The sequence below is a fragment of the Megalobrama amblycephala genome, linkage group LG4 (genome assembly GCF_018812025.1).
Source record: "Megalobrama amblycephala isolate DHTTF-2021 linkage group LG4, ASM1881202v1, whole genome shotgun sequence".
NCBI classification, from domain to species: domain Eukaryota; kingdom Metazoa; phylum Chordata; class Actinopteri; order Cypriniformes; family Xenocyprididae; genus Megalobrama; species Megalobrama amblycephala.
Window position 1 is genome coordinate 55,678,513 of NC_063047.1, and position 144,179 is coordinate 55,822,691.

Sequence of the window (144,179 nt, forward strand, 5' to 3'; positions counted from 1 at the left end):
CAAAACACTAAATCGGAGGAACGTGAATATTCCAGCCATTCCCTTCTTTTAAACCAACTACTGCAGAATGAACGTTTTCTGCCATTGAACATACGACCTGGGTACGATTGCAGGCAGACCTGGACTGGGCTCTCTGTTCTGAGGTCATCGGGGAGCAGTGGAGGGGGTTGGGGTTGAGACGGGGCTTGGGCCTGGCTGTTCAGGCTAATGCTCGTGCTTGGTGTTGGCTCTGATTGTCAGCGCTCATCCAAAAATGCAGCTGCATTTTGATGGCTGGCATCTTCGTCAGGCTTAAGGTAGTCGCACACCGGATGCGAAGCTCTGTGCCGCGACACGTCTTTAAAATTCGAATTCATTGTTTTCTATGAGTGTACACACACCGGCGGCGACATTCGGAGCCTGTCCGTGGCGCCCAGCTACTACTCAGAAAACAATAGAAAAACAATGCGTTCAAATTTTAAAGATGTGTCGCAGCGCTGCGTGGCGCTGAGCTTCGCATCCGGTGTGCGACCCCCTTTACTCTCAATCACACTTTTAGTGTCCTCCTTCACGTCTCAAATACGCTGCATATACTTTCTTATGTCCATTGTCGAATATTGATGATTAGGGCTATTCACATTTTAGCTGAAACTAAATCGCTGATATCATAACTGATATTTGCATGGTGGAAACCGTATCACGTGGGGTCGGATAAAACCACGCCCCTTTAAATTTTTTCACACGTGCTTTGTTCCCACCATCCCCGATAAATAAGAACGCAGACAGTTGACAAAAGATAAGTGTTATTTATTATACATATATAGTAAACATTTTGTTTGTAACCATGAAAACAAAAATGAAACTGAGGGTGCACAAATCAGATCTGAGGGGGCAATGCCCCCTTTTGCCCCCTCGTGGCGCCGGGCCTGGTTAAAAAAATAAGAACTTTAACTCAAAATGTATTGGTTATACTACAATCACAAAATACATGGGCAGCTGTTTCTTCAACAAGACCACAAAATGAGCAAGTTTAATCAATATCAAGACATTTACAGATAGATGAATTAAACCTGTCACTCATATCTTTTAAGTTGTTGCGCTTGTGATTACGTCGTAGGTCATATGATAATGTCAGATCACATTCATACCCTGCCTTCCATTCAAAAGAGCTCATCCCTATGCCCTAATCCCTTCAAAGGGTTTACACTCTGGAGTGAGAGCTTCAAAGGGATGAAGGTTGTAGGGGTCAAAAAAACTTTTTTTGGAACTCACTTCTGCGTCATCTTAACGAGGCAATCAAGGAGGCACCCCAGTCTTTTTTCTCCTGGTTTACTCTTTGTATTAATACACATTCAAGCTACTGCCGGCCTTTTACGTTAAAAAGAATGTATATTGTGTCTATGATTTGAAACATTTGAATGGACTGATAAAGGTAGCTGTAAAGTATTTTTGTTGAAGTACAATGTCATTTTGACCATAATAATGTGCCAAATCTAACTTGTATAAATATTACAGTAGTATAGAAAAATACTGTACATACATTTATAGGTAAAATCGAACTCTGAGCCTCCTGTACCTATTCTGTGACGTCAAACAACTTCCCTGTGCAAAGGATCACGGGGGCCCGAAGTGTCCATCAGTTGTACCCTTCAAAATCCTTCATTCTGATGGCCCTTTGAAGTGGCCAGTTGAAAGAACTTCGGTTTGGAACGACCAATATAGCAGCCATGATCGTTTTCACTTTGAAGTGCCCTTCGGAGGGTGAAATATCCTGTTTGGAACACACCGATACTCAACGAGATTTGGCTATTAAGCACCTTCTCTTTTAGCGCTCAATAATTAAGTACTTATTGAAATTAAGTACCCACTCATTGAGTATGCGGTTTCGAACGCAGCCACAAGTGCACTGGAGAGAGAGAGAGATTTGCCGTTTGTTCAAAATAATTAAAAAGAGCTAAAGCAACACAACTGTTATACATTTTGTCCTAAGTTAATTTCATTGTTCAATCCACTTAAATGTTTAAAAAGCCATTTTTAAAGCCAGTGTGGAATTAAATTATGCATGTGCATAGATCTACTTGAAGAGACTTGAGTTTGCAAGAATAGAAATGGAAGGCAATTTCCATAAAGCCCTGAACACACAAAGCCGACGGTCGGCCGTCGGGCAGTTTTCGTTCAAAGTTTTCTCAGCGTGTTCCGCACCGTCAGCTGAAGTTGGTCCTCGTAGACTTTTCTTGGCCGTTTCGACATGTTGAATCGGCGTCGGAGCTTGTCGGTCAGTCGGGCTATCTGACCATTCTGATTGGCTGTTCAGCTACTGCCACCTGCTGGTACGGAAAGGCATTTCTTCTTACGCAGGCGCAGAACGGACATGCTACTTGGCCGTCGGGTGTCGAGTATAGGTTTGGTGTGTCAGGGCAACTTTGGACCCAGATGCTGCCGACGTGAGCCAACCCCGCAGTCTGCTTTCGTCACCACTAGTTCGTTGGCATCAGCCTGGTGTGTTCTGGGCTTAACCCTTTCAACATTTAGCTAAATAAAAACAAAAAATTGCCATGGTTATTGTGTTTTGGGTAGTTTGTGGTCTCAAATTATTTAAAGGTGCTCTAAGCGATGTCACACGTTTTTAGGCCGAAACATTTTTTGTCACATACAGCAAACATCTCACTATCCGCTAGCTGCCTGTCCCCTGAACACACTAAAAAAAAAAACAAAAAAAAAAAACGCAGTCTCTGTAGTCACCAAAATGGCAATAAAACAAACTAGTGCATCCTGGACCACGAAACATAATAAACATGCTCCAGCCAATAACCGACAAGAATGATTTTAAATGCGCGTTCATGACTGTTTCAGGAAGCACGGAGGGGAGGGGGAGGGGGAGGAGGAGGAGGAGGAGGGAGGGCCTAGCTAGCCTCCGTTTTGTTTGACCACACTTCGAACGTCAACAGGAAGTTACTCCACCCAGGATCGCTTAGAGCACCTTTAATATTTTAAATAAATTATGCTGCCATCTTAGGTGGACTATATGTAAACATCTTAAGTAAAATATCTTATTTAGGGCAGTACTAAAAAAAAAAAAACATTTTGTATGATCCCTCTTATTTTGTTAAAATAATGAACATTTTGCAGATTCTCCAAGGTGTATGTAAACTTGACCACAACTATGTATAATGCATTGCTTTATCTACCACAGGCATTTTCTCCAAAACAACTCCCTTCGAGTGAAATAACCTGAACAATGTGCAATTAACAGGCATTTTCAGAACCTAATTTAAACACCAGCTTTAACTAGTGAGCTGCACTAACCTTGTGTATCAGCATTTAAACAAGGTCTTCATAGCTTTAATTTTAATCTATGGTATTTTTTTAATACAATCAATTGAAATCATGAGTGTTTTCATTAACACAGCATTCCATAAAAATAAAAAAAACAAAGTCTTTAACAGCATAATAGGTTTGTTTTGTATATGCAGTAATATAAACTGAAGCAAAGACAATGAAAAATATGTTTATTTATGAAACGAAATCAGTCCAAAGTGTGAAACCTCTCTTATGCCTCGTTTCCTGCTTGTGTGCTTCACGAACTAGGTTTTCCTTCACCTCAGTCAGGTTGCTTCATCTTTGACAGCATACATAACCTTTGGTTTAGAAGTTCAGGAGTCCTTAGGAGGGTGATATGTGTCAGCTGGCTCCTCGTCTTGTAGGGAAGGGCTTGTACCCAATGTACGCAGTCCAGAGTCTTCCTCATTCTTAGAGGCATGAGTCATGAAGCGTTCTTTAAAATCTGCAAGATAAAATCAACTATTCCATGAGCAAACATAAGTACCCCATCAAACAATGCTTCAATAAAGAGAAATACCATGATGGTTTTGTGCCTTTATGTACCTTCTTCTGGCAAGATTCTAGTCTTCTACATGCCTTGATCAGACTCTTTTGCCTCTCCTTTTTTCTCTTCATAGTCATGGTCTTCATCTCCACCATCATAGTCTTCTTTATCTTCACTAAAGAAGGAAACTATTCATCATAGTTTTGTGATTTACTATTTAAGACAAATAACACCAAGACAATCACTAGACCTGGGAGTGCTTACCCACTGAACTAATTCCCTCATCCTCCTCCTGCGGGATAATTAATTTCCTCCAAGAGGGAATAGGCTTGCTTGCTGGTAGCAAGGACCTGAAATAACTTCCAGAACCCTCTTGAATTCTGGGCTGGAAATTGTTGGGCTTTTGGTAATATGAGGTCTGATCTTGTCTGGGAGCAGGAGGTGACCCAGATTGCTGCAGAGAGGAATGGAAGGATGGTGCATAATCTTTTGTTCCTTGGCAGCTGTAACAAGCCCAGTCACCTCCATCTGCAGTCTTCCAGCTTGTAGATTAAAGAGGAGAATGGGAGAAACTTGAGGTTGATTCCCCAAAGAAACTATATACCAGAAAATACAGTTTACATGGCAAAAGTCTATGATTAAATGTAAAACTTTACTAGACAATAGAAAAAGGAGAGAGAGAGAGAGAGAGAGAGAGAGAGAGAGAAAGAGCAAAGCTTCACACCTTCCATCAATAAAGGAGCATGCTTTATGAAAGGGATTAACTGCATCCATTACAGGGTAAGCTTGAAGATTACAAGTGATGTACATCTGCACGACAAAATGAGAGGTATGTTAATTTGAACTCAAGTGGAACTACTAAGTGACATCAGAATGTAATGTGTACAACACCACCACTTTTCTTTTTCATCCAATATTATTAACCTAGGAATTCAATATTATAAACCTAGGAAACTATTCATCATCCTCTTCCTCCTCCTCCAGCTTCTTAGATTCTGGTTCACTTTCCATGATATTGGGTTGTTCAGTGGGTTCCAATGAGGGTGGAGGAGTTACACCACCCACTTGGTCTGGTGGAGACTTTAATATTTTAGGCTGCAGTTTTCAGCAGTTATAAGCATTTTAACTGCCATAACCATTATAACCCAAATTACCATGTTAATACTGAAAAGGTTAAAAAATAAAAAAATATAAATAAATAAATAAAACAAGTCCTCATTTATGAAACTTTATGAAAGAGTGTTTTTGGGAAGGTCCATTTTAGACAAATTGCTACAAAGGTTTCGTAGACTTTAGATTTATAATGTAATATGTACATTATAATGTATAATAACATTCTGATGTTTTAACCATTTACACGTGGTTGGGAGCAGTAAATATATATAAATATAAATATAAAGCAGTAAATATTTTCATACCAACTAACATTTTGAAAATAAAGATTCATGAACCCAAAAATGTACAGCAAATGTTTTACAAACAATTTATACAAATTCATTCCGCTTGTGTTTCATGAAGGAGGACCAAATCCTAAAATAACAGTTTGCAATCAGTTCACATTTTCGTGTAGGCATGCGTCATTTCAAAGGTGGTGCAAGAAAAAAAAAGTGAAATCCAACTTCACTTTCAGGCAGTGCTCAAAAAAAAAAAAAAAGTTAAAGTTTTCATTTTGACTTCTGTTTGGAGGGGGAGGGGGAGGGGGATGTCCTAGTTAGTCCTAGTTTTTGACCCAATTATGCCTTTTAGAAAGAGAGATTGCAACATGTGTTGAATACAAACCCATCTCAGCAGTGACACCATTCTTCCATAGGCTACTATGAGGCATCGGTTTCTTATCTTTACTGAGAGAAGGGAGAGGAGGAACACCCTCCTTCACTCTAGGAGGAGCCAGAAATCCCATTTTGCTTTTCTTTGGAAAGATGGCCAATGGACCCACCGTTTTCTCCTGTTCCCATCCTATTGACACAGAATCACAGTTTTCAAAATGGTTAGTGCAAACATGCTTACCTGCAGTTTTAAATGTCAAGATCTCAGCTTTAAAATACACAGTTTAAATAGTTTAAATGATTTACTATTTAAGACAAATAACACCAAGACAATCACTAGACCTGGGAGTGCTTACCCACTGAACTAATTCCCTCATCCTCCTCCTGCGGGATAATTAATTTCCTCCAAGAGGGAATAGGCTCGCTTGCTGGTAGCAAGGACCTGAAATAACTTCCAGAACCCTCTTGAATTCTGGGCTGGAAATTGTTGGGCTTTTGGTAATATGAGGTCTGATCTTGTCTGGGAGCACTTTTTTTTTTTTTTTTTTTTCAGGGTTGGAGCTAAAATCTGCAGAACAGTGGCTCTCCAGGATCAACATTCCCTACCCCTGACCTAAGCAAATATAACAAACCCTCCATCACCATTTTAATGTTTTGGGCCTGAGAACATGTTTTCATGGGAATACACTATATACACCTCTGGCCTCGTCTCTTGGTGGAATTTGAAGGCATCCAGCTGGAGTTGGAGTTTGTCATTTTGGATTCTGGGCAGGAAACGAGACTTTGAGCCTGTTATTGGTCCATCCATCAGACAACTAATTGGGGTTGGGGGGGGAATAAATTAACATCAGTGATTAACCAAAGAATATTTCCAAAGCATTTCCTTACATTCACACTACTAGAAACCATCGACTGATATTGACTTTTTATAACCAATAACGATTATTTGCATGTTTATGTGCCCGATAACCGATATGCAGAACTGATATACATCTGTTTTTGACAGTTATAATAGTACTGAACAAAATTGTTTCAACTTTTTTCTATACTTTAAATTCTGTAATTTCACTTGCATACATAAACACTTCTACATCAATAAATAAAGGGGTCTGAAAGAGTGCAAAAAAAGTGCAGTCACAAACGTCTCTTTAAAAAAAAAAAAAAAAAGCTTTGATCTGGTAAACAGATACATAAAGCATGTAAAAATTAAAGCATTAAAAAAACAAAACAAAACAAAAAAACACATATTGCTACTTTGGTGTAGCTTAGTACTCCCAGTTGCATCTATCTATAACAACAGCAGTAGTATTAACAGGCAAAATAAACTTATGAAGTCTTATGTTTTCAAATGGAGAACCTAAATGACAGGTGAGTCTATCAACTTTGCAGTTTTAAAAGGTTTGTGTTGTTTAATAAACTAAAGAGTGAAGAGAATGGAATACACATACATTTGTTGGAATATAAAACACATTTGGCATGCAATCAGAATTCTTAAAAGGTGTAGTGTGTAAGTTTTAATGGCATCTAGTGGTGAGGTTGCGAACTGCAAGCAACAGTGTACACCACTCACCCCTCCCTTTTGAAGCACATTGAGAAGCTACGGTGGCCGACACAGGACAAAGATGTCGTCGCCTGAGACAGCAGAGTAACCAGTCAAGCTACAAAGTTTCTTCTTACTTCTAACAAAGAATGGTCTCTGCATCTAACCAGACTACTACTACTACTACTACTACTACTACTACTACTACTACTACTACTACTACTACTACTACTACTACTACTACTACTACTACTACTACTACTACTACTACTACTACTACTACTACTACTACTACTACTACTACTACTACTACTAAAGCTGCCTCTAAAAACATCAATGAAGAAGAACAACATAGCGACGAAACGTGCTCTGTGGAGCAGTTTGACCGTTTAGGGGTATTATAGAAACACGGTGGCGCAAAATGGCGAAGGGGACCTGCGGCATATGTAGATAGAAATGGCTCATTCTAAGGTAATAAAAACATAGCAATTTATTATGCAAGGTCTTTATACACCAATAAAAACATAGTTATGTATATTATATTGCATGTCAAATTCTCCTAAATATTACACACTGGACCTTTAATATTTTTGTCCGTAATGCTGCTTTCACTCCATGTTGTAATTACCGTAGTCTTGAAATGACATCATGTTATTTTTATGGTACCACTAGGGCTGTGTTTGAAATTGCCCCCATAACCTTAAATAGGGTACTATTTGAGTGGACAGCCATTTGTAGTGGTGTGCGAAACCAAGTGGACGTTATAGAGTGCACTCATTCAATCCCACAATGCACCGCACTAATGTATACAACAGATGTACGTTCAACGGCAAGAGAATACCCATAATGCACTGTGACAGTCGCACACCAAATTCCCGCATCTGACCAGTAGATGACGTGAAAGATCTGGACTGCAGGCTGGCCATTTCAGTACCCGGATTCTACACAGCCATGATTTTGTTATTGATGCAGTATGTGGTCTGGCATTGTCATGTTGGAAAATGCAAGGTCTTCCCTGAAAGAGACGATGTCTGGATGGGAGCATATGTTGTTCTAGAACTTGGATATACCTTTCAGCATTGATGGTGCCTATCCAGATGTGTAAGCTGCCCATGCCACACGCACTCATGCAACCCCATACCATCAGAGATGCAGGCTTCTGAACTGAGCGCTAAAACAAATGGGTTGTCCTTGTCCTCTTTAGTCCGGATGACATGGCATCCCAGTTTTCCAAAAAGAACTTCAAATTTTGATTCATCTGACCACAGAACAGTTTTCCACTTTGCCACAGTCCATTTTAAATGAGCCTTGGCCCAGAGAAAATGCCTGCGCTTCTGGATCATGTATAGATATGGCTTCTTTTTTGACCTAGAGTTTTAGCCGGCAACGGCGAATGGCATGGTGGATTGTGTTCACCAACAATGTTTTCTGGAAGTATTCCTGAGCCCATGTTGTGATTTCCATTACAGTAGCATTCCTGTATGTGATGCAGTGCCGTCTAAGGGCCCGAAGATCACAGGCATCCAGTATGGTTTTCTGGCCTTGACCCTTACGCACAGAGATTGTTCCAGATTCTCTGAATCTTTGGATGATATAATGCACTGTAGGCGATGATAACTTCAAACTCTTTGCAATTTTTCTCTGAGAAACTCCTGATATTGCTCCACTATTTTTTGCCGCAGCATTGGGGGAATTGGTGATCCTCTGCCCATCTTGACTTCTGAGAGACACTGCCACTCTGAGAGGCTCTTTTTATACCCAATCATGGTGCCAATTGACCTAATAAGTTGCAAACTGGTCCTCCAGCTGTTCCTTATATGTACATTTAACTTTTCCGGCCTCTTATTGCTACCTGTCCCAACTTTTTTGGAATGTGTAGCTCTCATGAAATGAGCCAATATTTGGCATGACATTTCAAAATGTCTCACTTTCAACATTTGATATGTTATCTATATTCTATTGTGAATAAAATATAAGTTTGAGATTTGTAAATTATTGCATTCCTTTTTTATTCAGAATTTATACAGTGTCCCAACTTTTTTGGAATTGGGTTTGTAGTTTCCATGAAGTTCAAGATAAATCTTTTCATCTTACTACTGGAGCTGCCAGTTTGTGAAGGCTGGACACACATTTGGAGATTTTAAGGACGATTTTGAGCCCGATTCGCACCCTCTAACGATCTGGGGGTGTGTGGCCTGATTTGAGACTTGTCACAACTGACTTTTTTTCCCCCCCCCCCCCCCAAAAAAAAAGAAAAAAGAAAAAAAGAAATCCTCAGTTGTGTGGTGTCCTTTACGATTATTTTACTGCTCCCGATCGCATCAGAGACTCCACGATCCCAAATGTGTTTGATATTTACGAAACTTGATCAGGCTGCCTCTGACGTGATAACCGCGATAGCCAATGAGAGCCTGCCGGCTGTTGTGTGCTTCTATAACTGAGACTTGGCAGCCACAAACATGAAAGTAGAGTATTTGAGAAAGAAGATCATCCATATTCTTTTTTTTAATACTTTGTTTTACAGTGAAAAACAGAACGTGCTCCACGAGAGCCAGCTAACAAGGTCGACTGTCCTCCATTTCTTTTTCTTCTTAAGTCACGTTTGATCTCATGAGTCTCCGCGAGATCTCATCTCACTGTGAAATCGTTCCTACAATCAACAAGTGTGTGGTCTCACGGTCCGGCTCAATCTCCTAATGTTGTGTGCATTCAGAGGATTATAATGCTAAAAATTGGTTGAAACTGTCATTATGTCTGTGGTCTCCCCCAGTTTTAAAATCGGTTAAGATTTTAAAATCGTCTAGTGTGTCCCAGGCTAAGCTTCAAATGCTTTTTAATCAGCAAGCAGAAACTACGCGAAAGTGGCAGCTCTTCCGATGCACTCGTTGAAATTCGCTCACTCGTTTTCATTCACTCCCTCAAGTGAACTATATTACTGGAGTAAATTTAGGGAATAGTGAATGAGGGTATAGGGGTCTATTTCAGACACAGGCTAGTTGTGTTCAACTTGAAGCAGCTCTGCGCAGACCAATCAGTGTATGACACTGTACTGCGTAGAGCAATTCGAAAGCATACGGAGCCTTCTGCTCTCTAATCGCTCTTACGGTACTTTAAAGGGTTAGATAACCCAAAAATGAAATTTCTGTCATTAAGTACTCACCCTCATGTCGTTCCAAACTCGTAAGACCTTCGTTCATCTTCGGAACACAAATTAAGGTTTTTCCCCCCCATAGAAAGGTCCAGAAAAGTAGTAAAGACCGCTAAAATAGTCAACATGACTACAGTGTTTCAACCTTAATGTTATAAAGTGACGAGAATACTCTGTGTGTAAAAACAAAACAAAAATCCAACAATTTCTTCTCTACCCTGTCATTCTCCTATGTGGTTTACGTTGAATAGACAGTGTAGCACTACCTAAAATGACAAATGGGACACCCTACACTCTCATGGACTTAACAGACAAGCGGAAGCCATTCTAAGTCCACAGGACTGTAAGTGCATATGAAGTGTGCCATAAGAATACCAAAGAACACCAGTCACAGCAGCAATCGTTCTCCTGTCTGTGGCCGGCCCATCTCAGGAACTTGAGTATCAAAATGATCCCCGAACTTCCCAGTGAAAAACCATAAATATGTATACATAGACATGTCTGGAGTGGTCGAATATGGCATCTGTGCACCAGCCATCTTGGAATGGTCAGCATATTGTCACTCACAGTAAGAATCAATAATACCACAATATTGGGCAGCTTCTGTTTGTGAAACCACCCAGATTTAAATTCCAGAAGAAATGGGATAACTTTTCACATGTGAGAATGTGTTGGTTTGTTTTTTTATATGAATTAACTCAATATTACAGGTTTGTACTAGGGTTTTTTTTAATGTTTTTACTTTTACAATGGTAGCTTTTTAATGTGTTAGCTGATGCCTTCATCTTGTTGTATTGTGTTAGTTTAGCAAAATTATCCGCTTAATTCTATTTCTGATATAGATATTAATACACATGTCTAACTATGGTTACAGACACTCAGTCAACCTGCTGTTGAAAGTCAGCACCGGCTTTGACTGTTCCAATATGGCGGATGGCTTACATATAGAAGGTATGCATTGACGTCACTTTCCCACTGGAACACACCGCCTCACCCGGACTGAGCGGAAAAAGTGCCTGCTGCATGACTGTATTTAACTCCCTGAGGTCTGAAAACGCGCCGGCGCGTTTTGCAGGTTTTTTTTCACATTGCAGCAAAACAGACTTAAAATACTCCGTCATTTCTTGTCATAGAGACATAAGTAATATATCAGTTGAAACTATAGAATATCTTCTTTTATTTGTGTACACTCAGAGTAAAAACACAATGTTGTGCTTTTTGTAAAATAAAGAAAACTAACATGATGCGTGATCTCTCCTCTCCCTCTGAACGAAGTCCAATCTGATAGTTCTCAGAAAATGAACTGTAACTTATGAATACTAATGACAAAAAAAATGACACTTACGTCTAAAGAAATGTTGAAATGTCAGGTTTTAAATTGTGCAAGTCAAATCAAAAACAAACATTCTGTGTTTATGTAATCTGTATGAAAAGAGAGCCATGTCAGAAGTCTGTGATTCAGCTCATTATCCGCTAATGCGGCCATGCCCACTGAACCAGCGCTATTCAGACGCAAATTCAGAGGCAATACATGCATTAATCGTCTCAATCGTGTATTTATTGTCTTGAAAAGTGTTTATTTGGATGTTAAAGCAATGGTTAGCGATCTCTAGAAGACATGCCATTAGTTCCTAGTTCCTTTTCTTCTTTATATTATGAATTTGTGGACTAAAGGTGTAAAGAGCGCCCTCCGGCTGCAAGTATGAATTAAAAACACAGTATCCAGCACTCATAGTGATGACAATAAATATTATTTCTCAGTATAGAAAATTGACAAATATATAAGAATCCATCAATATTTCTCCAAATGTGCATGCTTTTAAGCTAAAAGCCTATATGAAATGCCAAAGAGGTAACATAATTGTTCAGACACTTTGCACCACAGAAATACATTATATTTTAAAGAATATAATAGAATACCATTATTTTAAATTGTAATAATATTTCACAGTATTGCTGTTTATGATGAGCTGAGACATTATTACAGAGGGTTTTTTTTCCACAGCCTACCTGACTGAAAGGCCTCATTAATATGAAAGTCATTTCAGATCATTACTATGTGATTCCTTTGTCTTCTCAGGTGTAAATGGCCCATTATTCATGCAGATTCAGGCCCCTACGCATACTGTGTTTCTTGACAAAAAGTGTCTTACAAAAACTAAATCAATATATTGTTTTATATGAAGGAGTAGGCAGCATAATTTTTACATAATTCTGAAGCAAAAACTCTAGTCTACAACCTCCAATACCCAAAAGTCTTGTGAACATAGATTTAATATACTTTTTTTGGCCTTATTTCAGTGACTTAAGTTTTTGTTTTTTCAATAACCACGCATAAACATTATTCCTTCAAAAATACAAACATGTACATGTTCCTCACATATTATTGTAGCCTAGTTTGTGCTGAATACAGTGTAATGACACTTTTGTCATTTATATGTTTATGAACAACTGAAAAAAAGCACCAATGTCAGGGCATGTCAAAACTTCTCCAAGCCCCAAATCAGCCTCAGACTCCAGAGGGTTAATAGGGGAAACTGCAAAAACGCAAGTAAAATGAGTAAAACAAACGATTAAACTAAAAGGTTAGGTTGGACTCAATAGTGTTCCATCCTGTTACAACTTAAAGGTCTAGTAATCTACGGATATTGACATGCAGCCTGGAATCATGTTTCCAGACTTGTACATAAAGCAAATTTGTGAATTTAAATAAATACTTTTAAATAAATACAATACAGGTAGGTCTGAATCCGGGTGATCACTTATATCAATGTTATACATTGAAATAACTGTCAGTTATTCTGTAGAACGTGGGGGCTGACAGAAGCTAAACTATGAAACTTTTACTAAGCTAACTGCTAGCAGAAAACACGAGCACTCATGTCCCATGCACCGCATGATCATTAGTGTCTCAGAGTAGGAGCACAGGCAAAACAGACCAGCAGAAGACAATAACATCATCTTTCTGCTTTTTTTCTGAACACTGAAAAAAACACTACACAGGTCAGGCCATATCGCCAAGTCCCTCCCCTACACATCTCTCTCCATGATAGTGAGAGCCACACTTTTTACATAAGGCAGTAAATAAACCAAACCCACCCAAACTAACTTGAACATAAACACTTTGTTAACGCAAAAACCCAACCATCTTGCTTAACGCATAAATCAACTCCAAACAAAATACCCATAATGCACCCAGCTGGGTCCGTGTACTTTTGCCTCCATTCGTTTTTCCTTTTTTAAAGTACACATGAAATCAAAATTGACCTTATTTATTTTGTTAGCTCAAATTGCTAGTTTTGTGGTGAACAATTCATCCGTGCAAGTCAATCCACAAAAAAAAAAAATTGTTTGGCTTCGTAATATTTAATCAAAATCTGAAAATGCTCCTCCCCTCTGCAACGGTGCCCCTTCTTTGATGACATCAGTTTGACGGCTTGGGTTGAAATCACTTAATCCACTCCCCTCCAACCTTTAGTGTGCTATGAGCGAGAGATGGAGAGGAGGAGCGCTGAAGTAAAACTCTGCCCTCTATTCAATATTCCGTTTCACTTGGAAATATGTCACAACACTGGAGAAAAGTCGTTTGCAACTTCTGGTTCACGTGGACTTTAAACCAGAACCGTTTTTTTTTGTTTTTATTTTAACACTGATGAATAGAATTAGGAGATACAAGCCAATTTTCTTTATGCAAGATTAATATTTTATTAAAAATAACAAATGATATACAACTTGTTATTTAATATGTAAAAATGCTAAAATTTAATTTCCAGTGTTTTGCATCATACACACAGACGCTAAAGCGCCCTCTAGTGCCTTTTCCTCTGGCATCAATAGAATGACTCGCTTCAAGAGCCAGCCTAAATGACATTGATTAAAGGTGCTCTAAGTGATCCTGGGTGGATGTAACTTCCTGTTGACGTTCGAAGTGTTGTCAAACAAAACAGAGGCTAGCTAGACCCTCCCTCCTCCTCCCCCTCCCCTCCCCTCCGTGCTTCCTGAAACAGTCATGAACGTGCATTTAAAATCATTCTTGTCGGTTATTGGCTGGAGCATGTTTATTATGATTCGTGGTCCAGGCTGCACCAGTTTGTTTTTATTGCCATTTTCGGAGCTTGTGGCGACTACAGAGACCGCGTTTTTTTTACAGTGTGTTCAGGGGACAGGCAGCTAGCGGATAGTGAGGAGATGCTGTATGTGACAAAAAATGTTTTGGCCTAAAAACGCGTGACATCACTTAGGGCACCTTTAATTTTCATTTGTTAAATTACTATTATTATTATTTGTACATTTATATTTTAAGATAAACATTACATTTCTAAACCTTATAGCGCTCCAACATGATCGAGTTCCCGCTTATGGTCTCAATCCCGTCATTTTGCTTTTTACTCTGTTTTATGTGAATAAAGGCCAAAACGACATCTAAATTACTGACTTTTTCGTCTGGCTCTGTTAGGTGTTTTATATTGTTTTATATTGAGAAATTGTTTGGAATCAGAAGTCACTTTATGCTGTTCAAATTGAAAATATACCAATATGATGACAAAATTATACTCCAATATGTGATTTTCGTGAAGACAAAAAATTCCCATGCCCTTTGCCTCAGTGGAGGTTTGACATGAAATATTTCTCAATTCTCATTGAAAGCAATGCGTTACAGCCGGGATATTAAAGGTACAATTTGTAAGATATTCGCAGTAAAATATCCAAAAACCACTAGGCTAGTGTTATATATTTTGTCCAGCTGATTACTAACAATATCTCTAATGTTTTCAACTACTTGTAAATCATGAGAAAATTCCCATTCTAAACAGTGACACGGGGCAGTGCAGTCGCCTGTCAATGACGTCAGTTACCCTTTGTTACCGCCTTTACTGACGTAGAAACCACATGAAAACAGTGTCGTGGACAAATGCGGAAGTAGTGTCTAGCGTCCAGCAAACCACTAGCTTGCTTCAAGCAGTTCCTTATTTACTTCTTGCACGTTGCTAAGGTACTTGGAGTGGCCCCCGTTTCTTGACTCCACCCCCACGTCAAACCAGTGCCATAAAGAGAACTGCACAGAAAAGTGCAGCGCAAAGGAAAACCGGTATCGTGAGCGCAAGCTTGACTGAAATGCAAAATAAAATGAGCGTTGCAAATGATTTAGTAGGTTTGAGCATGAAAAATATGTGGCAAAGATAAAATAGGATTACAGCTGTCATTGATTTTTGTAATTGATTATATTTTTAATTTTTGCACTACGTTATTTTATTTTGCAATTTATTACTTTTGTTTGCAAAACTTTTTTCTGCTCAATACTTTATTTTTCCTTTGCAATTCTTTATTTTTGTTTGCAAAACATTTTTTTATTGCTCAATTCTTTTTTGTTTTGTTTTGCAAAACTTTATTTTTGTGCAAAACTTTAAGGCATTAATTTGACTCCATACATTTGTTTTAACCAATACAAAATTGCAAAATTCAGACACGACTTTCTTCACACGTTAATAGTTCATTTAATGCGGGTTTTATGGCGTTATTATAATGAAAAATGTCGAGAGCGCATTATTGTATCATGAGAGCTCATCAAATACGCGAGCAGGAATCTCTCCGCTCACAGGCGGATTCCCTTGCACAAAACTGAATGCGCGCGCGCTCTCGCTCAGATATTACATCTGCGCGCTCAAACTTTGTCCTTGTGCATGCAGCCGCAAATCTATCTTCTCTCCAGGATTTAATGTTGCCATAAGCGCAACATTAGTGTGGGCACCCACTGGCAGAAACATTAATCGGCGCATATGCCAAGTTTGCCAACAAATGTAAATCAATATTTACATAGCGTAATAGTTGTAATTTTATCTGTCTCATGTGTCCCGCAAAATCACATCTACTGTCCTGCAACAGATCAATAGCCAGGTGGCATAGCTGTCAACCCTCCCGTTTTTTCCGGGTTTCTCACGTATTTTAGCTCTTTTCCTGCTGTCTCCCGTTTTAGTATTTTCCTGTAAAATATCCCATATTTTTATGCTCTGATTGTGTTAACTCAGTCAGAACACGCAACTATCTGTGTCTGTGAAGTTGCTTGCACTTGGGTTGCTAGACCTCCAGTCAAGCAGGTGGCAGTATACAGACAGTAGCTTAGGCTACTATCGAAAAAGAAGACAGTTGCAGCGGTGGGCATAGATATATAGTGCCCCAGGGATGACGCGTTTTTGTAGGCCAACCCGGAAATTAGCGGCTATAAACGGACTACAGCACACCATGGTCACGGATCAACGTCGTCACCACCAAGCGTCCTCAAACTGTATTTAAAAAACAACTTTATTTAAAAACATGCTCGCTGATTATGATCTGTGCGGTTATGAATACTTTTCCACTTTTTCACTTTTTCATGAGAAATGCTGTCCAAATGTCCTGTTTTTAATGATGACGTCTAAAGTCCCCGCCAAAGGAAGTAGTCCCTTTTAGCAACCGCCGATTTTAAGACACAGTAAAAGTTAAAAAAAAAAAAAAATAAATCACAAGTGGGTTATAACTGGTGTGTTTTATGTCATAGATCAAAACGTGAAAGTATTTAGAGGCTTTGTTAACCACAGACCTTATTTCAGGCGATTTAGCAAAAACCCATTCAAAAAACCCATAGACTTTACGGCGTTGGAACCGGAAGTCCTAAAATGCTTACTCGCTTCCGGGTTTTGCCTACAAAAATGCGTCATCCCTGAGGTACTCTATGGAGGTCGACGTCCGCACCTGGCGGCCATCTTGTCACAGTCAGCTCGCTCACTCGTAACATTGTGTTTTAATGGTGCATGTACTTTTTAAATAACCATAACTTGCTCAATTTTCTATCGATTTTCAAACTGTTTGGTTTGTTATAAACGTCAGAGATGTACTTATGACACTGCATACTTATGAATAATTATAACCATGTACTTCCATATGAAAATAACATTGAACAGAACAGATAAGTGCAATGAACATACACACACAAGGTATTTATCATAGACTGTAAAAAAAATATGGATGTAGTGTCCGTGACGTCACCCATAGAGTTCTGAACAGCAGTTTTGAAGCGAAAATGAGGCCGCTGCCATCTTAGCTGCGCGTCACCGCACGTCACTCCCGGATAACTGAAAATGGGCAAAGAGGCGGGAGGTTGTTTGAGCTGATGTGACTGGTTGCTTGAACCACGCCCACCTAGCTCGATGTGACCATGTTAGCAAGCAAAGGAGCTATCTATCTTACATACGATCTAAAATATTAATGAAGATAAGTTTTATCATTAGAAAGTTATAAAGGTTTACTGTCAATCTGCGGTGTTTTTTTTGTTTTGTTTTTTTAGATATAGATGCTCCAACACTAGTAGTGTTGGGTGTGCAAATAACAACATGGAAAATCAAAATGGGACTTCATACCTTTATAATGAAATAGAGAACGCGAGATGAATCCAATCTGTGGCACTTGGGTAAAATATGAAAGTCCATTGCAAAACAAAAAAACAGTACTTTTTGTCCATGAAATATTGGTATATTATGCAATTTGCATCACATTTCTTCTGAATGATCTGCTCTCTGTCATCGTTCTTCAAGAAAGGATGCAATCTGAGCGTTTATGTTGTAAAACTGTATACGATCCACACGGTCAGTCATGTCTGACGATTATCATGTGTATTAAATGCAACATGTACAGCTTAGCTCTTTCTGTCAGCAGTGAGACTTACACATGTGATAAATGCAGGGATATTGTCAGGCTGACAGAGAGAATCTCAGAATTAGAGACACGCATCCAAACTTTAATTGAGGATAGTGAGAATGAAAGGGCCTTAGATACTGCTTTGGATGCGACTAGCCTAGTAAACACTGCACATTCGGTTCCGGTTGTAGAAGCCACGCAGCAGGCTAACTGGGTGACTGTGAGGCGGCATAGTGGCAAGAACAAACACCACTCTTCCGTTCCGATTAGAACATCAAACAGGTTCTCCCCACTCAGTGACGCACCCACTGAGAATCCTGTTGAAAGTGCCCTAGTTATTGGCGATTCTATTACACGGAACGTGAAAATAGAGACACCAGCCACCATAGTCACATGTTTGCCGGGGGCCAGAGCACCTGACATCAAAGCAAATTTAAAAGTGCTGGCTAATGCTAAACGTAAATATTCTAAAATCATTATCCACGTCGGCACAAATGATGTTCGACTTCGCCAGTCGGAGATCACTAAAATTAACATTAAAGAGGTGTGTGAACTCGCAAATTCAATGTCAGCAGAAGTAATTTGTTCTGGCCCTCTTCCTGTTCGTCGGAGTGATGAGATAGTTAGCAGGTTATCATCACTCAATGGCTGGCTGTCTAAGTGGTGTCCACAGAATAATATAGGTTTCATAGACAATTGGAAAAGCTTTTGGGGCAGACCTGATCTGTTGAAAAGAGATGGTATTCATCCCTCCCGGGATGGTGCTGCTCTTCTATCTAGAAATTTGGCAAATAGTCTTAGAGCTAAACCATGACAAACCAGGGCCCAGATCAGGACGCAGACAAACTGGCTAAACCGACCGTCTGCTAGCCGCCTCACGTCACAGAACTCAAATAATTCACAGCACATAGAAACTCTTTCACCTAGATATTATCACATAGAGACTGTGTCTGTACCTCGAACTAGTAAATATAAAAAACTTCCGAAACCTTTTAAGGGTAAAAATTTAATTGATGTTCAAAAAATGAAAATCACAGATAAATAAGATAAACAAATGATAAGGCTTGGGTTACTGAATATTAGATCTATTTCTTCAAAAGCACTTATCGTAAATGAAATTATCACAGACAATAAACTAGACTTGCTGTGTTTGACAGAAACCTGGCTAAAACCAGACGATTACATTACTTTAAATGAGTCTAGTCCTCAAGGTTATGATTATCGACACAATCCTCGACAGAAAGGCAAAGGGGGAGGTGTTGCTGTAATCTATAGTAATATATTCAGAATCATTCAAAAGAATTTCAAATATAATTCCTTTGAAGTGATGGTGCTTTATGTAACATTATGTAAGTTGACATTTGTGCTGGCTACTGTATACAGGCCACCAGGGCACCATACTGACTTTATCAAAGAATTTGCTGATTTTCTATCAGAGTTAGTACTGGCTGCGGATAAAGTCCTTGTTGGTGATTTTAATATCCATGTAGATAATAATAAAGACGCATTTGGATTGGCATTTGCAGACATTTTAAACTCTATTGGAGTTAGACAACACGTGTCAGGACCCACTCATTGTCGTAATCATACCCTAGATCTAATACTGTCGCATGGAATTGATATTGATGCTGTTGAAATTCTACAGCAGAGCGATGATATATCAGATCATTATTTAGTCTCATGTATAATACAGTTAGCCAAGGCTACAAAACCACCACCCAGCCATAAATATGGTAGAACCATCACTTCTACCACTAAAGATTGCTTTATAAATGATCTCCCCGAGCAGTTTCATCGCCTTAGTATACCTGACAACTTAGAAGAACTCGATGCTGCAACAGAAACTATTGGCTCTCTCTTTTCCAGCACATTAGATGCAGTCGCTCCTTTACGTCTAAAGAAGATTAAGGAAACTAATCCAACGCCGTGGTATGATGAGCACACTCAGGCTCTAAAACGAGCTGTGAGAAAAGCAGAACGTAGCAGGAAGAAAAAATGATTGAGTACAGAACGGCTATAAGAAAGGCTAGATCTACTTATTTTTCAAATCTCTTAATAGAAAAACATAATCCTAGGTATTTATTTGACACAGTGGCTAAATTAACTAGAAACAGAGATTCAACTGCTGACGTTTCCAAAGAGCACAGCAGTAATGACTTTATGAACTTCTTTGCTTGCAAGATTGACAATATTATGCCTCGTTTCCACTGAGCGGTACGGTTCGGTGCGGTACAGTTCGGTACGGTTCGGAACGGTACACCCTGATCAGGCTTGCGTTTCCACTGCCAACAGTACCCTTACTTGATAGGCGTGGTGTAGCCGGAAAATAGTAAGCAACGTCATTCTTGCGCGAAGAAGAAAACGATATAGTAAACAACAATGGAGGACATACAGCAGATCTTGTTCTTGCTTCTCGGCTTGAAGCTGTCTGTCACAAGAAGACGAGCTTTGCTTTCTGCACACCAACATTCAGCATTTCAGAATACCAAGTACGCAAAGTTCAGACGTCTATGCAGCAGCACCTACCAGTAAGCGGAGAGCGGAGGAGAAAACCCGCGTAATTTAAAAACTATTTTATTGTATCATGAAATGTAGTTTTAAAAGTTTTTCAGGCGAGAATGTAGTTGTTTAAATCGCAATTCTGTGGTTTATTTATAAAGATAGCGCCTATTTGAAAATTTGATCTGACGTTGTCGGAGTTGTGAGATCCAGGCAATCACCGGGCGCTCAGTGTTAATGTACCCGGCCGAGAGCAGCTGTACCTCGGCTAGTCCTTCTGACATTCGCCGCTGGCTCAGATCTCTCTGTAGTGGTTAAAAACGAGATATCATTCATCTTCTGTATAACGGGCAATCTTTGGTCTCATGAATTTATAATTTGGTCCCGGGCAAATCGTTTTGGCTGAGGGCAAAGTGAAGTTTCATAACTATATATTTATTTAATTTTACCGTTGTACTTCGTGCGCTACGTTTAACTGAATTATTTGCTTGTCTTTATTTCTTATTGTAGCCTATAGCTTCTCATATTTTATACTTATACTTTTATAATGGTTATTATTGATAATTAAAACTGACTTTTAACAAAAAGAGAAGGTTGTTTTGTCTTATTTTATTATAGGCTACATACAGTGAAGATAATCAGAATACATGCACATATTGCCTGAACCTCACATTAATAGGTTTAATATTTTTTAAATAAAAACGAAAAGAGGCAGGGTTGTGTTTTATATTTTGTTTTGTTATATAACCTACATGAAGTGAAGATTATAAATGCACGCGTTGCACGCGTTGCCTGGACCACATTTGTGTGTAGCGCCTCGTGTTGTTATTCTCCTTGTAGCACACGCAAGTGATGATTCTCTGTCAACCAATCAACGTTCTGCAGAGTGTAGCTCCACCCGTTTGGTACGGTACTGTTGTGCTTGGTACCCCAACGAAAGGGTCCCAAAAAAGTGGTACGGTACGGTTCGGAATTAGGGTACCATTCACAACTTTTGACAATGGAAACGGCAAAAAATGCGTACCGTACCGTACCGAACCAAACCGTACCGCTCAGTGAAAACGAGGCATAAGAGAGAAAATTAAAAACATGCAACCGTCTACAGTTTCGCTTCAGACAGTGCACTGTAGTGTCCCTGAGGTAAAACTAGAATCATTCGCCGCTATAGGAGAGGAAGAATTATCTAAACTTATCAAATCCTCAAAATCAACAACATGTATGTTAGACCCAATGCCGACTAAACTACTGAAAGAAATGCTTCCAGAGGTCGTAGGTCCACTTCTTGATATAATTAATTCATCTTTAACACTAGGATACGTGCCAAAAACTTTTAAGCAGGCTATTATTAAACCTCTTATTAAAAAACCTCAATTAGATCCGAGAGATTTAGTAAATTACAGGCCAATCTCGAATCTACCTTTTCTGTCAAAGATACTAGAAAAGGCAGTTTCAACACAACTGTGCTCCTTTTTAGAAAGAAATGGAATCTGTGAGGATTTCCAGTCAGGATTTAGACCATACCATAGTACTGAGACTGCTCTCGTTAGAGTTACAAACGATCTACTCTTATCATCCGATCGTGGCTGTATTTCTCTATTAGTGTTATTGGATCTCAGTGCTGCTTTTGACACTATCGATCACAACATTCTTTTAAAAAGACTTGAAAACTATATTGGCATTAGTGGAATTGCTTTGGCATGGTTCAAATCGTACTTATCTGACCGTTATCAGTCTGTAGTAGTTAATGAAGAGATGTCGTATCGACCACAAGTTCAGTATGGAGTACCACAAGGCTCAGTACTAGGACCGTTGCTTTTCACTCTGTACATGCTGCCCTTAGGAGAGATAATTAGGAAGCATGGTGTTAGTTTTCACTGCTACGCTGACGATACTCAGCTCTATATTTCCTCGCGCCCTGACGAAACCTACAAATTCACAAAACTAACAGAATGCATAGCTGACATTAAAAACTGGATGACAAGAAATTTCTTATTATTAAATTCAGAAAAAACTGATATCCTAATCTTTGGACCAAAAACTTCCTCACGAAAAAACCTTGAATACTCTCTAACACTTGACGGGTGCTCCATTAAATCTTCATCCTCAGTTAGGAACCTGGGTGTGCTCTTTGATACCAATCTTTCATTTGAAAGTCATGTTTCTAGTATCTGTAAAACCGCCTTCTTCCATCTAAAAAATATATCTAAATTACGACATATGCTCTCAATGACAAATGCGGAACAGTTGATTCATGCATTCATGACCTCAAGGCTAGATTACTGTAACGCTCTACTGGGTGGTTGTTCTGCTCAGCTTTTAAACAGACTACAGTTGGTCCAAAATGCGGCAGCTAGAGTTCTTACTAGAATCAGAAAGTATGACCATATTAGCCCAGTTCTGTCAACATTACATTGGTTCCCTATTAAACATCGTATAGATTTTAAAATCTTGCTACTTACTTATAAAGCTCTAAATGGTTTAGCTCCCCAATATCTAAGCGAGCTCTTGGCACATTATAGTCCCTCACGTCTATTGCGATCTCAGAATTCAGGCCAGTTGATAATACCCAGAATATCAAAATCAACTGAAGGCGGCAGATCCTTTTCCTATTTAGCACCTAAACTCTGGAACAATCTTCCTAGCATTGTTCGGGAAGCAGACACACTCTGTCAGTTTAAATCTAGACTAAAAACACATCTCTTTGCTCTTGCATACACATAACACATTATCAATACATTAACATTTTTCAAATCCGTTAAAGGATTGTTACGCTGCAATAATTAGGTCGGCCGGAACCGAGAACATTTCCTATAACACTAGATATACCTGTACATCAGAATAAGAATGGCATCTACGCTAATATCTGTCTCTTTGCTTATCCTGACGTTTGCCGGGTGCTGGATCCAGGCCGTATCCAGATCAGATGGAGAACCTGTGGAGACCTGACTACAACGTAGCCCAGGAGACAATGGGCCTACAGATCCAGTCCTGGCTGCATCTATAATTCAGATTTTTAATCCCCGTATCCGCTTACATATATTTATATATAATCTATTTTTAATCTCTATAATACAAATGTATAATTCAGATTTTGATCTCCATATCCATTTACATATATTATATATATCTTCCAAGGGGTTTTTTCCCTCCTAGGACTTTTTTCCCCAGTGTTAACACGCTGGGTTTTTCTCCTAGGGGTTTTTTTCCACCCCTGGGAGTCAGCCGACATTGGCTTAATGTAGCACCAGCTTGTATATGTTACATATTACCACGCTTGCTTGTACAGCTTATTTTTAACCACTTCTCTTTTTTTTTCTGTGCTTCTAATATGTAAAGCTGCTTTGAAACAATTACCAATTGTAAAAAGTGCTATATAAATAAATTTGACTTGACTTGACTTGACGATCGTATCTAACAAACAAATGAGCCGTGTCCAAAGTATATTTTTTCAAAATAGTGCAGCAGTTTTAGTTATAATATCCAAGCAGTGCTGTCAGAGTTGTATATCCTCCTGGTATTGCCATTGTAGTAAATCTCACAAACAAAATTTTCAGCCAATGCCACGATCCAACAACGTGTGTTCTGTTTCTTCCGCATGCATGCACATCTACACAGATGCACATCAGTCTCGAATATTATGCAGCAAGCCATATTTTATAATTCTATAAAATAATCGTGCACAAATACGGCTGAGATGCCAAATTCAGCGGCTGGAATTAGCTGAGGTAAAGTGACAGCTCACAGACAGCAGCGGCATCTACCTGTCACTCAAGTGACCACGCCCTTAATTATGCAGAACTTTAAGGCTTAATATAATTTAAACGAATGAGTTAGAAAAAAAAAAAAAAAATCACCCCCCTCACAGTTGTCATGAAGGGCAAAATGATCAGTATAGACCAAAACCACAATTTGAACATTTTTTTCTGCTGTAAACTTGGCCAATTTAACATGGGACTCAATGAGATTCTGCTCTCTTTTGGAGCCTGTCCCTAGCGGCCAGTCGATGAATCACAGTTTAAGTCACTTCCGTATTGGCTTCACGAGAGACTGGGGGAGGTTGCCGCTTGGTATTTATGTTAAGTCAATATATAGGCTACTAAAACTCAGTGTACAGAATGGCAACATGAAATACATTATATATATTTGTGGCGAGGGGGGCGTGGTTCAGCGAGGTCTGCAACTGGAGAGAGCGTCGGGAGAAGCGTGGTAAGTGAGTGGGTTAAATGTAAATTACAAACACCTGTTTCTCATTCCAGTAATTGGCGCGGAGACAGGATAAAACGCCAGGAGAAGCAGGAGTGTGGGAGAGAGAGAGAGACTGCTGACTGAGACACTGAGCACGACAACAGCACTGGAGAAAAGCCCTATTGTGGATTGTTTATACCGATACTGGAGTGAAGCCCTGTTGTGTATTGTTTATTTTCGTTGTTGTGCGTTGCACAGACTTTTGTTGGACATTTTTACACACTAAATAAAGCTCAGTCAGCAGTCAAAAGCCGACCCTTGTCCTCTTCCTTCCCCACGAACTTTGAACATTACTACACTGGTGCCGAAACCCGGGAAGGAAGAAGGGAGCTGCCGCCATGCAAACGCCCTCCGCCGTGCCGTTTGCGGACATCATTTCATCCCTCGCGGTCTTACACCAAGACCAACATCAAGCCCTGCTGGACCTCCATTCAGATCAGGAGCGCCGTTTCCAGGCCATTTTTCAGGTCCAGCAGGAAGACCGCGAGAGGTTCCGGAGCCGTATCGACCGGGAGGTTCGTACGGAGACCACCGGACAGCTGGCTGTGCCCACCCATCTCCCCCCTCAACAAGATGGGCCCATTGGATGACCCGGAGGCCTTCCTGGACCTCTTCGAGAAGTCCGCGGAGGTTTCAGGTTGGCCCCGGGATCAGTGGCCCATGCGACTCATCCCACTACTCTCGGGTGAGTCGCAGGTGGCAGCGCAGCAGCTGCCTGTACAGAACCTCCTGGTCTTCGATGACCTGAAGAGGGCCATCCTTCAGTGGGTCGCCAACGGTTCCGCTCACTGGAGTTGGGCGAGTCCGGCCGGCCCTTCATGATGGCCCAACAGCTCCGGGACTCCTGCCGCAAATGGCTCCTGGCCGAGGGAGGCGACGTGGAGCAAGTCATCGATCTGGTGGTGCTGGAGCAGTTCATAACTCGGCTGTCCAGAAGAACAGCCGAGTGGGTCCAGTGCCACCGTCCCACGTCGCTGGACTCGGCCATCCACCTCGCGGAGGACCACATGGTGGCGTGCCCAGGGGTCGGCGAACCCCTTCCATCTGCCTCTCTCTCCTTCTCTTCCCTCATCCTCCTCTCTCTCTAAACCTGTCCCTCTCCCCAGGTCTCGTCCGCCCGGCCCTCCTCGTGGGCCGGACTGAACAGGGATACTTTTCCGGACCTCGGGTCCCGCCCAGGGGGGCGGGACCATCTGCTGCCGGGCCGGACCCCACTCCTGCTTCTCCCCTCTCTCCGCGCCAACCATTTAACCCCCTCCCTGCCACGAGAGCGGCGGGCAGGTCTGGGCCGGCCTGTTTGCGTTGCGGGGACCCGGAGTATTTCGTGGACAGGTGTCCGATTATGGAGGTCGGGACGTTGATCCGGGTCCCGGAAGATCCGCAGGCCGCCCCTGGTCAAGCTGGCGGGTACCAAATTCCTGTGAGTATCAAGGGGGGTACCTATCAGGCTTTGGTGGACTCAGGATGTAACCAAACCTCGGTGCATCAAAGCCTGATTTCATCCGGGGCATTGGATACAAGCCGCATGGTTAGGGTTCGGTGTGTGCACGGGGATGTGGTGAAATATCCTATAGTGCCAGTCGTTATCCAATTTAGGGGACAAAAGCATAATGTTGAGGTGGCAGTTAACCCGCACCTCCGGCATCCGATAATTTTGGGGACGAATTGGCCTGCATTTAATAATTTATTGGGTTGTTTGTGCTCTGATGCCTCTTGGAATAAAAATTCGCTGGATAAGGATGTGCGCGTGCAGGTGGGGGAGACTGACCAGGGACCAATGAGTACTGCCTCAGGGGAACAGAGCGGAATCAGGAGACTGATTCTATCGGACCGCGATGACTTTCCCCTGGAGCAGTCTCAGGACGAGACATTAAAACACGCTTTTGAAAAGGTCAGCACTATCGACGGTCAGCCTCTCCAGCCTGGACGCCCACTGAATTATCCATATTTTGCGATCATAAAGGATAGGTTGTATCGAGTGACCCAAGACACTCAGACAAAGGAGGATACAACCCAGTTATTAGTTCCAAAGAGCCGCAGGGAAATGCTTTTCCACGCGGCTCATTCTAATCCAATGGCTGGACACTTAGGACAAACGGCAACACTAAATCGCCTCATGACCCGATTCTTTTGGCCGGGCATTCACGAGAACGTGCGCAGGTGGTGTGCGTCTTGTCGTGAATGTCAGTTGGTGAATCCACTGGCCGCTCCAAAAGCGCCCTTGCGCCCCCTCCCATTAATGCAGGTCCCCTTCGAAAGAATTGGTATGGACCTCATCGGGCCATTAGAGCGATCAGCAAGGGGGCATCGCTTTGCATTAGTCATTGTGGATTACGCAACGCAATACCCCGAAGCAGTGGCTCTCCGCAACATTTCCGCTAAGTTGCGGACGCCAGCCCCATGGGGTGCTGGATGTCCTAAGAGAGACTTGGGAGGATGGACCATCTCAGGCCAAAAACGAAATTCAGTATGTGATGGACTTGAGAGCAAAACTCCACACTTTGGGGCGGCTATCCATGGAGAATTTGTTACAAGCCCAGCACAAACAGAGCCAACTGTATGACAGGGGGACTAACTTATGCAAATTTTCACCGGGAGATAAAGTGCTTGTATTGCTCCCCACTTCAAGCTCAAAATTACTGGCAAAGTGGCAAGGACCGTTTGAGGTTACACTGCAAGTTGGGGATCTCGATTATGAGGTAATACGGTCGGATAGGAGAGGAGCACATCAAATTCACCACCTCAACCTCCTTAAAAAAATGGAATGAGGCAGAATCAGTGATGCTGGCGACGGTGATTAGCGGGGAGGATGATCTCGGGCCAGAGGCGAATGTCAAAAAACAATCCCTCGCTCTGGCTCCAGGGGGAGATCACCTCTCGCCCTCCCAGCTCACTGATTTAACTAAGTTACAAGCAGAGTTTGCTGACGTGTTTTCTCCCCTACCGGGTCGTACTGACCTCATTCAGCACCACATCGAGACAGAGCCGGGCGTGGTGATTCACAGCCGGCCGTATATTGCCTGAACACAAGAAAAAGGTAGTTCAGGCGGAATTAGGGGAAATGCTTGAAATGGGAGTAATAGAAGAGTCCAGCAGTAACTGGGCGAGCCCGATAGTTTTGGTCCCCAAAACGGACGGCTCAGTTCGGTTCTGTGTGGACTATCGCAAGGTGAACGCAGTGTCGAAATTCGACGCGTATCCAATGCCACAGGTGGACGAATTGCTTGACCGGCTCGGTACGGCTCGATTTTATTCGACACTGGACTTAACAAAGGGATATTGGCAGATCCCCTTGTCGCCATTATCCAAAGAAAAGACAGCTTTCACGATGCCGTTCGGATTACACCAATTTGTTACACTTTCGTTCGGGCTGTTCGGGGCACCGGCTACCTTTCAGCGGCTCATGGATAAAATTTTGCGGCCCCATGGTGCATATGCTGCTGCCTATCTGGATGATATTATTATCTTCAGTAATGACTGGCAGCGGCATATGCAGCATTTGAGGGCCGTCCTGAGATCGCTGAGGGGAGCCGGGCTCACGGCCAACCCGAAGAAGTGTGCGATTGGGCGCGTGGAAGTAAGGTATCTGGGCTTCCACTTGGGGCATGGACAGGTGCGTCCCCAAATTGATAAGACAGCAGCAATTGCGACCTGTCCGCGCCCCAAGACCAAAAAGGAGGTTAGACAGTTCCTCGGGCTGGCGGGATATTATAGAAGGTTTGTACCTAATTATTCTGACCTCACCAGCTCGTTGACTGATCTAACTAAAAAGGATGCACCAGATACGGTCCAGTGGACGGAGCTGTGCCAGCAGGCCTTTACCCAAGTGAAGGCTGCTCTATGTGGCGGGCCACTGCTTCATTCTCCTGATTTTTCTCTCCCTTTTTTGTTGCAGACTGACGCGTCGGACAGAGGGCTGGATGCTGTCCTGTCCCAGGAGATAGAGGGGGAGGAACGGCCGGTGCTGTACATTAGCCGTAAGCTCTCCAAGAGAGAAGCCAAGTACAGCATCGTAGAAAAAGTGTGTCTTGCCATTAGGTGGGCCGTCCTCACCCTCCGTTATTATCTCCTGGGACGGGAATTCACCCTCTGTTCGGACCACGCTCCTCTGCAGTGGCTCCACCGCATGAAGGATACCAACGCGCGGATCACCCGTTGGTATCTGGCTTTACAGCCCTTTAAGTTCAAGGTGGTCCACAGGCCGGGTGTTCAGATGGCTGTGGCCGATTTCCTCTCCGGAAATGGGGGGTGGGGGCTGCAGGCCGGATGGCTCCCCGGCCTGAGTCGGGCGGTGGGGGTATGTGGCGAGGGGGGCGTGGTTCAGCGAGGTCTGCAACTGGAGAGAGCGTCGGGAGACGCGTGGTAAGTGAGTGGGTTAAATGTAAATTACGAACACCTGTTTCTCATTCCAGTGATTGGTGCGGAGACAGGATAAAACGCCAGGAGAAGCAGGAGTGTGGGAGAGAGAAAGGGACTTCTTTTTTCGAAAAGAAAAGCTGCAATTTCAACATGTTCAAGCATCCAAAATTATAGCCACGTTAATAATGTTTGTAAGAAACCAAACCATTTGTAAATCCGTCAAGATGTCAGCGAGATAAGAGTATTTGTGTTCGTGCAGATCACGAACCTTACATCAGGTATCCGACAGAGTCCGACAGAAAGCTAGCCTGTGACAAGATGGCCACCGGTGATGACGTTAGAGACTCCGCCATAAGACATCTAGCCTTTATTATGTATATCTATGGCGGTGGGCGGGAGGAAGAGGGAAAAAGTAGCGGGAAGTGAACTTCAAGGAGAGTAGAGTAGATGAGTGATGTGCGATGATGGATCAGGACGCCGATGGCCAAAATCACAGAATTACCCATCAACCAAAACAGAGGACATTATGCCGATATTTGACTAAATGGGAGACCACCTTCCACTACCTGACAAGCAGCCATGTAGGTCCAAATTATGCCTATGAAGGGTGACAAGGTTGTCTTTACTGTCTATCCATTTGTTCAACTGCCTCTTTCACACATTTTTTCTGTCTGTCTCTTTCTCACTTCTACCCCCAACATTAAGCTAAAACATGTTGTAGCAAATGAAAATGTGTAAGTAATGTTTACATTGTTCATAAAGCACTTTAAACGTATCCATTGGTCTGTCATTCTTTAATATATATTGTGTCGTTTTTAGACTGTTAATGATTAGTGCTTTTTTTAAAAGTTTGTGGGTAATAATCGTGTATAAAAAAAAATAAAAATAAAAAATAAAAAAAATCCCTTATTTTGGAGATGGATTCCGGGAAATCTCCCTTATTTTCAGTGTTCAATGTTGACAGCTATGCCAGGTGGTCACCTGTCATGTATTATGTTTCAGAGACATGGCTCTCGAAAGTGTGGGGGAAACAACAATTTTACAAAAGAAAACTTGTAAATTGACATTTCTTCGACTTTAAACTGTCCTTTTTAAAATTTTAAAAATACAACAATCGTTCGTTTTTTGTTTTTCTTGACGTGGTTAAAAAAATGAAAAAGGAATGGACACAAAAGTACATGGACCCGGCTGCTTGCGCTGACTGCAGGGTCACTACAATATATCACCCAGTACTAAAACTTGTATAGAGCTTGGCAAACTACGTCACTGCGAGTTGCATTCTGGGTAGTCGCCGCCATGTTTTAGGTCACGCTCAGGAGCGTACGATGACAACAAATACAAATCACCAGATGAAAAAACGACTGTATTTACGTTAATTTTTTAAAGCGCTGCTTGTACTGCTTGTAATAAATTGACTAATATTTGAATCTCGTGTTCATTCGATCGCTCAGTCGTGTGGCCAGGACACGATATATACACGCACAGAAATCATACTGCCACCTTCTATTGGACCACACTCAGGACCAAAGTGATTTCTCTATTGCAGTTTTTAATAACTAAGTGGCACCGATATATCTACCAGATAATTCAATTCAGTGGAATCAATTCAATGGAAAGGATTCTGGAAGAGAAGACAATGCTGAATAAAGTCGTAGTTTTTGTTATTTTTGGACCAAAATGTTTTTTCGATGCTTCAACAAATTCTAACTAACCCACTGATGTCACATGGACTACTTTGATGATGTTTTTATTACCTTTCTGGACATGGACAGTCTACCGTACAAACAAACATTTTCAATGGAGGGACAGAAAGCTCTCGGACTAAATCTAAAATATCTTAAACTGTGTTCCAAAGATGAACAGAGGTCTTACGGGTTTGGAATGACATGAGGGCGAGTCATTTATGACATAATTTTCATTTTTGGGTGAATTAACCCTTTAACGTGTAATAAGACGGGTTCTGTTCATATTCTGGGCTCATCTGTTTTGCTGTACATAGTTTCTATGGGAGGAAACCGTTTAACGTGAAATTAAATGCGTTGCGTTCAAATTCTGGGCTATTAGTATGATGTTTACTTACATTAAGCCACATTAAACGTTTTAGAATGTCCCGAAAATGGGACAAAATGGTGCTCCATTTCACATCCATTTTCCACGCTGGTCAGTATATGCAGATAGTTAATAACACAGCCAGCGTTCACCATTCTAATATGTTTTTAACTGTAAAATATACATTTTAACATCTTCCTCCACTACTTCCCAGTCTCTACTGTACTGTCAGTGACCTAAAGTCCCAGAATGCAATGCGTTGCTGACGTCACATTCCCAGACTCTCTAGTTTTTGTCAGTGTTCATTTAAAAACATAGACTGGGTAAACCCACCCTGATCTGCCGGCAATTTGATTTCGCCCAGCAACTCAGTCTGGAAACCCGTACATTCATTTCTGCTGCATCTATTACACTTTTGTGGGAACCAATCACAGACTGGCTTATCCACCTTGCTTGCTATTGGTGGGTACAGAGCTCTTTCTATGTCTCTGGGCGGGTATAACACGATGACGTCTCTCGCACGACCGTCAATCCAATTCCTTTTAACCTCTCAACAATGCTAAATGACTTTAGTTTAGCAAACAAATCGCTCAACTGGAAGTAAATACTACTCACTTTCATGTTTTTTTGCACAGCCTGCAAAAAAAATCGCTCGATGCCATTGCTGCTTCTGCAAACTGCTGATCAATGCTACAAACCAGTGTTGCCAGATTGGAAATGTACAATTATCGTACCAGAAGCTCAAAATTATCATATTTGGAAGAAAATTATCGTACACGACTTTTTAGTATAGGTAAATGAATTAAATTAATAACTAATGATTTTTACAATGGAAAGAATCAATACTGAACTAACTTAAGCTGGACAATCACACTATTTTTGCTGCTGCACAGCCAAAATTATGTTCCCTCTATCTCTGTAAAGCTATACTTTGACACAATCTGCATTGTAAAAAGAGCTGTATAAATAAAGGTGACATGAGAGTCAAACGTACAGAATACAGCTATTTATCTATAGACCAACAACTTTTTGACATGAACTGTAAATTACCACAATACATAAATAATTATTAGGCGTGCCTTAGTGGGAAACAACTGACCTAAGCGCCGCGGCAGAAACGTTAACTTGGCCTGCGTCTCAATGTGCATACCATCCATCCTAAATAGTATGTGACATAATAGTCATTTTCAATACTATTTCGGGCGGATAGGGTGGACAGTATGCACATTGGGATGCAGGGTTGAGCTTGTGAGAGAGATTCATTCTCCACAATGATTGGCCGAGACGTAACATGAGATGAGATGACGTGCCTAACAAAGTTCAGGTTAGGAACCACACAGCTAGATCAATGAGCCGATTATAACGACCATCATTTTAAGTGTCACAAAATACTGAAATTATCGTACATTATGGGATTTTTTTCATTATTGATCGTACATCGTACAGAGGTCAAAATTATCGTACAAATACGATAATTATCGTACATCTGGCAACACTGCTACAAACCAATACAAACTAAGCCTGTCTGGAGTTTTCACATCGCTCTGCAAAAGTACGTCACCCGGATCGTTGATCCGATTGGTTGAAGGACTATCCAATTGTGTGAATAATGCTCGTTGATCACGCCTCTTGTGCAGTAGGAAATATATAGTAAACTCCCCAGACCAATGTTCAATTTTAAATTGAGCTTGGTCTGGTGATAGCCAGACAATTAAAAACACCCAATTATATAGAATATCAATTTTTTACCATCTTATGAGTTGTCAATACAATATATAACAATACAATATACAGGGTACGATTTTACCCCCAAAATTCAACATATTGGAAAAATGATAACAGTATCCAGTCATTTCTGTGAATTGCAGTGATCCAATGTTTGCTTCTCTTTTCTTTAGCTTTTGACAATCTCTAAAAATATACCTTAGATTTCTTGTCAGATCTATTTGTACAGTCACTCGCAAAGCTCTTTGCCGTTTGAATGCGTTTTGTATGTTCTTCACAGCATTCACGCTGAAAACCAATGCCTCACTTTTTGCCACTCAATGGGCATAATTGCAGTCACGCTGGCCCATAGAAACAACCGCTAATGAGGCATCTATGTATACACCGCGTTCCAAATTATTATGCAAGTGACACATCAGTAAGATTTCAGTAGAATAAACATTCAGATTTTAGTTTTTCCTAAGAAAATGTATGTTTGTTTATTTATCCATCTCTTTTTAGATAACTGGTATCAATCTCAGACAAAATAATTTGCCAGGTCTACTTAGGTCTATGGAAACCCTACTTAGAGGTTGTTCCACATTATTAAGCAAGTAACAGTTCTCATGCCATATGGAGAGGAAGAAAGATCTTTCTGAAGATGAAAAGCATGAAATGGTCCAATGTTGTGCAAAAAAATGTTTCTCTTTGTGAGGTTTGGTTAGTGATGGCTGAAATGCATCTTTACACACAACTGCCAGCCAGCATGGAGAGCTTCTTGAGACTCCAGAGATATCAGCAGCTTCAAATACCTGTTTGCTGCTCAATACTGGCTTTTTTTTATAGCTGCCCTTTTAATACAATTAATTTTTTTGACAGGAACTGTCATTAATAAGCCTTTATCTAAACGAGTTCTGCTGTGCTCTGGATCACTCAGAAATCTTTTGATAATTTGATAATCTCCATTCAGTTTCACAAAATATTAGTTGTTTTCATGCCTTTTGTACAACATTGCACCATTTCATGCTTTTCATCTTCAGAAAGATCTTTCTTCCTCCCCATATATGTGACTTGCTTAATAATGTGGAACAACCTCTAAGTAGGGTTTCCATAGACCTGGCAAATTATTTTGTCTGAGATTGATACCAGTTATCTAAAAAGACATGGATAAAACATTTTTTTTTAGAAAAACTAAAATCTAAATGTTTATTCTACTGAAATCTTACTGATATGTCACTTGCATAATAATTTGGAACGCAGTGTATATATCTGTGGTAAAAACTACCTGAGAGATTGTTCATGGTCATTTTTAACTAGGAAACTCGATAATTCCGATAGTACGTGAAGGAAACATAGCCTAATGAGCATAGACAACAGAAAGAGAATTAATTTCAGCGATTTTTTTCTCAACATGCACTCATTCATGGCTGTTTTATTTAAAATGCAAAATTACATATTTTTTGGTACATGACTTGACAAGTTTGTCTCTATTTTTAGCACCAAGTTTGAACATATCAAGCTATAACATCTAATTTATGTATTTATGGTTAAAGTTTACTAATTTACAGAGTTAAATTATTTTATCTTTGAACACCGTTGTTGTCTCATCTCCCCTCAGACAGAGTGCTTTAACTGCGGTCTTGCGCCCACAAGATGGCGCCATTTATCAGTACAAGAAACCCCAACTACTCCAAAAGTCCCTCACTGCAGAACTCGAGATCCAGGATTCAGATCCAGGGGGTGGAGATGGGTAGGTTTAGAGATCAGGGGGTGGAGACGGGTTGGTTTAGGGTATGTAAAGTGGGAGGAGCTGGATCTCGTGTTCTGCAGTGAGGACCATCTCAGCTACAATACAATTGAGTGAGTGGTGTTTGCCTGCAGAAAACTATGCTATGGTGGTTGCTTGGGCATTTCTATGCAGTTGCTAAGATGTTCTGAGTGAAATAAATTGAAGAAAAAAAAACAAACCCTGATGAATGTACCCAGCCATGATTTTCAATAAACGTGTATCTGGGGACAGAGTTCATATCTGGAGTCACCGTGGCAACACAGCTCTCAAAATATATGCGGAGGCTAACGTGATGACCCAGATGAACTGAGGCTTCCATGTTTATGATGTCACCCAAGAAGTACACAGCAGAGGCCCGTTCAGAGTGCCAATCACCTGCACCAGAAGTAATGCAAACCAAGTGTGACCATTCTACTTAAAGCTGCTGTCCGTAACTTTGTGTGTTCAAAATGTCCAAAAATTATATAATGAGCGAGTACATCATGAATTCATTTTCCAAACCGTGTTGTGTGTCTTATCCTGATTCATTACAGTACACCTATAATAAGCATTTATATTCTGACTATCTTAGACTGGTTTGGGTTGTACCGCTGCAGAGTAGCACAATATCTGCATGACTTGTCATAGACATAAACAGAGAGAAGTAGCTCCAGCTACAGTGTTCTTCTGCAAGACGCATGCAGTTCCATTTATTAACCGCTAGAGTGCAAAAAGTTATGGACTGCAGCTTTAAAGGATATTAAAGGAAATTACAAATAGGTTAACTGCATATTGTGGCTTTTAGTCCATGTCTGTAAGCCATGAAGCCATCTACATACTAGCATACTCATAAGAGTCTTTAGCAAATGTTGGTATTTCTCTCTTACAGAAAAAAAGACAATACTGATGACTAATCCAGAACTACAGGTTTCCAATAAAAATGTCCCTCCATCTAAAACCACCTGCAGCCAAACACATAGCAAATCATGTTTCATGGCTATGATGTAACTACAACCTATTGGCTATTTTTTATTAAAATGGACAATTTTATGGTCAACAACAAAATTAAGAAAACTAACCCTAACCCTTGTCAATTGAATTCATGATTTTTTTAAGGAGACACCACTGCACATACTTGTCATTAGCTTTAGTGAAAACTGCAAGTCCTCCACTGCAGATTGTGTTGAACTGTAAGGAATCCACGTTGGTTTGATGGGGTTACTGGTAACGTCAAATTTCCTGAGAGACAGAGGACACAACATAAATGCCCCATCTCTAGCAGAACCTCCCAAAAGAATTGGGACAAAGCAACAATCAGTGTTTCTCATAACCAGTGCAATTTCCATATCATTACTACTGATAATCATTAGGGGCTAACACATGGGCGTCGGAAGCAAAAAAAAAAAAAATGTAATTTTTTTTATGCAATATATATATATATATATATATATATATATATATATATATATATATATATATATATATATATATATATATATATATATATATATATATATATATATATATATATATATATATAAGAGAGAGAGAGAGAGAGAGAGAGAGAGAAAATGCCAAGATCAATCGGTAGTTATTGATTTTTTTTGAATAGAACAACGAGACAAACCTTTACATTCAATCACGTTTTTGCTCCCATTTATTTTCACACATTGATCACACAAGTGCATACAAAGTTTAGTTCTAAAGTGCGCACAACTGGAGAAATACACGATTACCTTTGATTTCGTTAGATAAAAAAGAAGCAGGGCCGTACGCAGGGTTTTATATTTACCGAGGTCACAAAATGTATTCTGTTAGGGGGGTACGGGGGCATGCTCCCCCGAGAAAATTTCGATTTCCTTGGTGTACATATGTGCATTTTAAGACGTTTAAGGCCAACAAATTGGATAACAAGCTTTAAAACCATGTCAACAAATACATACATGCACAGTTTTGAGGCAGCTTTAATCGCATGTTTGTTAACTTCATTACTTAGTTTACAACAGAATAACGACGGTGCATGCCCGTAGTTTCTTTAGCGCTTTAATAAAGTAATATGCAGCGCGCGCCGGCGCATTTGCTCGAGCAATTCTTGAGTTCACGCTTCGAGCACAGTAGGCTATAGCCTAAGGGCTGATTGGAGTTTTACTGACATCGCCTGATAACATCTCATCTGACCGCAGTTCACTGTTGTTCAACTGAAGCTACCGTTTCCGCGCTCGTTTGACTAGCGCCTGGCGCTGAGGCGAAGTCGGAATGCGCGTCTGAAAAGTGTCCCGTTTATTGTGGTCGTAAAGAGACAGTTCAAACGCAGCGTTTTACTTGGCGATGTTTTAAAAAAATATTTTTTGGTATTTTCTATGCTCTGTTGGTGGTTTGTGGAGTAGCATCACCTGAGGGGGATTAGACAAATGATGAATTAGAGATGGTAAAAGCAGAGATTGTATAGACCTTATGTAGCCCCGCCCCTTTTCAGCATTGCGCTCGTTGTCTTTTGACTTCCGGTTTGTATTTCCACAGCGATATTACATTTATGAATGAACTGCTCGTTTTAAACTCTTCCCGATCTACTGACATTTGTTAAGACATCTGCTTTAAACATAACAATGCTCATGATAACTTTCATTAACTCTACAACAAGTAAATCCACTTAACCAACTAATTATTCTTTGACAGCGATGCCATAGAAACGTACAGAGCTACCGCAAAACGGAAGTTCAAAGACAATTTTATAAAGATGGCGGCGCGCTTGTTTCTCTGGTAAATAAGGTCTATCCATGGGTTTCATGTGACGTCACTGTATGTTATTGCCGCCATATTTGTGTCCGGTCACAGCTGCGCGCTCTGTTTAAGTCTATGGTGACAGCAGCTACAACTACCAGAGGAAGGCCAACAAAACACTCTCAGAAGGTTCACAACAAATTTACAATATGTCTGGGATATGTGGTGCTGTTAGCCGTTTCAACAGTCGTCAGAACTACAAATTTATTTGATCCCAAAGGAGTTAGATCGGCGGAATTATTGGCTTCATTCAGAAAGGACCACACCACTGGCAGCCAAACAGCAACGCACAACATTAATAACTGCTTGGACTGTAATTTACATAACATTATAATTGTATACAATATTGTATTAAAATATTGTGAATTCTAGTATAAATTCTTGTATAAATATATATGAATTACCCTATATAGGATGTGTTCCTTTGAGTTAATTAACCTTCTAGCAAAGTGCTTAATTTTACGAGTGTTCATTCAGCGCGTGCAGCTCAAATAATACTGTTATCAAAATAAGATGATTTGAGAAAAAAATCTGTTATTGTTCGTGATCCTTATTAATCAAACCATGTGTTGCTGAATATAATACGAGAACAATATAAGAGCTAGTTATTAAAAATAATGCATTCATTAAAAAAAAAAAATTAAAGTTTTAATATTACTGTAAACATTTAATGACTTAATCATTGCTGTTTGAGCTGTGCACGCTGAAGTTGAAGAGAATAAAAACTCATAAACTGAAAGTTAATTAACATCCTATATAAAAAAATTCTGATATTTATACAAAATGAAAATAATACTACAACTAGTATTTGCACAAAATCACGCATATATGAACTTGAAGTAACGTCATGGAACTCCGAAACACAGCAAATAAGCCCAAATAATTCACAACGTTATGTTACAAGTATATACGACTATAATATAATTTATAAGAGGACAGTCCCAATCATATTAATGTTTTGCCTTACTTTTTGAGCGCTCGCGCTGAAGCTATATGATCATCAGCTCTGTGGGTTATTTCCTCAACGAAACACATCCTTTATGAGAATAATCAGATATTTATACTTCATAAAATTAATATTACAAGTTTTATCTGCACAAAATTTATCTGCACAAGTGAAGTTTGAACAAGTTATGTAATCAATGTTTAACTCCAGTAGACGCCCTCTTCCCACAACAACATAGAGAATTCACAACATTTTATTACAATAGTGTTCTCGTTATAAATGTAAATTACAGTCCCAGCAGTTATTAATGTTGTGCGTTGCTGTTTGGCTGCCAGTGGTGTGGTCCTTTCTGAATGAAGCCAATAATTCCGCCGATCTAACTCCTTTGGGATCAAATACATTTGTAGTTCTGACGACTGTTGAAACGGCTAACAGCACCACATATCCCAGACATATTGTAAATTTGTTGTGAACCTTCTGAGAGTGTTTTGCTGGCCTTCCTCTGGTAGTTGTAGCTGCTGTCACCATAGACTTAAACAGAGCGCGCAGCTGTGGGGAGATAACAGTGCCCAAGGAAGTTGACCGGAAGTTGAAGTCGGCCGCGTGCCGCCATCTTGTAGCAGAACTTCACTTGCGTTAGCATCCCATTGACTCCCATTCATTTTGGCGTCACTTTGACAGCGAATAACTTTACATCTGAGGCGTTTAAAGACTCCATTTGTCCATTATTTATTTCTAAAGATACACGACAATGTATAAAGGGCTCCATTACCTTCTATGTTACATTATGGCCGCGTAGAAACAGTTTTTGTAAAAATAGGCTAACGATTGCGTCATAACCACTCGACTCTCTGTCGCACAGTAGAGAAATTACCGTACAGACAGGAGGAGAAGCTCGCAGGCAATAGTATGCATTAACTTAATATGGCGTACTGGCGTTACATTTTAAAATACTATACAAAATAATTAATCAGAATACTTACTCCTGCTCACTCACGCCAAAGAACTCCCCGCTCAAGCTCGCCGTCTCTGCAAGATTAACGATGGCAGTTTGCACGCACAGCTACTAGAAGATTTACATCTGTCAGACAGGTTGCTGACGTCATCAAGCTTAGTTTGAGTCTGCGCGTCAGAAACGGAAGTGCTAAAAATAGCTAAAAATGGGCTTCACTTGTCTCAATTGAGTTCCAATGGGGTCGCTGTGTCCATTTCTTTTACTGTCTATGGGAGATAAGGGTCTGTATCTCGGAGAAGCGTAACGGCTAACTTGATCACGTGTGGCACCTCTCAGCCTATCGTGTAATGGCAGTGACGTCAGTCGCAACATTCCCTAGTCTGCCTTCTCTTAAAAAAATAAATTATCAAGCTAAAATCTACATATAGTTCTCAACGAAAGTACCATTTAGTGTAAAACATTCTGAAGATTGGCAAACAGGCTGTCAATTAATTAAATGAATAGCTATTTCTCCACAAAAGCTGTTTAATCAGCATAGTGAAGCCTCTCATCCATTGACTTCCATTCAAAAACAGCCTCTGGTCTCGTTCCCTGCGTACCGCGGGGGGCGGAGCGTTAGCTTTAGCCGTTACGCTTTTTTGGCTAATGCCGAGTTCAGACTGCACGATTTTCAAAGTAGTCGGGTCACTGTTCTTTTCACACTGCATGACTATCTTGGCCAGCATTCAGTCGCTGCTGTGTTCAAACTGCACGATGGATCGGCGACAGAAGGTTTCACACTGCATGACTTTACAATTAGGAAGAATCGCCGACAACACTGGGTGTGTCTCAATCAGTTCCCTAGCTCCCGAGCTCGTGAATCAGTATATCGTGTATACGAATTCGGGCACTGATAAGGACAGTAAAAGACGCTGGTTCACTACACATTGGGACACTTATGACTCTATTTCCGGCGACGTGACAACGTCCTCATTGTACAACATCACTACTGGTATTTATGATCAACAACAGAGCTGATATTTTTTGACATTACTTGTACACTGTAAAAAATTACTCTTGAGGGTGTTAAATACAACCCATGAAAATCAGTTATAGTTTACTTAAGTATATGAGTTAGCAAATAAAATAAAAAATAATGGGTACATTCTACCTCCACTATCTATTTCTTATTAGTATTAACTGCAAGACTAAAAAATTAAGTAAAATTTACCCCTAAATATTAGCTTTGGCACCGCAAAGTGCGCATGCGTCAACATCCAGGCGGGAATCTTCCATGTCATTGGCGGTGGCGGAACATTGATTGGTGAACCTACAGGTAAGTTTTTATTTAACTTGTTGATATCATCATGAATGCAAATGTTAAGTTGTTTAACGTTAAAATCTACCAGAAGAATAGTCATTTCTCTGTCTCTGTTGTCGCACCACAGTCTGGTGACAGATTGACATGTTATAATTTGTTGTCAGTCAAGTTAACATTGGAAGCGGAATACATTGTCCAGTAACGTTACTTGCCCCTGCGAATGCGAGTAAACATCTACGTTAATGATTTAAATATAGCTTCCATTATTGTAATGTACATGGCTGAAATTCGTGCACAGCGAAGCTGTTACACGTGAGTTGAACTTGAGCAAGTGACGAAAGAGAAATGGACGGTTGATGTAGTTAGCCTACTATACAGACGACAAGGCGTTCGGAGCAGAAAAATAACAGTAAAGCTGTCGATGTGGTATGATAGATAACTACTATTAAAGTTTTCTTGCATTTATCTGTTGATATTGAGTTAGAAGAGATCAGTTTATAAAAGCCATATTACTATTATCATTTACGGTTAGCATTAATATGCAGCGATTAGCATGTGCTCTGCTAACAACAAAAAGCAAAGGATTGAAAATATGTATTTTTTTTATGCTCCTTATGTGATCTGTAACATAACAGTTGTAATGTTTTTATAATTGATTTATATAAATCAATTGTTTGAGTTAACTTGGATTTTCAAATACATTGCACAAATAACTTCTAGTTGGTGGAATTATTTAGCAAAATATGGAAAATATAAATGGATATGAATATAAATGATGTACAATTCATTTTACAGGAGTGTGATAATCTAATAATTTCAATATCCTGTTTCTGACATATTTTTTTTTTTCTGCCGCAATGAATCTAGAAGAAGAATTAAAGACTTCATAGCAGTTATCAAGACAAGTTAACTTCAGGTGGCCTGGATTGTTCAGTAAGGCTCAGGTAAGGATGTTTGTTAGTTTAATTTTTTTTTTTTTTTTTTTTTGTCAAGAACTGTTGTTCGTCTCATTTGTTTAATTAAAATTGGTTTCAAACCTTATAATCTATGACTCAAATTGAGAAAATTATTGTATTTTTGTGTTTCCTTGTACTGATTTACTAGATCAAAGAGGAATTCCGACGTATAACAACAGGCTCCTTGGAGACATTTATGATGAATCTTGATGGGTGCACACCACGTCTTTCTGCAGTTGTTGCATGCCAAAGGAGGAGCATTTGGTACCAAGATGCATCCTCTCCTGAGCACTGTAAATGAGGTATCTTTCTGTTTTTATCTCATTTCACAAAAAATAAAAATTAAAACTCTCAACACACTGAACTTAAAAAATATGTAAATAGACAAAAGCAAAACAAGCAAATTAAATAAATACTTTTGAAAATGCTCATTTTTTTTATTTTCGAATCCATTCAGCTGAACTTCGGGTCAGGCGGTACCACTTTTATCTTAACATAGTTCATAGAATCTGATTAGATCGTTAGCATCTCATTCAAAAAAAGACCAAAGAGTTTCGATATTTTTCCTATTTAAAACTTGACTCTTCTGTAGTTACATCATGTATTAAGTCTGAAAAAAAATTAAAAGTTGTGATTTTCAGGTCAAAGATCATGTAAACTTGCTTAACATAGAACTAAAAGTCACATGATTAGCTCAGATCATTAAAAAACAATCACAGTGAAAATACTTGACATTGATTTTTACTCACAGATTTAGATGCACAAATTTAATGTAGACTTTTAATCTCATATACACATTGATCAACAAACCTAGAGAAGTTCAAACTTAATTGCTTGACACAAGAACAAACCTCATTGGTTTTTTACAGAGGCTCAAACATTCTGTGAGACAAGAAAATTAACTTCATTAGGTGTAACGTGTCAAGCAAGCATGCTTCAAGGGATAGTTCACCCAAAAATGAAAATTTGATGTTTATCTGCTTACCCCCAGCACATCCAAGATGTAGGTGACTTTGTTTCTTCAGTAGAACACAAATGATGATTTTTAACTCCAACCGCTGCCGTCTGTCAGTCATATAATGCGAGTGAATGGGAACAACAACAATGAGAGTCAAATAAACGCGCACAGACAAATCCAAATTAAACTCTGCGGCTCGTGATGACACATTGATGTCCTAAGACACGAAATGATCAGTTTGTGCGAGAAACCGAACAGTATTTATATAATTTTTTACCTCGAATACACCACTATGTCCAACTGCGTTCAGCACTTGGTTAGTGAGGTCTGAATGCGCTCTGACAACGGCAGTGATGTCTTGCGCATATACTTCAAAGAGTGCTAGACATTACTGCCGTTGTCAGAGCGCGATCAGACATCACTAACCGAATGCTGAACACAGTTGGACATAGTGGTATTTTAGGGGTAAAAATTATATAAATATAAATTAATTTGGATTTGTCTGTGCATGTTTTTTTGACTTTTATTGTTGGTGTTCCCATTCACTCCCATTATTTGACTGACAGACTGCAACGGTTGGAGTTAAAAATCCATCAATTGTGTTCTACTGAAGAAACAAAGTCACCTACATCTTGGATGCCCCGGGGGTAAACAGATAAACATAATTTTTGGGTGAACTATCCCTTTCAGCTTCCGTTTGTCTAAATTGGATGCTGCAAACATTGTTTATTTAATTAATTAAACATTGTTAAATTAATAATTGTTTCATTATGGGATACTCAGGTGAAGAATTTGGGTTTTGATTTTTATTTGTTACCCATTTATATTGAAGTGCTGATTAATACAGAAATCCTGCTTGTGATCAAACAATTGGCATCAACCAAGAAAACAACTGTAATCAAACAGCATGCTAATTTGCTTGAACTAACATAAAAACATATTTTTTGTTTGTTTGTTTTTTTCAACAGGAGGATGAACTTGAAGGCCACACAAATGAAATAATGAAGTTGGTGGTTATTCACAATCCCGCAGTTGAGGACCCACCAGATGTGGAATGAGCTGTCTGTACTTTTTTGCACTTAAAGGGTTAGTTCACCCAAAAATGAAAATAATGTCATTTATTACTTACCCTCATGCAGTTCCACACCCGTAAGACCTTCGTTAATCTTCAGAACACTAATTAAGGTATTTTAGTTGAAATCCGAATGGCACCGTGAGGCCTACATAGGGAGCAATGACATTTCCTCTCTCAAGATCCATTAATATACTAAAAACACATCTAAATCAGTTCATGTGAGTACAGTGGTTCAATATTAATATTATAAAGCCACAAGAATATTTTTGGTGTGCCGAAAAAACAAAATAACGACTTATATAGTGATGGCCGATTTCAAAACACCTGATTCACAATGCTCCAATGCTTTCTGAATCAGTGTGTCGAATCTGCAGTTCAGAGCGCCAAAGTCACGTGATTTCAGCCGTTTGCCGGGTTTGACTCGCGATCCTATTCATGATTCGATACACTGATTCATAATGATCCGATGCTTCCTGAAGCAGTGTTTTGAAATCGGCCATCACTCTATAAGTCGTTATTTTGTTTTTTTGCCGCACCAAAGATATTCTCGTCATTTTATAATATTAATATTGAACCACTGTACTCACATGAACTGATTTAAATATGTTTTTAGTACATTAATGGATCTTGAGAGAGGAAATGTCATTGCTGGCTATGAAGGCCTCACGGAGCCATCGGATTTCAACTAAAATATCTTAATTTGTGTTCCAAAGATCAACGAAGGTCTTACGAGTGTAAAATGGCATGAGGGTAAGTAATAAATAACAGAATTTTCATTTTTGGGTGAACTAACCCTTTAATTAGTTTTAAATGAAGTTTAAATGTTTGTATCAATATAGAATGCTAGACTTTTGAGGTAAATGAGATCAGTTTCTCCTCTAATTTTAGTCTCCTTTTATTTTCCAGAGTTGCAAATATTGTAGCCACACATTAAATCTAAACACATATTGTTTGAAATGATAACATGAAGAAACAGTATTTGAGTCTTGCTTCTAATGTATGTTTTGACATCTATTTTTTGAATGGAATATGTTCAAAATGATTTATGCTACATTATGATGTTGTATATCACTTGAAATTTATTGTAAGGGATATTTTGTACTTTAATTAGTTTTAAATGTTTAAAATACAAAATGTTATTTGATCAATAAAAAAAGCAATTGATGCAATCTCCTGCGTCTGACCATTTTTATATAAATTCAACCTTCCCTGAATAAGTAATGTTTAATTTTTCCTTTTGGCTAATCATTATTAATAATAATTTAGTAGATGAACTGTTGCTTGCTTACAATAGGGTTAATATTACTCAATTTTTATAAGTAATTAGTTATGTGATGTAATGAGAAATATTAGGTAGACCTTACCTATTTTTTTTTAGTTTACCATGGCTGTTAAATTTAGGTATACTTTACTCAAATATATAAGATAGAATCTACCCAAACAAAGTGAGTGCAAATTGTTACCTCAATTTTATTGAGTAGATTCTATAGGTTGTTTTTTACAGTGTAATGTTATTTAAAGTACATTGTGATTAATTATTTGCTTGTTACATATACGTGCAACATTTCAGCCGTGAATAAATTATAAACGTAAGCTAGATTATGTTCATTACCTGTCTAGCGATGTAAGTTTATGCTGAAATATAATAAAATAACGGTTTGTATTTTAAAAAACATCTATCGCGCATCGTTATGTGTAGTGAGTTGGCTCACGTGATTCAAGTTTCGCGCTTCAGAACTTCCGTTAAGGGAGCATAGTGAGCATCGATGCTCCCTGGTTTTCACGGTGCATTGTGGGACTTTTCAGGGAGCGAACGTTTCAGTGCCCTGAAAGGATTCTGCGATTGAGACAGCCCTTAAAATGGCCGACTCCCTGGTCAGTGCCCTGACTACTGAACTAGGGAGCTGATTGAGACACAGGGACTGTCTGGCACGCAAACTACGTTTCACAACCAAACACACGCGAGACATGACAAGGAAACGCGATATCACGCGTTCAAGACCGGAGTTCTCACGTGAGACTGGCCCTAGCGTCTCAATCGGTCTCAATCAGCTCCCTATAGGTCGTGAATCAGTATATAATGAAAGTGAATGTGGCTGATACCCTGATCAGTGCCCTGACTACTTAACTAGGGAGCTGATTGAGACACACGGTGGGATTATTATTAAAAATAGTAGCCCGCAAGAAGCTTGAAATACGAATTGCCTGTGCGCTGATTTGCAAACAACAATTAATTAGCCTATTATTATTATTTTTATTATTATTATTATTATTATTAGTAGTAGTAGTAGTAGTAGTAGTAGTAGTATAGGGTAGGCCTATTTAATATTAAATTGATATTACAATTCATTTGGCCCGCAATATTTTATAGCGCATCACCGCATAACTGACGCACTGCGAGGATAATATAAGATTTGATTAGCTTATAATTACTCCTCACTGAAAATTATTTAAAGACATTTATACAATGAATTAAAGGCATATAATTAAAATTATTAACAGTGTGTTCGAAGACTGCAATAATCAGTCAATGAAAAGCAGCTTCACTTCAAAAACAACCTGTTTAATACGAAATACTTCTCTTCTCATTTTTTCACCCACTACATAGGCTACGGTTTATGGGCCACAAGAGAAATATTAAGAAAATAAATTAAGATATATAGCCTACCGTTATCAGGGTGAAGTAGGATTTATCTCTCATTGTCTCTGAGAGAATATGCACCAAAAGCTCGTCGGTTTTACTTTTTTTTTTTTTTTTTTTTTTTTTTTTTTAAAGGCTGGTGAATAATTGACAGGGGATTGAGACGTCTTCATCGGCATAACTCTCGCGCAAAGTTTGCACATTGCTTGTGTGATATAAAGTAGACATTGACTCGCCATCCTGGTTTAAAATGGAAAAAATTCCTATATTGCGACGTGACATTTTTCTTTATCACCAATTGCCAAATGATGGACAACAGTTCACATTTCCGCATTTAATAAAATTAAGTAAATATTAAATAGCCTACATGAGTAAATAGAAAGTGAAAAGCGAAACATGTAAATTAATACAAGAGGCACCTTTTATGTACACCCAGGTGGCTTGAAAGACGTGGGTTTATCCATCCTGCAACACGAACTGGAGGTAAGCAACAGTTTGCTAAATTGCACCTAGTTTGATAGCTATAGAACTTAAAGATCTCCCTCTTTTCGTTTTCTTTCTTGCTGCATTGAAGATTGGTTTAATTTCTTTTTCGCGCAGGCGCAGTGAGGGGAAAAACACAAGCTGTGTCCCAATTCAGGGGCCGCGCACTTCGAAGTGCATGAAAGCCATCCCAAAAGTAGTGTAATCACAGCACAAGTGTAAAAGTATCCCAATCCCAGACATGGCAACAATGAGCTGAGCGTCGTTACATGACTAGCGGCTGTGTGACAGACAGACCCTGTGTCTCAATCAGCTCCCTAGGTCGTGAATCAGTATATAATGAAAGTGAATGTGGCTGATACCCTGATCAGTGCCCTGACTACTGAACTAGGGAGCTGAATGAGACTCACGGAGAGACAGTTGATGTTATGTGTCATTTTAAAGTTTTATGACTTTCTATTGGGTTTTGACATGCTTCACTGCTGGCGACGACAGGACACCAGACCAAAAGTGGTTAAACTAGTTTTATATCGTTAGCAACTAGTTAACCTTGTTTGTTTTTTCATGTTAAATTATGTTAAATTTATGTTAACTGTGAAAATATACACATTCATATTTATACATTTACTCTGTATTTAAGTCTGAATTTAAAGTACAGTACTTTAGGATTTTATTCAACTGCACTCAGTTGTTGTTTATGATGTTCAACCTAAATTCTGTTGTAAACCGTTGTAAAGGTACTTTATGTAATGTATAGAACGATGTATTTTAATGTAAAACTAATTTACATGATGAAAAAATTATTGTATATGTATAATGTTTCATGTAAAATTATAAGTTGCATAAAAGAAAAACAATGAACAGAACAATTATTTTATTTACAGGTCTACGTGAACATGCATAAAAATAAATAAATTATCGAACAGAAATTATAGTAACAGAAATTACTCTGGCTCATTTACAAATAAATTACTTTACAAATATAATGTATACAACTTATGCATTTAATTTTTAACTTGCATCACAAAAATAAGCTGTACAGAAATTAGGCTGTTTCATTGACAAAGTGACATTTAATTAATATTGATAGACATTTTAATGTGCCCATTTTATGCACTATTCTGTTCTTGAGAAAAGTGGGGGGAAAGCAGCCTTTGAAGTGCGATTCACCGCGGCGCGAGGAGGGATGACGTAATTCTAAAGCGACTTCAAGTGCACCTTCTCCGTTTCCCAGTGGAATGAAGCTCCCATCTCAATACACTTCGCGGTCTACACTATCCCACAATTCATTGCGCGCCAGTGACGACTGGAGTTCTGTGTGAATTCACATAAATGTAAGCAATGCCCCGTGTTCACCAATATCTAAATCAAACTGTAATATCTGTTTTTCATAAATACAGTATTTGTCTCCGAGATGGAGTGCAGTTGAATAAAATCCTAAAGTACTGTACTTTAAATTCAGACTTAAATACAAAGTAAATGTATAAATATGAATGTATATATTTTCACAGTTAACATAAATTTAACATAATTTAACATAAAAAAAACAAACAAGGTTAACTGTTGCTAACGATATAAAACTAACATTACATAGTTTAACCATACATATTTTGGTCCAGTGTCCCGTCGTCGCCGGCAGAGAAGTATGTCAAAACCCAATAGAAAGTCATAAACTTTAAAATGCACACATAACGTCAACTGCCTCAGTCTGTCACACAGCCGCTAGTCATGTAACGATGCTCAGCTCATTGTTGCCATGTCTGGGATTGAGGTACTTTTACACTTGTGCTGTGATTACACTACTTTTGGGATGGTTTTGTTGCGCATACCTGGCAACCCTCCACTCCAAAACCCCACCCCTTTCATGCACTTCGAAGTGCGCGGCCCCTGAATTGGGACACAGCTACAGAGTTTAGGCAAGTCGGTTCGTAGCTCTGCTTCAACTGTGCGATATCCTCATGAGGGGCAACCAAATTTCTGACATGCCAGAAATTCATCCGACCATGCGATTGCCAGTCGGGAGAGGTTTATCGTCACGCGTTTCCCCGTGTACACTGCACGACAAAGCTGAAAATCGGCCCGACTCGAGAAAAAAAAAAAAAAAAAAAAACGAGTCAGAATTCGGCTCAAAATCGGACGAAAATCACACAGTGTATGTCTGCCTTTAAAGGTCGCAGGCTTGCCTTCCAGTGGCTTTGGTAAAAGTGAGTGGGTCCAATAGAGTGCCCCAGGGATGACGCGTTTTTGTAGGCCAACCCTGGAAGTTAGTGGCGGGTTCCCTCGGTTGAAAGCCTATGCATTTTTCCCATAGACTTTTGGAAAATCGCAGAAAATAAGCTCTGTGTTTAGCAAAGGGTTATGACACTTACACGTTTTGTCTATCAAGATAATCTTTACAAGTTAACACAACATTTATAGATTTTGAAGCCTAAATAAAGTCATCAGATATAAAAGGCTAACGTAGGCTATAAACGGACTACAACACACCATGGTCGCGGATCAATGTCGTCACCACCAAGCGTCCTCAAACTGTATTTAAAAAACAACTTTATTTAAAAACATGCTCGCTATTATGATCTGTGCTGTTATGAATATTTATCCACTTTTTCATGAGAAATGCTGTCCAAATGTCCCGTTTTTAATGATGACGTCTAAAGTCCCCGCCAAAGGAAGTAGTCCCTTTTAGCAATTTGTTAGCAACCGCCGATTTTAAGACACAGTAAAAGTAAAAAAAAAAAAAAAAAAAAAAAAAAAAAAAATCACAAGTGGGTTATAACTGGTGTGTTTTATGTCATAGATTAAAACGTGAAAGTATTTAGAGGCTTTGTTAACCACAGACCTTATTTCAGGCGATTTAGCAAAAACCCATTCAAAAAACCCGTAGACTTGACGGCGTTGGAACCGGAAGTCCTAAAATGCTAACTCGCTTCCGGGTTTTGCATACAAAAATGCGTCATCCCTGAGGCACTCTATATCATTGGTCTTAAAAAGTGGGTGGGTCTTGTCCCACCCACATACAATGGTTCCGACGCCCATGGGATAACATGATTAGTTATACTTACCTGCTGTAATAACATTCAATAGGAACCACTGCCTGCTCAAGGCGAACCACTCCGTCTGGAGAGGGTTGCGGAGTGAAGATAAGGAGGTTGGTGTATATAAGAGAGTCATCTGTAATCTGAACAAAATAAAAGCTTGCATTTAATTGGTTGTCAAGAACTAACTTTGACTTTTTAAAAAAAAAAAAAAAAAAGCTTTGGTCTGATATGAAATGAAATGCTGCGTACAAGCTGCTTTGCTATCATCATAATGCAACAGTCATTGTTAGACGTAGAAAACTATATGGCAAAACAAGGCAAGAAAAGACATCTATTACAATTAAATATGCAATAAACATATGAAAGAAGGCCAATAACAATTAAGTATGCAAATACCACGATATCATTGGCCTTGTCCCAAATGGCACACTTGGGTCAGAAACATCAGCTTAGGGAAAGTGTGTAATGAGGTCACACTGTAGCAACAAAAGTGCACATCTTAAACCTACATGACACTCATTCACAATAAGAGTTTACATGTTTAACTACATTTATTTATTTTTTGAAGTAGGAGGTATGTGCAATTTATGTAGAACATAGAAATGTGAAAAACATTAAATTTACTTGGATTTAAAACCACCAGTCTAAAGACCCATAGGAAATCCCCATGTCTTGAAAATCTGGGACTTCAGTATGTATATAGAGTGCCGATGCATTTTATGCCATAGAATAAAACTTGAAAATATTTTGAGCTTGTGTTAACCACAGACCTTATTTCAGGCATTTAATAGCTCAAGATACTTTCACATTTTATTCTACAATATAAAATACATTAGTATTACTCCACTCAGGAGTTTTTAAGCCGTTACGTGTCTCGAAAAATGCGGTCACTAATAAGTGGCTAAATGGAACTGAGGTTATCGGGACATTAAACGTCATCACGCCGAACAGGAAAACTCAGTCCGCTTTTACAGCCTCGTTATGCGTATAATTGTGCTCTTATAAACTATTCTAACTCAAACTTTCTGGCAAAATGTTTTGAGATAAAAACTGAAAGAGTTGTCGGAAGCTTAGTGGTGGAGACACCAACATTCCACAATTCGTTTTTTCCGTTAATTTAGTGCATCATCTGGGTACTACTTTTTGGAATTTTCTGTGTGAACGCACTACTCACACTATTTGTACTTAAAAACATCATAGAATGAGTAGGCCTACGAATTGGGACGCAACTAAACTGAAAATACGGGACAATGATGACGACACAAAACAGAGCGTATGCGCCAAAGCTGTTGTGGTTCTGCTTGCTTACCCGAAACACTCCAGCAGATTTGAAGAAAATGACCATCATTTGGCAGATAAATAAATGACGGACAGTAGGGTACATATGCATTACCAAAATATTATCATGTAATCTTTATGGTAGTCCTCAAACAAAGGAATTTATAATAATACTTTAGGCTATAGTGTTAATTAACTATAGAGTCCATGAATGGCTTGGGTATGCCGAGTTTTCTCAGCTTATATTGACCGCACGCCGGTTGTAATTTACTACTTGCTAATTTTCGAGAAAAACATGATTTGCCTTTAAGCGAGTAAGATGTGCTTTCTGACGCATTCAGTTGGTTTATTGAAAATGGTGTTCAGGTGAACATACTAGGCCTATGATTAATCTGTTTTTTTAGTTCTCGAGAACAATTTGATAGAAAGAAGTGTTATCTCGAGAAAGTTAGATTTTAAGTAGCCTAGACACCTAGAAAATGTTTAAGATATTTATTATTTAGAATTAATAAAAAAAAATTAAATATGTTCTGATGTATGTACACAACGGATGCTTTCCAGATGAGCCACTCTGTAAGATTATGACCCAAAATGAATATCTACAAAAATGCTTGAATTGCTCATACCCAGTGTTGAGTGCCACAGTCAGTGAGCTCAGCTGCTATGATGTACTCGTTATTGGAGAACGCGGTCACTTTACACGAAGGAATGAACTGACTGTCGGCACCAAGCCGCAGCTCTGAAGCATCCACAGGTAAACCAACGTCAAAGAGGTCAACCTTAATCGCGATCTCAATGTAATTCTCATGGCAAATCACAGCTACAGTTTTGACACGTGTGATTTGTCTGCCCGGCGAATCTTTCACTTGATTCGAGAGTTTCTTGATTGGGAAAGGTTCCTTCATTTGCGAACGACCGGATGGATAGGGTATCGGAGGGTCAGAGCTCAGTTGAAAGGCCCTCACATCACTAAACTCTGTAGTCAAAATCAGGATTAAGAGATGAAAGACTAAACTTTCTGTCATCGTTCTCAATTAAAGAACCAAATCTGCAAAGCTGTACCCCGCATCACCTTGCAAGCATCCGGCCTACTTCCGCTTCTTTAAATTAACAATTAACCAATTTTTGTATGAGTTTCATAAAAATCACGGGTTAATTGGGCATTGCACTGCTGAAAGTCGGGCAATTATTAAAGTGACGAGAGCTCAACCCCTCCCACAACAGTCTAGAAGTCACTAATGTCAGCTGAGCTGAATATTCTTTAAATTTTCATTATGTTTTACATCCTTCTTTTCACTTCGTCTCTCTCTTTCAATTATGTTGTTGGTGTGTATCTTTTGTTGATTTGTTACCTCTCTTGTTCTGTTTATACTTGTGATTTTGATAAGTAATCATTTAGAAACACAACTATAATGATCTTGTTTTAGAAATATCTTTTCACATTCTTCACTTTATTTTTGCAGGAAAAAATATTTCAACGAGTGAATAATATTACCAACAATTTATTATAAAATCGAATATTTTTACACTTAAAGGCTGGTTCACACTGTGCGATTTTGGCCACGATTTGGTCGTCTGAGACAAATTTTGCAAATCCTAAAAGATTCCTATAATCCTAGCCTAAAATCTGTTGTCTTTGATCGCTAGTTTGACATGTTCACAGACAGTCGATTAATGACCGCTGCGATCAAAGTTTACCTCCGACGAAATTCTGGCAGTGTCAGAAGATTTGGCGCACAATCCTCCAGTGTGACTTCTACGACGAACGTCAAATTGTCTTCATTTTTCAAGACAAGCCGTGATCAAAATTAATGATAGAGATGTCCTTGTTAGCCACCATTTCAGTCCCGTGTGTAACGCAGTTCACTGTCATCGAATGTGTATGTTTTGATGATGTAAAACTCCGGACAAGTTTTCATGCGTTCATCCCACAGTGTGACATGAGGATCATGTTCGTACAGTCTGACGAGTAACCATCGTAAAGGACTATTATAAATCGCACAGTGTGAACCAGCCTTAAGGAAGATGGCTTTTGATTATTGTAGGCATGAGTAGTTGCAAAACCCGTTTGTTGATAGCAGTAATCTTCGGCAGACTGGCTAGCGGATGAACGAAGCAATCGATATCATGAAAGATGCATAAGAATTAAACCTATACATGTTGGTTTTTTGCATGAAATATTAACTGTAGTTGTTAGTAAATCGTTTGAAAGCTTCTTTATAAATGCTATTAAATGACATGACGCTAATGTGTGCTTTTTTTGTAAATGTGTTTATATGGGATTACGTTTCGATCTTTCGTTCGCACTCTCAGGACCTTCCAGCAAATTCAAAATGGCGGATTTTCGGAAAAATGGTTCGGAGCTAAACAGGATATACCAAGTATAAATATAAAAACAAATTCAGTGGATAAATAAACAAGTAGCTGCACAGCCACAAAGTGAGCAGTTATTAATAAAGGATTTGCTTTTTTATAAATAGTTTTAATCGTTTTAACATTGCGGCATCATCTTTTTAAAGGTAAGAACGACATGCAGTTCAGTTCTGCTTTTTGTGCAATTTTATTGCAGGAAAACGTCTATAGTTATCCCCAGTTTTATATAAATAATGGGCTTAATGAGTCTTAAGACACTTGAATATGTGCTTAAACTACTTTTTTGCAGCGTAGTATATCAGTATTTGAGTACTTGATCCCCCATTAAGTTTTTTTATAAATGTGCTTGAAAACTCAATGTGCTTGAAAACTCAACTCAGATGAATAGACTTTTCTGATCGTTAGGGAATATTTTCTGGAGCCAAATTAAATTTGACAGACCTTTTATAAGATTTTAAACATTGGAAGAAGTGTTGATGCTGCTTGATGCATTACGGAGAAGGAGTGTTCTGGATTCCTGTAAAACCAGTAACTAAATTAACAAACCAATAACTAGATGTTTTAGACGCGTGGTTCTCGGTAGGTCTCTTTTGATTCCCAATAGGATACAATGCTCCGGAGAAACTCCTCAACATTCTAGAAATAAACTTTTTTTTAAAATGTTTTTATTTATTTATTTATTTATTTTTATTATGTATGCATAATTTCCTATCATTAAATTGGATCATTTGTAATATATTTGCTTTATATCTGCCAGTTACACGCCACTGTGGAAATCTGTTTAGGCATCATACATTAAAATTCCATATCAATAGACTACAACTAAGGATAACTTACTTGCAACTTGAGTCCAGTGTCTATATATAACATTTGTGAACAAATGTACAAATCATCTTGCCATTAACCTGTGGCCAAGTCATACACAATGAAAACATAGCACTCATTATATCAACTGTTGTAAATATGTGAATTCACATTTTAATGGAAATATATATATAAAATATATAGATTTTTTTCTTTAGAAATGAACTTTTTTATTTAAAAAATATTTGGACTAGGGGTTTTAAGCTGTGATAATAGATAATGTAATAATAAAAAAAGACGCAACTATATATAACTCCATGTCAACTATACATTCATAAACATGAATTTGCTGGAAACGATGGCATTAATGCTAAGGCTATGAGAAGTTATTTTTGAAATTTAAACAAAACTTCAGCAGACCATTCTTAAAGTTATCTAATTCTCTTGCCAGTGGAAATGGATTGAAAGAGTGTAATTTACTGATGTCAGTTACTTGAAATTTGAATATATCTGATTAATAAATGTAGTTGTTTTCCTGCTATAAAGTGAGACATGGCAGAGGAACGCAGACAGAAGCTGTGTTCAGTGATCCTCCCTACTGAATCCATGAAGGCGATGGCGGAGTCAGTGGGTGTGGGCTCACTGCAGGAAGACAGTTGTCTGGCCCTCAGCGAAGAGGTTAGCTACAGGATTAAAGAGATTGCACAGGTATTTACAATTGTAATCAACATTTTTTTTAATGTTACAGTGTAAGCTTAATATACAAAGAAAGTTTCATTTTCATTAAGGTTTTAAGAACAAATTTTGTGCACATTACATGGACATGAATATTTAAAATGTATATTACATGTTTGTATCCCCCCCCCCCCCTTTTGGTCCAATTAAATTATCAGTGTAATAAAATATTACATTTTTATGATGTAAAAAATGAAAAAAAAGATCAATCATATCAGTACTATGTCACGCATAATGTAAAAATTACATTCTATGCAATGCCACTGAAAAGCAAAATGAGACATTTCAGAGAATAAATAAATAAATAAATAAAAACTTGGAATTAGGGATGCATCGATACCATTTTTTTAAATAACTGATCCAATTCCGATACCCCAAAAAGCTACTTCATTAGAGAAAAAATGGTTTAAAATAATTAATCATAACCTATGAAAAATATTATAAACTAGGTGAATGGATAATTCAGAAGCAAAAGTAATTCTAGAGGAAATATTGACAAAATCTAAACATTTAGGCCTGGTTTCACAGACAGGGCTTGGACTAAACCAGGATTAGGCTTTAGTTCTATTAGGGTATTTAACTAGCTTTTATAAATGTAACCTAGTAAAAAAACATTACTGGTGTACATCTTGAGACAAAACAATGGTTCTGACATATTTTAAGATATTAAAATAAGTTACTTTCAGTTTTAAAAAAGCATCCTAGATGCAAATTGAGACATACGTTTTAAAATCTTTATTTCAATATGGCAACATTTTTACGAAAAAAAAACGTTCTTTGAATATGGCAACATTTGTATTTTAAAACCTTTATTTGAATATGGAAACATGATATTTCGTTCTACAATATCCCTATGATTAAATCGCTGACAGAGACTTCTCCCCCATCAGCCAATCATTGTGGGCATAGTTAGTAAGTGTGTTGACATCATCCATAGCAACGAGGTCAACCCCGCCCTTACTCTTAGCTTAAGACTTTTCTCTATTCCTTAGTAAAAGTTTGTCTCAGCAGCTTTGTGAATAGGTTTTAAGAGAAAACTCTTAGCTAAGAACTTTTACTGCTATTTAGGAGAACTCTTAGTGGTAAGATAAAATGTTTTGTGAATACGGCCCCAGTTATATATTCATAGTGAAGTGTCATTCAAACACATTGCAACATCTAGACTAGTCCTTGTTCATCTAAGCAACACATTCAAAAATCAATTAATAGTAGCATAAGCTTTACTGCCTTTTGCTGTTCAAACAAATAATGCTGGGCAACAAACTCATGCTCCTCCTTTCTTGTATCAAAATCCTCAGACATTTCTCTTTAAAAAGTTCTTGTTTTCGACTTCTAAATCATGACCGATGTTTTGTTTTGCTCTATCATCTGCGCTTCTGCTTTCGTCATTACGTCATCTGTCAGGTCAGAGTTCACTATTTCGCCATAAATCGAAGTGCACGGCCGTCTGTCGGAAGCTAGTTATTTTAGTTTTTAAAGTTTTAAATTTGGATATTTTTCTTACACAAATGCATCGCTTCGCTTTAGAAGGCCTTTATTAAACCCCAGAGCCATGTGGATATCTTTTATTATGGATGGTTGCACTTTTTTGGGCTTCAAAATCTCATCCTCTATTTACTGAGCTTGGAAAGCTTGGAAAATCCAGGGCATTATTTAATAGAACTAATTGTATTCGTCTAAAAAGAAGAAAGTCATATACACCTAGGATAGCTTGATGGTGAGTAAATCATGGGGTTATTTTTATTTCTGGGTGACCTAACCATATGAAAATAAGTTATTAATCATTTTATAAAGATTAACCATCAGTTAATATTTAAAGTCTGTTTATGAAGTATTTACATAGACGTTCAATGTGGATGAGCTTAAAGGAGCACACTGAGCTTAATTGGAGCAGCAACAATTTTGAATTAATAAATATTTCATGAAATTTAAAGGACAAGATTTTGCAAAATAAATAATCTAGGTCATGTATTAAGTTTATACATATTTTAATATGAACAACTATTATGGACAATATCTATGAAATTATACTTTTTCTTATCGATGTCACACTGAAGCTGTGTGATTTTCATAGTAGTGCACCCTTTAAGCTCACCTTACAATAATATTATTTCTTTAAAAAATGCAGCATTGTAAAACCACAAACCATCAATAAACTGTTAATTTATAATATTATGGATTTAACAGTACAAGCCAGTAATGTCTGTAAAGTAATATATTAGTGTAGCAAACAATCTTATACAGCTAGTAAGCCCACAATGTTCGTAGCATCTGCGCTATGTTGCTAAAACTATCTTTTGGATCTCACTGTAATTATTTCCCATATCCAGGTTCCAGGTAATAATATGCAAAAGTCTAAACATTAATCTCTTAATTTTGCAGTAAGTAGTTATACTTACCCAAAATAAAGGCTTAACCACCTTAAAAATGCACATTTAAGGAGCTCCTCTTTTGGTGAAAGATTTCAGACAGCTTTCAAAATGGCCGCCAGACAGTGTGAACACTTGAATACCCATATCTCAGTGTGCAATGGTCTGATTTTCAGGTGTGTAGTAACAAACACATCAATTGGTTAAGACATCAAGTTGGATAATACATTATTTTTTTCTTTTTATAATTGGAGCTCAAAGATGGTATTGTGCTTAATGGGTACTTGAGCTTAATAGGTATGTTTACCCTATATGACTATCTTCTTTAAGACGAACACAATCGGAGATATATTTAAAAATATCCTTTGTCATCCAAGGTTTATAATGGTTGGGAATGGCAATTTTGAAGACAAAAAAATGCACCCATCCATAAAATAATCCATACGACTCCAGGGGGTTAATAAAGGCCTTCTGAAGCGAATCAATGCATTTGTGTATGATAAATATCATACACAATGATATTATTTAAAATTTTATAAAGTAAAATAATGAGCTTCCGGCGTGACAGCCATACGCATTCAGCGTATGTACAGAAAGCGTTAACTTCTGCGACGTAGTACAAATGACATGACATACTACGCGTTATAGCATTGTACATCATGGAGCAGTGTAGAATGTCATGGCATTGTGTAGTACTGGCACTGTGGCTGTTGTGCCGGAAGCTCGTTGTTTTACTTTATAAAGTTTTATATTTGTCTTGCACAAATGCATCGATTCGCTTCAGAAGGCCTTTATTAAGCCCCTGGAGTCGTATGAATAAATTTTTTTATGGGTGCATTTTTTTTTTTTGTCTTCAAAAATTGAGCTGCCATTCACAACCATTGTAAACCTTGGAGGACTAAGGATATTTTTATTTTTAAATATATCTCCGATTGTGTTTGTCTGAAAGAAGATGTTCATATTTACCTAGGAAGGCTTGAGGGTGAGTAAATTATGGAATAATTTTCATTTTTGAGTGATCTATTCCTTTAATGTTATTTGTGTATTTTACTTTTTATTTTATTAGTCTAACAAGTAGGCTCACAGCGCCTCCTCTAAAAAATAAAACTTCTTACCGGACACTAGGATTTGATTTACGAACGCGCTGTGCTCATTTCATTCATAAAGTTGTCACTCATTTGTGTATCATATCATCTATTATATTGCCTCTCAAGGTTTAAAACATTTAAATATGCATATCAAATAGTAGAAAATGTTTGTGATGCAGTATTTTATTGATAATAGCCTACTCTTGACAAAGAGTCGTCGTCTTGACACAAACAGCATGCAGCACAGCTACTTGATTTGCGCTGTGCTCAGTTCACACTTGTTCATTTAACACACATTATTGCATAGTAATTTTAGAGATTTATGTAGCCTCTAATTTTGTGCTGTCCCCCGGCTCACCTGTTATCCATCAAACACGAGGAGTATGACTAATGAATATTTTTCCTATTCGGTAGAATTCGTTGCAGTGCAGCTTTCCCTGCATCATTTGGCACTGTAACAAGTTATCCCTGCCTTATCGCACTCATAGTTAAGGTTTGAGTGCTGTCTGCTGTGTTGTGACCAAAAGAGCGCGCGAGATAGGGATCACATGCGCAAAGCAGTTCTATTAATATATAAATTATATATAAATGTGCTCCCGCTCTCGTGCGCACTTTCGGCCACAACACAGCAGATGGCACTCAAACCTTCACTACATAGGCTATATACCAATCAGCAGGGACGTGCACAGATATTTTGGGGGGCAAAAGTGGAAAAAAGGGCACTTCTCATAATTATTTATTTAAAAAATAATGAACCCTTAAATATATTAAGACAACTCTGACTTTCCTTACCAATTTATTTTAATTCCTTCACACTCACGGAGTTGTTTTATACTCCACAGATTTCTACAAAATAATCAGTTCACACAGAGACCATGGTCTTCTATTCACTAGGTTTATCACAAGAGCAGGCAACAGCAACTATTTTCAAGTAGCTATATATTTTGAATAAATGACTGCACCAAGGAGAAGGACATAGTTTCACCAATAATTTATTTTGCACAAATCAGTAAATCGTTTTATTTTTTTTTGGTGTTATTGGAATACTTCTTTCATGAAGTGGACAATTTTTAGATTTTGGTCCATTTTTGCTTCCATGTCTTTTACTCTAATGGAAAGAAAACTTAACCCTAACCCTACACATTAAGATGGAGTTTGTTTTAAGCGTACTACCATCCGTCTTTTTGCATCTGTAGATTTCTTCTAAATTAAACAAAACAAGCTAATCTGCATATTTAAACACATCATGATTGTTTTCCCTTGAACTGTTAATGCTTAATGCATTATATATTATAAAAAAAATGCCTGCAGAGGGCACCAAAAGCCTGCTGATTTTTGTTGTTAGACAGCACAGCACGATCAAATCCACGATCAAAGTCAACCACCATGATTAAAAATATATTTTTAGTAAGATAATAATATTCGGCCACTTCTTCCTGATAGAAATGCTATAGCGACTGTAATTTCGTCAACAAGAATATGTGGACATCAAACATGCAAAGACAGAGCGAGGGTTTAAACTTTATTTGATGTATTATCCTGTGTAAGCATAGATTTAAGAATAGCATTATGTAGCTAATGCTGTATTATCATGATTTTTAAATAGTTTTAACAAACCATGCATCCTTAGAAAACTGTCTAATAATGCGGTTCATGGATGTGCTTCCATGGAATGCTCCTCTTCTGGTATTGAAAGCCCAACTAATATCTTTACCATGGCTCAAAACGCAATGCATAGCACAATAAAATAACTGAAATTATAATATGACATAAATTTCATTAGTATCAAATCAGGCAGATGTGTCGATGGTGGTCAAACTATTAATGCAGCGTTAAATGTATAAATAAGCCTTAAATAGCCAGAACTTCCAGGTTTGTGAACATAGGCTAGCCTACCTGAAAGAAATGTACGGGATGCATCCATCTAGGGCTTCTTTTTCTTTTTCGCTTCTCATCGCCAGACAGCAGTTGCATTTTCGCGGGAATAGTTGTCACAAGTTTTCAGCCAGCAGCAAACTCGAGGTTAGGTGGGGCGGGGCGTGCACGCGGGCATGAATGGTGTGTTGCGGAGTGAGGGCATCTGAACTCGACAAAGCCGACCTGATATAGTATTTTTTTATTTGTTTTATTCAGTAAATATATTTGTTTGACAGGGAAGCTGTGCGCAAACAGGAATATATATTCATTTATTAAAAAAAAAAAAAAAAAAAAGCACCCCAGAATAAAGGGCACTTTCTCTCGAGGAAGAAAAAGGGCAGGTGCTCAAGCCCCTTTTTGTCTATGTATGCACGTGCCTGCCAATCAGGCATAACATGACCACTGACAGGTGAAGTGAATAACACTGATTCTCTTCATCACGGCACCTGTTAGTGGGTGGGATATATTAGGCAGCAAGTGAACATTTGTCCACATCAAGTTGATGTGTTAGAAGCAGGAAAAATGGGCAAGGGTAAGGATTTGAGCGAGATTGACAAGGGCCAAATTGTGATGGGTAGACGACTGCATCAGAGCATCTCCAAAACTGCAGCTCCAGTGGGGTGTTCCAAGACAAAAGTGGTCCAAGGAAGGACCATGAAGGAAGAACTAGAACTGGACCACAGAGCAGTGGAAGAAGGTGGCCTGGTCTGATGAATCACGTTTTCTTTTACATCACATGGATGGCCGGGTGCATGTGCGTCGCTTACCTGGGGAACACATGGCACCAGGATGCACTATGGGAAGAAGGCAAGCCGGCAGAGGCAGTGTGATGCTTTGGGCAATGTTCTGCTGGGAAACCTTGGTTCCTGCCATCCATGTGGATGTTACTTTGACACCACCTACCTAAGCATTGTTGCAGACCATGTACACCTTTTCATGGAAATGGTATTCCCTGGTGGCTGTAGCCTCTTCCAGCAGGATAATGTGCCCTGCCACAAAGCAAAAATGGTTCAGGAATGGTTTGAGGAGCACAACAACGAGTTTTTGAGGTGTCTCAATTCAATCGAGCATCTGTGGGATGTGCTGAACAAACAAGTCCGATCCATGGAGGCCTCAACTCACAATTTACAGGATTTAAAGGATCTGCTGCTAACATCTTGGTGCCAGATACCACCGCACACCTTCAGGGGTATAGTGGAGTCCATACCTCAACGGGTCAGAGCTGTTTTGGCAGCAACAGGAGGACCAACACAATATTAGGAAGGAAGTTATGCCTGATCAGTCAGGTAGCAGACCTTTAATGTCACATCCTCATAGCAATTGATAATATAAGTAGTCCACTAATTGCATTCAGTCCGAATGCATTGATACAATGTCCCACCTGCTGTTCGTCATTTGTATTTTCATATACAATCACACATCACGCATCATCAGCAAGTTCCGTAGGCTAAGGCTATGCAGAGTTGTAAACAGACAGTCACTGACCACTACAAACAAAAAGCAGCTGCCTTTTACAGTTCCTCCTGAACCAAAACAAGAAGTTTATGCTGCATTCATGCAATGTCTTAACGTTAATGACGAGATGACAACCCATGATGTTCTACCCCGAGCTGTTTACGTCCTCAGATTAAGATTTATGCACTTATGTGTGAACATTATCAACACTATCAACGCTGCAGCAGTCAGGTGGTAAGTTGTTTACATATATTAGGGCCTGAGCACCAATGGTGTGAGGACCCTATTGTAGTCAATTATTCTTCTCCTAAATGAATCACATTTTTGAGGGCCTAAACATGCTCAAAAAACTAATGAAACTTTGCACACACGTCAGAAGTTGTGAAAAATTACGTCTGATATGCATTTCAGAATAGTCAGTCAAGTCAAGTCACCTTTATTTATATAGCGCTTTTTACAATGCAGATTGTATCAAAGCAGTTTTACATTGATAACTGGTACATAATTTTTGCTGCACAGCAGCTCTTAAAGAATAGTGTCAATGCAGGCAGATCAAAGCACTGTTGAATAAATGTCAAGAATACTGTTGAATATCAAATGTCAAGTCAAATGTCAAGTGTCCCCAACTAAGCAAGCCAAAGGCGACAGCGGCAAGGAACCCAAACTCCAACAGGTGACATCAGGTGGCAAACAAGTGGCAAATAGGTGTTAAAATGGAGAAAAAAACATTGGGAGAAACCAGGCTTAGTCGGGGGGCCAGTTCTCCTCTGGCGAACAGTGCTTTGTTACGAATCAGGTTGCTATCATAAATCTGATAGGATCGCAACATTCAAAGTATTTATTTCAGTTCCATCCAGTTGAGGATCGTATTCATCACGCCAGTATGGACGGTTTGTTGAGGAACTGTGCTACTGGCTGTCGTGTCGATGAGGCCTTCACAGTGGATGATCTAGTCGACTCGATCTCTGCTGATACTTCAGGGCTGCGTTGTGGTCGTGTCCAATTGAGGATCGTATTCATCATGCCAGTATGGTCGGTTTGTTCAGGAACTGTGGCACTGGCTGTCGTGTTGATGATGTCTTCACAATGGATGATCTAGTCGACTCGATCTCTGCTGATACTTCAGGGCTGCGTTGTGGTCGTGTCAAGGCGCAGGTCCTTGGTCTCAGCTGGATACGGCCCGGATCCGGTTGACTACGGTAAACCTCGGGATAAACAGAAAGACTAATATTAGCGTAGATGCCATTCTTTTTCTGATGTAACGAGTACATCTGGTGTTATAGGAAGTGTTCCCGGTTCCGGCTGACCTAATTTATGCAGCCTAATAATCCTTTAACGGATTTGAAAATATAAATTGATAATGTGTTATGTGTATGCCAGGTTAAAGAGATGTGTTTTTAGTCTAGATTTAAACTGACAGAGTGTGTCTGCATCCCGAACAATGCTAGGAAGATTGTTCCAGAGTTTGGGTGCCAAATAGGAGAAGGATCTACCGCCTGCAGTTGATTTTGATATTCTAGGTATTATCAGCTGGCCTGAATTCTGAGATCGCAATAAACGTGAAGGACTATAATGCATTAAGAGCTCGCTCAGGTACTGGGGGGCTAAACCATTTAGTGCTTTGTAAGTAATTAGCAAGATTTTAAAATCTATACGATGTTTAACAGGAAGCCATTGCAGTGATGACAGAACTGGGCTAATATGGTCATACTTCCTAGTTCTAGTAAGAACTCTAGCTGCTGCATTTTGTATGAGTTTATTTATCAAGCGGGAGGAACAACCACCCAGTACAGCGTTACAGTAATCTAGCCTTGAGGTCATGAACTAACTGTTCTGCATTTTTCATTGAGAGCATATGTCATAGTTTAGATATATTTTTAAGATGGAAGAATGCGGTTTTGCAGATGCTAGTAACATGGCCTTCAAATGAAAGATTGGTATCAAAGAGCACACCCAGGTTCCTAACTGATGACGAAGACTTAACAGAGCAGCCATCAAGTGTTAGACAGTATTCTAGGTTACTGCGTGAAGTAGTTTTTGGTCCAAAAATTAGAATCTCTGTTTTTTCTGAATTTAGTAGTAGGAAATTACTGGTCATCTAGTTTTTTATATCAGCTATACATTCTGTTAATTTAGCGAATTGATAAGTTTCGTCAGGGCGTGAAGAAATATAGAGCTGAGTATCATCAGCATAACAATGAAAACTAACGCCATGCTTCCTAATGATATCTCCCAAGGGTAGCATGTACAGAGTGAAAAGCAACGGTCCTAGTACTGAGCCTTGTGGTACTCCATATTTAACTTGTGATTGATATGACATCTCATCGTTTACTACTACAAACTGATAACGGTCAGATAAGTATGATTTGAACCATGCCAATGCAATTCCACTAATGCCAACATAGTTTTTGAGTCTATTTAGAAGAATATTGTGATCAATAGTGTCAAATGCAGCACTAAGATCCAGTAACACTAATAGAGAGATACAACCACGATCTGATGATAAGAGCAAATCATTAGTAACTCTAATGAGAGCAGTCTCAGTACTATGGTACGGTCTAAATCCTGACTGGAAATCCTCACAGATACTATTTCTTTCTAAAAATGAACATAGTTGTGATGAAACTGCCTTTTCTAGTATTTTTGATAGAAAAGTGAGATTTGAAATCGGCCTGTAATTGACTAATTCTCTAGGATCAAGTTGTGTTTTTTTTAATAAGAGGTTTAATAACAGCCAGCTTAAAAGTTTTTGGTACGTATCCTAGTGATAAAGATGAATTAACAATATTAAGAAGAGGATCTATGACCTCCGGAAGCATCTCTTTCAATAGCTTAGTCGGTATAGGGTCTAACATCGAGGTCTTCTAAGCTGTCTGGTATGCTAAGGTGATGAAACTGATTAGGAAGATTATTTATAAAGCGATCTTTAGCGGTAGAAGTGATGGTTCTACCATATTTATGGCAGGGAGGCAGTTTAGCCTCCTTGACTAAATATAGTATACACGAGACTAGATAATGATCTGAGATGTCGTCACTCTGCTGCAGAATTTCAACGGCATCAATATCGATTCCATGTGACAATATTAGATCTAAAGTATGATTACGACAATGAGTGGGTCCTGACACGTGTTGTCTAACACCAATAGAGTTTAGAATGTCTGTAAATGCCAATCCCAATGAGTCTTTTTTATTATCTACATGGATATTAAAATCACCAACAACAAGGACTTTATCTGCAGCTAGTACTATTTCTGATAGAAAATCGGCAAATTCTTTGATAAAGTTTGTATGGTGTCCTGGTGGCCTGTATACAGTAGCCAGCACAAATGTCAACTTACATAATGTTACGTAAAGCACCATCACTTCGAAGGAATTATATTTGAAAGACTTCTGGCTGATACTGTAAATATTACTATAAATTACAGCAACACCTCCCCCTTTGCCTTTCTGATGAGGATTGTGTCGATAATCATAACCTTGAGGACTAGACTCATTTAAAGTAATGTAATCGTCCGGTTTTAGCCAGGTTTCTGTCAAACACAGCACATCTAGATTATTGTCTGTGATAATATCGTTTACAATAAGTGCTTTTGAAGAAAGTGATCTAATATTTAACAATCCAAGCTTTATCATTTGTTTATCATTATTATCTCTATTTTTTATTTGTTGAACATCAATTAAATTTTTACCATTGAATGGGTTTGAAAGTTTTTTGTTTTTACTAATTAGGGGTACAGACACAGTCTCTATGTGATAATATCTAGGTGTAAGAGTTTCTATGTGTTGGGATTTATCTGACTTCTGTAACGTGAGGCAGCTAGCAGACGGTCGGTTTAGCCAGTCTGTCTGCTTCCTGTCCTGGGCCCCAGTTTGTCATGTTTCAGCTCTAAGACTATGTGCCATATTACTAGAGAGAAGAGCAGCACCAATCCCGGGACGGATGAATACCATCTCTTTTCAACAGGTCAGGTCTGCCCCAAAAACTTTTCCAATTGTCTATGAAACCTATATTATTCTGCGGACACCACTAAGACAGCCAGCCATTGAGTGATGATAATCTGCTAACTATCTCATCACTTCGACGAACAGGAAGGGGACCAGAGCAAATTACTTCTCCTGACATTGTATTTGCGAGTTCACACACCTCTTTAATGTTAATTTTAGTGATCTCCGACTGGCGAAGTCGAACATCATTTGTGCCGACGTGAATAATAATTTTAGAATATTTACGATTAGCATTAGCCAACACTTTTAAATTTGCTTTGATGTCAGGTGCTCTGGCTCCCGGCAAACATGTGACTATGGTGGCTGGTGTCTCTATTTTCACGTTCCGTGTAACAGAATCGCCAATAACTAGGGCACTTTCAACAGGATTCTCAGTGGGTGCATCACTGAGTGGGGAGAACCTGTTTGATGTTCTTATTGGAATGGAAGAGTGGTGTTTTCCGCGGCTAGGCCGCCTCACCATTACCCAACTGCCCTGCTGCGCGGGCTCTACAGCCGGAACCAAAAAATGTACAGAGTTCACTAAGATAGTCGCATCCAAAACAGTATCTGAAGCCCCTGCATTCTTACTATCCTCAATTAAAGTTTGGATGCGTGTCTCTAATTCTGAGATTCTCTCTGTCAGCCTGACTATTTCCCTACATTTATGACATGTAAATCCCTCGTCGCTGACAGAGAGGGCTATACTGAACATGTGACAGATGGAACAGGAAACAATTCTGGGAGAGGATGACACGACTCACCGTGTTTGTAGACTGATCCGATCCGAGTTACCACAGCTCTTTGATGAACGCGTTGAAAGAGGAGCGCGCGAGACAAGTTAACAAGCTAGCGAGATGCAAACGCGTTGTAACAGCGATTTAGATTCAAAGATTACAAGCTAGCGACGTCAGATTAATGTGGTAGGCAATAATAATAATATAAGCCAATAAGAATAAGATGTGGCAAAATGGCTCGATACAAAACCTACAAAATTTCAATTAATTGCCCTTTGTGCTATGTTTCACGTACAAAGATGAAATTCAGTAGACACATGTAACAGCCCAATACCTACAAAAAAGTCAGTGGGAACAAAATCTGAAAACCCAACAGGAAGTGATATATTTTGAATTTTCTCTGCAAAATGTTTGCAGTTTTTGCCATTTCCAGATGTTGTACTTTAACAAACTCCTCCTAGAGATTTTATCAGATATTTCACCATGAAACAGGAAGTTGTTATAAATCAGTCATAAAATGTCCAACCTGCCCCAAACATCTACATGCAAATATTCAGTTAGTCGTAGCGCCACCTGTTGGCAACAGGAAATGGCATGTTTTACACTGTAATTCACTTCCTGAAATATTTAAATATATGCCATGAATTACCAAACATGCTAGAAACACGTTAAATCATGCAAAACTTGGCTACGTGCTAATGTATGCGATTAATGCCACGAAACAGAAAGTTGTTGTAACTCAGGCATACAATGTCCAATCCTGCCCTGAACACATCTACATGACAATATTCAGTTTTAGTAATAGCGCCACCCACTGGCAACAGGAAGTGACGTGTTTAACACTGTGATGCACTACTAGCAACATACTAAATTATGCAATTGAATGCTAAACATGTTACAAACTTTCTAAAACATGCTAGCAACACTTAGCTGAGTGCTAAAGCATGCTGTTGTCATCATGAAACAGGAAGTTGTTGTAACTAAAGCATACAATGTCCAATCTGCCTCAAACCTCACATGTTTGATAAGTGCCCTGGCCTGAAGACATCTATAAGACATCTTTTATAATATTATTATAAAAATATAATAAAAATTTAATTATAGTCATATTGCCAACTAGTGTTGTCACGGTACCAAAATTCCAGTAGTCGGTACCGATATCATGAAAATTTTATGGTTCTCGGTACCAATTTCAGTACCACAGCAAAATCTATTGGAACTATTTTACTATTTTATATAGCCTATTTTAAAAACATTAAATATGATTTGCATTGTGTGTGTTTGTGTGTGTATTCCGATTCGGAAAACAGAATACAAAGCCTAAATGTATGGACTCACGCACCTCTCTTATTCGGCATTAACCAAAATGTTTCCATGGCTGCGATGTCACATTTAATTGCTAACCTATTATTTCTTCTGTAAACAAAGCTTTGTGCTTCACTCGTGTCATATTCACCTAAATACTGCCACAGTCCTATCAGTGGGTACCGAATATACCCGGATTCTCGGTACTACCAGTACTACAGAAAAGCTGGTATCGTCACATTTTCAAAATTTCAGTACCGACTTGGTACCGAAGTACCGGTACTTTTGACAACACTATTGCCAACAGCTGGTAGCAGGAAGAGTGGCAAACACAAATGAATAACGTAGTCCTCCTATATTTATATACTTAAATGCATATTGCCCACTGTGCTCTGTTTTCCTAAAGCCACCGGGTGGTGGTGGCACAGGTGCGAGGGCCCTTTCATCGCTGCTTGCAGCTTTAATTATTATTGTAATGGTTTTGAGACATGAGGTAATTTAACATCGTCTCTCGTCTCGTGGTGCTTTGCAGACTCTGCTGTGTGCATTCATATGTTTTGAAGGAGGTGTACCTTTGGAGAGTGCTCTTGCTATTGCTAACCTCTCCAAAATTGCCTACCCTATCTTTGACAACATAAATACTCATCTGTCCCCCACATTAAGCTATCAAATAGCTTTGGAGGACTGGGAATTGAGTTTTCAAAAACTTTTATGTTGCTTACTTTACAATGTGCTTTTGCATTTTGTGGAGCTTAACGGTAACAACCATGAGTACAGACAGTATAGGATTTGGATCGGTCCTGTCTGACCGAAACTGATCCGCCAAAAATTTAAGTAATGGAGGAGATACCGATACTGAACTTTAGATCGTTGCATCCCTGCTTGTAATAACTAACTGCAAGTGTGCACCTTACTACGTGTACTGTGCTAAACTAACTGGGACTTGTCACAGAACTTACATATTGTTGCTCTTTTGTTGGTTCAACTGCTTCTATTGTTTTCAATTGTAAGTCACTTTGGACAAAAGTGTCTGCTAAATGATTAAATGTAAATTTGTATGTAAATTATTGACCTGGGAATATTTTCTTACTCTTCTTTGCAAAAACATTTCAGATCTGCTAAATTGTGAGGGCATCTCCTGGGTTCTGGGTTCTACATTTTAATTCTTTCTTTGTTGACTTTTGTTGATTTTGATGTGTTTTGGATCATTCATGTTGAAAGGTGAAGGTTATTTTCATTTTAAACTTTCTCCACATGTAAATGACTTCTGACTTCAAGGTTGGTTCACCCAAAAATGAAAATTCTGTCATTAATTACTCACCCTCATGTTGTTCCACACCCGTAAGACCTTCATTCCTCTTTGGAACACTGTCATTCTGTGTCATTCTCATACACTGTTTACGTTCAGCACTTCCAGGTTCTATGTCAGAACATTATTGGCCGGCTCCTGCATCAGCATTACACGAATGCGTCATGCTGCCCACGTGAACAGCCTCTGAGTCTGTGTTCTGACGTATCAAAAATATTTTAATTTGTGTTCCGAAGATGAACGGAGGTCTTATGGCTGTGGAACGACATGAGGGTGAATAAGTAATGACAGAATTTTCATTATTGGGTGAACTAACCTTTAAATGTGTTCCATGGTATAGCTAATATTTTGGAATTCTTTTGTAGCCCTCAACTGAGCGATACCTTTCTACAGAGATCCCACAATAAGCTCTTTGTGTCTAGGGTGTCGCGATATACTGGTATTGATGATAACCATGATATTCAATACATGAAAGATCGATATTGTGTTAAGGGTGTGACTATAACGGTATTGCCGATAACAGTAGTATTTAAAAGCAATAGTACATCTAAGATAATATGACACGTAAATAATCCAGCGCCGGTACATGGTTGACATCCCAAAGTACAATAGGTGGCGATATTGAACCTTATCGCTGCTATCTGTCATAAAGCAGAAGACGCAGCGTGTGCAGCTACTACAAAATCATGTCATCTGATAAGACAGAGGAGAGTCTCTACCCACACTCCAGAATAGTAAGCTCGTCAGTATGACTAGTTAGACACCGCAGTCTGCAGGACTTTCCAACAGTGAGCGCAAAAGGGGTATTGCCAGCAACCTGTTCACCCATCTCAATGTACATCATCCTGTGGATTTCGCCACTATAGCCTACAGAGAGTAAGTTGCAATTATTTTGCATCAGGAAATGTTACATTAACCTGTTAACTGCTGACACCTTTCTGTGTTTTGTTATATTTACATCCAAGGCCTAAAACTAACTTTTTGCCACACCTGTCAATGGCCGGTAACTATTTTTTACCAGTCATGAAACAAAAACAGGCAGTTATGACACCAATGTTCCTCTATTCCAATTTCAATGCCACAGCTAAAACTACTAGCATAATTAATATAATTTTAATAGCCTACATTTTTAATGACAAGTAAAAAGTCAGTAATAAAATGAGAACAAATAATCAAATTATGATCAATAGCACAAATAAATACAATGCAACAAAGATACAAATTAAATAAAAAGTGCTTTTCATGCAGGTCTAACAGTAGTTTTCAGGTACAGAAATATAATAAAGTAGGCTAATCAAATAAATAATACATAATACTGCATAGTCTTCATATTCTTCTTTGTTTGGTTAACATTAAAAATGCAGGCAGCAGCAGGATTATTAGGATGCTGTCACTTTTACATCGAATGCACGCACAGATCGTGCATCTTCTTTCTTAACTGAAGACATAATCGACTGTTTACTAGGATACTCGCCAGGACAGACATTTATTTTTACATAATTTTGTGTGGATTTGTCCGTTCAAGCACAGGAAGGCATGAAAGAGAGCTCAACTTAGTGTTTGCATGCTGTCTGCAACGCGCTTTTCAGGGCGCGCCCTTTCGCGTGTTCTAGTGCTTGAATATTTACAGTGGAAAGGCTTAAGCTTTCCTGATGATGCAGCACTGACCGTCAACTGTACAGTGTCATTCACATTTGTGTTCTCACAACACTGCATTGTTAGAATTCTGTTACCAGCCATCTGGCGAATGACACAGTTTCAGATACTCGCCAACAGTGTTGGGGAATGTTATTTTTAAAAGTAATGCATTACAATATTGCCTTACTCCCTAGAAAAATAACTAATTGCGTTACTTGGTTACTTTTTATGAAAAGTAATGCATTACATTACTTTTGTGCTACTTTTTCTCACTTGGGCTGGGCTTGCTTGATTGTTTTTAATAACAACAAAAATGTTCTATTTTTGGCAATTGTAAAGGCCCTTTCACACCAAAAGTGAAATGAATAAGCCTCAGGCTGAAGGAAATGCATATTTATGCCACATCAGTTCACATAAGGAAGTTATTTCAATCACTAGACTGACGCTATAATGTGATTTTGGAGTAAAATATGCTGTTATTCTCATAAATTGTATTTTGACGCTGTGCTAAGCTAAAAAAAGTTAGCATTTTAGTCTTCTCTAAACGAAATCACATAGTATGGTCTTAAAAATGTTCCATAAATCTCTGATTTACTTGAAAATGTGCCTTTTGTCATATATAGTTGAAAAGGTTTCAATTAGCAGAATACAAAAAACATATTTGTTTCAGTTTGTGACCAAACTATGGCAAGTATTTGTATGAAAAGTTGCAGTGCATGTAAACAGTATACAAATGAGGCTATTGCACCATGTTTTGTTTTGTAACTTCACAAAACATTAGTAATCAAAATCAGAGACCTTTATTGCCAATTATTGGAATTTGTCTTGCCGACAGAAGCTTCCAGTGCAGAAGAAAGTACAGACATAGTGCAGACGATAATAGGAATTACACAGTAGAGATGAAATATAAAAACAATATAAGAAAACAAACATTTAAATAATGCAATATAATACAGTTGTAGAAAACTAGAGAGAAAAATAATTGTTTTAATGAATGTACAGTTATGTTATTTACAAGTGTACAGTTTATGTAATTTACAAATGTGCAATTTTTAGATGTTATGCACAAATGTACAGTTGTTGTAGACAGTGTATATTATGGAAGTTTTTAATTGTTCAGGCTGAATATAGCCTGCGAGAAAAAAATTCTGTTCTTGTGCCTGGCTGTTCTACTCCTTCTCAAAGAGAAGGTGGGCTGGATGTGTGGGCTCTAGAGTGATTAGCAATTCTTAGATCTTAGCCCCTTTTCTCACTCTGGAGGTGTAAAGATCTTGGAGGTTGAGCAGACTATTAAAGGTGCTAAAGAGGATTTTTTCGTCGACTGAGAAACCAAAGACTGTTACTGAGTTTTTTAAATGAGCACATGCATAAGAACAGCCCCCCTCCTTCACAGCTCATTTCAAAGGAACGCCTCCCAAAACTCGTGCACGAGTATTGGAACACGAGTGTTTACCACCGGCATTCGCTGTGTTGTGTTAGTGGATTCATTATGTCGGACTCACCGCAGGTAACTCATAATCTGCAGTTGTTACTCCTGTCTCCTGACAAAAACATTGCATGCGGTGCCTGTAGAGTGCGATGATCTCGCAAACAATTGGCTGATGTTTTTAAGGCCCTACCTCGTGCACAGATGATGTATATTAATATTATTATTTTCAGTGCACCTAATAAATAGTCTTTTATCAGTTAGTAAAGACAGTTTCAAGTAATATTGCAAAAATGTATAAAACAAAACATCCTCTTTAGCACCTTTAAACCATAGTAAATCATACATCATGCAACGTCAACTGGCGGCCCGCGGGCCAAATCCGGCCCGCCAGAGATTTCCATCCGGCCCCCAGAATAATACTGAATTCAGGAATAGCCTTGTAAGAGGAAAAAGTTTAGGGCTGGTCTGAATACCATTTTTTGAGCTTAGAAGCTTCGGTAGTAATGAACATCGACTCTTTGGAGAGAGGGGCTGAACATATTTTTCTCTCTAATAAAGGCAGGAATCTGTGTCTGTATGTCCGTTTGCATTTTTATTATTTTGAGAACCGTTCATCCAATCGACTTCACAAGGCAGTGCAGTGTCGCATTTGGTGCAATATAGATGGACACGCGAGACGCGACACATTCAGAATTAATAAACTTTTAGTAAACTACAGTCAGAACAGCGCGAGCGGGAAGCGGCGCACCTCACGCGGGCAAGGCTTATGCTCCGAGAACGGACACTGCACTAGTGATATAAAACGCACACACACAGGTCTGTTAAATTAAGCAATACTTTTAAGGTAGTCTAATATTTTTCTGACTAACAAATTGGCACAGTAATGGTAGATTTAAATAAAGAAAAACGAAATTTAAATAAAGAAAAAACGAAATTTAAATAAAGAAAAAACGAAATTTATATAAACAAAAACGAAATTTAAATAAAGAAAAAACGAAATTTAAATAAAGAAAAATGAAATTTAAATAAAGAAAAACTAAATTAAGTTAAATTAAAAACGAGATTAATTTAGATTGATAATAACGGGTAAAAATGCTAATACATTTTGTTTCTATTATTGTATTTTCCACAATGTCAAAGCAACAAAACACAAGCTCAGACATGCACTTCGGTCCATACAAACTCCGCTGTTCTGAACACTCCAGTTGCTGGAACACGCGTCGGTTCTATTTCTAGCATGCACGCGTTTTCCGCGTGGCTCGAGCGCGCCTGAGACGCGTGTCTCAGTGTGCAAACTCCAACCTGTTAAATATGGGAGCCGAAATAAAAACGGACACGCCACGCATGAGAATCGTTTCGCGGGGGATCCCAGGTGTGCAAAAAAAATAAATAAATAAATATTCGAATATCAAATTTTCAAATCGAATACCAACCCACCGAACGAATATTTGAATATTCGGGTCCGTTCCATATTTATTTATTTTTAAATCTAACGAAAAAAAAAACCCTTCTGAAAAGTAGCTTGTGCCATAGCCTGCCTTCAGTCAAGAATGACGATAAACGCGTTGCTCTCATTGAACATCTTTTATTGTTTCACGTGCTCATTTTTTCACAAATGTCAAAATTTTCCTTGCCTGGGATTAGCGCACAATTGCGTGACAGTGATGGACAGCTTGACAGCCTCACAAATATGAAGCCTAAAATATCGCTATCGCCCCCTGGTGGCTTGCTGCAGTACAGGTAATATGTAAAAAATAAAATAAATTTGGAATTAGAATTAGTATATCAAATAATAACATATTAGGATACAATTCGAATTTTATTTTATATTACGAGTATCTGGCCCTTACAGTGTCTGCAGAGAAAAATTCTGGCCCTTGGACAAATATAGTTGATGACCCCTGTCATACATCTTTATTTAGAACAGGTTGCCCACTCCCAACATAACATGATGCATAGATCTTAAAAAAATTCTCTTGGAGTGTCATGACATGCTGCTTGGCTAAAGCTATAGGATTTCCAGGATCCGAAGAAGTGTTTTCCAGCGTCACTTGAAAGTTCAACCAATGGAAACGTGATCTCTGGTATTGTGGGTAGAGACAATGTGTAAAGACCAATTGGACACATTGGTTTACAGCTGGAACATGATTGGATTGGAATGATTGCTCAGATTGACAGGTCTTGATTGACCATGCACCATAGAATAAGAGCGCACAGCTGAGACAGAGCTGGAAGATTATCACTCCTCAACCAGGATCTTATTACTTGTTACTTAATCTATGTAATTTTACTTGTTTGGAGAGGTTTTTGGACTTTTGATAAAAAGGCTACTATGGTTTCACATGGCATAACTTTTGATTGCTTTGAGATATCAACACAAAACAGATGCAGATGCAGCTGACATGCTGTGAACAAGCCCAGGATGGTTGCCGGAGTTCTTCGATGCTCACCCACCATTGCCTCAAAAAATCTTGTGGAAAACACTATATTTGTTTCAACCACCCTTATTTGAAATATTCAGATGGAATGTAAAATGCAGAATGTTAGTTTTTACATCAAATAATTATATGAGGGCAGGATATAATAATCAAGTAAAGGTGTAATATCTTTTTGCAGGAATGTGCAATAATTTCCATTTGAGAGATTGTACAGAAAAGCTGAAGGTGTTGTTTAAATGTTGATGTGATATCTCCCACAGGATGCGCTAAAGTTTATGCACCATGGGAAAAGACGCAAACTTACGACTGGTGACATTGACCATGCTCTTAAACTAAAAAACGTGGAGGTAAGAAAACTGAAATGAAGTGAGAGTTGTTTGTTTTCTCTGTCTAACTCATGCTTTGTGAACCACAACATTCAGTACCCTTCACAAATAATTTTTCCTATGTATAGCAACTTTTTCTTTAATTTTTCTTGTCTCCTTTAGCCACTGTATGGATTCCAGTCTCAAGAGTTCATCCCGTTTCGCTTTGCAAGTGGAGGCGGCAGAGAATTGCACTTTTATGAAGAAAAGGAAGTGGATCTTAGTGACATCATCAACACGCCCCTCCCTCGAGTTCCTCTTGATGTTTCACTCAAAGGTAATTAACAAACATTTCTCATATGAAACCAAATTATTTGCTATTTAGATGCAAGCTCTATACCAAACATAGTGAGTTATTATTATGTAATGCTTATTTTATATAGCATTACAGACACTGTCCTGTCTCAAAAGCTGTTCCAGAAGGAACACAGCATAATTTTTCTTGCCTTTTAGAATACCTTGTTTTTGCTAAATACTAAGGTAGCATCAAATATTTCCTTCCCAAAATGCATTGTAAGTGAGCTCAGTAAAAAAAAGTGTTCAAGATGGAAAAATAAACTTTTTATAGTGCTGAAAATCTAATTAAAAATAAACTATTTTGGCCATTATTTTTTGTGCTGTTTATAATGAGCATTGAGCACTTGTGGAGTCAAGTCTCCAATGTGTTTTGTGCTATTTGCGTGCAAAGAAGAAAATAGCCTGTCGTCTCTGTCTTTCAGCTCACTGGTTAAGCATTGATGGTGTCCAGCCTGCAATACCAGAGAACCCACCTCCAGGTAAGAGTTTTCTGGCTGTTGCTTTCATTTGCATTACCTTGGTATCAAATAAGGGAATATGTTTGGATTATTATACTGCAATAAAGCTCATATTCAAATCATACTAATAATGCAGTATACTGCAATAAAGATAAAGCTCATATTCAAATCATACTATTACTGTAGTATATACAGTGCTTAACAAATTTATTAGACCACCAACCAATGTAAGGTTTGTGCCACAGCCGCCCTAAACTAACAGGATTGGTGATTACCAAAATAATTTTTTATGTTTCTGTAATGGTTAATCTGCACCAGTATGTGTAGGCGCTTTAGTCACAATAGTGTTTCTATTGCTGAAATATAATTATTGTTGTGATTTAATGGATTCAAAGATAGATTGCACAAAAGTTTCAACAAAACCAAGTCTTTGGGAACAACTAGAAACTATTTGGAAGCCAATAAAAAAAGAGATTGTGAAAAAGTACATAAAAACAGTGCCAGCAAGAATGCAAGCTTTTATCGAGGCCATACAAAGTAAAAATAAAATATATATGTATTTTTATTAGTTATTTTAATTTAATTTAATTTAATTTTAATTGGTTAAATATACCATTTTTTGGGGGGTTATTATGTGTCAATAAAGACTATTTATTTGTTATAGTTTGTTATTTGCCTAATAAATGACAATAAAATTTTTAGTTTTAAGTAAGTTTTTGACAGATTCCTAAAATATTTTTGTTTTCTCTTTATTATGACAGGTGGTCTAATAAATTTGTTGTTTTATAGCACTTTATACCATACAACTTTACAGTGATCAACAGGAAAATAATGATTCAATGATGCAAACAGAGTTCAGTTCAGCAGTAAAGCAGCTCTAAAAAGTGTCATTGTTCAGCAGAAGTTAGTTCAGTGTTGATTCAGTTTTGTTGTAAAGATCATCAATTATTAAAGGGTTAGTTAACCCAAAAATGAAAATTCTGTCATTAAAGGATAGTTCACTTCAGAATTAAAATTTCCTGATAATTTACTCACCCCCATGTCATCCAAGATGTTTATGTCTTTCTTTCTTCAGTCAAAAATAACTTATTTTTTGAGGAAAACATTCCAGGATTTTTACAGGCTTTTTACATGATCCCAGCCAAGGAATAAGGGTCTTATCTAATTAAAAGATCTGTCATTTTCTAAAAAAACCCCCCAAAATTTGTGTACTTTTTAACCACAAATACTCGTCTTGCACTAGCTCTGCGATGCGGCATGAATTACATAATCACGTTGGAAAGGTCACGCGTCACGTAGGCAAAAAACTCTCATCCCATTTTCTCCTCCAACTTCAAAATCATCCGACATTGTTGTTTTACCTTTTTTTAAATGCCATTTGACTTGCGCCGGTTTCACACCGCAAGCATGAGCGACGCATTTTTTTTTTGGCATGCATGTTAACCAATGGGTGCATTCACACCGGGAGCAGGAACTGCGCTCCGTCAAGCAGGAGCGTCGCGTGAGCAGCATTGAAGTGGGTCTATTTTTGCTGTGCTGCTGATGCTCAATTAAAGTGAAAGCACACTTTTGATGGACAAAATAAAAATGATTTCACACAAAAAGTGCTCAAAAAGCACAGAATAAGCATGTGTGTTTTAACAAGAATTGGAGTATGTCAGAAAAGAAAATAAGAATTAAAAATATTTATAGAAGATTTACCCATTTAGACTTGTTTTTAATTATTCAGTTTGGGTGAAAGTATGGTGTATTATAATAAACTAAAGTAAACTAGCCAGAAAATATAAACATTATTTTAGTTATTACACAGACAGGTGTATAGGCTCTAGCACTACCCAAATTAAACCCGAGTTTGCGAGTCTTTTTTTTTTTTTTTTGCCGAGTTTGATGTCTTGTAAATGTGAACAAGTCCACTAGATGGAGAAAAATCCTGGAATGTTTTCCTCAAAAACTTAATTTCTTTTCGGCTGAAGAAAGAAAGACATGAACATGACATTGGGGTGAGTAAATTATCAGAAAATTTTAATTCTGAAGTGAACTAAGCCTTTAATTACTCACCCTCATGTCGTTCCACACCTGTAAGACCTTCGTTCATCTTTGGAACACAAATGAAAATATTTTTGATGAAATCCGATGGCTCAGTGAGGCCTGACAGCAATGCCACCGAACTTCTGAAGATCCAGAAAGGTACTCAAAACATATTCAGAACAGTTCATGTGAGTACAGTGGTTTAACCTTAAAGTAGTCATGAAATCAAAATGAACCCTATTTACTTTGTTAGCTTATATTACTAGTCTTGTGCTGAACAATTAATCCATGCAAGTTAATGCACCGAAAAAAATTGTTTGTCATGATAATCTTTAATCAAAATCTGAAAAGTTAGTTCCGGTCTGGAATGCCATTCCTTGTATATACCGTATACAGTATATACCGCGCAAGTATGTAGCAGTTCACTAGTATCCCATTTCTAGCCTATTACATTAAAAATACATTAAATAATTTTGTGATTTATTTATCCGTACCCTTTTTCTCCATCTCACTCAGCCCCTAAAGAGCAGCAGAAGGCAGAGTCTACAGAGCCGCTCAAAGCTGTCAAACCTGGACAGGAAGAGGAAGGCTCTATCCAGTCTAAGAGTCAGGGTGCAACCTCTGCTGAAGTCAAAGGTCAGAAAATTGTTAAGTTTAAAAGGTACAGTTGCAATCAAAATTATTGAACCCCCCTGACCTGCAAGACATTCAGTTGGTTCAAATTGTATGAAAACACTTCAAGTAAAGCATAAGTAAACCATCATAGAAAGTTTATAATACACATTTGAGTGATTAAGGTTGAGTTACTGAGATAAATTAAAATAAAATATTATATAAATTATTAGGTAATTGGGAATATATGTGCAAAAGCTTCCAGCTCACTGATGTCCTTTGGTTTCCATGCTGCCACTGCTTTTTTTCAAATCTCACCAAAGATTTTCAAGGGAATTTAAATCTGGAGACTGAGCAGACCACTCAAGAACATTCCAAGAACCAAGCTTAGGTAGATTTGGATGTATACTTCGGATCATTGTCCTGCTGGAAAGTCCAATGATCCAGTAAAGCTACAGTTTACATACTGAATCATCACAAACTTTGCCAAAATATCCTGATACTTCAAAGAATCCATTATGTCGGTCACATGGTCAAAATTTTCACTTCCTGCAGCAGGAAAGCACCCTCATAACAAGACTTACCCACCTCCACGTTTGACCCTAAGGATGGTGTTCTTCTGTCATAAGCCATGCCTTTTTGTGCCAGACATACTGCTGATTCATGGGTATAGAAAGTTCCAGATTGGCCTCATCACTTCATTAAACATTCTTCCAGAATTCCCACATGCCTTTCCTATTTCCTTTTAGCAAATTCAAGTCAGCCTTTTATGTTCTCTTGTTCAATAGTGTCATTTGTCGAGGTTTACAAACATTAAGTCAGTGCATGTTTAGTGTTTTTACACTCTTAAAAAATAAAGGTTCCAAACGGAGGTTTTCACAGTGATGCCATAGAAGAACCATCTTTGGTTCCCCAAAGAACCTTTCAGTGAACAGTTATTAAAAGCACAATTTTTTTTCTTAGTGCACTCTTAGAAAAGATGTGTTAAAACTGGCTCAAACTGTGTTAAATTTTTACATGTCAATGTGTTAGTTTTGGGACAGCACTTGTTGTGTTAATCTTGCAGTGTGTCCACACCAGATGCAAACGGCAGGACGTGACAAAAGCATTAAAATAAGTGATGCTGTCTACACTGGATGCGGCATGACGCAACATGATAAATTCCCGACAGTAAACTGATGCCCCATTTCTGACGTATTTCAAGCACTCGTGCTACTGCTGAACATGAAGAGCAAATGGATTTGCAAAGGTCGCTTTGTCACATCCAGTGTTAAAAACCGACTCCACCTGGGTTACACATCAAAGAGTTTTGGGACAACAGTTGTTGTGTTAATTTTGACACATTCACTGTGTTATCGATTTTAACACAGTTAATGTGTCAGGAAGGTTATCTGCTATTAACAAGCAGAATCACTGAAGGAAAGAGAATCAACAAGAACAGAAAAAAGAGATGAGCAGAAATACAAGAACTACAGCTGACTTATAGCCACAGCCTTAGATGAAATCAACTGAGGATAAAAGAAGACATTAAAGGTCACCTATTATGCTAAATCCACTTTTACGAGGTGATTCGATATAAATGTGTGTTGGCAGTGTGTGAACACAACCACCCTACAATGATAAAAATCCACCCACTCCTTTTTTTTTAAATCCCCATTAAACCAAAGCAGTCTCATTAGACAAGCCGTTTTGATTCTCTGAGTAATGTGACGTCACCTTCCTCATGCCCCGCCCATAGCCACTGACTGGTCCTGTATTACCATAGTTTCCGCCCTCAGCAAGCTGTACACTGTCCGCCATTTTCTCCGCACTTGAGCAGCTGTAGTGACAACCATGTCAACAATCCGATTGAGGCAGGAACTGTGATTGTAGAGAGGGGGCGGGGCATAGCAGCTCATTTGCATTTAAAGGCACATGCACGAAAACAGCCTGTTCTTGATTGTAGTCAGAAATGGTTATTTACACCATGAATTTATAAATGATCTGTGAGGTATTTTAAGCTGGAACTTCACAGACACATTCTGGGGACACTCAAGACTTAAATTACATCTTGTAAAAATCTTTCAAGGTCTTAACAGAGGATGATTAAACAACTCCACAATAGCATTACTAGCTTCATTTATTACAAAACAGTTTGATTTTATATGTGTACAAAAGTTGTTATTGAGAATTTACAGCAGTTTAGGTGTTGATGTTTTATTGAAAATAATAGTTTGGTTTGAAGTCACCATTGATCAGTGTTTGCTTTAGTTGGGCTCTTAAACAAACCCTTAAACATAATTTTTTTTCTTTGGCTGCTGTAACTGAGTGTTTATAAATCACATTTGTTACAGCAAGAAACACCAAGAGAATGTTCAGATGATGTTGGTTATGTATTAATGGTGACATAATCGTCTTGTAGTTCCTGCATCATATAGTCAAAGCTATGGTTTTCCCAGTAGTAATGTATGGCTGTGAGAGATGGATCATAAGTAATGGCTGAGCGCCGAAGAATTGATGGTTTCATGTGGTCTTGCAGTCCAAGGGACTCTCAAGAGATCAAATCAGTCAGTCCTAAAGGAAATCAAACCTGACTGTTCATTGGAAGGACAGATACTGAAGCTAAAGCTCAAATACTTCTGCCTCCTAATGAGAAGAGAGGACTCGTTAGAACAGATCTTGATGCTGGGATTGGGCAAGGGGAAGGCAGAGGATGAGATGATTAGATAGTGTCACCGATGCAATGAACATGAATTTGGGCAGACTCAAGGTGGGAGTGGAAGACCGGGAGGCCTGACTGCTGTATTTCATGGGGTCACAGAGAGTCGGGCAAGACTGGGCGTTTGAACAACAACAATTGTGACCTGATTTACTGATCTCATCCAATATTTCATACAATTACATAGGTCAGGGTTTAATTAATTTTGCTTTATCCATTAAATTTGTCCAGTGATTCTACAGCACGAGATCCAGCATTGTTAATATAAACTGACAGATTTTTAAAACACATTGTGCAGAGGAAGTTTTGAACTACTGTGTAAGAAAAAATGAGTGGGACATTGAAGATCTTGATAAAGTTTATTGCAGCATAGCAGTGACAAAGTACATGTAGCCAGAGGTGGAAGTAACGAATTACAACTACTCATGTTACTGTAATTAAGTAGTTTTTTCGGGTTTTTGTACTTTTTTTGAGCACATTTTTAAATCTGTAATTTTACTTGTACTTAAGTACAAATTAAGTTATGTAATCTACTTCGCTACTTGTAAAATCACATTCTGTTACTGAGTACGGCAACAATTTGAATTAATATTGAAATCTTTGACCAGCATATCGGTAGCCAATAAAGTTATCCGATCGTAAACGGACCAATGAAAACCCTGATATTTTACCAGCGGAGCGTGCTCATTCACTCATCTCCCCGACAGCAAGTTTGACACACACCTGCCTCCTCCTGCTGTCACTCGTTTCAGTTACAGCGCAGGATTGCAGGTATTGCGCATAATTGTAATCATACCTGCAGGTTTGTGGAGAGCGCATTCATGTAATGGCAGAAAACGACGCAAGCTCTCAAATATACAAGTAAACTGCCTCTCCTCTCATGAGTGCGCGCTCTGTGTAGTGTGCAATCGTGAATCTCTCTGTGCTCTTAAATTAAACGTTGTCAAAAGATATCAATCAGAATAGACTTCCATGCCTGACCGATGAAAATGCTACAGGAAATAGTATTGACTATAAGTGAAATGCACCAGAAAGTCTCAACAAACAAAGGTGGATCTTTAATTTCTTTAGATGTATGTTTCAGAATGGGGCATTTGTATGATTTTTACATATAAATAACCTAGTCTGTCTAACTGCATCACTACATACAGACATTATGTACCCCCCCCCCCCCCCCACACACACACACACACACTATTCCCCACACTATTCACATCCTTATTTTCTTCAGTATTTAAAATGTACAAAATTTATATAATGAGCGAGAACATCATGATTCCATTTTCCAATCCGTGTTTTTGTCTTATCCTGAATCATATTGGTACACCGATTTGGTGTGATTTGTAGGGGGGGATGGGGGGGATTTCCCCCCTTCTGGTCTATGTATCCCTGCCTCTGCTGAATAATATCCCCTTCATATACATATAAAAGAAAGAGTTTGACCAATCATATCGCTGGGTTCATTTCCCCAAATAGCAAGCGGGGATGATTGACCTATCAATAAAAAGAGACTGCAAATCGACAGCAACACAAAATCCCGCGCGATCCTCCTTCCACTCCTGCAGTCTCAGTGACTGAATTCTCAAGCGAGGACAGTACAGCAGTCACGGTACTTCTGACTCCTTGAGGTAAACGGGTATAACATGCTCAAGTAATGTTGAACAACAAATCTAAATAAAATTGAAATCGCTATATGGCTTAGTGATTATGAAAGTGCTGTGATGTGTGACTGACTGACAAGCGCGAGTCTGGAGAAACAGGCGTTTATTTATTTATTCTCTTGATACGTATAGCCTACATGTGTTGCGTTATTGTGTTAATACTAACTAAAGTACCTAATTATGTTACATAGCCTACTTATTTTGTAAGAAAACTAGCACATTAGTTACTTATGCATTTAAAAGCACCGTTGTCTCAGTGCTGCGCGAGCTCTCTCTCATACACACAAACGCGCGCGAGCACAGAGAGGGAAGATCATTGTAAAATGAAAATTGACGTGCTTGGTTTAAAATTTGTTCTTGCTTGTGTTATTTTTTTGTCAGAAAACATTTTTAATTATCCACCCGTGTTTTTAAGTTTCGGTAAATGACGGACTCTTTAGTTAACACAACCCCTCGTTATATAACTAACTTCTTGATATTCTTGAATACTCGATTCGTTTTGCACTTATGGGTACTGTCTATTCACTGTTAACTGTTTTCTATAAATATGCTGTATTTGAACAAGACAAACATTCGCTGATTAAAGGTTAGCCAATACAAACATGTTACAAATAGATACCTTTTTTTCTGTGGGATTTAGTATATCCAATATTATTCCAGTATCCAAATATTTTAGCATATTTGGATATTGGAATAATAAATTAAGTATTTTAAATGAATCACATATAAACTCAATGTTTACTCTTTTCTAAGGGTTTCTTAATTTTAGACTAGTTTTCATTACAAAACCTGCGTAAAAGACTCAACTGTCAGGTTAGTTGTATGTAAATATAACCTACTTGAAATTGCAAACACAATTTTTTAGTCCATATTAAATATGTGAATGTGATTCACTTGTGGTTGTCAGTTTGTATAAGCACACATTATGCAATGCAATATTAATCATGAATAAAAAAATGCTTTTGAGCAGGTGTAGTGAAAATATAAAATAACAGTCAAAATTAGATTAACGAAGATGGGTGTGTGTTTGTGCTTTGTGTATTGTATTCTCAAAAATGTAAAAAAATATATGACCCCCCCCCCCCCCCCCCCCAAAAAAAACCCCGTGTCCTGTCCCATCACACTGGTACTCGAAAAAATTTTCCAAGGTTGGCAGGTCTGTATTAGCAATGTATTTGGATTCTGAACTATAATTTATGTAAACTAGGATTTGTAGCCTACTTCACTCCCGTTTCAAAAATGTGCTTGGCAGGACCAGTTTCAGCGGTGGTCACGCTGAACAGCACATATTTAAAATGAGCAGTGTAATTTTTTATATGTTTGGCTGACTGTAATTTATTTTGATGATGAACAGGCTGCGATGTCAAGTTTACAGTGCTAGAATATGTTGTGTGCGCACAAGAGGCGCCGGCGCGATCACTTCAACTGTTTCCTGTACCAGCAGAAACAACTTATAATAGGCCTACTTCGTAAATTACAGATATGAGTAGGACATCATTCGATTCTGCAAAGTTTACTTTTATTTGTGTACACTCAACACTAAAAACAGAACATTATGCTTTTGCAAAATAAAGAAAACATGATGCATTTTTTTCCATGTTCCTTTCCTTGAACTTGTTTGTGGAGCGCCGCGCCTCGCAAAAATGAATCAAACTCAGCAGCATAGGCTACTATTTGTCACATAGTTTTTTTCTTTTGCTTTGTTAATCAATTAAGTCAAATATATTTTGTTTATTCATTTTAGACTATGATTTTATGAAAACAAATTTTATGTTTATTTTATTTTTAACATAGGCTAACTTACACAAACTATATGATTTCTGTTGACCAATTTTAAGTCTCGTGACGGTTTGAAAACGTGATATAAAGAATACATAAACTTCAATGTTTTATATAAACTATAGACATAAAACTTCGATGACAATATTTTCTGAAACTGAAGTGCAAGTCGCACGCTTCGCATTATATAACCTATTGAAGGGAACTTGTGATGGAGACTTCAGAGAGAACTATTTGTGTTGTTGGACATCGTTTTATTAAAATGCTGCATTTGAACTAACACAAAACTCAAGATAATCTGCGTCTGCATATTGAATTTCTTTGATAATTCTGACATTATTATGGCTATTTTATGGGAGAATAGGAATGCGGGATTTGTTGTGACACCTTATAAACCGAAAGAATAAGGAATAGCATAAATCAATTTAATTAAAACATAAAAATCTAAATTAATAAATCATTTTAAAATGGAAAAATGAGTAGACATTTAAAATTGTTGTGCAATACTTGTTTTATGTTAAAGGTTTGATTATTCATGTTACATGTAAAAATGTTAAATAAAATAGAACAATAAATTAATAAATAGTAGACCTATATTAAAAATAAATAGACATATGAGACGTGTTTATTCACATGTTTAAAACATAGTTTAATAAAGCCAGCATTTAAAAACGTTTTGACAGTTTTTGTTTTCTTTATCCATTTGAAAATAGTTAAAATATGCTATTATAAACTCGTAGGGGCAACAAATCAACTTCTGACTCTCTCCCATGCCACTCAAAGTAGATGTAAGATGGGCTGTCATTGGACACGACCGTAGGCAATACGGTCATTTAAGCGGTAATGTGCACTAAGGTTTTATTATGCATTTAGGAGAGCATTGCAAGAAGCTGCTTACATAATCTTTCTTTTGAGAAAATAAATAAATACAATCATGATTTTTCATGAAAAAATATCTTATAATTATAGGCCTAAATACCTTGGTATCAGCTTGTTTTCATCAATGGTATAATTAATTCATTTCAAATTTATTTGTCATGATTAATTTGTGTTCATTATCAATAAAATAAAATTTAAAAAAAACTCTTCTAACAAAAATAAACACATATGAACAATTAGAAATTATCGTAGCCTATTGTTAATTATTTTTTAACTATCTAAAAACTATCGAAGCAGCGTTTTGCGCTCAGATGTGACGTTATTTAAATGTGATTACAGAATATATTTAAATTATCCATCAAATTGTCCTTATCTGCTTACAGTCTTGTGAGTTCACAATAATGCCTGACCAGTAAAGTACTTGAACAAAGAAAACATTTGGCATTAGGCATTGGGCCTAGTTTACCTTATAAATAGAATTTAGGCTAGTTTAATTAATTTTAAAATTCGTCACCAGAGTGAACGGGAGCATGATTTATTGAACATATTTGAAAATATAAGTGGTTCAATATAAGTGGTTCAAAAGTCAATACTTTTTAATGGCTTGTCAACTTTCCATTCCTCCACTGCATGATTTCAGCGCTGGATTCTAGCCACCACCGGACTTTTGTCAGTGCGAAACACATTTTTGTGCATGTGAATTATTGTCAGCGCTTTAGCGCTGGTCTGTGACTGGAAAAATAATCGATGCAAAAGAAATGATTAGCTAACATGTCGCATTAAAGACAATTCTTTTGCAAGTAATTACAAGTTTAATCTTATCTTGCCTGGATCTTTGGTGTAAACTCGTGAACACCCCCCAAGAACACCTGAACGCCCCCCTTTCAAAACTTTTGCTTCCAACGCCCCCTGATGTTCTCTGAACGCCCCCTGGGGGGGGCGGTACCGCCTCCGTTGAGAAACACTAATCTAAATAAACAACATATTATATGGCACTTAAAGGGTTAGTTCAACCAAAAAAATGAAATTTCTGTCATTAATTACTCATCCTCATGTTGTTCCAAACCCGTAATACCTTCGTTCATCTTCAGAACACAATTGAAGATATTTTTGATGAAATCCGAAAGCTTTCTGACCCCAGACTGCAACGTAATATCAACTTTTGCAGGCCCAGAAAGATAGTAAAGACATTGTTAAAATAGCCAATGTGACGACAGTGGTTTAACTTTAATGTTATAAAGTGACCAGAATACTTTTTGTGTGCAAAAAACAAAAATGACTTTATTAAACAATTTCCTCTCTCTGTGCACTCTCTGACAGTGTTCGTGTGAGCACCACAGCGCATGGCATGCATGTGATGCTGACAAAGAATCTGGCCAATAATGAGCCGACGTTCTGACGTAGAACCTGGAAGTGCTGCACTGTGTTTACTATGTCAAGACTGACATGGAAGAGAAGAAATTGTTGAATAAAGTGTTTTTTTTTTTTTTTTTTTTTTTGTTTATTTTGTGCACAAAAAGTATTCCGGTCGCTTCATAACATTAAGGTTGAACCACTGTAGTCACATGACTGTTTTAACAATGTCTTTACTACCTTTCTGGGCCATAAAAAGGGGTAATAACGTTGCAGTCTATGGAGGGTCCGAAAGTGCTCAGATTTCATCAAAAAGATCTGAATTTGTGTTCTGAAGATGAACGAAGGTCTTATGAGTTTGAAACAACATGAGAGTGAGTAATTAATGACAGAATTTTCATTTTTGGGTGAAACTAACCCTTTAAGATACAGGGCATAAAAAAATTCAGTGTTTGTATATTTCATGTATATTTTTTGTATATTTCTCAACTGAATTGAGGTAATTTTTTTGTTCCTTTTTTATTACTGACTGTTTACTTATCTTTTTTGTAAATTCAATTCAGTTTGAAATCAAGCTTTCTTGTGCTGCATGTGAGCTATTGCAACAAAGTTACCCTATTGCAAAGATACAAATACACAGAGTGAGCAAATATTTAAGTGAGATTATTTTAATGGTAATTGATCAATGTTATTGGTATTTAAAATGATACTGAATATTGATCATTTGTATTGTGTTGAAGTTAGAAATTCCAGTATTGTGACCACCAATTCATGCACTTCATGAATAAGGTGAAAGTGCTTTGTTGAAAGTAGCTATTTTCTACTGATTGATTGAAAATTGTTTGGCAATTCATTAAATATCGCCGGCTAAAAAGTAACTAGTAATTTTAGTACTTTGAGTACTTTTTGAGAAGAGTAATTTGTACTTTTACTCGAGTACTTTTTTGACACCAGTACTTTTACTTGTAATTGAGTATTATTTCAGTAATGTAACAGTACTTGTACTTGAGTACAAATTTTCAGTACTCTTTCCACCACTGCATGTAGCACCTTGGGTTCATCGGAGTCGGAATGAACCCAGAACATCCAAATCTCAAAACTTTTATCCTGTTACAGTTTACCACTCTTCATGTAAATGTAGTTGCTCATGAATTAACAGCTGTGGTCTGTATGTTAATGAAGTTGTGACACACCCCATTATCTGAGATGGTTCTGTCCCACGCCCATTCCTATTCTACAATTGGTGACCATTTGCTCAGGATGTGATCAGCCCAAATGGTGCAGAAACAACTGTTGACTTTCTTCTTCTCTGTGATAGTTAAAGGTGCTAAAGAGGATCTTTTCGTTGACTGAGAAACCAAAGACTGTTAGTGAGTTTTTTTAAATGACCGCATGCGTAAGAACAACCCCCCTCCTTCACAGCTTATTTCGAGGGAACGCCTTCCAAAACTCCTGCACGAGTATTGGAACACGAGTGTTTGTTTACCACCGGCATTCGCTGTGTCGTGTTAGTGGATTCATTATGTCGGACTCACCGCAGGTAATTCATAATCTGCAGTTGTTACTCCTGTCTTCTGACAAAAACACTGCATGTGGCACCTGTGGAGTGTGGAAAGTTATTGGAGCGCGCAGCCGTGCACGTCTCTCACAAGGAACGTCATGGCAGTGATTGACAATCCAGAGGTCCAATCCACGATGATCGCGTAAACAATTGGCTGATGTTTTTAAGGCCCTACCTTGTGCACAGATGATGTATATTAATATTATTCCTTTCAGTGCACCTAATAAATAGTCTTTTATCAGTTAGTAAAGACAGTTTCAATAATATTGTAAAAATGCTTAAAAAAAACTTCCTCTTTAGCACCTTTAAGCCATTTTGGGGATGAGCTCATTCTAAAATATACTTTGGAGTGGAATCTGGGTCGAGGCAGACTACAGTTTCTTACAACTTTATCATTCAGACACATAAAGACATCAACAATCAGTATATAAATCTCAACAATGATGATAATCAACAAAATGCTTAATGCTGCAATGCATGCTGGGTACCAGCATAGTACAAATCTCATCCATCACTCCTAGCATGCATTGCAGCATGAACAAATTATGCAGATGAATTGTCTTAGTATGTTCTTTTTTTCTTACTAATTTATTTTATTTTATTTTATTGTTGTTGTTTTGTTGTGACTTTAGTTGTTGTTTGTGATGTTTAGTCACCATTGTTGAGATTCATACACTGATTCTTAATGTCTTTGTGTGTCTAAATTATGCAGTAGTTCAAAACTATCTGTGCACAATGTGTCTTTGTAATCTTCCAGATTATCTGATTGTCACAACACTATTGGATCTCAAGCTGAAGAATAATAGGGCTACCATAAAAATTATACAAAACTAAACTAATGTTGTAAAAAGTGAAGGGTCAAGAGCCCAAATAAAACAAACACTGATCTCCATAATGTTGACTTCAATCCAAACATTTTCAATGAAACATCAATATCTAAGCCACTGTTATTTTTCAATGAGAACTTTTGTAGACGTATGACAGAAATAGTGTCAAACCAGTTAGACTTAAGTGATGCTGGTAATGCTGTTTTTAGAGTTGTTTAATCATCCTCTACTGAGATCTTGATAGATTTAATGTCTTCTTTTGTCTTCACTTGATTTCATCTATTGTAAGGCTGTGGCTGGAAGTCAGTTGTAGTTGTTTGGTTTCTGCTCGCCTCTTCTCTTTTTTCTGTTCTTGTTGCTCATCTTTTCTTCTGTGATTCTGCTTGTTAACAGCAAGTGTTCGTCACTAATGCACAATCATCACTTGATTAATTAATTATCTCATTAAATCCACTCTTGAATGGTCTTGTTTTGGTCTTGGATGGTCTGGTCTTGACCACACCTCTGGTCTTGAAAGGTCTTGGTCTTGGAGGACTGGTTTTCACTACACCTCTGAGATTCACACAAAGATGTGTAAACATGTAATATTAACACATTGTGGATATTCTTGGCTACACGGATTGTGTTGGATGCTGTGAACAAACACACAGGTTGTGTTAATTTTAAAACTACACATAACTATGTGTAAAACTGAATTCTTCCAACACAGTTTTATGTAATATAGACACAAGTGCTGCACATAATATATGTGATTTTTCTACACATTTCTTCTAAGAGTGTGTGAAGAGTATTTGTTATAATCTAAAGAACCTTTTCCACTATAAAGAACCATTTGTGCAATGGAAAGGTTCCATGGATGTTAAAGGATTAGTCCACTTTCAAATAAAATTTTCCTGATAATTTACTCACCCCCATGTCCAAGTTGTTCATGTCTTTCTTTCGTCAGTCGAAAAGAAATTAAGGTTTTTGATGAAAATATTCCAGGATTATTCTCCTTATAGTGGACTTCAGTGGCCTCCAGATGGTTTAAGGTCAAAATTACAGTTTCAGTGCAGCTTCAAGGGGCTTTAAACGATACCAGGCGAGGAATAAAGGTCTTATCTAGTGAAACGATCGGTTTATGCTTTATAAACACAAATGATCGCCTTGCTCGTGCTTCCGCTTTCCGTATTCTTCAAAAAGCTTCCCTATTCTACTTACGGAAAAAAAACAAAACTGCTGCTGCGTTCGTTCCATAATATAACCATCCCAGTTACTTTGCACAGGTCAAGCTACAAGAGTTTAAAGGGGAATCGTCTTTTGTGCAAGAAAGGTCTATTAATTTTATTTAGTTGAGTTTTATTTGAAAGTGGACTAATCCTTTAAAGCTTCTTCATGATGACCATCAATGCCAATAAAGAACCATTATTTTTAAGTGTTCCTCTTTTTATCAGGTTATAGCAAGTCTTTGGCAGTAAATACATTTTTTTTTTTTCTCAGCTGCTCTGATTAAACATCTTTGTAGCAATGTTAAAGGCTCAGGGAAGGAGGAGGCAGGAACTGGCAAACGATCAGTGTAACTTTAATCATAAAATGAACAAACAACAAAACAAAATAAAGCAGCACCACCTCACAGATAACTGCTGCTTAAACTAGAACAAAACACCAACATAAGTCCAAACCTGGTCCTCTCTCATCTTGTCGTAACTCCTCCTTTTATCCTTTTGGAGCTCCTCTGTTACCCCCTTTCCACCAGCACGAACCAGGTGCTAGTTCAGAGCTAGGGTTAGTGCCAGTTCGGAGTTGGTTCAACTGACGAGCCTTCTAAGAACCGGTTTGCCTTTCCACGGGCTTGAGAGCCAGCACAGAGCCAGGTCTTACGTCACTGTATACGTCTCATATTTCACAGCAAAGCTAGCGCTGCAGCGCCAAACACAAACACACCAAGTTTGTTCGAGATGCATCGGCTTCTCGCATAGCGATCGGCGCATGACATCAAAGCTCCGCGAGAATGATCCAAAAGCACAAGAAGTCATATGCTCTACAAACGCTCCCGCGGATCCGCGGCACCCGCCGAATCGGTCCGCGCTGCTCCGAAGCATCTCGAACAAGCCTTCTATCAACAATCGTGGATGCTCATGGTACTGTTGATGCTCATGGCTTTGCGAACCTACATCGGCATCCAAACACGGCTCGCCGTAATTTGTATATAGACTGCTATTAGCTCGATTAGCTGCTATTTCAAAAATGGCGGTCACAAGTTTCTTGTTGGTCACGGTAACCCCGCCCCTAGCCCCTGACGCAAGCGGTTCTTACTTCTAGCCCAGCAATGTTTTGGTGCTACTTAAGAAACACTTTTCCTGGTTCGGAGCTGGTGCTTTGTGTGTCGAAAGACAAAGAACTGATTTGAAACTAGGCTCTGGCTCCGAACCAGCACTCAAACTCCCTTGGTGGAAAAGGGGTATGTGACACTCAGGCTCATTAGCACTCTTTCCACCGGCCTCGCTCCGTTCCCAGGACTCTCGGCCTCGCCCAGCTTGCCACAATCTTTTTTTTCCCCCTTCCATTTGCTATGGTACCATACATTTTAAACTTACAAACGATGCTGCCAACTGTGTCTCTGGGAACGTTTGTGTCTTGGAAATGTTCTGTAGCCATCGCCTTTTTCTCTTAGCTTGTATGAGAGCTATTTTATTTTGGCCATATTTGCTAATCAACTTCAGCACATGCATGAGCTTAATTTATGCATATGCTACAACTTAATCTAATAAAGTGGTTATAGGGTTACCAAAAGCTTTGATTAATTGAGGTTTATCACAATTTTGTACCATATCATACTAGTAAGTTATTTAAAAACTTAAAATGTCGAATAATTATGACATAGCTGCATTATGAAAAAAATACTACAACTCAAACATTTTACATTCTTTATAGTTATTATACATTTATAAATTGTACATTTATAAAGAGTACATTTATAAATTGTTATTGTGTCTGTGGGGTTGAATAATTTTGATTGCAATTGTATCTCTGGTGTTTTAGTTAATTTTATTCTACTGACTTTCCAATCTTACTCACACCTCTCTCTTGTGTGTTTTTTTTTTTTTTTTTTTTTTAGGAAAGGAGAAGATGCGGATGAAGCCACGTAGCACACACGAGCTCTCTGTGGAACAGCAACTGTACTATAAAGAGATCACTGAAGCTTGTGTGGGATCTTGTGAAGCCAAAAGAGCGGTATGTTTGTGTTTGTGTGTGTGCAGGGTCCAAAATAACCTTCAGCACATGTAAATGTAAAATTTATCAGCCATTAAACTGTATTTTGCATTATTTCCTTAAAATGTTAGTCCCTGTGACATTTAGCTGTATTTTGGATATCTTTCTGCATTATGATATACAAGCAAGTTTGACAAAACACCACCTAAAACAAAAACATTTAAAGACATTGTAATTTTGTCCCTCTATTTTTCATTTTGTCATTTGGTGCTGTAATTATGCCACCAGGAGGCGCTGCAGAGCATAGCAACAGACCCAGGGCTGTACCAGATGCTGCCAAGGTTTAGTACCTTCATCTCTGAGGGCGTGAGTACATTCATGGGCCACTTATATCTGCTATAACTGCTGTATTAACCAGTGTAAAATTGCTACAACCAGTAGATGTTAGACCTTTAGCTCTCTCATACACATGCACACATATAAGTGAACTAAAAAGTGTTAGTTCAGGCCCAGTTCCAGAATCAAATCATTGAGGGTGCTTTTGAAATTAGTGAGGATTGTCTTACAAAGCAGATGTAATGTGTAAGCAAGGCTGCTAAGCACCACCAGGACAAGAATAGTAATGTACAATGAGAAATTTACAAGGTTACAATATTTACAAAGTCATTACTTTTACAAATAATAGCAACAGCATTTCATTGTGAGGGCTTGAATGTGCTGCTGACTTATAACAAATAGTTGTCACCATAATAAAATTCTGGACATTTTTCTATTTATTTATTAGTCTGCATTTTACATTGCTTATTTTTGAGATACGTTATTTGTCCTGTCCATTGCTATGGTTATCATGTTAATCACTGCAATTTTGAGAGTGAATCCAGAAACTTTGCAGTGTGTATGTGACTGTTGGTCCTCTTGGCAGCATGAAAAACAAAACTTTTATTCAAATTATGAATTATGAAAGTGCTATACAGTACTCAGAATAAATGAATACACCCCCTCTGAAAGTTAACAAATTCAGCAGTTACTCTTTACATAAGAGACATTTTAGGGTTATTTGAATATATAATATTCCAGCAAGTCTGCTTGATTAATTACCAAAGAATATTAATCAAGAAAATAAGATTGTCTTATCAAAGTAATAAAATTGTGTAGCAAAAATGAGTACAAGCTCCAGAAAGTTTAAAAAAAAAAAAAAAAAAAAAAAAAAAAACTAAGTTTCTGGTGCAAGTTAAAGGCACAATATGCAAGATTTTGGGATTAAAATATCCCAAAAACCACTAAAACAATGTTATATATTTTGTTGACTTGTGTACTTACATCATCCCAAATGTTTCCAACAACATTTAAATCCAGAGAAATAAGCTATTTTAACTAGTGTAACGGCCTGTATCATTGTGTCTCCTGTCAATGACGTCATATCCGCGTTACCCTTGTTTTCCATTACCCTTGAAACAATGGAAACAACAAACATGCTTTAATATACTGTGTTTTATTAGACAGATGAGCAACTGTTTGCATACTTTTATTGACAGAAAACTAGTCATTTTTCGAACAACTAGTCACATTGTTATATATCTCAACACGGCGAATCTCTTGTTTTCTTGATTTATCGCAAATAACATGTTTGTACCATGCCTCAGAGACAGTGCTATTTTGTCAAGAGGCTAACATAACATAATCAGAAGGAGCTTTATTTGTAGTAACAGTAATACAGCATTTTGCTCACCATACAATATATTTTAAAATTATGTGCATGCCATTTAACAAGTCATCCAGCTTTTATTAATATGATACTCTAATGTCAATCTAGCTTACTGCAATGTGCAATAAGTTTCTCATACCAGACACCGAGCTAATGCACAGAGTAATGTTATAACATAACTTTCACACTAAAACATATTTTTAGCACGATTGTTTTGATCAAGTAAAACATCACTGCGTTACCCCACATTTTTAAAGGTGCAGTGTGTAAATTTTAGCGGCATAGCGTGAGGTTGCTAATTGCAACCAACAGCGATCACCCCTCCTTTTCAAAGCACATAGAGAATCTACAGTGCCTGACACAGGACAAAGATGTCGTTGTCTGAGACAACAGAGAGTAGACAGTCAAGCAGTGAGATTTCTTTTTACATCTAACCAGACTACTACTGCTGAACTTCATTAGAAATTTAATCCATTCAGGTCAGTTTACAAAACACAAGCTGAACACATACAGTAACCATGTCATTCTAGATGACACATCAGCCCCATTGAACACATTGCCTTTCATACCAGCCTATACAACACATCAGGTGCAGAGTTTTCCTGTGTTGCATATGTACAACTTGCACTTTATGCATGTACACCGATCAGGCATAACAGTATAACTACTGACAGGTGAAGTGAATAACACTGATTATCTCTTCATCATGGCACCTGTTAGTGGGTGGGATAAATTAGGCAGCAAGTGAATATTTTGTCCTCAAAGTTGATGTGTTAGGAGCAGGAAAAATGGCCAAGTTTAAACCTCTACCGCATAGTGTTGCCATATGGCAACATACACTTTGTGTTCATTTCCTGGCCACTGTCTCTTTAAGAGAACATTCTCGTTTTTTTTGTTGGTAAGAGAAGACCTTAGTTTAGCCAATGATGTGCTTTGGTTAAGTCACATGACATGCAATTTTTTTCTGTGGCGCGATTTTCTGACAGACTGCCGTCTCTTGTATGTAGTTGCTGAAAGCAAATTAAAACGTCAGTAATAAACAAGGACCCGCCCATGTCACATTCACAAAAAAATTGTTAACATCATCTCATGTAAGTTATGATGACATATTCACCACTCAAATTTTTTTTTTATGAAATTAGTTTTTGGTAAATCGATCAAATGTCTGTGTTGGCGTTATTATAATAGGTTAGATAGCTAGCAAAGGCCAGCTGCAGTCTGTTAAGCTGTAACAATAACAACATTAATGCTAGTGATATAATGTTGATTAGTCATATTTTAAGGACTGCCATGTCATTTGTATTATGGATTAAATCAACATCAGAGACCAGCCACCACACCCAGTATACTGGCCCAGACCAACCACTGGCCTACCATGGTGTCTCAAAAAGGCAGGTGCAAGTGGCTGTAAGTGTATTGTTAGGGTGAAGTGCACCAAATGTGATGTGTATGTGTGCCTCACCTCTGGAAAAAAAAAATGCTTTTGAAGTTTCATACAGAAAAAAGGTGAAGTTTGAAGGATTATGGGGGGTTCATGTTCATAACCTTCCTCTCATAAGATTGCGTAATGTTGAATTTTCATGAACTGCAATGTTTTTGGTTTTATGTCAGTGTTTTATGATACATGATGAACAGTATTAGATTTATTTTTAACTGTCTACATTTGCAATTTAAATAATAGTCACGAAAAACGTAATGAAATTCAAAGAATATACAGCATTATTCAGCAAAAGAGAATGGAATAAATAAAAACACAAGATGTTGGAAAATAAGTATAAGGTGTTCTTTATATTTACTGCTAAAGCTTATAATATCACCAATTGATTCAGTACAAACAACATTTTTGAGGAAAAATATTAACTATATACACTTACACTTATTCTAAGTTATTTCCACTATTGTACGTTGTTGCCATATGGCAACATATCATAAAGTACCTTAAAATAATATTTTTTTCCAAATTTTTTTTTACAGCACTTCAAGTTAAGCCATTCTAAGAAAAGAAAAAGTCAAATTTTTTTTTTTATAAATTTATCATAATGCGTGCGGTAGAGGGTTTTTAACACGTTTGACAAGGGGCAAATTGTGATGGCTAGACGAGGGGCGAAGGCTGGCCCGTGTGGTCCGATCCAACAGACGAGCTACTGTAGCTCACATTGCTCAAGGAGTTGATACTGGATCTGATAGAAAGGTGTCAGAATACACAGTGCATCACAGTTTGTTGCGTATGGGGCTGCATAGCCGCAGACCAGTCAGGGTGCCCATCCTAAGCATTGTTGCAGACCAGGTACTCCCTTTCATGGTATTCCCTGGTGGCTGTGGCCTCTTTCAGCAGGATAATGTGCCCTGCCACAAAGCAAAAATGGTTCAGGAATGGTTTGAGGAGCACAACAAGGAGTTTGAGGTGTTGACTTGGCCTCCAAATTCCCCAGATCTCAATCCAATCAAGCATCTGTGAAATGTGCTGAACAAACAAGTCCGATCCATGGAGGCCCCACCTCACAAATTATAGGACTTAAAGGATCTGCTGCTAACATTTTGGTGTCAGATACCACAACACACCTTCAGGGGTCTAGTGGAGTCCATGCCTCGATGGGTCAGGGCTGTTTTGGCAGCAAAAGGGGGACCAACACAATATTAGGAAGGTGGTCATAATGTTATGCCTGATCGGTGTATATTGTGTTTTATATTGTGGCTCCCTTATCACAACTGATCAAGATGGCCAAAAGATTTGCTGTTCAGGTGCCTTGCAATTGATTTTGGAAGAGAGAGAAGCTTTTGATGATGTAGAGGAAGAGGTTTCATAATGTGAGGATCACATTTCTGAAAATTCAGAGTCTGACAGTGACTTTGAAGAAGAGGATGAGATTGAGCATCAGCTCAAAAGAAGACTTGATGTCCTGCACATGAGAAACCGCCATCCGTGTTGGCCCTGGTTGCATTCTTATCACATTGTCAGCCATGTGGGGTGGCTCATTTCTTGGGCAAGAAGACCATTCAATTTCACTATTTTTTGACATCCATATTTCTTCACTTGCGAGCTGCTAACAGGCTTGTTCTGGTCCTTTAGCTGGCTGCTGATGGGCTTGTCCTGGGGCTCATCTTCATTTTGGAACACTCTAATGCTCCGTCTTGATCAGTTGTGATAAGGAACCACACTGTTAAAGCTATATTTATTATGTCCCAGCCCCAATTTGCAGCTGGGATAGAGTATCAGAAAATAAAGATTGGTTCACGCAAGACAGAGGGTAAAATGTGCGGGAATGTTAGAGTAGATGGTATTGGTACTTGAATTTTGCAACAATGTTGCAAGATTGTGCGGAAATGGCAGGGACAGAAACACAAAACTCACACTTACACTCACACTCCTTGTAGGGATAGTGAACCATAGACATAATGTTACGTCCATAGCGTAATGGTTTTTATACTGTACAAACTGTATGTTCTATCCCCTAACCCTGCCCCTGCCCCTACCCCTAAATCTACCCATTACAGAAAACTTTCGGCATTTTTAACTTTTTCAAAAAAACATTGTTTAGTATGTTTATTAATCCATTTTCCCCATGGGGACTGCTGGCTGGTCCCCACAATGTAGGTGATCTCAGGTTTTACTATCCTTGTGGGGACCATTTGTGACCAATCACGGAAAGTAGGGACACAAGTCGGTTCTGGGGCATCAGTTATTCACAGATTCTGAAAGTGTAGTCTCCAAGCTTTCCAATGATGTGTAACACATGGAAATCTGATAATATTTGGAGAAGTTGTGGCCATTTGAAGGTAGGCACTCAAAAAAGCTCTAAAGAGAGAAAATGCCTCTAAAACTTGTGCAGTTCTCGCCTGTTCTCACCTGCTGGGAGTGACAATAGGGCTCATTTACATCTTATTTAGATAAGCCATACCCCCTGTAAAGCTCCCCCCTGTAAAGCTGCATGGTTGCATAGCAACGACAGACGCAACGGGAAAAATGGGACCGCATACTATTAATAATAAAGGATAATGTGCATTGTAAATGTCAGTAATTTATCTTTTAATTTATCTTTCCTGGTTTAGACCTCAGTTAGTGGTTAGACCTGGTTTGAGTCAAAGGATTAAAAAAATCCTGTACATTAAACTCTTCATACTTTTACTTTTGACTTAATAACGCACATTTTACGCTACGGATACTTTATACTTTTACTTAAGTAGGAATTTAATCTGATATATTTACTATTACGTTAGTAAATCCTTGTTAAGAATATTAAGTAGCACTTTCTCCACCACGGGCTAAAATTATTAGCATCACATTCAATTCAAGAATGCTAACAGGCAGGTTTACGTGGGCTAAGTCATTCACACCAGTCACTTCAAGCAATTGAAGCGTTATTCAAATTAATAGCAGATGCTAACATTACCATCTAAAAGCACGTTATAGTAATTAAATTAAAACGACAGTCCTGAGCTAGCTAATAACAGTAGACACATGAAAAAACGTGTACGTGTTCTTAGAATGAACAAAAAACGACAAACTTTGATGTTTATGGAAACTCACCCCATAAGAAACAGAAAAGTATTCTTGCAGATCTCGTTGCCTCCAAGTCGTTCGGGCACACTTTCTCTTTGTCACACTTTCACTTTTTTCCGCAGCTAAAGAATCCAGCAGAGCTGGCGCTGCATACTAAGTAGCCATGCTTCCCTTGGAGGGCGGGGGCAATAACAAAAGAAACAAAAGCCGGCGTATCTGATTCCAGTAAGGAAATACAAACAGACAATGACACGCCCCTACTGTGAGATAGAATCTCAGAAAAACAAGCCGATTTCAAACTTAAAATGTACGCTTTTAAATATACCAATACTGCTATCTCAAACACGGAGAGGCTTCTTCGTGATCTCAACTAACAGATTCTGCAAAAAAAACGAAAATCACCAATTTTGAAAAAAAAACGCTTCTTTCTCATTTTGCGCGAATGTTATGCTGCCGACTTGTGTCCCTGGTTTCCGTGACGGGTCACATTTGGTAATATAACCACAATGTAATATAAACCTGTACACACACACACACACACACACACACATATATATACTAACAGCAGGCCCAGACAAGAGGAGATCAGAGTGAAGGTTCACAGTACCTAAAATTTCCACACTTATATTAGCCCCGGGTCGAGTGGACCAAAGCATTTGCTTTGCCAAGCATCCTGTATGTAATATAAATGTGTAGGGGGTTGAACAGTGTGTGGTCATTGAAAATGTGTTCTGAGCCAAAGCCAGTGAGTCTGAGTTTGAAAAAATAATTAATCGTATCACTTTTGTTTTGATAAAAAATGAAAACGGGCCCCACAGACCCAAACACCATACAAGGGTTAAATCATTCTCAGACAACAATGGAACCACTTGGGAGAGAATTGTTAGAAGACTTGTTTCTTTGCACAAAAGAAGACAATGGTACAAGAGGATTACCAAAGCAAATGTAACACAGAAACTCCAAAAGAGTGGACTTGTGAAACTGAAAGAATCAGGCCTTCTCTTTAAGCTTACATTTCATGATGAGTGAAAGAAAAGAGCAAAAGAAATGCCAAGAAAGTGTCTCAGAGCTGGCAAAAGCAGTGAACAGTGACTGTTCAATCACACACAGTAAGACTCAACTTGCAGTGAAATGCATTGTTGTTTTCACACAAACAATACCTATAGTAGCCAAAGCACAAGAAACTCATTTTGTCTTTTTCAAGGTCCATATTTAAAAAATATAGATTGTAATCCATACTCTGGTCTCGTGAGACCAAATCAATCATTTTGGATCTAGCATCATCCAAAATGTATGGCATTGAAAGGGGGAGTACAGTGAGAAGTGCCTGGTCCCCACAGTGAAGTTCGGTGATAGTAAAGTTCTTATATAGCAGTGACTCTCAACCTTTTTTACTCCAAGGCCCCCCTCCTCTCCGAATCAATACTGCAAGGCCACAAAACCATTTGTATTCTAGAGGCATTACTTTTCAACTCCATGTTATTATTTTTAAACAAAATAAAGTCAAGATAGATTTAAACCTTCAGTGTTCTTTTTTGCTAACATACTGCAAAAATGTCACTGCAGACATTCTTTAAAAGTATTTACTTTGCTCAGTTATACAGTAAATTAAACAAATTTGCACAGGGAGATACCGAAGGACTGCATACTATACGGATCCATTCAGAATTATTAAACACACCAAATTACATATGAAAAATAAAAATAAAAATGTGTAAAAACTCAGCCATCTGAAGGCGAGTCGATGTCATCAGTGAACATTTCCAATATTTTTTGCGCATCAATAATCACGGACTCACGCATGCCTGATGTATGACTTCTGTAATCGTCTTTACCTTCAGTTACAATCATCATCCATCAAAACTTTATTAGCGACACTGGTTTTCTTTATGCAACTGAGAGATGTAGTTTGCGTATCCTATGTTCATGAAGTGGTTGCGTGTTTTGAGGCACCGATCAGTCTTTCTTTTCACACAGCATGATGAGAAATGGCTTGGGCTGTTTCGAATCATTCACAGAATACGTACAAGTGGTGCTTTATTTTTTTATTTAACATATTCATAATAAATTTAATGAATTATATTAATATATTTAAATTAATTTTAAGTTTTCTCGCAGCCCCCTTAGAGGATCAGTAGCTGCGTTTTCACTGTCGGGCCAAAAGGCGAGCGTGCTAGTGCGTGCCAGGGCCAGGGCCAGTTGCGTTGTCACTTCTGGGGCTTGATCAGGCCTCGTTGGGGCCAGTGGCCAGTTTTTTTTGGCCCACCTAATACCTTGGTCTAAAACAGGCCAAGTGGGGCTTGAGGAGTGGTCATGAACTAGGGCTGGACGATTAATCGAAAAGTAATCGAAACCGAAATTCAGAACCTCTAACCGACGTAATTTTCCCATGTCGTTATTTAGTTTTTTTAATCCTGTCAATACTTCCCACTTTAAAACATACTAGCGCGCGTGTTGCCACGTGACTCCGCCCCGTCCAGTCAACACGCAGGTGGACGCAGAGTCAACACAGAGACGGCGCGCGAGCGGTGAGCCTTGCGTCTTCACTAAACTTTGTCAGTTGTATGTGTATTAAGATTTGCCAGTTTAGACATTCAAGCGATTTAGACGATCGGATGTGTGTTATTAGATCATGCTCACACAGCTGCATTGTGGCACGAACATTTATACAAACAGTAGCTGCACAAAACGTGAAGATTGCACAGGAGCAGAAACTAGTTGTCAGCGCTGTCCTGTGATTTATAGCTTAGAAACTCAACTTATTATAGCATATATTTTTCTACTTTTGAAGTAGCTATTTACAACCCACAGCTTCACAATTAATAGAGAGACTAATTCTCACACGCAATCGCTCTCATTACATACTGGTACTGTGCAAATTTATCATCTGATTTACAACAAGCAGAAATCTGTAAGAAATTTTACGAACCATAGATTAAATAACTGCTGAAAGTGAGCTATTATGTCAGATCACTCTTTCAGAAGGAAAAAATATCCCACCTAGTCAAGCATATTTACAGTACAAACCTTGTAAGTGAACTATGAGGGCAAAAAAACAAACAAACAAAAACAAACAAACAAAATAATCATTCATTAATCGTAATCAAGGTAAAATGTTCAATTAATTGAGGTTTTGATTTTAGGTCATATTCGTCCAGCCCTATCATGAACAGAGGCGGAGTTTACCTGAGTCAGGAGACGGTCGACACCACTGCTCATTTCCCATGTTATTATATCAGCCTACCAGCTAGCTTCAACATCTAATACATTTTAAACAATTTTCAGCTCAAAATTCTGATCATCGTATGAGGCAGAAATATACTTATATGCGATGCTAAAGGCTACTTATGCTAATCATTACAATAATAAATACACACGTTTATGGAAAATACTTGAGGAACATAGACAACTCATATATGATTGTAATAATCGTGTATTTATTTGGTTTAATGTTTTATCTCTTCACTGTACCTTTGTTGATACTAGGCTAAAGCATAACTCTTGTTTTCTTCTCATGAGCTCCCTCTGTTGCTCTGGCTGAAAGGATAACAGTATACTGTATTGAGATGGAAGAGATCACACAAACCTCCTCAGATCACTATCATCACATAATTTTGTGGAAAATTAATAGATATATGATAAATATATGATATTTTATCAATATAAAATATAAAAAATGTTCTGTGCATTCTTGTGATTCTCGTAAATAAATGAAAGCAGGTGCAACCGAATAGGTATGTGTTCTCTTTTTATGTGAAATGGTAAAAACCAGTTTGATTCAGCATGATTGATGTGCATTCCTGACACAAATTAATAAAATGCTGTTACTGTAACATTTTTTATTGTAAAACGTTGGTCAAATATTGATGTTGGAATCTTAAGTCTTTAAGTAAAGACCAGATGTTCGGTTCTGACATGCTCATCTATAGTTTTCAGTCAGCTGGTGAAATGGTGAGGTTGTGTAACATTGTTCTGTGGAGGCGTTTTAAGGACGGGTTTCAGGGAAGTGCTGTGGGGCTACTGGCCCGACAGTGGAAATGCAACTTGATTTTGGCCTTGGTGCTTGAGGTCCGAGGCTATTGGCCCAGCACAGCACATTGTTAGCCCTGGCTCGTACTGGCCCGACAATGGAAAAGTGGCTACTGGGGTCCTAGTGTGCTGCAAGTAAAAGCCTTAATTAAATCTGTTCATCATATAAAGCGATCGAGTCTCTTCAGAAAATTTGGATTAAATCGCTCGAATCATATGGATTTTTTCCCAATCTCTTTATAAACTGTTTGAAGCGTCAAAGTGGTAGTTGCAAAGGCAGTCAATGGAGGAATAGACATCTCTCAGATTTCAAAAAGATCTTCATTTGTGTTCCGAAGTTTAACGAAAGTCTTACGAGTTTGGAACGACATGAGGGTGAGTAATTAATGACATAAGTTTAATTTGGGGGTGAACTAACAATTTAAGAGCTTTTTGAACCTAACGTGGTGAACTTTTTAAAACTAAAAATTAAGATCCAATAAATGTCTTCCTCTGTAATCCATATCATTGTTCATATCTATAGTTTTATGTGCTTGAAATAGAGATCCAGCAGCAACAAAATGCTTATGGAGGTCTATAACAACTAACAACATGAAGGGCCAGAGTCTTTAAAAAGACTACATCAACTGCCAGGGGCTCAAATTGTTTAGATATTGATTTAGATAGTGCTTTTTTTTTTGTTATTTGTCAAGTAAAGTGACCTGTATGAGTAGTAATTCAGCACTTTCTTCTTTTTCATTAGAATAAAGTAAAATTGTGAATTTATTTGATCTAACGTAACAAAGTTCAAGGCTGTCGTTAAACGTAACTTTAATTACGAAAAGAACAAAATGAAATGGGCGGCAGTGGCCGACTGCGGCATATTTAAGCATAATAAAAACAGCAGCGTAAAAGGTCTCTGGCTTTCAGCCCCACCCTGCTTAACATTAATAAAATTTTAATACATTAGCTCACATGATTTCTTCCTGAGTCCTGTTCAGTTGCTTTCCATTGGCTGGCTGTAGAGGTGAAGATGACAACTCCCATGATTCCACGCTCATTGCACATTGTTTTGAATAAGCGACCTTCAGCGGTGAAAATTACATATTGTGCCTTTAACATAATGTGACTTCTGCATATTTATATACAGATGATTCATAATATATAGATATACAAATTCGGATAGTCTCTCATAGCTGAGAAAACATGAGTATATCTCCCATTATGGGTCACTTTTATCCAGTTCACGCAAGTACCAGGATCTGAATATGCAAAAAAAAACGTAGATGAATGCTTGCCAATATCATAATCTGTTTGAACTTAACACAAGGCAGATAAAATGAACAAAATTATTCTCCAGTTTCCATACTGCTTTGTTCCCAAAATCCACAAAACGACAAGCTGCAATTACAAGCCTAGTGTAGGTTCCAAACAGCTCCAAGCCACAGCCTACTTGACTGCACACTCCACGGTTTCCATGGTTGGGAAAAACTCTTGCCATGCTGTGCTACGCTTCCAGAAGCGCCAACCAAGAGATGAACAAGTTTCATGCAGGAAGAAGCATGCATCAATCGGGTCGTAAATGACGAGCCCGAAAATCAGATCCCAGTCAGATATGAGCCGTCTGTTCAGTCACAAGCGAAAAGCCCCAAAAAGCTTGAGCCAAAGAAGATGCACAATGAATCTCTTATTTTCACCATGTTTATATTATGAGATTATTCATGAGCATGCAGAACTCGGCACTAAACAAAAACTTAAACACTACTGACTGCCATTGCATTCAAGAGATCAACAGACATGTCTGTGATTGACTACATTGCTCAACGCTGCAAAAACATGCTGCAAAGAAACCTTTGATGTTCTCTAGAGCACAAACACAAATACACACTGAAGAGTTTGTTATGTCTGTTTTGCCAAAATGCTGTTATTGCAGTTTCAACTAAGGGTGCTCTTGCTTTTATTTGAGGGTGTTTAGCACCTTCTAGCACCCCTGTAGAATCAGGCCTGTGCTCTTTCCTTTATATTGGTGTCACAGGAGTAAGTGTTATCTCTTTCTCTCTTTCAGGTGCGTGTAAATGTGGTTCAGAATAACCTGGCTTTGCTGATATACTTGATGAGGATGGTGAAGGCTTTAATGGACAATCCCACACTATATTTAGAGAAATATGTGAGTTATTCACACTTATTTTTGGACTAGAAATGAAATTTTGGGTTCTTAAACTTACTCTATGTTTTCATAATACAAACTGTTTTATCTCAAAAGTTCAAAGCAAATGCTATTTTTCCTTATGTGACTGCTGTAATAGAAATTCCCTTTGTTTTCTGCTCTCATTCAGCTCCATGAGTTGATCCCGGCAGTGGTGACGTGTATTGTCAGTAAGCAGTTATGTTTAAGGCCTGACGTGGACAATCACTGGGCTTTGCGAGACTTTGCTGCTCGGCTGATGGCTCAGAGCTGCAAGACATTCAGCACAACTACCAACAACATCCAGTCACGTATCACAAAGACCTTTACTAAGGTATTGTAGACACTGTGTGTCTGCATGCTCACACTTTTCATTGTAGCTGGTGTGTTTACAAACTATTATTTGTTTTATCCAAGTGAAATAAATACACCTGACAAGCAAAAACACAGAAATTAGTTTAAGAAGCTTAAAGTATCTGTAATTTTTTTATATGACTTTCTCTAATTTTCAGGCATTGTTGGATGATAGGACTCAGTGGACAACACGTTATGGCTGCATTGCCGGACTTGCTGAACTCGGGCATGACGTGAGTCTCCTACTATAACTGTATTTAATGCTTTGGAAGCACATTTATACTTAATGTGTGTCATTTTTCTTCCGATCTTAGATGTTAATTGGTCAGTACAGCATCAAAAATATTCTAAAAAACCCAACATAGTAATCACTTGGTAATCATATTGAGCAGCACACTTTAAGGCCATCTGTGCCCCTATTATGCTATTTTAAAGATTTCTAATTTTGTTTTAGAGGTCTCCTATGATAGGTTTACATGAACCTAATTTCTTTGAAAGATAGTGTTGGTTTTTTCGTATCAATTCCAGCATGATTCCTCATCCTTTTGAAGTGCATGCAAAGTGGATTTGCAGCGCTGAAAACAGCGTCTTCTAGTCATGTTGACAACATGAACCAAACTCTTCCAGGCTACAACTACAGTGTTTGAGGGCGAGTCAAAGTAGACGTTGTTTGCGGAGAGCCAATAAAGACCATAGGCTGGCATTAAGCAAATTTGTTACATTGCTTTGTAGATATGTAACAGAAAGTGAGACTGGAATTGCTGATGACTCGTTTGAGCAGTTCAGAATCAATTATTTATTTTAGGAGACAATAACTTTATTTGTTGTGCACTTTAATCTTTAATCACTTTGAAAAGTTTGAGACATTTTTACATTTATAAACGGCTATATTACACACTCCATGAAATGTAATGTTCGAAAAAGCATAATAGGGGCACTTTAACTTTAGTTTACATGTCAAGATTGCAAGATTGTCACTTAATGAATAATGAATTTGCTTACTATATTTTAACTGTTTTATATAAGCATTAAGGCATTTGAGGCATGCTGTTTTATGAATATATATAGTCCTGGCTGAATGAGTTGTTGTTCCTAACAGTGCCACTGTATACAACAACCTCTTGTAACATATTGCTTAATTATAAGTTTTTCAGTAAACTATTTTGAATCATCTCAGTGTGCTGATCATTCAGAGAGTAAACCTTAAGCCTTTTACTTTTCATGTAGGTGATAAAGACATTGATCATCCCTCGCCTGTCTGTAGAGGGTGCTCGTATTAAAGCTGTGATGGATGGGCCAGTGGTATCCAACATTGATAAGATTGGAGCTGATCATGTCCAGAGTCTTTTACTTGTAAGTACCTTACAACAACATGGTCAGTCATTTAGATGAGCAGTAGTTCTAGTTCTGGTGCTGCCAATTTGTTCATATTATTGTTATTTGTGCAAATAAATGTACATTTTAACCCCTTACAGCCTGTAATGAATTGGCTCAAAAGGGAAATATGAATAATTAATCATAACTCATTATAATTAATTATAAATATTTGAATAAGTTAATCGAATTAACTTGATGAGGCTGAATTAATTTTACAATCAATTAATCTGTTCGACCAGCAAACACTCTATTGATCGTCTATCAACTCTTCAGAAAGGATATTTTCCGTGGCCACAGAAAAAAAAATAACTCTTTCTTAGCATGTAGTTGTGATCGTAATCATTATCAACTCTCAAGAATGTGCACACAAGTTTTATTGAACTAAATCACAAACACATAGCTAGACTAAACACACACAGACATACAAATCACGCATACATAGGAAATGAGAGAGTGGAAATGAATTTGAACCATAGCATAACAGGGGAAAGAAGCTATAAAAAAAGTCATTTAACGAGCTGGAAGAACCATCAGTTTCTCACTATAAAGCACCTTTGTTAACAAAGGGGTTCAAACTTAATACTAAATTGCCGTTTAGTGTTTAAATGTACAATACTTGGAAATGCCTTAGCTGTTGAGGAGCGTCTAGATCTGCAGGCTCAAGAGAAATTCTTGATGTTTTGGTCCGATGGTGCTGAAGTTGTAATCAATATCTTCTGCATTGAATAGGGAAATGACGACAAACTTGGGCTGTTAATTTGACCCTGTTGTCAAGGAAGTTGTGCATGGCTTGAAGTGAATGACGCCTGTCGGCGTGGCTGCGCCGGCCGGCTGGCCGGGTGAGTTGAACAGCAATCAGTAGAATCAGCATGAACAAAAGCAGAAGATCAGAAGAGAGAGTAAGGTCTGTGGTGGGGGCTTATTAACCTCTACAGCAGTCACACCTTTGAGTTTTGGCTTGACAAATGAGAAAGGTGCAATTTCCAAGAAGGAAATGTTCCTTTGTTTGAAAGTGGACTCATTTGCATGAGGGGAGTAAGCTGGCAGTTTGTGTCCATTTATACTCTGATAACAAATGAGAGAGATGGTGATGTCCACCAAAGTGTGAGTCATTAAATGACAAATATTTTGATATGAAATACCACCTAGATGAACTACATTATCTAGTAGTTCCAAATTTCAGTTATGCATAACACTATACAATATACAAAAGAACAATATAAACACGGTAATAATACACAAAATGTACTGTGGAAATGCATGTTCATTCCTTTAAGCAAATTTGTCAATGAATTAGTGGAAAGGATGCTATTTCAATGGGCTGCATGTCTGATTCTTGTATTGAGAACAATCAATGTCTCAAGTGTCTTTGAAGTGTGAGTGAAGCAGAAGGGTGATAGCTCTCCATGACATTATGGAGTCTGAATGGGTGAAGGGTTGGAAGAGTAACATTTAATTGTGTGTTTGATCGATTCAGATGCTATAACCCTGTAGGTATTTTTAATGTTTTCACATTTTTGTTATTCATGCTTGACATGATTACTATTAGAAAGTATTTATGAAATGTCATAAAATTAAACATACATTTGTGTCATTCACAATCATGTCAGTTGTACCTGAGAAAAAATGTGTGTTATCTCAAAGCAATCAAATGTTATGACATTTGGAGCCATGGTCGCCTCCAAAAACCTCTCTAAATAAGTGCTCTGAGTGTTGTAAGAACTGCTTGCACCTGTAAACACAACAATAAACCAAAACAATACTTATAATTACGTAAAATAGGTAACAAGTTATAAAATCTTAGTGGATGACTGATGATCTTCCAATGCTGTCTGTCTCAATATTGTGCACAACTGTTCTATGACCCATGGTAAATGTTTGATCGCTCAGACTGACAGTTCTGTCTAATCCAAGTGTGGCCGATTGGTCTCTACACATCATCCTTACCCACTATATCCCAGACCAAGTTTACATTGATTGGACTTCCCAACATTTTCAAATGACATTTCAGACACTGCATGATCATTGCAATGCGATCAGATCCCTGAAGTCCTACAGCGTTAGCCAAGCAGCATGTCATGGATTATCTCAAGACCTATGCATGGTTTAATGTTGTGGTCTTGTTTGAATCGAGACCATCTGCTCTACTGACAAGCTACGCAATATCGCGTTGATTATCGCAGATGAATCGCCTTCGATAATGAACGCGATATTGCGTACCTTGTCAGTGAACTACGGCTCTGTCTATTAAATGCCACTCCATTTGAAAGCAGGTGATGGCGATTTAGCGGTAATCAGGGAACCGGCTTTACTGATGAAATGCGCGTGACAATCGCATGCGATATATCGCCCAGCCCTAGTAAAAATGCTAAATTTAATTTCCAGTGTTTTGTGTCATACACACAGACGCTAAAGCGCCCTCTAGTGGCTTTTCCTCTGGCGTCAATACAATGACTCGCTTCAAGAGCCTGCCTAAATTATTCATTTTCATTCGTTAAATTACTACTATTATTATTATTATTATTATTATATTTATATTTTAACCTAAACATTACATTTCTAAACCTCATAGCCTCTTGTTTAGTGCTCTAACATGATCGAGTTCCCGCTTGTGGTCTCAAATTGAGAGTCTCAATCCCGTCATTTTGATTTTTAGACTACTCTGTTTTATATGAATAAAATGACATCTAAATTACTGTAACTTTTTCGTCTGGCTCTGTTAGGTGTTTTGTTTTATATTGAGAAATTTTTTGGGAATAGGAGTCACTTTATAGCTGTTCAAATTGAAAATATTCCAACATATGTTATGATGACAAAATGATACACCAATATGTGATTTCGTGAAGACAAAATTCCCATGCCCTTTGCCTCAGTGGAGGTTTGACATGAAATATTTCTCAATTCTCATTGAAAGCAATGCATTACGGCCACGTCACTGGACATAACGCTTTATGTGGCTTAATCCTACTAAAGTAGCCTAACAACCAGGGAGAAATTTTCTCGCACATTTTCTTGTCATCAACAGCATCTAAGGCTAAGACAACGGCAACATAAACAAAATGGGAGGACAATATTTTATGTTAAGCATTTATAGCGGTTTTCTATAACCCTAAAAGTTGAAAGCGTGTTACCTTCATATTCGGCCTGACCTGCTTGTCTGCATATCTGTACTGGTCATTAATATCAGTGTCTTAATGCATTAGCGTTGTCTTCATAACTGTGTTTTATTCTCAAGGAAAAAGCTTAACATGTTAATTGTGTTCACAGTGGGCTACTTATAAGTAGTGAGTTTGCTCCTCCAATATCACTATCGAAGCGGGACATACCCTACTGGTTTGCCGCCAGTATAGCATCTCTTGGACATGCGGCAGTATCGGACGCCTTGTGAGTGAGAATGAGGTGGAAATCAAGTCAAGTATTATCATGTTTCAGAGACAGTGATGTGTTTCAGTGTGGGAGAAACAACAATTTTACAAAAGAAAACTTGTAAATTGACATTTCTTCAACTTTAATATGTCCTTTTTTAATTTTGGTTTATAAAGATGCAAAACGTTATAAACAAAAATCTGAAAATAAGTCAATATTTATTTTGTGCAAATGAAATTTGTATATTCAGCTTTAATTTAAATTTTGGTATTCACCATAGCATTTAAAAATACAACAACCTTTCTTTTTTGTTTTTCTTGACGTGGTTAAAAAACGAAAAAGGAATGGATGCAAAAGTACAAGTTTTCTTTTTTAAAATTGTTGTTTCTCCCACACTTTCGAGAGCCATGTGTCTGAAACATTATAATACTTGACTTGATTTCCACACCATTCTCACTCACGAGGGGTCCGATACTGCCGCATGTCCAAGAGAATGCTATACTGGCGACAAACCAGTATGTCCCGCTTCGTCCAGCGATCGTGATAATGGAGGAGCAAATTCACTACACCTTATAAGCGGCCCACTGTGAACACAATTAATAACACATTAAGCATTTTCCAAGAAAATAAAACACAGTTATGAAGAAAATGCTTAATGCATTAAGACACTGATTAAATGACCAATAAAGATATGCAGACAAGCAGGTCAGGCTGAATATGAAGGCAACGTGATTTTAATGTTCAGCGTTTTCCACTTATAGAAAACCATTATAAATGCTTAACATAAAAATATTTTCCTTCCACTTTGTTTATGTTGCCATTGTCTTAGCCTTAGATGCTGTTGATGACAAGAAAATGTGTGAGAAAATATTTTCTCCCTGGTTGTTGTTTTAGTAGGGTTAATCCACATAAAGCGTTAATGTCCAGCGACACGGCCGTAACGCATTGCTTTCAATGAGAATAGAGAAATATTTCATGTCAAACCTCCACTGAGGCAAAGAGTATGGGAATTTTGTCATGAAAATCACATATTGGGGTATAATTTTGTCATCATAACAAATGTTGGTATATTTTCAATTTGAACAGCATAGCTATAAAATGACTCCTAATCCCAAACAATTTCTCAGTAAAAACAATATAAAACACCTAACACAGCCAGACGAAAAAGTTACAGTAATTTAGATGTCGTTTTGGCCTTTATTCACATAAAACAGAGTAAAAAGCAAAATGACAAGATTGAGACCACAAGCGGGAACTCTATCATGTTAGAGCGCTAAACAAGAGGCTATAAGGTTTAGAAATGTAATATTTAGGTTAAAATATAAATGTACAAATAATAATAATAGTAATTTAACGACTGAAAATGAATCAATGTCATTTAGGCTGGCCCTTGAAGCGAGTCATTCTATTAACGCCAGAGGAAAAGGCACTAGAGGGCACTTTAGCGTCTGTGTGTATGACACAAAACACTGGAAATTAAATTTAGCATTTTTACAGATTAAATAACAAGTTGTATATCATTTATATTATTTTTCACAAAATAATAATCTTGCATAAAGAAAATTAGCTTGTATCTGCTAATTCTATTCATCAGTGTTAAAATAAAAAAACAAAGAAACCGCATTTTCCATTTTTCATTTCTGGTTTAAAAAAGGAAAAACGAATGGACGCAAAAGTACACGGACCAGGGGGTCATATTTCCTATATTCACTGTAAAGCCAAGGTTCTCAGCTTTGAAATTACAGCTATTTTTTGTTGGACAAGCAAGTGGTTATAATTGTAGCCAAGTTTTGCTAGAGAAATAAGCACCTGGTCTGAAAAAGCTAACCTAAAATAAGCAACCCAGTCTTAAAAAAAAAAAAAAAAAAGAAACCCAAAATAAGCAACCACTGGATGCCTGCACAGGGCACCCCTTTAAAAGGGTATTATTTATATTATATTATTTACAAATATGAATATACATTTTATTATTCAATGATTTTTTTTTTACTTTTGGATTAAAAGCATAAAAATGCTAAATCAGATTACTTCAGTTGTCAAAATAGACTGGTAAAAAAGAAAAAAAGAAGTTACAGTCAGTTTGTGGGTTTAATAATGTAGTCTTTAAAGCATGCAGCTCTGGTATGAATAAGAGCACCATTTTGGTGGAAAAGAGCACAGTTTTACATGCCTCTGGCTGGCACCACAGCACTCATTCAAACAGAGCAGCGATTGCCATTGCATTGACAGACAGAGAAACATCATCACACACTAAATAATGATAAAGCGGTCATATGTTTGGTCATATGCGTGCCAACCAATAACAAGACCAAATACACAACTATTTTCTCGCAAATAGCCCAAAAAACAGCAACCCGTGACTACCAAAATTGATAAGCTACTTTGAAAAAACAAGCTGCTTATAATAGGCAGGCTTGGCAAATTCTGATACTGGGCTGCTCCGGGTTTAGGTTAGTTAAATTATTCATTACATTTTTAACATCGGAGGGCTATTATTATTATTATTATTATTATTATTATTATTATTGTTGTATAGCATATTTTGTGTTGAATTTATTGTTACTTATTATTTATCGGAGATTTTAAACCATACAGGTTTTTTAAATCAAAAGCTATGGTTTAACATTTGAAAGCAAAAAAATTAAGACATTATTATAAGTATTGTAATTTTACTGTTCTGTAAGTATTATTATTAATATTAATAATATTTAATAATAATAATAATAATAATAATAATAATTTTTTATTTTACAGTACAATAGTATTTCAATATATTTCTTTATTGATTTGTTTAATTTTTATAATTTATAGTAAAATAAATATATTTTAAAACAACTACTACTAACAAAAAATAATTATTTTTATTATATAATCATATTGAATAAGAATAAAACAGGATTTCCTTCTTTTTGTTCTTATCTATCAGACTAACTAAAAGTACTCTCTCACTCTCTCTCTCTCCCTCTCTCCCTGTCTCTCTGTCTCTCTCTGTCTCATTCTGTATAGAAACATTGTGCAAGTGTGGTTGCTAAAACTAGGCCGCTACCAGATTTGGTGGATCAATACAAGACAGATTATGGTTATCTGGGCACCATGCTCTGTTCACATGTGATCAAAGCTCGTGCACAGGCTTCCTTCCAGGCCCAAACTGTTAACAGAACCACACTCACTATCACACAGGTGAGTAAATCTGAAATAAAACTTTTGTCAAGCTGGTCTAAATCATAACCAGTAGTTCTTTTTTTTAAAAATACCTTGTTAAAATCAGTCAAATCAAACCTGAATGCTCACTCTGTCACTCTACAGCCACGGCCAACTCTGTCAATGTCTCAGAGTGGATTGTCAACGTCAGGTGGTTCACGCACACCCAGCATCATTAAAGTACCCAGTTCGCTCACCCTCATGTCCACTCGCCCTGGAACGCCCACTCAGCCGTCACCCCCAGCAACCAAGTATATTGTTATGGCAACAAGTGCAGGGGCTGCATCCACACAGCAGGTACGAGTTTTAAAGGAATTTGTGTCATGGTAGTTGAGCAAAAAAAAAAAAAAAAAAGGTGTGTACATCGAAAACCCAAATTGGTCTCTGGTGCAGGACAAGAAATAGCAATAAATGAGCAAAGAAAATGAATGTAAATGCACTGAAAATGCAGCTCCAAAAATGTATTTAACAAACAGTGCAACGTTTCAACGTATTGCCACGATTGGTCAAATAATTAGCCAGTTTCATTGGTCATTACTGATACATGCAATGACTATCCATTATGACATGTAGGCATTTTTATCTTTACGTACACAATAATGTTTTACATTGTAATCCTTTTATTTTTAATATTTGGCACGTTTGTGTGCTGCTGCGCATCCCTGTGTATGTAAGAGGGTATGCGCATTGTGCATATAACTAACGGGCCCTTTAAATAACAAAAAAAAATTACTGCACCATTGACTTTAGACCAGGATTTTGTTGATCAATGGCGCAGTCTTTTTCAGTTGCAACATTGCAACAATGCACCTTAACACAGCTCGTTTTCAGACCAGCACGCCCATAGGCGAACAGATGGGTGTGAGTGCATTTGCTATTTAAACAACGTGGGTGCTGGACTTGAAAATTATATCTGCCTGTCATTGCATTGCGCTGGGTGTATGATAGTGCCCATAGTGTTTAAAGTATATATCCAAAACCATTCCCTTAGTTATAATTTCTTCTCTAAATTACCTCCTCTTGAGGGTTTCTGTTCCTTCTCAATGCCTATGTATTGAAGGGCACTAACTTTATGATTGACTTGTTTCAAATGTAACTCTATAGCGGTGTTTCTCAACCACTGTGCTGTGGCACACTAGTGTGCCATGACAGGTTGTCAGGTGTGCAGTGGAAAATGATTAAATGATTAAATAAAAAACAATGAATAAAATTATATCGCTGTCAGGAAAAAACTTCATATCTCTATTATTCGTCATTTTGGTTACATTTTTTTTTTTATTAATGCTATTGGTCATCCTTTATGTTTGTTATGTGGGTTTGACAAATACTTAACCAATGAAACGCATTTAAAAGAGCTTGTAACTAAACCATTTAACTCCATTTGATCCTCAAACAGCGAAACCTTATAACTCCACCCCGCCTCGATTGTGAATGAAGTTCCGCACACAGTTTGGACCATCTCTGCTAGTTTGCAATGCAAGGGTTAATAAAGAACTGATGTTTGAATAAGTATAGCATTTTCTTTACTCAGGAAACACTATGTCTATAAAGGCTAATGTTTTTTTTGTATTTGAAGAGTGGAGAAGAGTCTTATTCTGGTATTTGCCATCTAGTTGTAGCCATTATACTGTTTTAAATATCATGTGCATAGCGCTTCATCTTTTATATCATGAGATTTTGGCCAAATGTATTCAAAAAAAATATTGTGTCCAGTGTGTGGATGACCAAAAGTATTGGCTGCCAATACCACTCACTATAGTTCTTCCCTTAAGTGAAGTATTAAGACCCTTTAGACAAAGTATAATAGGTGTGATAGGACAATTAATTTTCAAAAGGGAAATACATGTTTTTAAGATTAGTTCATAAAAAACGTTCATCTAATTGTATGCAAATTTCCATTTCATTGTCTGACACTCGTTGAAGTACAATCACACCACTTTTATCTGCAGGATGCACTACTACAGTGTACTATTTTTTCTAAGGTCAAGTAAAGCCTCTCCACTTTAGATTTTTTGTAATTGTTGTAGACTTTACAGTGCATGCATAATTATTATGCCAGTTGATATTTTGACCATATTTTTTTCTAAGCAAAACAGATTTAACTCTTACTGAAAAGTCAAAAATTATTATATACCCATGAGAAAGATGCAATACTAATGCGATTCTAGAAATTGCAAAATTAAGGCTTGACCAATGGACAGCAAAACTCTCATTGGTTCAGCAGGGTCATACAAAAACAAGCCAAGAAGAAAAGACACGTTAACTGCAAAAAAAATAATAAAATAAAATAAAATAAAATAAACTTGAAAATTAAACTTATAAATATTAGGAATTAAGGTGACGAATTAGGTGTGAGAACATCAGGAACCCTTCAGTCTCCAGTGCCACCATTTTCCAGAACTGCAACCTGCCTGGAGTCTCCAGAAGTTCAAGGTGTCAGGATCTCAGAGACTTTGCTAAAGTAAAGAACACCCCCACTTAATAATAATCACAAGCTGAAGTGTTGTGAAATACATGAAGACTGATTTTTTTTATTATTATTATTATTATTATTATTTAAAGAAAGGCTTTATAGGTTGAGAGTGCCTCTTGAGGTATCAGTTCAAGTCAGACAACAGCGACCATGGTGAGGGGAGTTATGCTGTGAGCTGCAATTAACAATTAGCAAGACAGACCTTTCAGGGTAGGAGATGGACTAAAAATGTGGCTAAAAAAATCCTGTGATGCTGGTCCTTCAAGAGTCACTCTCAACCTATCTGTCTAAAAAGTCTATTAAAAAAGCTTGTGATTCTTATTGAGTGGGGATCATATTTCAGGATTCTTTACCTTAGCAAAGTGTCTGAGATCCTGACACCTTGTACTTTTGGAGACTCCAGGTAGGTTGCAGATCCGGAAAATGGTGGCACTGGAGACTAAAGAGTTCCTGATGGTCTAACCTAATTCTTCACCTTAATTCCTAATTTTAAAAAAAAAAAAGAAAAAAGAAAAAAGGCCTGTTCTTCATGGCCTGTTTTTGTATTACCCTGCTAAACCAATGAAAAGAAAACAATGTAATTATATTATCTAAATTTTATCAAAAATCATGTATGATTAAGCACATTTTTCTAAACATTTTGCATTATTGTAATGTGAGAAAAGTCATATTCTTATTACTCTCATACAGATGTTAGAAAAGTAATAACTAAGAAAAATTCCATAAATTTACATTGAAAGTGGGACTCAAGCCATATGTAGTGTCTAGAATGTCATAAGGGCTTTTCACACTTGAAATAGTTCTTGCTCATAATTTACCCGGGGTTAACAATTAATCCTGGGTATTCATAAGCTTGCGTTTCACATTGTACATTCTTAAACCCTGGGTTAACCGTCTTTGCATATTTGCGGTGTCAGTGTCGTTGATTGGATAAACGCAGCACGCAACCTGTTTACCAAGCTCTAGCATTGCACATCCTTGTATTGCTGACTGTACTATTGAGTTAATACTGAATGGACATTTCGGACTATAATGATAAGAATGAAATGGTCTCTTCTTCACTGAAATTGTTGTGTTTTCTGTAAGCATTTGACATTTTACCTCTCAAACGATGAATTTACTGTTTATATACAATGCATGGTGTTTCTGTGACTGTCCAAAGCAGGCAAATATGTGTATGCGATTGGTTGTATGTTGCTAAGTGTCTAGCTGTAACTTTGTAACACTGCATCGTTTCACACTGTACAAGTTTACAGTGCAAAAGCAGTGCTAACCCTGCTCTGAGGTAGGGTTTTCATAACCCCGGGTAAAAAGCGGTGCTAACCCCGCTTCTAAATTACAAGTATGAAACATTCCTTTACCTGGGGTTAAAAGCGGTGTTTAGAACCACGGTAACTTTGGGATAAGTGCAGTGTGAAAAGCCCTATAGAGACTTGGAGGTGGGCAACTACACCTAGCAACACCTTAAAAATGGCAATGCAATGCACTAAAACCACCCACAACATTGTACTATTGTGGCAGTGTGTTTTGCAAATGGAAGTGCAATTTACAATTTCTTCAGAAAATGTCAAATTCTAGTCTCTAATCTATATATCTGTTGTAATTGTAGACATAAACTTTTCCTCCAGGTAATCACTCTCAGCTCCTCCCAGTCTGGATCTCCTGTCACAAGTACAGTCCCCAGCACCCCCACGTCTTTACAACCACTCGTTAAACTGGAGTCTGGAAACACAGGTGCTGTGGGTGGCTCACGCCCTCTCCAGAAATACATTGTGGTGTCTTTGCCTTCATCCTCTTCCTCACTGGAGAACAAGGGCTCAGGTGTCCTTCCCTCCTCTACCTCACCCATCAGCATGGAGTCTACTGTCAAGCTAGAACGTTCGGAATCACCTGCCACAAGCACACAATCCCCACACTGAAACTCAAACTTATTCCACCAAGATACAGAAGAACAATAAATGTAGCTTGAGACTCGTCATAGTGCTTACTGAGCACTTTTGGACAAACTGACACGTGCTTACAATTAGAAAAGCAAGCAAATAGCTATGCACACTTGGAACGTAAGACTCACACACTGTGTACATACGATATATATATATATATATATATATATATATATATATATATATATATATATATATATATATATATATATATATAAAAAAAAACATTAACAGTGAATAATGTATACACACAAATACATGTCTGATTACTGTATGTACATTTAAACAAACATAATTGCTTACATAATTCCCATTGTGGCTGCCAGCATAGAGAAGCTGTAACAGTAATAAGCACACACACGTGGCAGAAAAATACAGGATCGAACTTGATTGTGATTTGAGATAAAAAGGTGCTGTGTGTGAAGAAAGCACAAGACTTCTGGATTCTGTGTTAGATCTCACAGCTTTAACAATGTATCATTAATAAACGTGAAGATATGGTTGTATTTATAATGGGAGAAGGAATGATAGATGTGCATTTTGTGGGTAGAAAACCAACAAACAAGCAAACAAAATGAGACAGTGGGTCCATCACTTGTCTATTCTACATGTGTATAATTGAGCATGTGTGCTTGACCGAAAACTGGGCATTTATAGGGTTTAATGAACAATTTAATTGATTTACTATTTCATGTTCATTTTTTATCTTCTATAATAAAGATGGGTTTTAAATGTGGTTGTAATTTTCATTTCTTTATAAGACTTTACTGTAGTGTAGAAACCTTAGTTTTTTTCAAATGGAAGGAAACATATGGTCAGGATCAAGTTGAAATTTTATATAGATGTGACGCTCAATAAGGGCCCACAAAAACAAACAAACTAAAAAATAAATCTATCACACAAGACAAGTAGTAGTACATTCATAATTCTTTATTGAACAGGACAATAAAATTCAGAACATCAACCCTGAGCCAAGTCAGCTGTCGGGGGCAGATAGTCCAACCTGAAGAAAAAGAAGAAAAAAAAAAAAGAACTGAGCTACTTATACAGGGGACACTTATTTGCATACTATAAGACCACAGCTAACTCACCCCATAAGCCCCTCAAGTAATACAGGATTAGGTGATACTCGTTCATAATTTGTAATCACACAAACTAACCCACAAAAACCTGCAAAAGCTCTATTAAATTTTACTCCCAGTTCTCCACCAACAATGGTGGAAGCTACCCCAGCTGCCTAACCAAGGGTGAAAAACCCTTAAATTATTAAACAAGCCGTGAAAGGGACTTCCAGGCAAGATGGCGTGTTGAACAGTCGCTCGCATCAGAGACGGAAGCAAAATTATCCCAAATCTTGATTATCCACTTGTAAAGACACTTCAAATAATTGAAAAGGTATGATCAAACCAGCCAGACTGATAATAAAAGAGGGGGATAGTGAAAAGAAGCAAGCTGTAATAGCACTAAGATCCTCAAGCAATCTGCCGACCATGACTACGATATGGAGGTTAGCACAATCAGTAAAAGAAAAGACTCCACGCCAACAACTCCAAGCAAGATGCCAGCCGGGAAAAAGAGCAAAACTGCACTAAAGAAAAATGAGGTCTCTAACCTGACCATATTGGAAGCCATTCAGAGTTTGGAAAAGAACTTTAATGAGCAACTGGCACAATTTCGAGAGCAGGCTAAACAGAGTAGCAGCATGATTGCCAGCTTAACTAAAGCTGTGCAGTTCAATGCTGAAGAAGTTAGGGAATGCAATGGGAAAGTCATCGAGCTAGAAAAGTTTAACAAACGTCTGTGCAAAGAAAATCAAGAGCTTAAAGAGAGAATCAGGGTCCAGGAGAGATACGATGGTGTAGGACAAGAACAAAGGACAAGAACATTAGAGCAGACGTTATACAACTGTTCAGTGAGATCGCCCCTGACATGGATCAGCGACAGCTCGAAGAAGCAATCGACATTGTGCACAGAGTCGGCCAAAAAGAAGACAACAGAAGTAGACATATAGTTTTCTTATTTGTCCGGAGGCTTGTCAAGGAGGAGTTATGGTGTCACTGCAAGGATTCCCTGGTGTGCAGAGGGAAGGCTTCTGCCTCGCCGAGATGCTACCACTAGAGAGGCAAGGAAAAAACTGTGGCCGCAGATGGAAAGCATGCCTACTACCGCGAACCAAAAGGAGTGTTAAGAGGACATGGGACTATTTTTGTATTTACTAATCAGCGTAAATAAGCTTTGAACTAATTTCTTACTGTTTTTTTTTTTTTTTTACTTTTTTGTTTCTTCGTTTTTTATAGTATCTCATTATCTTCAGCAATGTTCAATTTCAAGGTCTCATTTGCTACGTTAAACGTGAGGGGTCTAAAATATTTGGTCAAAAAAAGCACTATTTTTAAATGGCGAAAACCACAATATCTGCTATTACAGGAAACTCATTCTTCCGAAGTGATTGTTAAAGAGTTAGTTCACCCAAAAGTTACATTTCTGTCATTAAGTACTCACCCTCAAGTCGTTCCACACCCGTAAGACCTTTGTTTATCTTCGGAACACAAATTAACACATTTTTTGATGAAATACGAGGGTATCTGATCCACACATAGGCAGCAACGTCATTGCACTTTTTGACGTCCAGAAAGGTAGTTGAAAATATGGTTAAAATAGTCAACGTGACTACATTGGTTCAACCTTAATGTTATGAAGCGATGAGAATATTTTTTGTGAAAAAAAACAAAACATTTGAACCACTGTCATATGTAGTGAACTCAGTGCAGGCTTCCTTGTTTAAGTCCGAATGCCAACTCAGTATTGGCCTGCATGTGATGTTGACACAGGATCCAGCCAATAATGAGCCGGCATTCAGACGTAAACAAGGTAAACGAAGGTCTTATGAGTGTGGAACGACATAAGGGTGAGTACTTAAAGGTGCTCTAAGTGATCCTGGGTAGAGTAACTTCCTGTTGACGTTCGAAGTGTTGTCAAACAAAACAGAGGCTAGCTAGACCCTCCCTCCTCCTCCTCCTCCTCCTCCTCCCCCTCCGTGCTTCCTGAAACAGTCATGAACGCGCATTTAAAATCATTCTTGTCTGTTATTGGCTGGAGCATGTTTATTATGTTTTGTGGTCCAGGCTGCACCAGTTTGTTTTTGTTGCCGTTTTCAGAGCTTGTGGCGACTACAGAGACCGCGTTTTTTTACAGTGTGTTCAGGGGACAGGCAGCTAGCGGATAGTGAGGAGATGTTTGCTGTATGTGACAAAAAATGTTTTGGCCAAAAAATGCGTGACATCACTTAGAGCACCTTTAATGACAGAAATTTCATTTTTGGGTGAACTAACCCTTTAAGTTTTGGTCTATCAAATGGGGTGATCGAATACTGTTTAGTCATGGGACCAATAAGTCTGCTGGTGTTGCAGTTTGTTTTAATAGGTTTCCATGTGATATAATCACATACAGGACAGGTCACTAGCTGATGGTAGTTTTAAAAATTGATGGTTGTTTTTCATACTAACTAATGTGTATGGTCATAGAACTATTGCCCAAAATAAACAAATGCTTGAAGAAATTACAAATAATTTGAGCTCAAAACAGTCTATCCAACATACTTTATTCTAATGGGAGGTGACTGGAATATGACACCTGATGAATGGGAAGATTGATGGCCCACTAAATTTGACAGCTACCACTTTAACCATACAATTGGGGAATTTATGAATAAAAGTCACCTGATAGATACCTGGAGAAGTTTAAATCCAGGAGTAAAACAATATTTCTGGTTTAAACCTAATAACACCTCCAAATCCCGGATTGACTCCTGGCTTGTGGATTACTCATTTAGAGAATTTGCCTCAGACATCTTGATTTCCAAAGCCCCATTAACAGATCATTGTATTGTAGAAATGAAATTAAATCCAGCTGATAGAATAAGGAAAAATAAAGGCTACTGGAAATTTAATTCTAGTTTAAGTCTAATTCTCTCTTAAAAAATAAAAAATATTGTACAAAGATAAAAATAATATAATAACTGAAACTGAAAATAATGAGACTAATAATTTGTAAAATATAGAATTAGAGAATGTTCTATAAACTTTAGTAAGGAGATTGCCTTGAAAAAAAGAAGAGAAGAATGTAACCTGTTCCAAGAAATTAGTAGACACTGTGTGATGGCTAAGGCCACACTTAATAAATAGGCTATTCTATTTCATTTGTTCTAGTATTCTCTTTTGATAAATGTAAAACAATATTGAATTCCTGGCTACAAAGGGTTATAACAATTTTCGGCAGGATTTTACTATCCAAGCTGGAGAGTATATCAAGAGCTATTTACTCTGCCTTTTCATTAAAAAAATTCAGATAACATGATCAAATTATTAAACAAGATACATTTCAATTTTATTTGGAAGGATAAATGCCATTACATCAGAAAAGCTGACATAATTAAGAGTATTGAAGAGGGTGGCATGAATATCATAGATTTTTCTGTGATAAATGGTGTACTAAAACTGAAATGGTTGAAGTCCTTTGTTTGTCACCAAGATTCTTTTTGGTTTAGCATCCCGAATGCAATTTTTCAAAAGATGGGTGGAATTGATTTTCTATTGCGTTGTAAGTATGATTTACTCAAACTACATTTAAAATGATCTGATTTCCACCAGCAAGTTCTTCTGTACTGGGACCTAATATTTAAACATAATTTCACACCACATAATACACATTTGTGGAACAACAGATTTATTCTGAGTAACAGGAAATCATTGTTTTTAGGTATTGGATGGAAAAGGTTATATGGGCAGTAAGTCATTTGTTGGATAATTTTGGTAATGTGTTGTACTATAGAGACATCTGTGATAAATTTAGTTTCCAGTGCCCAATTAGAGAATACAACAGAGTGATAAAGGCCATTCCAGCACCCCTGAAAACAATGATTCAACAGTTTGTAATGTATTCTAACTCTCAATCAGAAATGAGATCACTCTGTATTGAAGGTATTAGTTTAAATAGTAAACCGTTTACAAAAAGGTTTATCAGAAATGTGTTATCTAAACAGTATTACCCTAATAACCTGAAAAGAAAATATGTTCAAGATTTTAGTGATGAAGAGGCGGAAAAAAAAAAAGGAAACAATATTTATCATGCCCAATTCTTCCAAAGGCCAAAGAAGTGACATTTAAAATCTTAAACTACATTTACCTATTGCTTTTTACATGAGAGTTTTAATTGGGAAAACAATTAATGAGAATTTTCTGAGAAGGTAGAATTGAAATGGTAGAACATATTTTCTTTCAGTGCGAATTTGTACATGAATTTTGGCTTTCATTTCAAAGTTGGATACAATCTAAAGATATATCGCTGCATCCTTTGAATGTGATCTCAATTAAAGTTGGAATGTTTGTAAATGATAAGAATCTAGAATTTTTGATAACCTGATTGTGTTAGACAAACACTTTATCAACAGATGTAAATACAGACCTGCCAACCTTGGAAAATTTTTTCGAGTACCAGTGTGATGGGACAGGACACGGGGTTTTTTTTTGGGGGGGGGGGGGGGGGTCATATATTTTTTTACATTTTTGAGAATACAATACACAAAGCACAAACACACACCCATCTTCGTTAATCTAATTTTGACTGTTATTTTATATTTTCACTACACCTGCTCAAAAGCATTTTTTTATTCATGATTAATATTGCATTGCATAATGTGTGCTTATACAAACTGACAACCACAAGTGAATCACATTCACATATTTAATATGGACTAAAAAATTGTGTTTGCAATTTCAAGTAGGTTATATTTACATACAACTAACCTGACAGTTGAGTCTTTTACGCAGGTTTTGTAATGAAAACTAGTCTAAAATTAAGAAACCCTTAGAAAAGAGTAAACATTGAGTTTATATGTGATTCATTTAAAATACTTAATTTATTATTCCAATATCCAAATATGCTAAAATATTTGGATACTGGAATAATATTGGATATACTAAATCCCACAGAAAAAAAGGTATCTATTTGTAACATGTTTGTATTGGCTAACCTTTAATCAGCGAATGTTTGTCTTGTTCAAATACAGCATATTTATAGAAAACAGTTAACAGTGAATAGACAGTACCCATAAGTGCAAAACGAATCGAGTATTCAAGAATATCAAGAAGTTAGTTATATAACGAGGGGTTGTGTTAACTAAAGAGTCCGTCATTTACCGAAACTTAAAAACACGGGTGGATAATTAAAAATGTTTTCTGACAAAAAAATAACACAAGCAAGAACAAATTTTAAACCAAGCACGTCAATTTTCATTTTACAATGATCTTCCCTCTCTGTGCTCGCGCGCGTTTGTGTGTATGAGAGAGAGCTCGCGCAGCACTGAGACAACGGTGCTTTTAAATGCATAAGTAACTAATGTGCTAGTTTTCTTACAAAATAAGTAGGCTATGTAACATAATTAGGTACTTTAGTTAGTATTAACACAATAACGCAACACATGTAGGCTATACGTATCAAGAGAATAAATAAATAAACGCCTGTTTCTCCAGACTCGCGCTTGTCAGTCAGTCACACATCACAGCACTTTCATAATCACTAAGCCATATAGCGATTTCAATTTTATTTAGATTTGTTGTTCAACATTACTTGAGCATGTATACCCGTTTACCTCAAGGAGTCAGAAGTACCGTGACTGCTGTACTGTCCTCGCTTGAGAATTCAGTCACTGAGACTGCAGGAGTGGAAGGAGGATCGCGCGGGATTTTGTGTTGCTGTCGATTTGCAGTCTCTTTTTATTGATAGGTCAATCATCCCCCCTTGCTATTTGGGGAAATGAACCCAGCGATATGATTGGTCAAACTCTTTCTTTTGCTGGATTTGAGCACTACGCGTGCACAGAGGACTCACCGGGTTTTTGCGTAGTATAGAGTGACAAATCGTACCAGCGTACTTTGAGGTCAAAATGCGTACCTGGTACGCAAAATGCGTACATGTTGGCAGGTCTGTAAATATTTAAAGGTTAAACCCCATTTCATTGGATGGAAGAATGATTTGAAGCTATTTGCAAAATCCCTTCAATGGATGATGGACAAAAATGCCCTGAAACTTATTTCTGCTTTGGACTTGTTTATGTTACTAGATCAAGACCCTCAATTCTGTTTAATAATATAAAAAGACAAACAAAAAGAAAAAAAAAAAAAAAAAACAAGGAGTGGAGGGAAATGGGGAGATCGAGAAAAACAATTCCACTAGCCAGCTACTAAACCACAAATATAATAATACTTATAAAAAAAGCTGAATAGGCTTATTCTGGCTAGGAAATAAACTTGCATTTAAAATAGGGAGCAGTCGTAGTTTCACAATTGTAACTAAAAAAAAAAAATAAAAAAAAACATAAGAGAACAGCGTCGCGACTAGCAATCGTCATCCAACAACCTTAAAGAGGCAAAACCAGACAAATACATGATGGTGCTGAACAACTTCTTCTGGTGTTCATGGCGATGGCAGACTAACTTAGATGGTGCATTCCCGCCACCTACTGTATGAGTGTGAGCGCATTATGGTTGGGAAGTTTGAAAACAATAATTCAATAATAAAAAAAAAAAATTAAAAAAAATACAACTGTATCCTAAATTGTATTGATCAGTCTTGTTTGTTCTAAGAAAATAATTAATTCATGAAATATTCTTGATTGTTTTGGGCCATTTCCTAACAGAAACTGAAGAGACAAATTATTTATTTCGAAAGATCTTAAAAGCTCTATGAGTATGTGTTCTACTGATTCTGCTTGACCACATTTATCACAATTTCCATTTTCATGCTTCCCCATTCTGTGCAGACACTGATTTAATGAACAATGTCCAAGACACATTCTTGACATTAAAACATTCTTGACATTAAAACATTAAAACACTTCTTTCCTGTTGCCAAACTTTCTTCTCTCTAGACCTACTTTCTCTTGAATATGAAGAAAGTGTCTACCTTTTGCTCCACTATCCCACTCCTTCTGCCATTTCTTTCTTGTTTTATTTGCAATTAACCCTTTTACTTCTGCTTTACTCATTGACACTTTAATGTCAATTTGTGCATGTTTCAATGCCTGTTTAGCCAGATGGTCTACCTCCTCATTTCCTTCCACACCCATATGTGATGGTATCCACAGGAAATTTACCATAATTCCAGATTGTCTTATTCTAAATAGACTCTGCATCACTTCAATTATCATATCTAGTCTCGCTGTTGATATTCCACTTAATAAGCTATTTAAAACTGAAAGGGAGTCTGTACAAATCCATGGCCGTATCTACCATTGAGGACACCGAGGTCATGTCCTCGGTATTTTTTCCGTAAATTTCAAATTAGTCAGAGCTGAAATCCAGCAGTGATGATCAATTCCAAACACAGAACCCGGTCCATGTCCGAATCCATATGTCGTCTGTATTTTCTCCCAATTAAATTCACATTCTCCGTCTAATCTCAAGTGAAATCTCCGCCTCTATCTGTCTTTGCAGGCAGTGGCACGTGACACGTTACCTAGGCTACAGATTCAGAGAGTCGGGAAAGCCGGCAGGCTGATTATATGTTTTTTCACGTAAGCTAATACATCGTAGTGGTCTTGAGCGAAATGCAGACATGAAGAAGAACTTGCATCAAACTAAATTAAGTTTTAAAAAGCCAACAACAGAAGGGCAGGGAAAGAGTAGGAGAGAAGGTGAGCCTGTGTGTGTCAGTGGCTGTGAAGCGCTAAGTTTCATTTGTCATTAGAATCTCGAGAAACACACAAAACTACGTTGTCACAGGACTAAACAGGACTGACTAAACAGGACTGACTAAACAGGCTTGTTCGAGTTTGCTGGCTAAGTAGATTGATAGTACTGTATCCGTTAGACGGTCAGCTAAGCAACATCAGCAATAGTGACTTTTGCTCAATGAAAAAAGTCCCACTCACAGTCACAGCCAGCCATTCGACGAGCCTGTTTAGTCAGATATGCGCAGCCTGCTCATCTGACTGTGATATTTTACTGTGAACTAGCAGTAGGCTAGGCTATGCCATGGTTCCTGATGGCCTCGTTGTGATTGAAGTAGCCTAGATTGCCCATATTCAGGAGGCTCTAAAGATACAGCATCACTTACCTTATCCATCTATGAGATAGACTACTGCCAGTTCAAAAACATATCATTCAATAATCAATAGGCCTTTTTACAAATATTGTGATAACAGCCGATAGCCTAATCATTAAAATAACCATAACCATAGGCTAATGATTCATGCAAAAATGACAACATGCAAAAATAAGTAAGCTATTGAGAGGGAAACTTTTCACATTATTCATTAGTAATGAATAATGTGAAAAGTGTCCCTCTCAATAGCTTACATATTTTTGCATGTTGTCAATCAAGGGATAACAGCAGTAGGCTATTGCAATTAGGCTACCATTCATTTTTTCATTCATTTAGCATAAATTCTTTTTTGTTTCAATCAGTTCTTAGAAGTTTTGTTAGTACAGGCTAGTCAATTACTGTGAGGTTCTCTTAGGCATGGCCCTCACATATAGGCTAAATTATTGTGAATTTATGAATTAAATAATGCATCTGTTATTAAGACTTGTCTTAATGTTCGACAGATGAGACAGGAGAGAGAGATAATCAGGCAGAGAGAGAGTCAAGACAAGAGGAGAGGGAAATAACAGGTGCAACACAGTCAGATGGTCCGACTCCGAGTGCATGTTCCTCCGTCTGTGATCCAGCTATGTACAAAGGCAAAAGTAACTACTCAGATGAGGGAAAAAAAAGCATTCTTCAATGTAGATGGACTAGGGACCACCAGTATAAATATCCTCAAAGTCAGTTTGGGACAAGGCTTCTGAGATACAATGGAGACTGGGAAAAAAAATACCCTTGGCTTCGGTACTCCCCATCTGAGAATGCTGCATATTGCTGTGTGTGCATATTGTTCAATAAACAGAAGGGGACAAACATGACATTCCAAACAGAAGGATTCAGGGACTGGAAAAATGCTGTCGGTGAAAAACGGGGAATAATCTCGAACCACGAAAAGACACCAGGACATATGACAGCTTCGACTCTAGCAGAAAATTTCCTCTCTGTAACAAAAGGACAAATGGAAAACATACAGTCAGTGATCAGCAAGACATATTCTGACAAAGTTGAGAAAAATCGTAAGACTTTGTTGTCAATACTCGATGTTGTTATCAATCTTGGGCAAAGAAATGTTGCATTCCGTGGCAACTGGAAAGGTGACAGTGAAGATGGCAATTTCATTCACTTCATTCAATGGAAATCTCATTTTGATGATGTACTGAGCCAACACCTGGAGACTGCACCTGGCAATGCAAAGTAGCCTACTTGTCACCAATTATTCAGAATGAGATGATTTCCTGTTGTGGTGATGAAATCAGAGATTTTATTGTTCGAAGAATTCAGAAATCAAAGTACTTCTCTGTATTGGCTGATGAGACAGCTGATATTAGTGGCACGGAGCAGTTGTCAATCTGCATTCGTTATGTATCTGAATCTGATAATTTTGAGATACACAAGGATTTTCTTGGATTCTGTCCTGCTGATGCTGTTATTCCAGATTAAGGATCTTTAGAGCCATCCGTGTATATTTGTAATAGCCTATGCTATAATATGTTTGTTCAATGTATTGCTGCACTGCTATATTTGTTGACATATTTCTTTCTTTGCTATGTTTTTCTTCATATAACTGAATGTCAACTACAGGCATAGGGAAAAGCCAAGGAGGAATTGCTTAAGTTGCCACAGAAGGGACATGGTCCTGAACTTATTCCATCTTGCAAACACATTCTTCACTTGAAAAAGAAGTACCCATTGGAACAACACCCATTCCCACACAGCTACTAGCCAAACAACTAACTGATGCTACAAGGACCCCGTCTGTCTTCCCATTTCGCCTGTCTTTTAAATTGATCCACCGTATCAGCATTGGTTTTGGAAGTTGTTTTACAATCCCCCTCCTGCTTATATATATATTCACACAAGCATTCAAATTTATAAGAACAAAAAGACCCGCTGTTTAAAGATTACACTTGCGAAAAGACTTGTGATGTACCACCACCAAATTACCTGCCCCATACACACTGGTTCTGTTGCATGCTTCGTTCGTTCGTTTGTTGTCTACTAGCCACTTTAATATTTCTTCAGTTGTTGGCCTGGCCAAAAAGGTTTTGAGTGTTTAGCTACTCTCAAAAGAGCTGTGTGGTTTTTAACTTGGCCTATGTTTGTTTTAGGCTACAGAGTCCTGAAGACCTTATTGCATTATTTTGACTGGTGATTGTGAATCAAATTCCATCGTCTTTGTTAGTTAGATCAAGGGTGAAACATTTTATTTTATTTTCATCTCGTTTTTTATATCAGAGGCACTTCACTTTTATACAGTTTTTTACTCTTAGTGCCTGAGCTTGTTCAGGTGCTTTCTGTTTTGTTTTACAAACAGCCTGTTTTCTAACAGGCGCTGGGAGTAGTGATGGGTGCTTTCGAAACACTTCAAGCTTTGAAACTTTTTCGAATCATTTGTTTTCGAGACTTTAGTGGTTTGGAGCGCTTATCAAACGGTCAGAGTCACGTGATTTTAGTAAACAAGTGCACAATAGACATAAAAGGGGGCTTGAGCCCCTTTATCTTCCTCGAGAGAAAGTGCCCTTTTTTTCTGGGGTGCTTTTTTTTTTTTTTTTTTTTTAATAAACGAATAAATATTCCTGTTTGCGCACAGCTTCCCTGTCAAAATATATTTACTGAATAAAATAAATACTATATATCAGGTCGTCTTTGTCGAGTTCAGCAGCCCTCCTTCCGCGACACGCCATTCATTCCCGAACGCGCGCGCGCTCGCCTTGCCTAAGTTTTGCTGCAGGCTGAAAACTTGTGACAACTATTCCCGAGAAAATACAACTGCTGTTTGGCGATGAGAAACGAAAAAGAAAGAAGTCCCGTGCATTTCTTTCAGGTACCCTATGTATGGAAGTAAATCAGTAGCAAAACACGAGAGGTTGCTGATTTGAATGTGAGAACTTAATATTTGTATTTGTAAATTGAAATTTACACTCACAGCCCTGATGTGAAAATTTGCACACACAGACAACAATCAAAACACCAGTGTTACGAACAAGTTGCAACCTCCCCCAGTCTCTCGTGAAGCCAATACGGAAGTGACTTAAACTGCGATTCATCGACTGGCCGCTAGGGACAGGCTGCAAAAGAGAGCAGAATCTCATTGAGTCCCATGTTAAATTGGCCAAGTTTATAGCAGAAAAAAACATAAAACATTTTGGATACTGCTAATTTTGCCCTTCATGACAACTGTGAGGGAGGTGAATTTTTTTTCTAACTCATTCTTTTAAATTATATGAAGCCTTCTTAAATTATATTAAGTTCTGCATAATTAAGTTGCCTGCACTTGAGTGACAGGTAGATGCCGCTGCTGTCTGTGAGCCGTCACTTTACCTCAGCTAATTCCAACCGCTGAATTTGGCATCTCAGCAGTATTTGTGCTCGATTATTTTATACAAAAAATATGGCTTGCTGCATAATATTCGAGACTGATGTGTGTCTGTGTAGATGTGCATGCATGGGGAAGATAAACAACACACGTTGTTGGATCGTGGCATTGGCTGAAAGTTTTGGTTGTGAGATTTACTATAATGACAATACCAGGAGGATATACAACTCTGACAGCACTGCTTGGATATTATAACTAAAACTGCTGCACTATTTTGAAAAAAAATATACTTTGGACACGGGCTCATTTGTTTGTTATTGCATACAGTTTTACAACATAAACGCTGCTCAGATTGCATTATTTCTTGAAGAACGATGACAGAGAGCAGATCATTCAGAAGAAATGTTATGCAAACAATGGATAATATATCAATATTTCATGGACAAAAAGTACTGTTTTTTGTTTTGCAATGGACATTTATATTTTACCCAAGTGCCACAGATTGGATTCATCTCGCGATCTCTATTATGAAGGTATGAAGTCCCATTTTAATTTTCCATGTTGTTATTTGCACACCCAACACAAATTACTGGTGTTGGAGCATCTATATCTTAAAAAAAACACTGTAGATTGACAGTAAACCTTTAGAACTTTCTGATGATAAAACTTATCTTAATTAATAATTTAGATAGTATCTAGATAGATAGCTCCTTTGCTTGCTAACATGGTCATGTCGCGCTAGGTGGGCGTGGTTTCAGCAACCAGTCACATCAGCTTAAACCACCTCCCCGCCTCTTTGCCCATTTTCAGTTATCCGGGAGTGACGTGCGGTGACGCGCAGCTAAGATGGCAGCGGCCTCATTTACGCGTCAAAACTGCTGTTCAGAAATCTATGGGTAACGTCACGGACACTACGTCCATATTTTTTTACAGTCTATGGTTACGAAGTTGAAGTTGCAGATTAATAGTTACAAATGTGTAAAATGGAATTCACATAAACAAAATGACAGACACAAATGTGAGACATATTTACTTTTGCACTTTACTTCAGTTTCGCTGTAACGTTACAGCTTCAAGTCCGTGCTTACAACCTCTCAGATCTGGCAGTACAAGTTCAATTCCTGGTGCTTTGACTTTTGCTACTTTTTTTTGCGATATTCCTGTTGCAAAACTGACTCGAAGGCGTTTTATTGGTCGATGCCTGACAAATGAACAACGCCATCCAGTGCGACTTGGCATGCGGAAATAAATATGTGCATATGTATGAGACAATGTTTTCATTAAAATATCATTAGTTGTAATGTTTTTTTTTTATATTACAGTAAAAGAGTAGTAAAGTCGTTTATTGGGTAACTGCTACATGGACCACCAAAACGGCGTGATCTGCTCTATGTAGTGACGTCATTGCGTACAAAAACGTACCATTTCATTGGCTGACTCCAACCAATAAACGACTTTACTACTCTTTTACTGTAATATAAAACTCAGTTAAGACTACTGACATTTTTATGAAAACAGAGCTACCCCCCCCCCCTTCTTTCTTTCTTTCTTTCTTTCTTTTTTTACATGGTCTCTGAGCAGCTTTGTCCCAAAATGTGCGTATTGTTTTCAGAGAAACATGATTAATGAAAAACGAAGCCTCACATTGGTTCCAGTCACGTGAATGCTACACTTTGCATCAGAATGTTTGAACCCAGACCCTTCTATATGAAAGTTCAAGTCCATTTACTAAACATTTTAAATATATAAGCCTGTAGCCTATATTACATCATCATATGTTCTGTCATATAAACAGTATTTAAGGCTACAATAAAATAACAGGACAATTTACTTGCATCAAACAACTCAGTAGGCTATGTATTATTAGTAATTATTATAATTATTCTTTTTGTTGATCCATTTAATTTATTGCCAAACTTTAAGATCTGAATTATATTATTGAAATAAATACATTTAGCGTTGTCAGGCTTTTATTTGTGTTTAATGGATAAAACAACGAAGCTGCGCACTCCGGTTTATGGCTGCTGTAAATTTTACTTGCCACAAGATGGCACTGTTTGACACTTTTGATGCTTTGAAACCTTTCCTGAAAAGCTTCAAATATTTAAGAGGCTTAATTTTTCCATCCCTACTCAATGGTTTTGGGCCATTTTGCAAATGGTTCAGTCGAATTTAGCTGTTTTATTGAGCGTTTACTCATTTTGAGCCTGTTTTTTTTAAAACATGAACGATCTGTAACGTCATATCCAATCAGATTTCCTTTCACCCATATCCCCACGCCCACCATGCACGCACATACACACATTTGACTTTACAACACACAAACGCACACCTTTATTTATTCTCATTCTCTCTTGCTCTCTTAATATGTCATGAGTTTACGCAGATAGACTTTAATAATCAATTTAAAGTTTTGTAAAAAAAAAAAAATAGCGCCCTCTCATGGTATACGCACAGTGCGTACACTGGCGTTGTTCATTGGTCAGGCATCGACCAATAAACGCTGGTCTGGGGAGTCTGTATGTATTTTCTACTGCACGAGGCGTGATCATTGAGCGTTATTCACGCAATTGGATAGTCCTTCAACCAATCAGATCAACGATCCGGGTGACGTACTTTGGAGAGCGACGTGAAAACTCCAGACAGGTTTAGATTTTTGCAGGTTGTGCAAAAAAAAAAAACATGAAAGTGAGTGGTATTTACACCCACTCGAGCGATTTGTTTGCTAAACTAAATAAGTCATTCAGCATCGTCGAGAGGTTAAAAGGAATTGGATTGACGGTTGTGCTTGCCGTCGCTTCTCTATCGTCATCGTGTTATACCCGCCAATAGCGAGCAAGGTGGATAAGCCAGTCTGTGATTGGTTCCCGCAAAAGTGTAACAGAAGCAGTAGAAATGAATGTACGGGTTTCCAGACTGAGTTGCCGGGCGAAATCAAATCGCCGGCAGATCAGGCTGGGTTTACCCAGTCTACTTGTTTTGGTTAATTTGGAAGAAATCTACAGATGCAAACATACAGATGGTAGTAGACTTAAAACAAACACCATCTAAATGTATTGGGTTAGAGTTAAATTTTCTTTCCATTAGAGTAAAAGACATGGCAGCAAAAATGGACCAAAATCTTAAAATTGTCCACTACATGAAAGAAGTATTCCAATAAAACCCAAAGAATTAAAATTATTTGATTTGTGCAAAATAAACAAATTATTACTGAAACTATGTCCCTTTTCTTGGTGCAGTCATTTATTCTAAATATATATCTACTTGAAAATAGTAGTGTAGAAAACATGCACACTGTGGCATAGTTTCCTTTGCTGTTGCCTTTTCTTGTGATAAACCTAGTCAATACTAAAGAAGAACATGGTCTCTGTGTGAACTGATTATTTTGCAGAAATCAAGAATAAAACAATTGTGTGAGTGTGAGGGAATTAAAATAAATTGGTAAGGAAGTCAGAGTTGTCTTAATATATTTAAGGGTTTATTATTTTCTTTTAAATAAATAATTATGAGAAGTTCCCTTTTTTCCTCTTGAGCCCCTGCTAGGGATGTGCAGTATACCGGTACTGGAAAAATACCGGTATATATTTTAATTTCAAACCGTACAATATTATGATTTTGCTCATTTCGGTATATGCTGCTGTTCCAAAGTTCACCACTAGGTGGCAGTATGCTACCCAAACTGACGCGAAACCGGCAAATGTGACAACATAGAGGAATAAAATAGATAAAGCAGTTGAATCAACACGCCCAAAACTAATTAATAATGAGAGCAGTAGACGCATAATTTGGAATTACTTTGCTTATAAAAATGAAGAAGAACCATCAAACCTTGCCAAGCACCTGTCACTTGCTCATCCTGACTTACAAGACGAGATCGACAGGTCATTGCGTCATTCAAACGATCAAATTTAGATATTTATATCAACGCACCTAAGTTACATAAGATCATATCGTTAAGATAACATGAAAGCTCCAGCGTGCGTTTGAACCAATAATGTTTAGATCTCACCTATGAGATCTCATAATATTTGTACTTGGTTTTAGGTAGTTCTAACAGTATAGTATAGGTACAGGTACATAGATTCTAGTTAAAGAAATCAAATAAAGTAATCAAATGTAAAATAACACTGTTGGGGATAAACAGTTTAGGACCCTTGAAACCAGATATGTTGAATAAAGACCCGGAGTCAAAGTTTAAAAAAATTAATAAATTGAAGAAAAATTTAATGAAGAATAGTTTGCAGTTTCATCAGCAGAAGCCAGCTTCAAGTCTCCCAAGGAGTTCGTAGGCCGCTCTGCGTACATTCACATTTCCACAACAATTATACTCGAACAGAGTCAACTAACTACGTCATTACTTCAGGTTGGATGATTCTGATTGGCTAAGAAAAATAGACAAGATTAGAAATTTTCCACACATGGAAAGATAGTATTCATTCAAATAATTTAACAGAAATATAAATGTTGATTAATAACTTAAAAGATATATATTGAAGCGGCAGTGGATTCCAGAATCCACCCCTTCAGTCCCCCCTTAACAGGCCAATGTGAAGTCTTAAACACCACATCTGGTCTTAACAATTTAGGCCGCTTCAAAATTTAGCATTGCTCACCCATGCTCCCCTGGCATGTTACAATTGTATAAAATAGACCATAGGTTTTCCCTCGAAGGGCTTAACTAGAACAGAATTTTCTACAGAGCACATAGTGCATTATTGACCTTCAGTCCTTACACATAGTCGTCTTTAAATCAATCTTTGTGATTTGGTTTATCATCAAATTTCTTGACTACAAAGCAAATACATATTTATTCTCTGGAAGCCGGGCTAAATGAGTAAGCACTGTTACTGCATTCCTGGCATGGGCCAGATCCTCAGTCACTCCTCAGATACTAAATACAGACATTGCCTGTAATCATAAACACCAGGATCTATACACTGGTTTTTAGAAAAATATAATTTCCAATTCATTATATATTACAAGTTGATGGATCGTAAATCCACTCCTTTCACTATACCCTTATAGATAATTTTTAATATTAAAAACAAAATTGTGGTCTAATTCAAAATAAACAACAACAAAAAATAAATAAATAAATAAGACCCATCATAATCCATCTAAGTATTTTAAGTTTCTTAAATCATTGTTCAGTTTACAGTCTATAGACATAGCATGTACCACCTTAATTGTAGAACATCTTTTAAATCTATCTTTTTTAAACAACTTTAAAAATAGAAATAAAAGAAAACAAATATACATGACCAGAACCATTTCAATTATCCTTTTCAATAAAACATAGAATTGTTACTTTTACTTAATAATCCTTTTGTTAAGATTTCTTTTCACAACAGACCCATTATAGCCCACAAAAAATAAACTAAATAAAAATAAACATAAGCCTAAACCTTTGAATTTTAAAACATTTCGTTAAAAACCTTTCATCAAAATGAAATAATCATCAAAACATAAATTTAGTTAGAGTAACAATTTCTTTGTCTTGACTGATATCTTTATCATGACATTCACTGTTAATAATACTCAATACCTAATTATTATTAATCTGAAACTCAATTTTCACAACATTTCACAGTATTGAGACTGTCAAAAGTACAGCATTCAAAATAATTTAATAATAATTAAGACTTCCTTTAAAGTCAGTTTTAAGCTCAAGTTTCTTGTCAATTATAACTGCATAGGCTGACCAAAATCTTAATGACCAAAATCTTAACCCTCTTCTTTGGCAGGGATCTTTTTCATTATTACTCATTGCACCAAAATTGTCAAACAAAAACACAAACGGACAGATTTTCTTCCATAATACTTATAAATTATACAAATTTGTACTATAAGACATTATCAATTTCTTTAAAGCTGTTTTTGAAACAGTTTCTCTCTTTTTTTTCATCACAATAATTTCAACTGCTTATAATTTTGTCACTATATCCCATCGAATTGTTAGTCTGCAGATCTAAAAATATATTATCGTTACTGTCTCAGTCCCACTTATCTCTATTGTTTTGCAGAAACCAAATTATTGTTTTTCTCAAATCCCTAGGTTGCACAAACAGCCTGATAGCTTCTTTCACCTTCAACCCTTATTACATAAATTGTATTTCTCTAGACATCTAATGTCATGCATCCATTTAATGGATAAAAAAATAAATAAAATAAAATAAAAAAAATAAACAATAATGAATAAAACTTTTATCAATTATATTCACTCCTCCTTTGTTTGCCCACCGGCCTTCCATAAATTTGAGGGGTTTCTCTGGATAATTTACTAGTGACTTAGCCAATGTGTCACTTTGTCTCTGCCGTCAAATCTTATAACATCTAAGTTTATCATTCTGATCAAACAAATAAGACAGTGTTTAAATTTAGACCCTCAGTTGAATTTGGACAAGGGTTTTTAACCCATGGACGGCAATCTTCAATTCCACAATTACAATTTATATAAATGTTCTTAAAAATACTAATCCAGAGAATAATTAAAATCAACATCATAAATGACCAAAGTCATAATTACCATTAGCAGACAGAGCTGGATATCCAATCCACTTAAAGCTCGTCCCATGTTCTGTATCGTCTTTTCATAAGATTCAATCCAAAATATCGGCTTGTCAAAATTTGTCATTTCACTTAACCCATCTGTATTGATACCTCATTCCAGAGGTTAATGACATACACACATTTTGTTTTAATTCTAAAAACACATTTAAATTTCCCATTTTCCTGTAGGTTTTACTCTTATGCAGTCTCAAATTATGTCTCTTCACTATAATTTGTTTTCAGAAAAGTCAGCTGGGTTGTTTTGGTTCTAATCTCATTGCTTTGTTTAAGCTTAAGCAGGCTGATAACAGACAGACAGAGCTCCATCCTTTTCCTCCACTCAAGCAGTCTCTCTCTCTTGCTGCACAAATAATCTTTTCAACAGAATCACAAGTCTGTAACTTAGACAGAATTTAATATTAAATTATTATATAGAAACCTTTGTTTTTCGCAAAGGTTAAAATGTAAATGTTTAACTTTCAAATAAAAACCATTACCACCATATAAAATATGTTATGCTAGTAGCCATTTTTGAGGTTATCTTTAGTTTAAATGCTGAATGCACTTATCTGTCACTTGAATCTTCAAAATCAGTGTTCATCTTTAACCACCACCATGTTTACAAATTATCCTCTGACATGTCCAATGACCTGCAGGAGTAAAAACGTACTCGGTTACTAACGTAACCTCGGTTCCCTGAGATACGGAACGAGTACTGCGTATGGGGGAAAGTCTCCCTTTTTCCCCGTCACTGAAGCCTTTTTCAATAACGCAGTGTAACTGCATCGTCATTGGTTCACTCATGAGAAGTTGTTGAACCAATGACGGCGCGGCATAGCTGCGCGCCCTATGGCGAGAAAGCGCGCGAATTTTCCCGCCGAAAGGGGCGGGGTTTAGTGCTATATAAGCGGGCGTTTCGCCATAGGAGTTCAGGCCATATCGACTGAAGCGACGACCCTGAAGCCGCAGCCTCATGGCACGGCAAGAAACGCAGTACTCGTTCCGTATCTCAGGGAACCGAGGTTACGTTAGTAACCGAGTACGTTCCCTTTCGATACTTCACTCGTACTGCGTATGGGGAACGAATTCAACCGCGCCGTGCCACGGAAGGGAACGACTGGACATGTTTGGGACACCTAGAAGGGGTCCATGAAACTAATGAGAGGGCCGAAGCCGTCGAACCCTTAGTTACACTACAAGAGGAGTTCACTCCTAAACCGGTTGAGGCGGAGCTCGAAGAGGCCGCTGCATCAGACCGATAGGACCCGAGCTTGCAAAGCCGGAACGTCCAACTGGTAAAACCTGACAAAGGTGGACGGCGAGGACCAGCCGGCCGCCTCACAGATGTCTTTGATAGAAACTCCACTGGACCAGGCCCAAGAAGAGGCCATACTCCTAGTGGAGTGAGCTCTAACTCCTATGGGGCATTCCGAGCCCATGGAGGAGTAACAAAGAGCTATGGCGTCGACAATCCAACGCGAGAGACGCTGCTTTGAGACCGGAGACCCTTTGGTGCGGCCGCCAAAGCAAACAAAGAGTTGATCTGATAGCCGAAAAGGCTGTGATCGCTCTACATAAGTTCTCAATGCCCTAACAGGGCAGAGCAACTCCAGCTCTTGCTCTTCTGACGAGACAGGGAGCGCAGAGAGGGAGATGACCTGTGCTCTGAACGGGGTCGAGAGCACCTTGGGGACGTAGCCATGCCTGGGTTTCAATACGACTTTAGAGTCGTTGGGTCCAAACTCAAGGCAAGCAGGGCTCACAGAGAGGGCCTGCAGATCGCCGACACGTTTAACCGATGCTAGAGCCAGTAGCAGTGCAGTCTTAAGTGTCAGGGGCTTGAGGTCAGCTGAGCACAGCGGCTCAAAGGGACGCCCTTTGAGAGCCCTAAGGACCATAGATAGGTCCCAGGTGGGAACAGTGAGGGGGTGAGGAGGATTCAATCGCCTAGCACCCCTCAAGAAACGCACCACTAGGCCGTTTCTTCCCACCGACTGGCCAGCGATAGGAGAGTGAAACGCTGCAATCGCTGCTACGTAAACTTTGAGCATTGAAGGAGCTCGTCCTGCATTCAAACGCTCTTGGAGAAAGGACAGTATCTGAGATACGTCACACTCCACTGGATCTATGTTGCGTGCAGAGCACCAGTCAACAAAGATCGACCATTTCTGGGCGTAGAGATGTCTCGTAGACGGAGCTCTCGCCTGAGAGATGGTGTTCAACACGTCCCCGGGGAGGCTGACCGGCTCCCATCGAGGGACCATAAGTGCAGAGCCCAAAGTTCTGGCTGTGGGTGCCAAATTGTCCTGTTCGCCTGAGAGAGAAGGTCCCATCTCAGGGGAATGGGCCACGGGGCTCTCGTGGAGAGCCTGAACAGCTCCGAGGACCAAATCTGGCTCCTCCAGAGCGGGGCCACCAGGAGGACTCTGTGCTTGTCTTCCTTGATTCGTCTGATAACCTGAGGGATCAGAGCGATCGGGGGGAATGCATAGAGAAGGGAGCTGGGCCAATGGTGGGCCAGCGCATCATCCTTCCTCGAGAAATAAGTTGGGCAATGAGAGTTGTCTTCTGAGGCGAAGAGGTCGACCTCTGCCTTCCCGAAGAATTCCCATATTGTGAGAACCGTCTGGGGGTGGAGCGTCCACTCGTCTGAGGGGACATTGCTCCGGGACAACATATCTGCTCCCAGATTGGTTTTCTCAGGAATGTGTGTCGCCCTGAGCGACAGAAATCTGGGTAGAGCCCATTCCAGTAGGCGCTTCGCCAGTGCGCATAAGCGGCTGGACGAAAGACCTCCCTGGTGATTTATGTACGACACCACCGTCATGCTGTCCGATTGGACTAGGACGTGGCGACCCGTCAGGTGAGCCTGAAAGAAGTGAAGGGCACGTATCGCTGCCAGCATCTCTAGGCAGTTGATATGGAGATGGCTCTCTTCGTGTGACCACGAGCCGAAGGCAGGTCTGCCCTCGCAAAGAGCGCCCCAACCCGAGTTGGATGCGTCCGTCGAGAGCACCGTCATCCGCAACGCCGCCTGAAGGGGGACACCACGCTTGAACCACTCGGGGTTCAACCAGGGCTTCAGGGCTGATAGACAGGCCTGAATGACCTTGAGACAGAAGCGGCCGTGCCGCCAGGCGTGGGGGGGACCCGAAACTTCAGCCAGTACTGCAGAGGCCGCATCCGAAGAAGGCCGAGCTGAAGAACTGGGGAGGCGGAAGCCATCACCCCTAATAGCCTCTGGAAGGACTTCAGAGGAAGGTAGGCTTTGTTTGTGACGGAAGCCGCGAGCTGCTGAATGGCCAGAGCGCGCTCTGGCGAGACTACTGCCGACATGCGGACAGAGTCGAAAACCGCTCCCAGGAACGAGATGCGTTGGCTGGGAAGCAGCGAGCTCTTGGATAGGTTGACCCTGAGTCCCAGGCATTCTAGATGGCTGAGGAGCACGGATCTGTGAAGTTCTAGCTCTGCTCGCGAGTGGGCCAGAATGAGCCAATCGTCGAGATAGTTCAGAACACGGATTCCCATCTGTCTGAGCGGGGAAAGAGCCGCATTCATGCACTTGGTAAAAGTGCGAGGAGCCAGGGACAGCCCGAAGGGCAGGACCGTGTATTGGTAAGCCACACCCTCGAAGGCGAATCTCAAGAACCGCCTGTGGTGGGGGGCTATCTGGATGTGAAAGTAAGCATCTTTCAGGTCCAGTGAGCAGAACCAGTCCTCGTGACAAACTTGTGCGAGGATCTGCTTCAGCGTCAGCATCTTGAACTTCCGTTTCATGAGGGAGCGGTTCAAGATCCTGAGATCTAGGATGGGTCTGAGACCGCCGTCTTTCTTGGGGACCAGAAAGTAACGGCTGTAAAAGCCCGACTCGCTCTCTGGAGGAGAAACTATTTCTATAGCCCCTTTCTTGAGCAGCGCCAAGACTTCGGTTCGGAGAACGTGAGCGCTGTCCGAATTCACCGAAGTCTGAAGCACCCCGCCGAAGCGTGGGGGTCTTCGGGCGAACTGGAGCGAGTAGCCCTGACTTATGATCCCTAGGATCCACTCTGACAGCCCGGGGATGGCACGCCAAGCCTCGACCCGGGCGGCAAGAGGTTGAATAACATCGGCTGACAGCCCGCCTGAGGGGGGGCTGTGCACCGAGGGGAGTGGAAGAGGAAATTTGCCCTTTATTAGAGAAGGTAAAAATGTGTTCGCCGGTTTGAATGGACGCAACATTTGTGGGTCCATCTGTAACACTGAGCGTTATTCCCGCGCCCGGATGTGAACGAGGCGGAGGGGAAACTGCACAAAGGAGCTTTGGGGGTGGTCCGGCCGCAGCCAGACATTCCCCCGTCCTCTTCCTTCTTGAATCAGGATGACTTAGGCGTCACAGGGTCCAGCGCAATCTTGGGCCGGGGTCCCTGGCGTCTCGGGAAGGAGCGTCTGGCAGAGCGCGAGCGGTGGCGTTGCTCCTTTGGCGGTGCTGCCTGGGAGGCAGAGGGGGCAGGCTTGCTCTGCTGAGCCGGCGCAGGCTTGGGTCGGCTTGAAGCAGATGCGGAGCTGGAGCGTTTTGGCAGGAAGTGTCTCATGGCCTGAGACGACTTCTGCGCTGCGGTGAATCGCTCGGTGAGACCCTCTACCGATGGCCCAAAGAGACCGGAAGGCGAGACAGGGGCGTCTAAAAAGGCCATCTTATCTGCATCCTTGATCTCAGTCAAGTTGAGCCATAAGTGGCGCTCTAAAACCACCAGGCTGGCCATGGACCTTCCAATGGCCTGGGCTGTGGCCTTCGTGGCTCGCAGGGCTAGGTCAGTGGCGCTGCGGAGGTCCCTGAAGGCGGGTGCATCAAAGCCGGACTCGTCCATAGAGCGGAGAAGCTTGGCTTGAAACACTTGGAAGATGGCCATAGTGTGGCGCGCCGAGGCAGCTTGGCCAGCTGAGGCGTAGGCTCGCGAAGCCAGGGTGGAGGTAGTTCTGCAGGGCTTCGAAGGAAGGGCTCTCTTAGATTTCCAGCCCACGGCCGTGGGAGGACAGAGGTGAGCTGCCACTGCTTCATCCAGGGGTGGCGGGTGCTCGTAACCCTTTTCTTCAGCGCCGTCTACAGTGGTGAGGGCTGAACGGTGCGTGGTGTGCAGGCGGGCAGAGTAAGGAGCGCGCCATGACTTGGTCAGCTCCTCGTGTACCTCGGGGAAGAACGGGGCAGCACGTTGACGAGGGGCCTGGCGTCTTCCCGGCAGGAACCACTCATCTAGACGGCTTCGAGACGGCTCTTCCGGCGGAGCCCAATCCAGGTCCAGCTCCTCCACAGCTTTTGAGAGGACGCGGAGAAGTTCGGCGTCCATGCCCGAGCCGTGTTCGATGGGCTCCAGCGGAGGTGGGGGGGCGGGGTCGTCTGACTCACCAACCCAGCCTTCTGCTTCAGAAGGCGCGAGAGACATGGACTCATCCAGCGGCTCTTCGTCTGATCCACCAAATGAGACGAGGTCACTTGCATGTGCTGAGGGACGCTGCTCAGGGTGGGAGAACCTGACGGGCGACTGCTCTCTGGTGGGAGAGGGCGAGGCACGCGGGGGCTGGGCCGACGTGAGCTCGCTCATCTCCGGGTGCTGGGTCGCTCTACCCCGCTGTCTCTTCCTCGCAGGCTCGCGGCGGGAAGGGGACGGGAGGGCGCGAGCGGCGGGACTGCTTCCGGCAAAGAAAGCAACCCGCGAGCGCAGAGAGGCCAGACTCATGCACTCGCAGTGCGGGCATGAAGTGTCGGTGAGCGCGGCTTCCGCATGGGGCTTACCCAGGCATCCAACGCACTCATCGTGTCCATCGCTGTCCTGCAGAGGGGCTCTGCAGGTGTCACAGAAGTGACGCGGCATTTGTAACAACGCCGGCGCCGTGAAAACGGCGATTGGGGGGCTCTTTAGAGCGGCGAGGGCCGCGGAAGCTCTTTTAGAGCGGATGAATCCGCTAGGAATTGCTCTTAGAGCGGTAATAAACCGCGAGGAAAACGCTCTCAGAGGGGGCGCCGGATGGCGGCAGGAGACGGCGGCCGGAACAGGAAGCAGGCGGCGGGCGTCTTGAAGACGGCGCGCGTCTTGAAGACGGCGCTCGGGGCAGTAGTCCACGAGGGCGCCGGCGCTGTCGAAGTCCGGCGGCTCAGCTGGGTCCGCTGCGGGGCCTCTTCAACGGCGGCGAGAGCTGCTTCTTCCAGGCGGCGAGCTTCTTCGGCTTCAGCGCGGAGATCAGCGAAGAGATGTGTAGTCGTCGCTGAAGGAGAAAGGACTGAACTCCTATGGCGAAACGCCCGCTTATATAGCACTAAACCCCGCCCCTTTCGGCGGGAAAATTCGCACGCTTTCTCGCCATAGGGCGCGCAGCTATGCCGCGCCGTCATTGGTTCAACAAATTCTCATGAGTGAACCAATGACGATGCAGTTACACTGCGTTATTGAAAAAGGCTTCAGTGACGGGGAAAAAGGGAGACTTTCCCCCATACGCAGTACGAGTGAAGTATCGAAAGGGAACTATAGACACACATTAGTTCAAAATCAACACAGCCTCATTGATTTAGTGATTCATAGTACTGTTGAATCTAAAATGTCTATACAGTTCTTGCCAATAGGGCAACCAACATCATGTTAATTTTACTCTGGTCTCCCCAGAAATTACGGACAATCATCTCATGGTCTCAGTCGGCTCTTGAAAGCTCACTCCCATCAGCTCTTCATCAATAATCTTCTCCTCAGGGTCTTGTCCCCTGGCATAGTTGTGGACTTGTCACCATGAAAAACAAGCCATCTTAGGAATGCGGTTTTTGGTGAGTGGTATAGAGGAACATTTTTGGGGCAGACTGCTGTACCTCTGACAGCTCCCCCCTTTTGATGCTGCTGGCCTCACAGACATCTGCTCAACTCTCATACCCATCTCACATAAACACCTCCCTCCAGGGTAGATGCCCAGTGGCGGCGGCAACCCCCTGCCTTAGGTTGTCCTCTGTATGGCCAAAGAGGATCTTACCCGTCATTGAGAAATCACCTCGTGCACACTGGTACCCACTCTTTCCCATTCCAGATCTTTGACAGTTTTCTTCAACAGAATCAGGTGTTTTCTGGACCTTAGGGAAGTTGCATTCAAGAGCCACCAGAGCCATTGGACTGCCTAATAGTGTTAAAACATGGAGACAGGTTAATGACAGCAGTATTTATTCACTAAAATCATTAGACTGCATTCTCTCAGCAGTAACATATCCGTGCTGAGATTGTTCTCAGTGAATTTAATTCTCACTGTCCATTCAGTGTAGTGTTTTATCACATCTGTAACTGGAGCCAACGGCCCTGCACATGGTGGTGACAAAGATCAGACAAAAAGTTACTGGTCATAGAAAAAATTCATCAAAATAGTCACTTATATCATTCAAGGTCTGTATTACCATTTTAAAGACCTCTTTCTACTCTCATTAAGTTTTACTTTGACACATTTAACAACAAATGGCCCTCTTTATGGCAATCGTTTCTTTTAACATCTCTGTGTCCATGATTTTCAACTTAGACACTGTGCTTCAATATAAACAGCTTGTTATCACTTATGACACAAGCTCAGATAGCAGCATTTAGCTGACTTTGAGTGAGAGAGAGACTCTGAGGATTTCAGGACTGGTACACTGCCTTTTTTATAACTTTTAACTTTACCTATATCTTGTAACTCTGGCCCAACTTAAGACTTTGCCAGAATTGACATCTGTTTTCAAATAAACATTATTTTTATATTTGTTTTTCACCCATATATCAAGGAACTGAGACATTACAAACTTCCGATCAGGTTGAGTCTC

At 38.6% G+C, this 144,179-nt stretch overlaps 2 protein-coding genes and 1 long non-coding RNA gene across 13 annotated transcripts; 2 read left to right on the plus strand and 1 right to left on the minus strand.

The window, feature by feature from the left end:
- Nucleotides 1-1,568: 1,568 nt before the first annotated feature.
- Nucleotides 1,569-53,161, minus strand: LOC125267993 (zona pellucida sperm-binding protein 3-like). 8 transcript variants are annotated; one of them, XR_007184771.1, is made up of 8 exons: nucleotides 51,592-53,117; nucleotides 49,712-49,827; nucleotides 35,690-35,793; nucleotides 5,585-5,761; nucleotides 4,070-4,347; nucleotides 3,865-3,980; nucleotides 3,525-3,763; nucleotides 1,569-2,511 (listed from the first exon to the last, which is right to left on the minus strand). XR_007184771.1 is itself a non-coding variant. In XM_048190129.1 (5 exons), exons 1-5 carry the CDS (start codon nucleotides 51,988-51,990, stop codon nucleotides 4,760-4,762), a joined length of 912 nt encoding a protein of 303 aa, XP_048046086.1. In that variant the 5' UTR covers nucleotides 51,991-53,161; the 3' UTR covers nucleotides 4,622-4,759. The 8 variants fall into 8 exon arrangements, 2 of the variants coding, with proteins under 2 accessions (XP_048046086.1, XP_048046087.1); XR_007184770.1 differs by lacking the exon at nucleotides 1,569-2,511 and having other exon boundaries at nucleotides 3,472-3,763; nucleotides 3,865-3,993; nucleotides 51,592-53,161; XR_007184769.1 differs by lacking the exon at nucleotides 1,569-2,511 and having other exon boundaries at nucleotides 3,472-3,763; nucleotides 51,592-53,116.
- LOC125268008 lies at nucleotides 40,281-43,623 on the plus strand. The gene is made up of 4 exons (XR_007184782.1): nucleotides 40,281-40,551; nucleotides 41,404-41,480; nucleotides 41,641-41,794; nucleotides 43,419-43,623. It is a non-coding gene; the product is annotated as an uncharacterized LOC125268008 (long non-coding RNA).
- Nucleotides 51,612-118,105, plus strand: taf6 (TAF6 RNA polymerase II, TATA box binding protein (TBP)-associated factor). 4 transcript variants are annotated; one of them, XM_048190117.1, is made up of 15 exons: nucleotides 51,612-51,719; nucleotides 54,689-54,850; nucleotides 74,807-74,893; nucleotides 75,035-75,188; nucleotides 75,631-75,687; nucleotides 78,211-78,330; nucleotides 92,162-92,277; nucleotides 92,545-92,622; nucleotides 104,536-104,637; nucleotides 104,807-104,989; nucleotides 105,168-105,242; nucleotides 106,237-106,362; nucleotides 112,759-112,932; nucleotides 113,059-113,250; nucleotides 117,055-118,105. In XM_048190117.1, exons 2-15 carry the CDS (start codon nucleotides 54,695-54,697, stop codon nucleotides 117,343-117,345), a joined length of 1,911 nt encoding a protein of 636 aa, XP_048046074.1. In that variant the 5' UTR covers nucleotides 51,612-51,719; nucleotides 54,689-54,694; the 3' UTR covers nucleotides 117,346-118,105. The 4 variants fall into 4 exon arrangements, with proteins under 4 accessions (XP_048046074.1, XP_048046076.1, XP_048046077.1 ...); XM_048190119.1 differs by lacking the exon at nucleotides 51,612-51,719 and adding an exon at nucleotides 52,191-52,291; XM_048190120.1 differs by lacking the exon at nucleotides 51,612-51,719 and adding an exon at nucleotides 53,294-53,484 and having other exon boundaries at nucleotides 117,036-117,171.
- The last annotated feature ends 26,074 nt before the right edge of the window (nucleotides 118,106-144,179 follow it).

Coding starts and splice junctions, on each gene's coding strand:
- LOC125267993 (XM_048190129.1), bottom strand. CDS start 51,990: ATGACAGAAAGTTTAGTCTTTCATCTCTTAATCCTGATTTTGACTACA. Junction 49,828..51,591: donor ACTGTGGCACTCAACACTGG/GTATGAGCAATT, acceptor TATTTTGTTCAG/ATTACAGATGACTCTCTTAT. Junction 35,794..49,711: donor ATTGAATGTTATTACAGCAG/GTAAGTATAACT, acceptor TCTGTCTCTCAG/GAAATTTGACGTTACCAGTA.
- taf6 (XM_048190117.1), top strand. CDS start 54,695: ATGGCAGAGGAACGCAGACAGAAGCTGTGTTCAGTGATCCTCCCTACT. Junction 54,851..74,806: donor GGATTAAAGAGATTGCACAG/GTATTTACAATT, acceptor TATCTCCCACAG/GATGCGCTAAAGTTTATGCA. Junction 74,894..75,034: donor TTAAACTAAAAAACGTGGAG/GTAAGAAAACTG, acceptor TGTCTCCTTTAG/CCACTGTATGGATTCCAGTC.